The sequence below is a fragment of the Heteronotia binoei genome, chromosome 21 (assembly GCF_032191835.1).
Source record: "Heteronotia binoei isolate CCM8104 ecotype False Entrance Well chromosome 21, APGP_CSIRO_Hbin_v1, whole genome shotgun sequence".
In the NCBI taxonomy this organism is placed as follows: domain Eukaryota; kingdom Metazoa; phylum Chordata; class Lepidosauria; order Squamata; family Gekkonidae; genus Heteronotia; species Heteronotia binoei.
In genome coordinates, this window is record NC_083243.1 from 80,296,609 (window position 1) to 80,439,952 (window position 143,344).

At 43.8% G+C, this 143,344-nt stretch overlaps 1 protein-coding gene across 3 annotated transcripts; it reads left to right on the forward strand.

The window, feature by feature from the left end:
- The first annotated feature begins 7,694 nt into the window (after window positions 1-7,694).
- On the forward strand, window positions 7,695-117,861 carry TYRO3 (TYRO3 protein tyrosine kinase). Of its 3 annotated transcripts, none has more exons than XM_060262006.1 (19): window positions 7,695-8,322; window positions 24,276-24,483; window positions 34,665-34,765; window positions 50,849-51,019; window positions 70,472-70,558; window positions 83,584-83,699; window positions 87,441-87,618; window positions 88,533-88,675; window positions 92,423-92,567; window positions 101,635-101,764; window positions 102,210-102,307; window positions 102,549-102,644; window positions 104,302-104,382; window positions 105,386-105,478; window positions 106,101-106,222; window positions 107,700-107,809; window positions 110,732-110,891; window positions 113,570-113,706; window positions 116,366-117,861. In XM_060262006.1, exons 1-19 carry the CDS (start codon window positions 8,229-8,231, stop codon window positions 116,736-116,738), a joined length of 2,643 nt encoding a protein of 880 aa, XP_060117989.1. In that variant the 5' UTR covers window positions 7,695-8,228; the 3' UTR covers window positions 116,739-117,861. The 3 variants fall into 3 exon arrangements, with proteins under 3 accessions (XP_060117989.1, XP_060117990.1, XP_060117991.1); XM_060262007.1 differs by having other exon boundaries at window positions 7,696-8,322; window positions 24,300-24,483; XM_060262008.1 differs by having other exon boundaries at window positions 8,193-8,322; window positions 24,281-24,483.
- The last annotated feature ends 25,483 nt before the right edge of the window (window positions 117,862-143,344 follow it).

The following is a 143,344-nucleotide window of genomic DNA, read 5'->3' on the forward strand; positions in this document are numbered from 1 at the left end:
CAGATCCGGCCGTATTGGCTCATTACCGGCCGGTCTCAAATTTGCCCTTTTTGGACAAAATTATAGAGAGGGCTGTGGCGTTGCAGTTGCAGAGTTTCCTGGATGACACTTCCACCTTGGATCCATATCAGTCCAGCTTCCGTCCGGGCCATGGGGTGGAGACGGTGTTGGTCGCCCTCATGGATGACCTCCGGTGACATCTGGATCGAGGCGGCTCGGCAGTATTGCTGTTGCTAGACCTATCGGCTGTGTTCGATATGGTCGACCATCGGCTGCTGACCCGCCATCTCGCCGACGCAGGAATTCGGGGGCTAGCCTTACAGTGGCTCTCCTCCTTCCCTGAAGGTCGGGGACAAAGGGTGGCGGTTGGAGGAGAGATGTCTCGGAGACACCTACTTAATTGTGGGGTGCCTCAGGGGGCAGTTCTCTCCCCAATGTTGTTTAATATCTTATGCGCCCCCTTGCCCAGATTGCCCGGAGACATGGGCTGGGTTGCCATAAGTACGCTGATGACACCCAGCTCTATCTATTGATGGGCGGCCGGACCGCCAACACCCCTATAAATTTGGACCGGGCGCTGCAGGCCGTGGCAGACTGGATCAGGCTGAGTGGGCTGAAGCTGAACCCAGAGAAGACAGAGGTCCTTTGCGTAGATTGCTGCGGGCTGGGGGGGGGAGATCCCCCTACCGGCCTTTGACGGTGCGTCACTGATACCAGTGCGCAGGGTCAAAAGCTTGGGAGTGCTACTGGAGTCCTCCCTGACAATGGAGGCACAGATAGCTGCCACTGCGAAATCCGCCTTCTTCCATCTTAAAAGGGCGAGACAGTTGGCCCCCTTCCTAGAATGTAGCGACCTAGCAACAGTGATCCATGCAACGGTCACCTCGAGACTAGACTACTGTAATGCCCTCTACATGGGGCTGCCCTTGTGCCGAACTCGGAAGTTGCAGCTAGTGCAGAAAGCGGCGGCCAGGCTGCTACTGGGACTGCCTTGGTGGGAACACGTGCGGCCTGGGCTGAAGGAGCTGCACTGGCTTCCAATTATATTCCGAGTTCGCTACAAGATGCTGGTTATTACCTTTAAAGCCCTATATGGCCGAGGCCCTGTCTACCTTAGGGACCGCCTCTCCCCACATGTTCCCCAGAGAGCACTAAGATCTAACTCCCAAGGTCTTTTAAGGATCCCTGGACCAAAGGAGGCCAAACTGAAAGTAACAAGAGAGCAGGCCTTCTCCGTAATGGCCCCCCACTGGTGGAATCAATTACCGGAGGAAGTGCGAGCCCTGCGGGACTTTAGTCAGTTCTGCAGGGCTTGCAAAACCACCCTCTTTATGAAAGCATATAAGAAGCCCTGAAAACGATATCCAGCCATCGAAACATATCTACTGAACATAGCACCTTAATTTATTGTAGTTTTAACTTTTTATGTAACCGTTTTTAATGTATGTATCAACTGTATTTTAAAATTGTTTTATGTAAATCATGGGATACCATGTCTTGTTAGCCGCCCTGAGCCTGCTTCGGTGGGGAGGATGGGATACAAATAAAAGTTTATTATTATTATTATTATTATTATTCTCTCTCTCTCTCTCGGCTTGACTTCACGAACGAAGATTTAAGAAGGGTGCAGTAGTCCACGTCTGCTGCAGGCTCGCTGGTGGCTAACAAGACCAATGCGGGACAGGCAGATCCGGCCACAGTGGCTGCAGGGAAAAGTCTGATTTGGGGTTGGTGCTGTAGCAGTGCGATTCTTCCTCAATCTCCTTTTGTCCTCAAGACCAGCTATGCGTGCGTTCTCAAAGGAAGAGACAGCCTGGTGGATGGTGTGCCTCCATGCTTTGCGATCTGAGGCTAGGTCAGACCACTGGTGATGGTTGATGCGACAGGTGCCAAGGGATTTCTTCAAGGAGTCCTTGTACCTCTTCTTTGGTGCCCCTCTATTTCGATGGCCGGTGGAAAGTTCACCATACAGAGCAATCTTGGGAAGGTGGTGGTTTTCCATCCTAGAAATATGCCCTGCCCAGCGCAGCTGCGTCTTCAACAGCAGTGCTTCGATGCTTGTAACCTCCGCCCTCTTGAGGACTTCAGTGTTGGTCACAAAGTCACTCCAGTGGATGTTGAGGATGGTGCGAAGGCAGCGCTGATGAAATCGCTCAAGGAGTCGCAGGTGATGACGGTATAAAACCCACGATTCGGAGCCGTAGATGAGGGTTGTCATCACAACCGCTTTGTAAACATTGATCTTTGTGCCTTTTTTCAGATGCTTGTTGCTCCACACTCTTTTGTGCAGTCGGCCAAATGCACGGTTTGCCTTTGCCAGCCTGTTGTCAATCTCCTTGTCGATCTTGGCATCTGAGGAGGTGATGCACCCCAGGTAGCTGAACTGCTGGACTGTCTTCAGAACTGATTCACCCACAGTGATGCAGGGAGGGTGATAATCTTCCTGGGGTGCAGGCTGGTGGAGAACTTCTGTCTTTTCAGACTAACTTCTAGGCCGAATAGCTTGGCAGCCTCTGCAAAGCAGGTCGTCATATGCTGCAGAGCTGATACCGAGTGGGAGACGAGTGCAGCATCATCAGCAAATAGTAGCTCTCGGATGAGTTTTTCCATTGTCTTGGAGTGAGCCTTTAGTCGCCTCAGGCTGAACAGGCTGCCATCAGTGCGATAGCGGATGTAGACACCATCGACGTCATCTAGATCTACTGCGGCTCTTTGAAGCATCATGCTAAAGAAGAATCGTAAAGAGAGTTGGCGCGAGAACGCAGCCTTGCTTTACACCTGTGCCTATTGGGAAGGGCTCTGAGAGGTCATTGCAGTGTCTGACTTGGCCTCGCTGGTCTTCATGTGGCTGGATGATCATGCTGAGGAACCTTGGGGGACATCCTAAACGTTCCAAGATTTGCCACAGGCCTTTCCTGCTAACGGTATCGAAAGCTTTGGTAAGGTCAACAAAAGTCACATATAGACCCTTGTTCTGTTCCCTGCATTTCTCTTGGAGCTGCCTGAGAACAAATACCATGTCGGTGGTGCTCCTGTTAGCTCTGAAGCCGCACTGGCTCTCTGGGAGGAGTTCTTCTGCAATGGTGGGCACCAGTCTGTTCAGGAGTATTCTGGCAAGGATTTTGCCTGCGATGGAGAGCAGGGTTATCCCCCGGTAGTTGGAGCAGTCTGACTTTTCTCCTTTGTTCTTGTGTAGAGTGATGATGATTGCACCGTGAAAGTCCTGTGGTAGTTTGCCTTGTTCCCAGCAGGTGACAAGTACTTTGTGAAGTGTGCTATGTAGTACTATGCCCCCATGCTTCCAGATCTCTGGTGGGATTCCATCAACTCCCGCTGCCTTGCCACTTTTCAGTTGCTCGATGGCTTTAACAGTCTCTTCTAGGGTGGGGATCTCATCCAACTCTAAAAGGAAGTACTTCTTCACCCAAAGGGTGATTAACATGTGGAATTCACTGCCACAGGAGGTGGTGGCGTCCACAAGCATAGCCACCTTCAAGAAGGGGTTAGATAAAAATATGGAGCAGAGGTCCATCAGTGGCTATTAGCCACAGTGTGTGTGTGTGTGTGTATATATATATATATATTTGGCCGCTGTGTGACACAGAATGTTGGACTGGATGGGCCATTGGCCTGATCTAACATGGCTTCTCTTATGTTCTTATGTTTTCACTGGTTGAAGTGGGGTGAGGTGGATTGCTGAATCTTGAACTATGCGGTTGGCACTGAAGAGAACCTGAAAATACTCTGACCACCAGTTCAGTATGGATGCCTTGTCTGTGAGGAGCACTTGGCCGTCTGCACTACGCAAGGGACTCTGAGCCTGATATGATGGGCCATATACTGCCTTCAGGGCTTCGTAGAACCCTCTTAAATCACCAGTGTCTGCACACAGCTGGGTTCTTTCTGCAAGCTTGGTCCACCACTCGTTCTGAATGTCTGGAAGCTTGCGCTGGAGGTTGCTACATGCAGCGCGAAAGATTGCTTTTTTCCTGGGACAGGAGGGCTGAGCAAGATGTGCTTGGTAGGCAGATCTCTTTTTTGCTAGTAATTCTTGGATCTCTTGATTGTTCTCGTCAAACCAGTCCTTGTTTTTCCTTGTGGAGAACCCGAGGACTTCTTCAGAGATCAACAGGATGGTAGTTTTTAGGTGTTCCCAGAGTGCTTCTGGAGAAGGGTCTGTGGGGCATCTGGGGTCCTCAATTCTTGACTGGAGTTTTGCCTGGAAGGCAGCTTTAACTTCGGCTGACTGAAGGCTGCCAACCTGAAGCTTCCTCCGAGGGATACCTCCTCTCCTGGGTGTGGGTTTAAAGTAAAGACGGAGATTGCAGCGTACAAGACGATGATCCGTATGACATTCCGCACTGGGCATTACTCGGGTGTGTAAGACATCTCGAAGGTCTCTCTGGAGCACCAGAATGTAGTCGATAAGGTGCCAGTGCTTGGACCGTGGGTGCATCCAGGTTGTCTTCAGGCTGTTCTTCTGCTGAAAGATAGTGTTGGTGATGGTGAGCTGGTGCTTTGTGCAGAATTCTAGCAGGAGGCGCCCGTTATCATTGCAGTTGCCAATGCCGTGTTTGCCAAGTACTCCTTTCCAGGCTTCCGAGTCTTTACCTACTCTGGCATTGAAGTCGCCAAGGATGATCACCTTGTCCTCTGTAGGGGTCTTCCGTAACAGGTTGCGTAGATCATCATAGAACTTGTTCTTTTCTGCAGGATCTGCTTGAAGGGTTGGGGCATACACACTGAAGAGTGTTGCATGCTGCTTGTTTTGAAGTGGGAGGCGCATGGACATGATGCGATCTGAGTGACCTGTTGGCAGGTTTTTGAGTTTGGAGGAAATGGAGTTCCTGACCATGAAGCCAACGCCAGAAAGGCGGCTCTCAGCCTTTGACTTACCCGACCAGTAGAGGGTATAGCCAGCACCATGTTCTTGAAGACTACCTTCCTCAGGGAAACGGACCTCACTGAGAGCTGCTATGTCAATATTCAACCTGAGAAGTTCGTGGGCAACTAGAGCAGAGCGTCGTTCAGGGCGACCACTGTCTACTGTGTCAAGCATGGTTCTGATGTTCCAACACGCAAGCTTAAGTCTTTGCACACTTTGTGAGGCAGGTGCATGCCTTTTCTTTGTTGTTATTTTTCGACTGCAAGTAAGGATGCCCATTGTCCGCGGCTAGCCAACTGGGGTGGGGGAGACGAGCTTTGTTTAGGCCACCTTTTCTAGGCCCCTCTCCGTGTGGAGCAAGCAGTGCTGTCCCTAGATAAGCCTGCTTGGTCATTCAGGGTGCTGCCGAAAGATGCTTTCGTCTCCGGGTCAGCATCAGGCAACCAATACCCTGAACCGCCTACATGCAGGATCGGGACTGCGGCTTCCAGTGGCATCTTCCTCCTGCCGTTTCACCCCTTGCCAATCGCTGCAGGACTTGGTGTGTTGTGTGTTGTGGATGTGGATATGCCCTTCAGGCCTGCGCAGAGGAATTTTTAGGTGAAGCACAGTGTGCGCAGTACTGGCTCCACCCTTTCACCTTGGGGTCATCTGCCATGGCCCAGTAAGCCGGGACGCCGGCAGCGAGTCCTCCAGGTGGTAGATGTTACATTAACGAGCTCTATCTGCCCGGGTTTGATGTTAGAGTTTTCCTTCTCTTGGCTGGCGAGGTTGGTGAGCCCAGCCTGCCCATCTGGTTATACTGCCGGACATTCGGTCGCACCATGACGTGGCAAACTCTGTGAGAAACGGGGGGGACCAGCGGGAAGGTGTTGCCACGGATGCAGTAATGCAGGAGAGGCCATTGCAGTGACCATCTGCCAGGCATAGCCGGACAGTGACCACGCGGCGTTCACTACACCGGGAAGGAGAGGCTATGTATTGCGCATACACTTTCCCTGGGGGGGCAGGATACCCAAGAGGGAGCCCACCCCTCCCACCCCTATTATTATTATTATTATAAGAACTAGTCATGTCAAACTAACCTTATCTCTTTTTCCGAAAAAGTTACTACCTTCCTGGATCAGAGGAATGCTGTAGAAATAGTTTATCTTAATTTCAGTAAGGTTTTTGATAAAGTTCCACATAATATTCTTATTGACAAATTAGTAAAATGTGGTCTGGATCCTATTGCTGTTAGGTGGATTTGTAACTGGTTGACCAAACCCAAAGAGTGCTTGTTAATGGTTCCTCCTCTTCTTGCTAAGTGGAATGCCTCAGGGATCTGTCTTGAGACCTGTTTTGTTCAACACCTTTATAAATGGTTTGGATGAAGGAATAGAGGGAATGCTTATTAAATTTGCAGATGATACCAAATTGGGTAGCAAATACGGTAGAAGACAGAGTCAGGATACAGGAAAACTGGAATATTGGGCTAAAACAATTAAAATGAATTTTAACAGGGATAAATGTAAAGTTATTCATTTAGATTGGAAAAATCCAATAAATAATTATAGGATGGGGGAGATTTGGCAGTAGTATGTGCAGAAAGGATGTAGGGGTCTTAGTGGACGCTACACTGAATATGAGTCAACAGTATGATGTGGTAGCTACAAAGGCAAATGCGATTTTGGGCTGAATCAACAAAATATAGTGTCCAGATCATGGGAAGTGATGGTATTGCTTTACTCTCTCTGATTAGACAGCACCTAGAGTATGGTGTTCAGTTTGGGGCACCACAATTTAAGAAGGATCTAGACAAGCTGAAACATGTCCAGAGGAGGGCAATGAAGCTGGCAAGGGGTCTGGAGACCAAGTCCTATGAGGAAAGGCTAAAAGGAGCTGGGTATGTTTAGCCTGGAGAGGAGCAGGAGGAGGAGGAGACTGTAGATGTTAGAGAGGTGATATGATAACCATCTTCAAGTAGTTGAAGTGCTTTCATATAGAGGATGGTGCAGAGTTGTTTTCTGTTGCCCCAGAAGGTTGGACTGGAACCAATGGGTTGAAATTAAATCAAAAGAGTTTTTGGCTAAACATTAGGAAGAACTTCCTGACTGTTAGAATGGTTCCTCAGTGAAACAGGCTTCCTTGAGAGGTGGTGGGCTCTCCTTTGGAGGTTTTTAAAACAGATGCTAGATGGCTGACAGCTATGCTGATTCTATGAATTTAGGCAGATCATGAGGAGGGCAGAAAGGGATGCATCAGTACTAAGGGTACTAAGGGTGTATTGTTGTTTTTTGCCATTTTCTTGGCATGGAGCATAGGTAATGTGTGTATGTGTGGGGAAGGCATTTGTGAATTTCCTTCATTGTGTAGGGGGTTGGACTAGTTTACCTTGGAGGAGTCTTCCAGTTCTTTGATTCTATTCTAATTGTGGGGGAGGGGGAGAATCGAAATCTTGAATTATTTTCCTAAGCTTGATTCGTTTGCATGCCTCCACTTGAGTACCAGGCTGCTATCAGCACTCCCACATTTTATTTTGGAAGAAGCAAACTGTCCTCTGTCAGGAAGCTACTATCCGGTTCAACGAAAATAAGAGAGTTCTATGAAAATAAGGGAGTTCATTCCCTTGCAAGCAACGGGGAGTGCTTTTTTTTTTTTAAGTTATCAACCCTCCAGAGTCAACACTTATTGTACAGGCCTGTTATTTTCCACTTCGTTGGGGCGGGGGAAAGTTCAGGAAAGCAGGATAATAAATAGATACAATAAATATTCATGAGACTGCTGATGTCATGAGAAAACGGTATTCGTCCGGGTGGCCTCCCCAAAGCGCCATTTCCTGAAAGAGAAGGAAGAAGGAAGGCCGAAGCGATGAAGAACTGCACAAGGAAGTCGTGGCGCCGACGACAGAAAGAGGGTGCTCTGAGCCCGGGAAAGCCAAAGCGATCCTTGATCGCTGCGTGAACTTTGGCGTGCCGCCGGAGGCCAGCGGGAGGGGAGACCTTCCCAGCTCTCGCTGCCTCGGCGATACTGGATTACAAGCGCTGGGCAGAGAGAGAAGGGACAGCCCAGCGTTTGGTATGGTTCCTGAATCTTCCACATCAGGCTGCTTTCCTTGCAGTTCGCCTGCGTGCTTGTGCAGAGGGCTCTAGCAGCAAGCGTTGCAGTCTCTGGAGGGAGACCCTTGGTTAAGCATAGCTTTGGGTCCCCCTCCCCTTCTTCGTTTTGCCATCCGCCCCTTCTTCTTCCTCCCCCTCCTTCTCCTCTTTTTGGGGCGAGTATTTGTGTGTTTTGTTGTAAAGCGAGGAGAGGCAACCGGGTTGGAGGTGTCGGAGAGGATGGTGAAGATGATGATGTGGAAGAGATGGAGATGAAGCAGAATATGCGGATTCGGGGACTCCTGTTGCTGCTGCCGCCACTATGGGCTTTGCTTCTCCGGGACATCGCGGCTGTAACAGGTAAGGCTGCTCCACTGCCAGAGTCCTAAAGAGCTGAAGCGATGAAAGAAACATGTTCTGCCTTCTCTGACGGGCAAGGAAGGCAGGAGGAAGCTGGCCGATTGAATCCACTCCTTCCCCTTTGTGTTTTTTCTGCTACCCAAGTTTGTCCCCAAGGATGTTCTCAGAATTTGCTGTCCCTGCCTGGCTGTTACTCTGTCCTATTTTTCTGATTTTGATTTGTACCCTGGTCAAAAATATCACGGTGGTTTCCTAAAGGTAACCCCCAAACCCCCGACCAAGGCCAACCCCTGCCTTTTCCAAAGGTTTGCTATTTCTTTGATAACAGAGCTCCTGTTGACCGTGTACTTAAGGAAGGACTCCAAAGGGAAATGTGGGGAGGGATTCTCAGCCATCAAATGTCCAGTAGTCACATTTTTTTCCCTTTCACAGTTTGTGGTGTGGAACAGGCCTAATCTTTTTCCCCCCTGTTTGCTACTCAATGCTGAAACAAGTTGCAAAACTTAATTAGATACATAAACTTCGTTTCATTTTTTTTAAATCCCTGGGTCTTATTTCATGAGTTGCTTTAATGGATTCATTTCATCTTTCACCATGTTACAACAGAGTCAACAGTTGTATCATCTGAATTTGGGCACCACCCTCCCCTGTTTGTCCACAATGATGTAGGAAACCTGTGCTTCTAAACAAAATGAATGTATTCTTGGAAAAGTCACGATTTGACTGCTATTGTGATGTGACAGTCTTCACCTGTAACCTGGACAGATTGTCTTTGAATGTCTCTTATAGTTCCTTCTAAGCACTTCTTTAGATGGCCTCATTACATTTTTAGAGGTCCTAAATGGAGATACATTAGTCACTGGCTGGAAGTGGACTTGTGTGTGTAACAACTGGGGGGAAATGCCAAGATCTATGAGTGGACAAATGTCACCTGTGTGACTTTGGAAAACTACCTTATTTTTCAGCCTGCAGAATACTACTGGTATTTGTGTAAAGAAAACCATTAAATTTTTATTTTATTGGTTGCTTTTAAAAATTTGTTATTTAGCAGTATTGATTTTGGAGCCAGCACTGATGTTTCCTTACTTGAATATTACCCCTTAGCCCTTACATGTGTGAAGGGTCTCCTCTATCACTATGTGACCCCAAACATTCAACAGCAGTGCCAAGACTGCTGCAAAGGGAACTTTTCAAAATGATGATTGAAAATACTTCTGGTACAAAAACTTTTAAAGCACATGGGTTCATGTAACCCCATACATTCAGTGAATAGTTTTGAGATAAAACAATGTTCCCTGCCATGATCATAAATGAATAACAGTCAGCCATTGAGTAGTATGTACACTGAATTTTCAGAACTGTTTGGAAGTAGTGTTTTTTCAAATTCCATTAAGTGTATTAGAAGATAAGGTAGTTTTGTTTTTCTGATTTCACCCATGAATTAAATAGATGAAGTAGATTCAGTTGGGTGGAAGGATTGAAACACAGTTAATTCTTCCCATGTAAGCTCAAAAGGCTCTGAGAATGTTAAGTCTGGATCCTTCTGTCACATGTGCCTGGCCCAAGTGAAGCATTACTAAATGCAATTGAATACTTTGTGAAATACTGTTACAAGATACAGCTTGTCAGGAACCTGGCAGATGATCAGCAGCTCACCTGTATGTGGAATAGATGCTGGTGGCCAGGCCAGGTTATTTGGCATAAACTCAACCCATGATTCAAAGACAAAACCTATTGTCAGCAGTTCTTGGATTATATTATTTAGGAATGGTCCATCCTTGACACTTCACTAGTCCATTTTGCCACTATAACTCTGGAGTGGGAGCTGCTGTTCCTGCATAGTTTCTAGGAAAGCTACAGACCTTGTTGCCTGGTTATGGAATGTTAAGAAGTTTTTGGTGGTGTTAATCACTTTCCTGGGTTAGATGGCAGCATAGTTGTGAGGCTGAAGCTGAAGTTAGTGTTGAGTGAAAACAGTCTATAACAGACACAAATGGATGGGAGTGGGGGGGGGACAGAAGCAAGGGTGAAAGGAGAAATACAGTCATGACTCATTGACACTAGATTGATAATTCCCATTACAATGTCCAAGAGGTACTGCATAGGATTTAAAGCTAATCAGGGTCTGTCTGAAGACAGGAAAAGGTATAAAAGTTAACCTATTTTTCAGATGTTCCATGCTGCATAAGATTTGATCGAAGCATTCCAGCAGCCATGTGAAATCTGCTGGAAATGCTTCTGCAGTGATTGTATGGTTGCTGCCATGCGTGACAGTTGCTTACGTGTGGTTTATTAAATTTCTTGGCGATCCTTAATGCTTCTTACAAGTGTGCAGGACTGTCCATCTGGCCAACTATTAGGTTGTAGGTTTTTTCTGTGATAGACCCTGGATCATCCTGCCATTTGGAATGACTCACTAGACAAGGGGTAGAAGACACCTTCATTTCTGCATTCAGGAAGGTGTGTGGAAGTGGGGGGAAGTTATGAACTTTGGTTCTTATCAATTAGGGGTACCTTTTAAAATGATGTTTTGAATTTACTACACCGGCGGGGGTCAAGTAAAGGGGCGAGGGGTATGTAGAAAGTAATATATGGGATTTTAAAAAAGTAGTTATTAATGATATAAGGAATTGAATATATTGCCATATGTTACTAATAAAAATTGTTTGAAAACATAAGGAAGGTGTGTGGAAGAGTTTTATTTCAGAGGACATTTGGAAGAGTATAAACCATTTGGAGCAGTTTTGGCTCGTGTGTTGTTTTTGTCTGATGTGGTTGGTTTTTATCTTGTTGATGGACTGTTATTTTATTTTTATGTTTCACAATTTGTATTTCATAGAAATATGGAATCACAGAGTTGGAAGGGGCCACCCAGGTCATCTAGTCCAACCCTCTACTCAATGCAGGATTAGTCTAGGGCTTGGTCTCCAGGCTCCTGATCATCCTCTCCATTCTGCCCACATTGTTTTTGAAGTGAGGTTTCCAGAACTGCACACAATACTCCTAGTGCAGCCTGAACCATCCAGTGTACAGTAGGACTATGACATCTTGCCATTTGACTGTTATGCTGCTGTTGATACACCTCAAGGTCATTTTAACCCTTTTTGTTGATGGATTACACTGATTGCTCATATTTAACTAACGGTCCACCCATACCCCAAGATCTTGTTCACACACACTGCCACTCAGAACTATATTCCTGCCTCCAGTATGTTTGTTCCTTACTGTTGTTACCCACATGTAGAAATTGGCACTTATCCTTGTTAAATTGCATCTTGTTCATATCTGCCTACTTTCCAGTGTGTTCAGATCTCATTGAATTCTATATCTTCTGTTGTGTTTACCACTTCTCCCAATTTGGCATCATCTTCAAATTTAATGAGTAGACCTTCCACACCCTCATCCATATCATTGATAAAAATATTGAAAAGTGCCAGGCCCAAAACTGAGCCCTGTGGAACCCCACTGGACACCTCCCTCCATTCACATGAAGTGCCATTGACAACTACTCTTTGAGTGTGGTTCTCTAACCTGTTCCCTATCCACCTAACTATCCTAGAATCCAGCCCACAGTCCTCTAATTTACCCTGTACTCTTACAGTTGAATGTTCCTGAGTGGTGAAATGTTTCTACTTGAGTGTAAAGCTTAGACAAAGCATACTGCGAAACAAGTTCTTAGTATTCTGAGGAGACTTGTTAGCTGCTACTTGGGATCAAGACAGACTTTTTTGTAGAAAAAGCCCACCAGGAACTCATTTGCATATTAGGCCACATCTTCCTTGAGTCTAAGGAGACAATGTGAGATATAATATTATAAATAAATAAAATAAGTACATGGCTTTTATGTTCCATGGTCATGGCATGGATTCATTAACCCTAAATGTGAACTTCAGAGTCAAAGGATCTGGGTTCTGCTCTTTTATGTTTAGAATCTGATAGGAGATATTTTGAGGGATTAGGGTAGTGGTCTTCAGATCATGGGTTATGCCCTTCAGGCGGGCCATGGAGTACCATCTGATGGATCACAAGTCCCTATAGAACCACCGTTTCTACTGATTTTTGTTAGGAACTTCTTATTGAGTCTATGACTAGAGATCAAATGTCCTATGTCTCCTGTCATTCTGTATGTGTGCTGAGACAGTTTCAACAGGATGACAAAGCAAGGTTCCACAGTGATGGACAGCATTACTTTTTGGTACAGATAGGTTCAGAGACATCTCTCACCTGCCCTGAAAAGTTCTCTTTATTTTTTTTCACTTGCCTGTTGTTCTTCCAGTGTTCCAGTGCTTGTGGAGCCCTTTTCCTTACCAGTCAGGTTCTAACTCAGTCTCCTCCTCTTATCATGTGATTAATGTCAGGTGACTTCCTGTCAGCTACAGTACTAGCATACTTAGTGGCTGCCTATTGGTTAAAGGTGGTTCTGAAGTCTGGAAGGATTGATGATTGCTGGATTAGGGCACCATTTACTAGCAGACAGTTCTTCTGTTGCCAGTTTTCCTTTCTTGAGAATGATTTTTTTCTAGTGGCAATCAACATGTGCAGAATAAGTTAAGAAACTGCAGTGATATCTGTTAGATTTGGTTGTTAGTAGGGTGCCAGGTCCCCTTGTCCATCTGGTGGGGGAATTTAAGGGGCGTTCTGGTAATTGGTTTTTTCACCCTCAAAACCATAGAGGTTGCCCAAATACCAGAGTCCCCAAGTGACATCCCCAAAGTGATAATGTCATTTCCAGGTGATGTCCTATTTAGGAGAGGGTTTTTCCCCACCAGCCAGCTGGTCTGTGTGTCACGTTCTCAGCGCGCAGGCAGGAGGGAGTTTAAAGCCGATCCGAAGTCAAAGTTCAAGAAGAATCAGGAGCCGAATCACCACAGCAAAATCGCAAACCAGAAGCAGGTCAGTGTCCAAAACCAAAGGGTCAGGGTGCCAAGGAACTGAAACCGGTCAGGAACTGGAATCAGGAAGGAGTGTGGATGCAAGCCAGGGAATCGACTTGTTGCTTCCACGAGGTTGCCAAGTCCCAGGCGTGAGTTATATGGGCGCATCAATCAGTCTGCCCCCTGGGTGGCCGTAGTTCTCCTAGTAATCAGGGCTAAAAGATCGGAAACATTGGCATGCAGTGTGCCTGTGCTCTGTCAGTGTTTGTCAAAGACAGCTGTGCATTCTTGAGATGGGAGGGGGAGAGCTTGGAGGAGTGCCTGGAATGTAGGGGAAGTGATTGATGGGCCAGCTGTTGGTTCTTCCTGGTCTGTTAACCCTTCCAACTCCCCCTCATCAGGGCTCATGACACTATCCCCCCCCCTGCAGGACCCCCCTCCCCAGATGGGCCAGGCCGGTCAGGGTAGGCCATGTGGAACGGCTGCATGAGGTCAGGGGCATGTAGGTTGTCTGCGGGTTCTCAGGAACAGTCCTCGGGGCCATAGGCTTCCCAGTCCATGAGGTACTAGAGGTCCCCACAGTGGATTTGGGTGTCCAGAAGGCTGTGGACCTCATATTCATCATCGACCAGGATGGGTGGCGGCGGAGCTGGAGGTGGCAGTCAGATGGGATCTGGTGTTGTAGCAGGAACAAGAAGGGACCAGTGGAAGCCTGGGAGGATGCGGAGAGTGGCCGGGAGCTGTAGCTGGAAAGCAACATGGTTAATTTGGTCTGTGATCAGGTAAGACCCCACGAAGCGGGGATCCAGCTTGCGAAACCGGCCAGACCGACGCAGGTAACAGGTAGAGAGCCAGACGTGGTCCCCAGACTTCAGTGGGGGCCCCACCTGTCGCTTTCAGTTGGCGGCTGTCTTGTAGACCTCTTTAGCCTGTTGGATCTGCTCTTGGAGCAAGTCTTGGAGGGCCCAGGGTTCCCATAGGTGGCTGTGAATGGGGTCTGTTGCATGTATGCGTGCACGGCATTGTTATAAGCAAACTCAGCCAGGGGTAGCAAGGCTGCCCAGTCATCCTGCTGGTAGCTGGTGTAGCAATGCAAGTATTGTTCCAGTGTGGCGTTGGTGTGTTTGGTCTGCCCATCCGTTTGGGGATGGTACGCTGAGGACAAATGCACCTGGGTGCCTAAGCTGGAGTGCAGGTTGCCAGAATCGGGAGGTGAACTGGGGACCTCGGTCTGAGATCAAGTGTGCCAGGAGCCCGTGCAGATGAAAGATGTGCTGGAGATAGAGCTGGGCTGTGTCAGGAGCCCTGGGCAGCTTGGGACACAGAACAAAGTAAGCCATCTTTGTGAAGAGGTCCACCATCACCGGGATGCAAGTGTGCCCCTTGGACCTGGGGAGCTTGGTGATAAAGTCCAGCGAGATGGTGTCCCAGTGTCCTGCAGGTGTGGGTAGGGGATGCAAAAGCCCTGGGGGCTTGGCCGGTACATCCTTGGCCCGTCGACAGACCTCACAGGAACCAACATAGTGGCCCACGTCGGCACGGACGCAAGGCCACCAGAACTCCCACGTGAGCAGGTGCAGGGTCTTGCGTTAGCCAAAGTGCCCCGCAGGAGGGGAGTCGTAGATCAGGTGGAACACGTCGGCCCGGAGGGGGCCCGGAGGCACGTATAGGCTCCCATTGTGCAGGAGGAAACCTTGGCGGGTAGAGAGGTCCCCAGCCGGGCCATCTTGCACTTCCAGGAGATGTTGCTGAGCCCAGGGGTCTTGGACCTGGCTGGCCTGGATGTCTGCAGCCAAGGTTGGGCGAGTCATGGTGGCAGCGAAGACCGAGGGTGCAAGGATGAGCCCAGTTGGGGTCTCCTCAGAGGCGCAGCGTACTCCGGTTTTCAGGAGAGGGAGTCCGCTTTCTGGTTCTGGTTCTGCAGGATGTAGGCGATCCAGAAGTCAAACTGTGAAAAGAAGAGGAACCACTGGATCTGACGCTGGGTGAGGTGTCGAGCAGTCTGTAGATGCTCCAGATTCTGGTGGTCAGTCAGGACCTGGATGAGGTGGCAGACCCCTTCAAGGTGATGCCTCCAAACCTCAAAGGTGGTCTTGATGGCCATGAGTTCCCGCTCCCAGATAGTGTAGTTGTGCTCTGTGAGCGTCAGCTGCCGCAAGTAGTACAAGCAGAGATTCTGTGAGCGGTGCCGTGCTTTTTCCTCAGGAGTGAGCTGCGGCCGTGCAGCCCCAAGTTGCATGGGCTCAGGGTCGTCAGTCCCAGGACTGGTGTGCATTGGGGTTGTTGCCATTGCTGGGCGGCAGGGCAGCTGAGAGGGACGGGTGCTGCTTTGCGCTTGGTGGTGGCTTTCCAGGCAGCCATTGATGCGGAGACACAGCATGATGAGGCCTTGCAGCGTGGCCTGTCGGTCTACTTGTGCCAGTTCATCAAGGACTTCATCAGCCAGCCCCTCCATATACTGGTCCATGAGGGCCACCTCATTGCAGGCCAGGTCTTGGGCCAGAAGCTTGAACTCAGTGGAGTACTGGAAAACCGAATCTCTACCCTGCTTCAGAGTCCAGTTCTTCCGGTTGGCGGTGGCTGCTTGCTGGGGGTTAGCAAAAGCTACCACCATATGATCAAGGAAGCCCTGGTAGTCAGTCAGCAGGGGCAATGGGGCTAGAAGCAAGGGGTTAGCTCATTTAGCTGCCTGCCCCTTTAAGAGGCTGACAATGAAGCATATCTTGGACTTGTCGTCGGGGAAGTCTCTGGCACATAATTCGGCATACAGTTTGCACTGTGCCAGGAATGCAGGAAACTCCTCCACCTTCTCAGCGAACTTCTCTGGGGGAAGCATCGGGCATTTGGGTGGGGCGGCGATGGCTTGCTGCTGTTGCAGATGAGCCACCATTTGGGTGAGGTGCTGCACCTGGATGAGCAAGGCTGCTAGCTGCCCAGAGCCTCCACTTGCCTCCTCATCCATCTTGTGGAGTGAGTGTGTGGGTGGAAGCAATCTGTCATGTTCTCAGGGCGCAGGCAGGAAGGAGTCTAAAGCCGGTCCAAAGTCAAAGTTCAAGAAGTCAATCAGGATCCGAGTCACCACAGCAAAATTGCAAACCTGAAGCAGAAGTCAGTGTCCAAAGCCAACAGGTCAGGGTGCCAAGGAATTCAAACTGGTCAGGAACTGGAATCAGGAAGGAGCATGGATGCAAGCCAGGGAATTGACTTGTTGCTTCCATGAGGTTGCCAAGTCCCGGGCATGAGTTATATGGGCGCCTCAATCAGCCTGCCCCCTGGGTGGCCATAGTTCTCCTAGTAATCAGGGCTAAGAGAGCGAAAATATTGGCGTGCAGCGCACCTGTGCTCTGTCAGTGTTTGTCGAAGATGGCCGCACATTCTTGAGATGGGAGGGAGAGAGCTTGGAGGAGACTGATTGTCCACAGCCAGCGCGGGTTCCTGGAATGTGAGGAGAGTGATTGATGGGCCATCGGTTGGTTTTTCCTGGTCTGTTAACCCTTCCAGCTCCCCCTCATCAGGGCTCATGACGCTATGGCAGAGAGGAGCCCCCAAAACTGGAGGGTCCCCTGTTGGGACCTGGAGGCTGACAACTCTAGTTATTATACCTAGTTAGCAATTAGTTAACAAGGTAATAGAATGATTGGCCAGGGAGCACTGACTTATTAATGGTAGAGGCCCATAAGACGCAGGCCTGGTCAGTTGGAGCAATCAGCAAGGAGTGTCCATTGTAGTGCTACATTTTGCTGAATGTTTTTTTTTTTTGCAACCAAAATGTCTATAGTTCCTCTGTAACCAGCAGGACAACTTTACAGCTGGGTAGCTGTAGTCACGATGGCAAGAAAAATCTACTTCTGCCCACATAGATCTCTGTGGTGTAGTGGTTAAAAAGCGGTGGACTCTGATCTGGAGAACCTGGGTTTGATTCCCCACTCTTCCACATGCAGCCAGTTTGGTGACCTTGGATCAGTCACAGTTCTTTCAAAGCTCTCTCAGCCTCATCTACCTCAGCTGTTGTGAGGAGAGGAACGTAAGCCATTCCAAGACTCCTTCAGGTACTGAACGGTGGGGTATAAAACCAACTCTTCTTCTTTTTCTCATAGATGGAACAGTTTAGCTTATTATTTTGTTCTAGCAGGTTTTGGGCTGGTAAGCAAAATCATTCTATCGGCAAGGAATACTTTAAAGTATTATCAATCTCTATTTCCAAATGTGACCAAATCTGTGGATACTTAAATCCCCAGACTTGAGCCCTGAACAAAGAAGATAGGTCTTTCTACAGACCTGAAAAATGCCCCAGGTTTGCAGGAAAAATATGAAATTTAAAAAAACAAACACACCAGCTGAGAGAGTTAAACCCAACAGCAGTACCTCTAGCTATAAGATATGAATGCTCTCAGTAGCTTTTGCTAACTAACCACAACAATATTGCCAGCCTTTTAGCCTTTGTTTCTGATAGTAAAGGGCAGGGGGAGGGGGCAGCAGAACCCTTTCCAGAGCTGTTTTGGCTTTAAGGGAGGACTCACCAGAGCAAGGCTTGGCAGTAGCCACCAGGTGATTTGATTCCACCTGGCTTCAATGAGTCACTCAGGCCTGGCTGCTTTTAGCAGCAGCCACCACCCCACAAAAAACAGTATGGTGGTGGCCTGGGTAGAGTTTCAGATCAGGATCTGGGAGAACCAAGTTCCCATCACTGCTCTGCTGTGGAAGCTCACTAGATGACTTTGGGCCACTTATCCTAAATTGCCTCACAGGATTGTTGTGAGGATAAAATTGAGGATATGAGTATGATGTAATCTGTTTGGGGTCCCAATTGCGGAGAAATGCAGGGTATAAATTTTATTTATTTATTTTTATTTATTCTATGACTTATATCCCGCCCTTCCCATAAAATGGCTCAGGGCGGCTCACAACAAACGATAAAACAATAAACAAAGTGCAAAATTATTACAATTAAAAAGTCAAAGCATTTAAAAACCTTAAAATCTTAACATTAAAACTATACCGTATATTTCACTAAAGTCTGATAAGCTACCTTAATCTAGTCAGGCGTAGGCTAGCCGGAAGAGGCTTGTCTTACAGGCCCTGTGGAACTGAGTAAGATCCCGCAGGGCCCTCACCTCTTCCGGCAGCTGGTTCCACCATGTGGGGGCCATTGTAGAAAAGGCCCTGTCTCTGGTTGTCTTGAGACGGACTTCTTTGGGCCCGGGGATGGTGAGAAGGTTTTGCGTCCCAGACCTCAGTACTCTCTGGGGAACGTGTGGGGAGAGACGGTCCTTCAGGTGTGAAGTAAATACATAATAAATATAGCTGAAGATGGGGGTTATGTAAAAGGTAAGTAGGTTGGTGGTGAGCAGAAGAGAGGGAAGCAGGGGAAAATAAGGATATGGGGAGGAGGAAAAGACAAAATAGCATGCAGAAGTGGATATAGTAGAAAAATGAGTTTTCCCACTGTCTGGCATCTTGCAACTGGGCCTCAGTTTTCCCAAGCAGAGGTTTCTATGAGGAGGAAAGGAGGGAAAGTTGAAGATGGGGCAGATAAAGGTAGTTTGACTAGTGAGTGCAAAGGACATAAGAAAAGGTAAGAGACTATGGGAGCTCTCGGAGGAGGGAAAAAGGAAATAGGGGAGAGGGGGAAATGAGATGCCCTCCACAAGTTCTTGCAGTTCCCTGCTTGTTGTTAGATAATTCAAGAAATACATAATTCACATCGATCCCACAAAGTGGAAGCAGTTTCCCTCTGTCTAGCAGAGTATTATAGCTGAGTCTGAGACACACTACTTCTTTGAATGCAAATGTTTCAGAATCCTGTATAGCAGCTTTTGAATTCCATAGTCAGTGCAATTTGAAAAGGCATTTGTGACAAGGTTTTAATTATTGCTATGAGTAAGAGTATAATTAATAAGGTAATCATGGTTGTAAATTCGGAGACTCATATATATATGTGTGTGTGTGTATAGCATAGCATATATATTATTAGCCTCTCATCTTTCTAAGCCTATCTGTGTGTTAAGTGTGTGTGTTTCATTTTACCAACAACCAAAGATGACTGTATGCAGCTACCCTAATTCTTACTCTCTTGAAATCCCATCCTTTGTGTACTTGGCCCAGTGCTCTTCTTCTGTACTTTGACTTCTTCCAATCTCAGTGAAACTGGGGTGATAAACCTTAACTTGTCTCCAAAGATAGCAGTATTTGTTCATGATTAACTCTTTCAGCCAGTTAGATTATGGGAAGTTTTGCAGGTACAGGATGTTATGCGTGTTTCAAAGGTTGGCAGGCATTTTATGCATGGACCTTGCATATCTGTGGAGTGGCTATATATTGGGTTTTATTATGTTCCAGAGAACTCTTCTGCTTCAGCATGTGCATGATGAGAAGAAGGGGGGGAATGTTTTCCTGGAATCATGCACACACAAACACATAATTTATGCCACTGTTGAATTAAATAACTTCTTTCTCAATGAACTCTTTAGTCCATCAGCCGTAAAATATTTTTGTCTAAATGTAAATTATCATTTTGCCTCTCTCTTAGTAAGTGCATTAAGTTAACAGAAGCAACAAAGTAAAAATGACAGAATGGATTGTGGGAACTAGTGGATGAATGGGCTGCTAATATAATTACAGTTAAAAAAAACCCCCACAGTACACTATTCTGCTGCAGAGGCGTGAGGGGCACTCAGCGAAGGTCTGCACTGATCCTGGCAAGGTGCTTGTTCCTCCTCCTTATTCTCATCTTAAAATAATTTCTTATTTATTCCCCAATATCATGTGCCAATTTAGTGAGGCTGGACATGCCCCCAGCATCTTGGGCAACACTGCTGCAATCCATCAATTAATATGCCATTTTCCAATGAGGAACCACAGCTGACCCATGCATAGAAGACACCAGTCAGCATATGGCAATGGCTTAATGAATCCTGTGATGGAGGCCAATCTACCACACATGGATACTTTCTTACATGCTGAATATTGCACTTTCAATCCAGTTTCAGTGCACTTTTCACGATCCCTTGCACTTGGATTTTGCCATCTCACACAGTAGAATTCAGTTGCAAAGTGGATTGTCAGTGTATCATTTTGTGTGTCTGAAAGCACCATAGATGCACTTGCTCTTCAGACATTGTATACAAGCAGAGGAACAATAACACCTTCCACTGCATATGTTACCATTGAGTAAGCAAGGGCTCAAGTTCTGCTGTGGAAACAGTACTTCCATGCTGACAAAGCAGCTTATATCATTCTCAGCTCCTCTGTTATATCCTCACAACAGTCCTGTGAAGTAGGTTGGGTGAAGTATGTGTGACTGGTTCAAGGTCATCCAGTGAACTTCCATGGTGGAGTGGGGATTCGAATCTTGATCTTCCGGATCCTAATCAGACACTGCTCTAATCTGATACTACTCTGGCCACAGTGTTGCACATCACTTATTTTTGTTGTTGTTGTTCAGTCGCGCAGTGTTGTTCAGTCGCGCAGTCGAGTCCAACTCTTTATGACCCCAGGGACCACATAACACCAGGCCCTTCTATCTTCCACTGTTCTCCTAAATTCACTCAAATTCATGTTCATTGCATCAGTAATACTGTCTGTTAGTCATCTCATCTTTTACCATCCTCTCTTTCTTTTACATTCAATCCTTCCCAGCATCAGGGTCTTCTCCAGTGAGTTCTCCCTTCTAATTTGGTGGCCAAAGTATTTGAGCTTCAATTTCAGTATCTGACCTTCCAGGGAACAGTCAGGGTTGACTTCCTTTAGGACTGACTGATTTAATCTCCTTGTACCAAGACTTTTTTTCTGCCAGAGCCCACAGGAGCAGAGATCTGCCTGGGCTGGCCAGGGCTCCGCTGGCCCGACCCACCATGCAGCAGCCACATGCTCCCAGGCCTGGTGGTATGGCCTAATATGCAAATGAACTTCTGTTGGGCGTTTTCTACAAAAAAAGCACTGTTTTATTACATTTTTATCTCACCTATCATGTTGTAGCTAGGAGTTTTCAACGTGTTGCTGACAAGTACATCAATCAAATCAGGTACTTCTTAGGACTAGTCGCTTACTTCTGGTGGAGAGGTTCAGTAGATCCATGCATAAGGAAGACATAGTTTTCTGTTTTTGGTTTAAAGTCCAGCGTGTGAAAAAGCTGCTGCTGCTATTTCATTTCTTCTTCTTCTCTCCCCACCTTGGAAAAAGCCTGAGCACATGTGGCAGATATGCAGAGACGCTTTTGGTTCATATGTCAACAGTTCTTAGTTTTAAAAATTTACTTTTTATGGCATGTATATAAGAGAAATTGTGCTTATGAGACAAAAATTTCTAGTGAACAAGTTTTGCTTCCCCCCACAAAACATCAATGTATGCAAAGGGGGGGGGGGGCTCCAAACAGGTGGAAGAGAATGTGCTGAGTATTATCACTTGAAAGTAAAAGTTTATCCTTGTGTGTTAGCTTCAACCAGAGTTATTTTGGTTGACTATTTGGTATATAGCTGCTGGGTTTAATTAACAAAACTGTGGGTATTTAATACAGTAGAAAAAGAAAAAATACAGATAGTGGAGATTTTTATAGTTGAAGAACTTCCACTTTCTGAGAAAATAGAGAATCTTCTTTCAAGTTCATGTTGGAAAATAAGCAGCTTTTAATATGCATGAACTGGTTGTCACACGAGTAATGTGGAACAATATATGGAAGGCTAAATTACATATATAGTACTTTATCTAAGGCTAAATTACAGTATGTGAGGGGTGGCCAACGGTAGCTCTCCAGATGTTTTTTGTCTACAACTCCCATCAGCCCCAGCCAGTGGCCATGCTGGCTGGGGTTGATGGGAGTTGTAGGCAAAAACATCTGGAGAGCTACCGTTGGCCACCCCTGACATTCTGTAATTTAGCCTAAAAGTACTATATATGTAATTTAGCCTTCCATATATTGTTCCACATTACTCGTGTGACAACCAGTTCGTGCATATTAAAAGCTGCTGATTTGTTATAGTCCTGCAGTATGTTATAGTCCAGGAAAGTGTTAATGCCTGAGGTTGGATCCAATCAACTTGTTCATTGAATTTCATGCAGTTCCACTCCCTTCTGCTGCCCCTATGCAACCTCTGTATATTCAGGTCCCCTTATAATAATAATAATAATAAACTTTTATTTATATCCCGCCCTCCCCGCCAAGGCAGGCTCAGGGCGGCTCACAAGACATGGAATATACCATGATTATGATAAATACATTATACAATAAAATACATTTAAAATAAATTAATTAAAACCACTACAGTTAAAGGTGCTACAGTACAACGCAGTATATATGTATATATCAGATGGCTAGGTGTCACTTCAGGATTCCATCTTATAGGCCATTTGAAAAAGGACGGTTTTACAGGCCCTGCAGAACTGATTATAGCCTGCAGGGCTCGCACCTCCTCTGGTAGTTGATTCCACCAATGGGGAGCCATTATTGAGAAGGCCTGCTCCCGCGTTGTTTTCCGTTTGGCCTCCCTTGGTCCAGGGATTTTTAGGAGATTTTGGGAACTAGATCTCAATGCTCTTTGGGGGATATATCTTCAGTAGAGTCTTTTTTGGTGGTCCAATGAGGCCCTTTTTCATCACTAGAAAAGCTGACAGGAAGAATATCTCATATTGGTCACTGCCCAAATCAGCTAATTAGAATGGACTATGAGAATGAATGGACATCCTACTTACAAGCAGGTCCCTGAAAACGTTGCATGTAATTTTTCTACATAAATACTCCTCAGTTTTGTACCACACTATTCTATTAGTGTGCATAAGGCAAATTTCACTAAACCAATACAAAATTATCAGAATCTTAAAATGGCAACACGAAAAAATATGAGAAAATTGACAATTGGCACCTCCTTCTGCTACTTACAATGAATGTTGTCTAGTGGTTTCTACATAAATAGTCCTCTGTTTTGTACCACACTATTCTATTAGTGTGCATAAGGCAAATTTCACTAAACCAATACAAAATTATCAGACTCTTAAAGTGGCAACACTAAAAAATCTGAGAAAATTGACAATTGGCACCTCCTTCTGCTACTTACAGTGAATGCTGACTAGTGGTTACAGCAGGCTTTTGTGCCAGACTATCTTCTACTTTGCATGCTTATTTTCAGTGGTGTTTATATCCTTCCTTCCTGCATATGTTCATTTTTCTCTGAAGAGATTGTGTAGCTTGTGTCAGTATTTGTGCATGCTAACATATGCCATACATTCTCTTTTTATTGAAGCAGTTGCTCTCCACCCACCCACCTACGCACATTCTAGGCTCTGAGACATATTCTGAACACTTTTACTCCATAGGAAATGTGATAAATAGCACCACCTGCAAATGAATTAGTGACACCCATCCAAATGGGGGATGAGATCAGGATTTGGCACTTTGTCTTAGGTTTGGGGGTTGCCAGGCTACTGGCTGAAATAATCCCTCACCACACAATGGAGAGGGGGGGAGATGGAGAGAAAGTATGTTCTGTAAATGGTTAGTTTTCTTCCATGGCAAAGCTCTAGATCAGCCTTTACTACCACACTGTTGTTAAACTGCTTGGAAGCTTTAGCTGTAAAGGGAGCGTGAACACTGAACAATCCCTTTATGAATGACTATATGAATGATCCCCTGTATGAATGCCAGTTCTTTTCATAGGAAGGGATCAAAAGTCCTGATTGACTCAGGGCACATTAGTATTACCCAGCAGTCAAAATTCAGAGAAAAAACTGGACAGACTTTTAACCACTTTTTGGAAAACAGTACCTTCAAAAGCATTGCCGGGGTATTGCTTCAAGGATGTCCTTTTCCTTTGGATCTGTCACTGATAGAGAGTTACTGTATGGTTTTCACCCTGCTGATCTCCAAACTGGCATGTCGGTGAAGAAGCCCTGTGTGGATTTAGCCTCCTCCATTATTTCCTAACTAGAATTTCAACACTCTCATCCTATAATCATTAAACAAATATAATAAAAGTTCTGATGAGGCATTCAGGGTTGTGTACTTTGATTGTATTGAACTGCAGACCACCAACCTGGATTAATTTGCTGAACTCCCAACCTCCTCGCTCCCATCTTGTGGGTGTGGAGAGAAGGGAGGTTGCTTTCTTCTAGGCACAAAAGGTACTGGAATGCCAATCAAACTGAAGGTGTCCCAGGGGCAGCCTGTGAAACTGAACTGCAGCCTCGAAGGAATGGAAGACCCAGAGATGCTATGGATCAAGGATGGAGCTGTGGTCCAGAGTGTGGACCAGGTGTACATTCCAGTAGATGAAGAGCACTGGATTGGTTTCCTCAGGTAGGTATGATGTGCAAAACCAAAACAAGGAGTGTTAGATTATGGCCAGGGTTGTGTGAGTTCCACACATTTGCTGTCCAAACATGGAATTTGCTATCTAGAATTCCACTGAAACCTTCCTTCTTACCTGGTTTATAACCTTAGACACCTGAACATTTTATGCTAATGCCTTATAAGTTCAAAGCTCTTTCCAGTTGCTTTCTCATTCATGGCTGTGGTGAACCGTGAAGAACATAGAGATGAAGGGGCACAGTCAAGTGAAAACTCAGAAAGCAGAGGTGACCCAAATGTGGTTGGAGCCTGTCAGCATGAGGGACTAGTGTAGCCACAGCTCTTTTGCTGCCTTGAACTTCATGGAGGAAGGGCACCGGGAGTAATTAAATTATTTTTTGTTTGTTATTTCATCTCTCCTCCTCTTCTCATTCTCATCAGTGTAGCATAGTAGTTAGAATGAGATCTCAAAGACCTAGGACTGAATCCCCTCTTTGCCATGGAAGCTTGATGGGTGAGCTTGGGACAGTCATACACTCTCAGCCTAACCTACATCAGTGGCTTGTTGTAGGTATAAAATGGAGGACAAGAGAAGGGTATAAGCTAATTTGGGACTCATTGAGGAGAAAGCAAGGTATAAATTAAGTGAATAAATAAATAACCTTCATTTTCACTATAGTCCCCTCTCTCTTGTCTCTTTTGTTCTCCATTTCTTGAAGCCAAGGGACTTTTGGGCTAATGTGGAGACCTCCACTTTCTCCTTGTCATACACAAAAAAGTCTGTGTCATGGGAGTAAAGAAGGTCAGAATGGGGGCGATGAAAGCTTGTACATTTGTTAGGGGTGTTCCTCAGAGATCCTAAGCTCAGGAGGTGACATTGAAATTCCACAGTGAAGGCCTGACTAATGAGGTCACCTGACACTTCTGGACTGCACTTATCTTCCATCCTTCCAGTCAGCCAGCTGCATTCCTGGCCACCTGATCTCTGCCTCACTGCCACCCCCAAGCAGGAGCCAGAGGAGATAATCCTCCTTATTCCTTCACTCTCCGCCCCACTAGGCCTTTTCAAAAACAATGCGACAAGTTATATATTCTAGTTCTGAAACTCTTTATGATCTTTCTTAAGGAAAGAGTGTGGTCACCATTTCTGATAGCCTGTTACTACAGAAACCGAAGCAGTAACTGAACTCTCACACAAAGTAATCTCAAAAGAATTCAGGATGGCATATATGGCATGAGTGGGCAATGAGATTTTTAAAGAGCCATAACAGCAAAGAGTTAAGGAAAGATATGGCCTCCAGTTCCTCAGTGGAGGCAGTGGTGTGTCACTGGAAGGAGGGCAGCAACTGCGGTTGCCTCAGGCAGCAAAACATCTTGAAACCTCGCTGTTCATGATGGAGCACCCAATACCCTGTCTGTGGACTGCACTAATGAGTCCCAAATTACACAGGTTTCTGTGTAAGGCAGCAGCCTTGTCAGGAGATGTGAAATAGGAGGTGTAAAAGTAAACATGAAGTTGCATCTGCCCCATGGTGGCCCAATAAAGTTCCATTTAAGGCAAAAGATGAGCAGAGATGGGAGTGTTCTTGGGGGAAAGCCCAATATAGTAGCATTCTAAGTTGATTTAGACCAGACCAAGTCACTAGTCCCACTCAGTTCTGTCCACTCCAATTAGCTGTGGCTCTTGTGAATGTCAGGCAGAGAAAAATCTTTCCTAGCACCTCTCACCTGAGGTCTTTTGGTGTAACAGCCAGTTTGGTGTAGTAGTAAAGTGTGTGGACTCTTTTCTAGGAGAACCAGGTTTGATTCGCCACTCCTCCACATGCAACTGCTGGAATGATCTTGAGTCATTCATAACTCTCTCAGAGCTTTTCTGCTCAAGAGCAGTTCTGGAGAGCTCTCTGACCTCCACCTACTTCACAGGGTGTCTGTTGTGGGGAGGGGAAGAGAAAGGAGATTGTAAGCCACTCTGAGACTCTAAGCGAAGGGTGGGGTATAAAACAAATCTCTTCTCTTCTTCTCTCAGTTGGAGATGTTATATGTGCTCCCTGGACTGTGAAATCTGGAGATATAACATTTCAGAGAATTTCATAGCCGCCCTGAGCCTGCCTCGGCGGGGAGGGCGGGGTATAAATAAATTATTATTATTATTATTATTATTATTATTATTATTATTATTATTATTATTATTATTATTATTATTATTATTATTATTATTATTATTATTATATCATTTGGGGGGGCGGGGAATGAAATATATGTAGCGTCTTTTTAAAAAAATAAACCCTAAACTTATTGTATTGTTTTAACAATATAAAATGCAGCATTTATGACAGTTAACATAACAGTGTACTGTTTAGCATATTTATAAAATTTAAAAAGTATAATGCATTAGTTTTCTACATGCAAGCCAATACTGTTGCATCCTAAGCACACATATCTTAATTTTTACCATCTGATAGGTAGGGGAAGAAGTCAAAAATGGAAAACACAAATTTGGTAGCAGATAAAAAGAATGGAACAGTTGCACTAGAATTAGCAACATTTTAAAATATTGAGTTACTTTATGACTGAGTACTTTGAATTCTTCAATAGTGTATATTATCACACACAGAAACAATCTAGTTATATTTGAACAATAAACATATCTTTGAAATGTATTGTATATGTTATCGGTATGCCCAGGAGTTACCATTATCTTATGTTGCATATTCTTGTATAAAACCTTTAATAAACATTTTAAATGAGTAAGACTCTTCTAGAAAGGATTTCACTCATTCCAAATGAGAAAATATGTCACAGGTTTGTGAGTTTTTTCTAGAACTCTTCAAAATTTCTGTTTTCCCATTGGAATTTTTTTTAAAGTCCTTGCTGATTTTTAAAATTGATTTGATTTTGTTGTTCTTTTTTTCCCTACTTAAATCCCATGCACTAAGCTATCCAAAATTAGACATGGAACTATAATACCTAAACATTGCAAACTGACAGAAGTCTGTCACAAATATTTAAATCCTATGCCATTTTCTGGTCATTTTGTTTGTTCCCTACATCCTAGGTCTGGGATCAGAAATAAGGAATAATTTTTAAAAAGGCAGAGTGACAAAATTGCATTTAAAATCCACAAAACAATTTATTAAAAAGTACAATATTTCCATCCAGTGTATCATTTTCTCATTCAAGCTCCTTGTAGAACAACTTTAGCTAAACCAGTGTCTGAATGCTCTGTATTTGTGGGCTCAGCATGTTATCACAGCTTGGGTGGCAGAATAATCCCAGATAAACTATTTTGATCTTCCTCAGTGTGATTCTTTGAGACCAGAGCCAAGGAGAACCAGCACAAGTGGACATTGTTTCCTGTCCCTGCAACATCTGCTGTTCAGGGAGACTTTCTTTTAGCTTCTCAGTTTATAGCCCCTTTTTCAAAAGGCAGATGAAAAAGGAAACTTTAGTGCCTCTTTTCACCTTGTTTGTTCTAATATGCTCTGCTGCAAAGCTGGAAGGCTACCTTTTGAGATGTATTTATGAGTTCTCCTGTGCTCATTTATTCCCAACGTGTCCCTCTCTTCTTGTCTCTGACTAAAAAGAGATGCCCTAATTAAAATCAGACTTCTGAAACCAGATCTGAATCCTGTTGGGAGAAGAGGATGTGTCATACAAACCAAGACTTAGTCATCCCCACAAGAGATATTCCAGCACATTTACTCCATCATTTAGATGAAGCCAAGCACGCTACCCTTGTGCCAATTACCAGGGGGTAAAAATATTCAGGGATAGTCTTGTTAGGTGTGAAAATAGAAAGAATCATGCACCTTTCTTGATACAGTTTGGAAGTACAGTGACTACAGTAGCAGTTGCCATAAATATACAAGGAACACCATTTGGCAAACTCCTCCTCCATGAGGCCTTTTGGATTAATATAGCTTCCTGAGAATCCTCAGAGCCCTTGAAATTGAATTGTGCTCTTGTAAACATTTGTTTCACCCAAGGGGGTGGGGGTGGAAACAAGGTCAGCCCTATACTGTAGTCATTGTATTATAGCCAATGACATGGCACTTCTGGTTGTTGTAATTAAAGACTTTATAGATGGGCAAATGGAAACCTGGCTTAGCAAACTGACCTGTGTCCTGGGAAAGCAGAGAATGGAGCTGGTTTCCCTTTCTTCCTCTGCATATCTCGGCTTCCTGACAGTCTAACTGACACGTGTCCCTGTGAAACATGCAGTCACCTTGCAATAATCACACCCCATGAAGTCAGTATGCAGGTGCCATATGCTGAAGTTATGCAGAGAGATCCTTGGTGTGTGTTTTATACACACCACACACACATACATGCACACTTTAGCAACTGAAGACTATACTGAGGTGCTGTTTCACGTTACTGTAGGGTTGCCAAGTCCAATTCAAGAAATATCTGGGGACATTGGGGGTGGAGCCAGGAGACTTTGGAGGTGGAGCCAGGAACAAGGGTGTGACAAGCATAATTGAACTCCAAGAGAGTTCTGGCCTTCACATTTAAAGGGACAGCATATCTTTTTAAATGTCTTCCTTCTATAGGAAATAATGAAGGATAGGGGCACCTTCTTTTGGGGCTCATAGAATTGGACCCCCTGGTCCAATCATTTTGAAACTTGGGGGGTTCATTGGAGAGAGGTACTAGATACTATACTGAAAATTTGGTGCCTCTACTTCAAATAACAGCTCCCCCAGAGTCCCCCAAACCTCCATATCAATTCCCCATTATACCCTATGAGAATCGATCTCCACATAGGGAATAAGCAGAAGTTCCTCCCCCCCCACCCCCCCCCGGTTTCTGGTGACTCTGAAGTGAGGGATTGGCCTCTCTACTCACGAGATGCAGCCAACTTCTTCCAAGTAACACAGACACCCCATTCCAAGAGGAAGCCTTTCCAATCGGAGCCTGGAGCCTCCGGAGGGGGATAGTCACATGGTGGCTTTGGAGGCGGGGCTTCCCTCCCCCGTCGGCCAGCTGTTTGGGGGTGGGAAGCAGCCTGGGAAAGCGGAAGAACCTCCGCTGGGACCTGGGGATTGGCAAGCCTATGTTACTGCAGTAGCTCTTCAAACAGAATGGCTTTTCCATCTGTGGAGGAGAGCAAGAAGATTTTTTGCCAGTTCTTCCTTCCTTCCTCTCACATTGCACCCCCTTAATGCCTGAATATCCACTAACCACAAGAGCAGAATTGCATAGAAGGCTGAAGGGAGGGGGCAGTTGAGGAGGCTCCCTTCCTCTAGTGAAACTCAGCTTGCAGTGTTTGGAATCTAAGCTAGAATTTCTCCTTTGGCTCAGTAATTTCAAGTTCCTGTTATCCTCTGGTTTTTTTCTCCTCCTCTCCATAACAAAATATTAATTTACTAGAAGCATCATAGGTTTTGAGCTTTGATGGGTGGGAGTCTAACTCTGGGTTCTACTCTGAGTCACCTTCATTTGAGGGAATGTGTTCTGTACCCTCTGCTTATGCACCAGCTTTCTGTGCATGTTTAGTTTCAGGGTTCAGTGGCTTGGCAGACCCATCTTTCATTTTGAAAGGAGCTAGACTTCCTGGCACCAGCAAGTTAGTTAACTCCTTCTTATTCTTCAGACAGGAGATTGTATGGATCTCAGTTAGTTTGGGCAGCTGTTCCAGATAAGTCTTTATCTCCTGTGCATTGTTGCCAAAGATTCCACAACTCTTTTGAGGTGCCAGAGATTCCTCAGCTCTTCCCACTTCAATCTCATTATCTTTTGTCTCTGAAACATATTTTCTATCATTGTGCTGTGTCATGCATTTTTCATTGATTAGCTAATTGTCCGGGAACAGGCTTGCAGGCGCAACTTAACTAAGGCAAGCCATATGCATCTGACAGTTGCATCAGTCCAGCAAAGATGTGCCCCAGGCTGGCAGGGTAGTGCTGCATACTCTCCGTTAAGTACATGAGTCTGGCAACTAGGTGGAGTCTGTCATATCATCAAGCCCTGCCTGGGGGAGGGAGCAACATGGGAGGTGGTTGTTGCTGATACCGGAGTCCAGGACCCTACCTGGTTGGGTGCAGGGGGGAGGGGTGGAATCAGCGCTCTGAGAGAGTTGGTCAATTTAAGGAGGATCTGCAGCAGGCTAGGGAAGATGTAGTATCCTTGTTTAAGCAGCATGTGAAAGTGGACAGTATAAACTTCATTGTGGAAAGGACATGGTGGAAAAAGGCCAACATGGCCTTGATGAGAGGAAGTGTCACACTAATGCCTTCCTCTGTAGAGCTTCTGTGATTAATAGCCTAATCACACAATTACTTTTAGGTGCCCTCATCATTCCCATTATCACCACATGGGTTATAGTCCCTGTACTTAATGTGGTAAAATAATCATGGCACAGAGACCTCACCATGACCTTACATGTCCTGTGGAATGTTGAAAATTAAGTGCTTTGGACAGTGGTGTCCCTAGTGTATTTGACTCCCAGAATGGATTATTTTTAACACACATCCTTCCCCTATACAGCAAAATGGATCAGGGTAGCCTTGGCTCTGGCAGGGCTATCTAAAACTCTTCCTTCCCCAATCCTTGAGAACAACTGGTAAACAAGGTTTGCTATGGGAGGGAGAATACAAGTCCTCAACTTGATAGGTTCCTTCTGTGGTACTAGATGGCCTTAGATGGGAAACAAAATAGTGGCATTACAGGCTACATTTCAGAATTGCAGTTTGTTTTTCTATGTGACTTAGTCCCAGTATGGAGGTTCCCAACCCGCCGGACCACATTGGGCCAGTGGGGGAAACCTCCCCCAACATCATCGGTGTGATGACATGACCCAGAAGTGATGTCACCGTGCGGGCACAGCAGCCGTTCTAGGCATTTCCGAAGGAACTATTGTTTTCCCAGATGCTCTAGCCATTTGGGAGGGAAAACTCTATGATACAATAGGTACCATAGAGTTTTCCCCTCCCAAATGGCTAGAGCACCTGGGAAAACTATAGAGTTTTTACACAAGTGCTGTCACTGGAGCGATGACATCACTTCCAGGTGATGTCATTACATCGCCTGTGCGCTTTGCACGTGTGTGGTTGTCCCCTGCTGGAGAGTGAAGGGGACTTGGCAACTCTAGCAAGCATGTCCACCATTTTAACCTGTGCACCATTTCCTTTTCACTCTGTGTCCTCAGTTTGCAGTTCAAGTCCTTCCTTTTCTCTCCCCCTTTCCTTCATGAACTGTCCTACAAAAGCATTTGCTAAAGAAACTCTTACTGGGCAGGAGTGGAGAAACCAGCTAGGGCTGCTGACAGGGGTATAGAGAGGCAGACAGCTGACCCTGTTTTAACTTTAGAGGAAGGGCAGGGTGCTGCACTTTGGTGGTCAATGGTCCTTCCAGCTGCTGAAAGCAAACTGTGAATGGAAGTGAAGGGGGGGGGGGTTGTGATCTTTCCAGGGAGAGCGTTGCCTTCCCCATAGCTCCTCTCTCTCAGGCTCACTTGCAGACTGAGACAAGAGGGAGCCCCTAAAAAGCAAGAATGGCCTGCACGGAGCCAAGAGAGAAGTGAGGGCTGGGCTGGCTGCTGCTGCCTCCTTGGGAGCTGGGTGCCAGGATTTGCTTGCACTAGCTCTGCCTCCTGGCAGGCCAGGGATCCCTGATTATCTGCCCCCAAGGCAGATAGTCTCTACTGCTCCAATATTGGTATGCCACTGCTTTTGGGTTATAATAAATTGTGGCCTTATATCTGATCATCTGATCCCAGGAAGAGCCATAGCTCAGGAGGAGAAAGCATGCTTGACACACAGAGAATCCTAAATTCATATCCTAAGATTTCCAGCTAATACAGCTATAACAAGACTGAGGAAAACATAGTCTACCTGATACTCTGGAGAAATGCTGTGAATCAGAATAGACCTTACTGGGCTAGACAATCCAGTGGTCTGACTTAGAATAAGGCAGCTTCACATGTTCATTCTGCATTTTGAAAAATTCATTGTATTTATGTAAATGTTTTACCCAACAGGGTTCCCATGGTAGCAAACAGTAAAAATATTAAAACAAGACTACACACACACACAAGTAAAATGGAACACATATACAAGAAGAAGTGTCAGTGGGAATCAGTGAGGGTACACCATACCTGCTGGTGGAAGACAGTGATAGAAGGGGACAAACAAATCTCCCTGGAGAAGAAATGCTATTATTTTGGTGCATGACAGAGAAGGCCCTTTCCAGGGCTGGTGCCAAGTTTTTTGGAGTCCTCAGTGAGGCTACCTACTTGTGCCCCTCCCCCCATCAAACCACAGCAGCAAGAAATTTGCAAATAATGTCATCCAGCAAGCTTCCTTGGCAGAATGGGAGTTCAGATGTGGATTCCCAGATCCCAGTCCATTGCTTTAACCACTACACCACACTGTCTCTTGCACAAGTATCTTTTCCAGCCAGCCTGAAACACTGTTAGTCTGTTGCAGCAACACAAACATGGGTATCCAGTGGCATCTTAAAGATGAACAAAATGTATCCCAGCATAAGTTTTCAAGTCTATGGCTTCTTTGAAAGTTTTAGTTTTAAATTGCCATGTGAAATGGTTTGTCAGTCCACCATTCTGCAATTCTTGCTTCTCCCCTCTTCCCCCAAATTACTTCCTCTCTCTCTAAAGTCTTAGAGGAAGATTGAAGATTGACAAACATTTCTCCCTGGACTCCTTTCTCATCCATCAAGAGGACATGGTGGGTGGGGGAGGGAAAAGGCTTGTTCAAACCTGTAGATGGGAAGCCATATTGAGGGACAGGTCCTCCTCCCACCCAGACTTCCCTCCCCGCTCCAACACAGGTGAGAAAAACAGAAAAGCATGGACCTGTCGCTGTTAGATCTCCAATTTATTCTCTCCTCGCCCCTTCTCCCGGGACCAGTCAGAGAGTGGATGGGGCATGGTTGGAGGAGATGAAAGGGGGTAAGGGGACATGGGTGGGGTGGGCCATGCCAGCTAGCCCTCTACAAGAACGTAGGCAAGGGTAAGAGCCCCGTGGTGCAGAGTGGTAAAGCTGCATTACTGCAGTCAGAGCCCTCTGCTCACAACCTGAGTTCGATCCCAGCGGAAGTTGGTTCAGGTAGCCAGCTCCAGGTTGACTCCAGGTCATTTTACTGACCTTCAGGCCCATAGCTATGAGAGGGCCTGCGGGGGCACAGCCCCCTGACTGCTAGGCAAGGCCCCCTTACTTGGGGGCCCTAACCAGCCTCCAGTGCCTTGGCTGCATCCTTCTCCATTTTTCCGTCATCATACACAATTGCTTCTGCTTGCCTAGGGGCCGGAAGAAATCTCTGACCCCTCAGCAAGCAGAAACAAGGGGGCATTTTCAGTGCCCAGGACTCAGCTCGGAGTTGCTTCTGCTTGCTTAGGCTGGAAGAAATCTTGCTGGGGGGGGGAGTGTAGGTGAAAGCTTGCTGGGGAGGGGAGTATAGGTGATTGGGTAAGGCAATGGCAAACCACCCCGTAAAAAAGTCTGCCATGAAAACATTGTGAAAGCAACGTCACCACAGAGTCGAAAATGACTGGTGCTTGCACAGGGGACTACCTTTTTAAGGGAAAAAAGGAGGGCCTGGGTGGCAATCCAGGCTTGAAATGGCTTGACCAGTCTGGGAGTGGCAGTAAAAGAGGAGGAAGTGAAAAAGGAAAAGCAGCAGCTGCTGCTCTTTGCTGTCACTGCTGTGGTATGAAGCTGCCACATGGGTGCTGTTGCCACTGCTGCCCCTCGCCTGGTGCCTGTGGCTAGCCCGGCCCCACTTTGGATGATTGACGAGAGCCTGCTGGGGGACCCCACCAAGCTGCCTTTCCTAGACTTCACAGCATAACGCATGCCGAAGCCTACCCTTGTGGCCAGATGGTGCTCTAGGCGATGGCCTACCTTGCCAACTCCCTAGCCCTGGCCTTTTCACCTCCCATCTAGCCTCAGATGATAATGGCACCTGAACCAGGGCCTCTGAAGATGACCATAGTGATTGCGTAGATGTTTTTGGCTGACTGATGTTGGGCCATTGCTAGTGCCTATGTATTGCTATGGCCAAAACTCAATATTCATGTGAATGCTGAAGGGGAAAATATAACTTCTGCTCTTCAGAAATGCTGCTCATGGTAGCATATATGTGATTTTAAAAAAAATTATGATGATGGTTGAATATTTGTGCACATTGCTAGTTTTGCACTCTTATGTTCTGCTCTTCCCTCTTTTTAGCTTGAAGTCTGTAGATCGAGCAGACTCGGGAAAGTACTGGTGCCAGATTGAGACCAAGGACAAGAAGAAGGAATCACAACAAGTGTGGCTCATTGTGGAAGGTAAGGGGAGGATCTTGCTGGTTCTTCTCCAGAACAGTCATATTGAGCATACAGTAGTGGATTGCACATTGATATTTTGCCTGGCTGATGTTGGCCCATTGCCAGTGTCTATGTTGCTGTGGCCAAAACAATTACGCTGTTATTGTGAGCCAGTGAAGGATCAGAATAAAGTGGTAGCAGCTGTAGGGACTGATAACATTAGTTACCCTCTATCTACAGGATATAGAGGACTTCCAGTGCTGCATTTCCCAACTTGTATTTGCAAAGGTATGTGGGAAATAGACATGAGATTGATGGAATGATCAATGTGAGGTTAGATATATGACATATAGAGAAGTTCTAAGACATGCATTTGACCTTTCTGAGAAAGATCCACAGCTTCTGTCCTTTTGTACCTGCTTCCCTATGCACATTTGTAAAGCACAACAATCTTTTGCTGGATATAGACCAGCAGGGCCGGCCCTCCCACTAGGCAAACTAGGCGGTTGCCTAGGGTGCCGGGAGGTTGGGGGCAGCAATTTGGGCTTTCTCACCCTCACTCCCAGTGCCCCAGGCAAGCACCTAATTTGCCTGCCTCCCGTGCCCCCTGCCGCTACTGCTGCCCATGACCATCACAGCCGCCGCCCGCCCCTCCATTCCCTTTGCCTCCCCCCACTCCTTGCCGTGGCTTTGTGCCCCCCTGGGCCTCCCCCCCTCCCAGTCGCGCCTCCTCATCCCTCCTTTCGGAGTTCGGACGCTTCCCCCCCCCCGTGTCATTTTCAACACTGGAACCAGCTCTAGCACCACATTCTGGCTCTTTAAAGCCCCCCCCTCCCCGGCCAAACACTAGTCCATGTTCTGTTTCTAGAACAGAACAAAACTTGGTAACATACTGAGGAGGAGGGGGAAGAACTCTGAACATTTTTAATTACTCAGAAGTAGCTCTCATTAAAGAAAATGTTGGCAACCACAAATGTAGACTATCTTTCAGGCTCACTGCTTTGAACAGCCCATATTTCAGAGGCCAAGAAGAAGATAATGATGATATTGGATTTATACCCTGCCCTCCACTCTGAATCTCAGAGTCTCAGAGCGTCTCACAATCTCCTTTACCTTCCTCCCCCACAACAAACACCCTGTGAGGTAGGTGGGGCTGAGAGAGTTCTCCCAGAGGCTGCCCTTTCAAGGACAACTCTGTGAAAGTTATGGCTGACCCAAGGCCATTCCAGCAGCTGCAAGTGGAGGAGTAGGGAATCAAACCTGGTTCTCCCAGATAAGAGTCCGTGCACTTAACCACTACACCAGACTGGCTCTGAAGAATTTATTTATTATATTTAATTTATAGGCTGCCCTTCCCTGCAAACAGGGCTCAAAGTGGCTAACAGCATGGTAAAATACAATATATTAAAGAACAAGTTAATTAAACATTCATTATATTACATTACAGATAGTGAACATAATTTTGTCAATGCCTCCTATGGGAGGTTTATGGAGAATGAGCGGTGATATGAGAGTGCCATACTACTCAGTGTACCAATGCTGCCTCAACTGAATGCCTGGTAGAACATCTCTGGCTTGCAGAAAGGATGTAAATCCCACAGGGCATGGATGTTATCAGGCAAAGAATTCTACCTAAGGTTGCCAGGTCCAACTCAGAAAATATCTGGGGACTTTGGGGGTGGAGCTGGGAGACTTTTCAGTTCCTTAAAATAAATAAATAAAACTACAATAGTGCAGTCCTCCTGAATACAGTCTTCATTTCCTCATCCTCCAGCAGCTAAACTTCCCCTAAATGTAAGTGAACACACACACACTTACAAAGCAACCAAAATAAACACAGCAAGCACACACTTTTGTGATCTCACTGGGGCAGTTTACTCATGTTGTTGAATATAACCATCTGTTGTATTTCAACCAGCTTCTTCAGACTAATAGGAAAATGAACTAACATCCTAGGGGTGGTGTCTTCAAACAAACAGAGGACTGAGAGTAATGTAGCTCTGTGTGCTTGCCCTGCCCCTTGCAGCTTTCCTGCCAAGATTTGCAGGCACACACACATTCAGAAACAAAAACAGTTGCAAGCCTTTTTTAAACCTGCCAAGGTTTGAAGGCACATGGTGGCTTTTGGGGCAGGACTTCCCTCTGCCGGCCAGCTGACTGGTGACAGGGAGGAGCCTGAAAAACTGGGGGATCCCTCGCCTGGATCTGGGGACTGGTAAGCCTAGTTCCACCAGATAGAAGCGAAGGCCAAGAAGACACTGGTGCTGGTTGAGGAACCCCATGAGATTTCTGTTGTTTAGCCACAGAAAATTATTGTTAGGTGTAGCAAATTTGTATTGGATAAGTGCTCAGTGTTTCACTTTGCTCAGACAGGTAGCAGATTAGGTTACACTAATTCAACACACAAAACTGGGGAAACTCTTGTTTGCCTAACATATAAATGACTGTCCTAAACCTACACAATTTAGGCTAGATGGATGGCTTCCTAAAGCTCACAACCTGTATTTCCTTGGACTGTAATTACAGCAAATCTCGCAAAGCTATCCATGTCAAATCTCTGCAGTGTCTGGAAGTATTTGGAAGGGCGTGTGCTGCTTCTGCAGCAGGATTAAATTGCTGAAGTAGTAGGCAGCACTCTGACTCATGCCTGAATCAGTGTCCCAGCATGGGCTCAGAGTACTGTGCTGCTTCAGGTATTTGTCTTTTGCACAGAAAGCCTTAATCTTTCCTAGTCATTAGCAATTTTGTCGCAGATCTTTGCAAGAAGAGATGTGGTCTCTGGTGGAACCTAGAAATAATGCAGGTGGGATGTGTGGACTTTTTCTGCTACACTGGAGAGAAAGGATGTGCCTGTATGCTTCCAGGCCAGAAACTTTTGACAATCTTTAACTAGTACAATCTTTAAGCTGTTATTGTTGCAGAGTCAACAAAGGGAGCAGGAGGTGGAAGCCATTTGAAGCAAGAGATAATTCGAGAAATCTAAAGCAGGAAATGAGTGTAAAAGACATTCCAAGTGTTTTGCTCTAATCTTACTTGGTTTTCTCTTTTTTCTTCTTGTTCCTTTTTCAGTATAGATAAGCAACAACACAGATCAGGTATTGAAAAGGAGCTGTTAGGGTCAATTTTAAACTGTCCTTTACTCCTAGTGTGCCTGAGAAGGAAGGTAAAACAGCTGCACAAAACATTGTGCTTAATTGGATGTTGGCTGGGTTCAAATCCTTGTATAGCCATGAATACAGTAGGTGGTCCTGGGCAAAACAAATATCTTTTGTCCTAAGTTCCCATATTGGAAACCTATGCAGAGTTACTTCAGTCTAAACCCATTAAGTCCATTAAAACAATTAGTTTACATTGCAGTATAACACTGCCCACTGACTGGAGAAAGAGTGTCCTGTCTGTTTAAAAGGTAAAGGTAGTCCCCTGTGCAAGCACCAGCGTTTCCAACTCTGGGGTGATGTCGCATCATGATGTTTTCATGGCAGACTTTTTAGGGGGTAGTTTGCCATTACCTTCCCTAGTCAACTACACTTTACCCCCAGCTTAATAGAGGCTTAATGGGATGTTATCTGTGTGGGTAAGTGATGTCCAGTTGCAGTTGATTTATGGAGACCCCAGCAAGGATCTTTCAAGGCAAGTGAAAAGCAGAGGTTGTTTGCCTGGGGTTGCAAAGAGTCGGACTGAACTGTGCGACTGAACAACAAAACAAACCTCTGCAGAGTCTTTCTTGGCGGTCTTCCTTCCAAGTACTGACCCTGCTTAGCTTCCAAGATCTGATGAGGACTGGGCTATATCATGCTGCCTTCCCTCCCAGGATGTTATCTATGTCTGTGCTATTAAAAGCTTCAGCTGCTCATTGCCACACATTAAGCCTCTGTTAAAGGGACAGAACATTTTTTCCAGGTCTGTTGACAACCACACTGAAGTCACTGCACAGGATTCCTTGGAATGACAAAAATTGTTTTTAAACACTTTGCTGCTCACAAAGATTACTAATATTCCATTTTCTTTAGAGCCTGGAGTTTGACACATCACAGACTAGGCATTGCTGTTTCATGAGAGAGTTAATGAGCTTTCATCCCTTCACTTCCCATTGCCTGAAAGGAAAGGAGCTTTAAGCCCACTCCTGAAGCGTTACATAAGCATCTAGGGCCAGGTTTACCTTTAAGGCAAAGAGAAGTAGCATGCCTTAGGTAAGGGATATTGTAATAAAGCTAAATGACAGCACATGAGTTTATAGCAGGGTGTAGCTTTGTTTGAGATTGCACTACCATTATTAAATTTTACCACTGTGGGCTGGGAGAAAGGATGGGTTTTTTTTGTTTATTATTGTCTCATGCAACAAAATTTCTGGGGACTCTCTTTTTTCTGTTTTTGATAACTTTGTTCAAACAACTGTACATGTGCCATTTGCTTCCCCCCCCCTCTTTGTGTGTGTGTGTTAAGTACCATCAAGCCACTTCTGACTTACAGCGACCCTATGAATTAATGACCCCCAAAACATCCTATCAGCAGCAGCCTTGCTCAGGTCTGCAAACTGAGGGCCATGGCTTCCTTGACTGAGTCAATCCATCTCCTGTTGGCTCTTCCTCTTTTCCTTCAGTCTTCAAACTTCCTAGTATTATTGTCTTTTTCAGTGACTCTTGTTGTCTTAAAAATGTGACCAAAGGTATGATAGCCTCAGTTTAGTCATTTTAACTTGATTTGATCTAGAACCCAGTGTTTGTCTTTTTGGGGAGGGACAGTGGCTCAGTGGTAGAGCCTCTGCTTGGTAAGCAGAAGGTCCCAGGTTCAATCTCTGGCATCTCCAACTAAAAAGGGTCCAGGCAAGTAGGCATGAAAAACCTCAGCTTGAGCCCCTGGAGAGCCGCTGACAGTCTGAGTAGACAGTACTGACTTTGATGGACCAAGGGTCTGATTCAGTATAAGGCAGCTTCATATGTTCATATGTTCAGTCCACAGTATCTGTAAAACTTTCCTCCAGCACCACATTTCAAATGAATCAACTTCCTTCCTGTCTTCTTGCTTCACTGTCCAACTTTTGAACCAACACAAAATAATCAGGAATACCGTAGTACAAATTATCTTGACCTTGGTCTCCAGCAACACATCTTTACCTTTAAGGATTTTTTCTAGCTCCTTCATGGCTGCCCTGTTCAGTCTCCTTCGACTTTCTTGGTTGCAGGCTTCCTTTTGGTTGTGTAGAGTATTGGAATCAGCACAGCGCCGCGCAACCCGAGCCGCCCGCGGGTCGCCTTGCGCAGCGCGGGAAAGCCACCCCAATCAGCTCCAAGGGCGGGAAGTTCAACTGGCCAGGATTGGGCTGGCCAGCAAAGGGGATGTTCCGGGATGCTTGTATATATTAGCGGACCCGACCGCGTGTTAACCAGTTCGGTAGTGTGCTAGCTATTAAATACTTATGCCTTCACCACGACTCGTCTCTCAGTACACTACACTGGCGACGAGGATGGGATCTAGCTAGGCCAGGCCACCCCGCGGGGAACCAGCCCTGGCCGGAGACGAGGAAGGCGAGAGACCGACGACCGAGCAGCCCGCCGCCACCATGGCGAACTCTAGCGTAACGACGGGCCACCTTGCTGAATTCAACCCAGAGCACCCCGAGAGATGGGAGACCTACACCGAACGGGTCGAGTGCTACCTGAGGGCGAACTTGATCACTGATGATGACCGGAAGAGAGACGTCCTGCTGAGCGTCTGTGGGGAAGAGACTTTCGAAATCGCACGAAACCTCTCCGCTCCAGAAAGGCTGACCGAGAGATCCTACGGGGAGATCGTGAGACTCCTCACGGGCCACTTTGCGCCCCAACCCTCCATCGTCGCCCGCCGATTCCTCTTCCACAAGAGGGACCAGAAGTCGGGGGAGACAGCGGCGGTCTACCTGGCGGCACTTCGGCAAATCGCCGGGAACTGCAGTTTTGATAAGAGGGACGAAGCCCTGAGGGACCGTTTCGTCTGGGGCCTCCGAGACGAACGGCTGCAACAGAAGCTCTTCGCAAAAGAAGAGCTCACCCTACAACAAGCCTTCAACGAGGCGACGGCGTTTGAGAGGGCCACCAAGGCGTACGGCCAGCAACGCGGGGAGGCAGTACACCAGGGTGAAGCAGAGCCAGAGGTCCGAGCAGAGGGAGACGCGTTCCAGCTCCGACGACCGCAAAGAACCGACACACGGGCCCCCGCGAGGCCACGAGCAACGGAGAGGCCCACCGCCACCACCGGTTCCAGGTGCGCCAGCTGCGGCGACCCCCACGAGCGAAGGGACTGCCCGTACCGCCACCTGGACTGCCGCAGCTGTGGGAAGACGGGCCACATCGCCCGGGCTTGCCGGGCCAAAAACAGCCGCCGCCAACCGTCAGCGCATCACGACTCCTTGGATGCCTACACGACGGCTTCCACCAGTCTACAGGTACTGAACCTGCCCCTTGCAGCCCCCGACAAGGTCAAAATGTCGGTCCTGATCGAGGGCGCCCCATGCCTCATGGAAGTAGACTCGGGTTCCTCCATCTCGATCATTTCGGAGGAAACCCTCAAGAGACTATGCCCCCGCCGCCGCCTCCATACGAGGCCAGCGGACTTCGTATTAAGGGACTTTCAAAAAAACCCGGTACACATCGTGGGGTGGGCCCGGGTGAATGTGGAACGAGGGAGTTTTAGAGGACCCCTAGACATCCTGGTGGTCAAGCGCCAACTGACCACACTCCTAGGGCTGGCTTGGTTCCAGCCTCTGGGAATCCAGCTAGTGGGGGTAGACCACATGCGGACCAGCAATTTCGACGGGGTCTGCCGGGAGTTCCCAGAGGTCTTCGACGGGTCCCTGGGGAGCTACAAGGGGCCGCCCATCACCCTACCGATCGACCCAACGGTCCGGCCCATAAGGCTCAAGGCGAGACGCGTCCCGTTCGCCCTAAAACCGAAAATAGAGGCGGAACTGGACCGCCTCACGGCCCAAGGCGTCCTAGAGCCAGTCACATACGCCGACTGGGAGACCCCTATAGTGACACCCGTAAAACCCAACGGGGAGGTGAGGATCTGCGCTGATTACAAGTGCACGATCAACAAGGCTCTACAGGACAATCCCTACCCAGTCCCGGTGGTCAGCCATGTCCTCGCAGCGCTAGCCGGGGCGAAGGTTTTTGGGAAGCTGGACTTAGCTCAGGCATACCAGCAACTGCCGGTCGACGCTAAGACAGCAGAGGCACAGACAATCGTGACCCACAGGGGGGCGTTCAGGGTTAAACGGCTGCAGTTCGGGGTGAGCGTGGCTCCGGGGATTTTCCAAAGCATAATGGACTCTCTCCTTAAAGGGATCCCCGGAGTCCAGCCCTTCTTCGACGACGTTTTGATCGCCGCCCCCACCGAAGGAGAGTTCAGCCGCCGCCTGCGAGAGGTCCTCAGACGGTTCCAGGCGGCGGGGCTGAAGGTGAAAAAAGAAAAATGCTTGTTGGGTGTTCCGCGAGTGGAGTTCCTGGGCTTCGCAGTGGACGCAGCGGGAATCCACCCAACCGCGGACAAGACCAAGGCCATTGTCCAGGCCCCTGCCCCCAAATGCAAAGCAGAACTACAGAGTTTTCTCGGATTGTTGAATTTTTACCACTCATTCCTGCCGCACAAAGCCGCGGTGGCGGAACCATTACACCGTTTGCTCGATAAACAAGCCCCATGGGTCTGGGGAAAGCGCCAAGCCGCGGCGTTCCAGGCGGTCAAAGACCTCTTAGTCTCAAACGCGGTTCTTCATCACTACGATGAAAACCTTCCCCTGATCCTGGCTTGCGACGCCTCTCCCTACGGGGTGGGAGCGGTCCTGGGGCACCAACTCCCGGACGGGAGGGAAGTGCCGGTCGCCTATTACTCCAGGACTCTGTCCCCAGCCGAGAGGAACTACGCCCAGATCGATAAAGAGGCCCTGGCGATCGTGGCGGGAGTCCACAAGTTCAACGACTACCTCTACGGTAGGCGCTTCACCATTGCCACGGACCACAAGCCACTCCTCGGCCTCCTAGCCCCCGACCGGCAAACCCCCCAAATCCTTTCACAGAGGGTTTTACGGTGGAACCAGTTCCTGAACTCGTACACCTACACGTTGGTCCACCGCCCAGGGAAAGCAATGGGGCACGCCGATGCCCTCAGCCGCCTGCCGCTGCCCGCCACAGACCCAGATCCCGCCCCGGCCCACGGGGTGATGCTTATAGAGTCCCTCCCCGAGCGCCCACTACACGCCGAAGAGGTGGCTCGAGCTACGGGCAGAGACCGCATCCTAGCGCGGGTCAGGGACTGGGTGGGAAGGGGGTGGCCAGCGGGCAAGGTGGAAGATGCATTCAGGCCATTCACGTCCAGGAAGGACGAGCTATCGACCCACAAGGGGTGCATACTCTGGGGGAGCCGGGTGGTGGTTCCCCCCCCCTTGCGCAGACAGGTGTTGGAAGATCTCCACGAGACCCACCCGGGCATCGTGAGGATGAAAGCCCTGGCCCGGAGTTACGTGTGGTGGCCGGGCATGGACGAGGAAATAGAGGGGTGGGTTAGGAGGTGCCAACCCTGCCAGGAGTCCAGGCCCAATCCGCCGTCCGCCCCGGTCCACAGGTGGGAGTCAAACGGGCGGCCGTGGTCCCGCCTCCATTTAGACTTCGCGGGGCCGCATCAGGGGCAACTCTTCTTTATACTGGTAGATGCTCACACAAAATGGTTGGAGGTGATCCCGGTCACCTCGACCTCCACCGCAGCAGCCGTCCGGGCGCTCAGAAGGGTTCTCTGCACACACGGGATCCCTGACACCCTAGTGACGGACAACGGCACGGCCTTCACCTCCCGGGAATTCCGAGAGTTCACCGAGAGGTACCTGATAAGGCACATAAGGTCCGCTCCCTTCCATCCAGCCACCAACGGCCAGGCGGAGCGGATGGTGCGGACCACCAAGGAAGCCCTAGGGCGCATTGTCCAGGGGGATTGGGACCACCGCCTCTCCGCGTTCCTGTTCCACAACAGGATCACCCCAAACCCCACAACTGGTTTCAGCCCCGCCGAGCTGCTCATGGGGAGGAAACTGACCACCCGGTTAGATAGGCTCCACCCGGACAGGGCGCCGGAGGTCCGCGGGTCCCCCGAGGTTCGCGAGGCAGTAAGGGGATTCTTTCCGGGCGACCCGGTGTACGCGAAAAACTTCGCAAGCGGCCCGGAGTGGGTAGCCGGGAGGGTCCTGAGAGTAACCGGCTCCCGATCCTACGAAGTGACCACAGCAGGGGGCCAAGTACTGCGGCGACACATCGATCAGCTGCGCCGCCGCACCCTGCCCGAAGAGCCGGAGGCAGCCGGGATCAGGGAACTGCCGGAAACGGAGTCCCCAGAAGGGGCCCCGCCGACTCAAGAACAGCCCATATACGAGGTCCCCGGGGCCGCGGAACCCGTACCAGAGCCGCTACCCGACCCGGACCATCCACCGCCAGAAACGGAGCCACCCGCAGCTGGGTCGGGCTCCACACCAATAGCAACCCCGAGGAGATCAACCCGGGAACGCAGGGCACCAACGTACCTACAGGATTATGTAGTTTAAACTAGGAGGGGAGGAGTGTAGAGTATTGGAATCAGCACAGCGCCGCGCAACCCGAGCCGCCCGCGGGTCGCCTTGCGCAGCGCGGGAAAGCCACCCCAATCAGCTCCAAGGGCGGGAAGTTCAACTGGCCAGGATTGGGCTGGCCAGCAAAGGGGATGTTCCGGGATGCTTGTATATATTAGCGGACCCGACCGCGTGTTAACCAGTTCGGTAGTGTGCTAGCTATTAAATACTTATGCCTTCACCACGACTCGTCTCTCAGTACACTACAGGTTGACAATTGGTCCAAGGAATAGAAGATCTCTAACGATTCCAATGTCTTCATCAACAACCTTAAAGTTGTGTGATTCCTCAGTAGGCATCACTTTGGTCTTCTCGATGATCAACTGTATTCCTGTTTTGGCACTTTCTGTTTTAACCTTCACCAGCCCTCATTTCAAATTTTCACAATTTCCTGCCAGTAATCTGGTGTCATCTGCATATCTCATTGCTGTTTGTTCTTCCAATTTTTGCTCCACTTCCATCTAAATCTAATCCAGCTTTCCTTATGATACGTTCTGCATATAGACTGAAGAGAGAGATCCCTGTCTGACAGATTTGCCAATGGGGAACCATTTTGTTTCTCCATATTCTGTCCTAATAGTAACTTCTTATCAAGAATATAGGTTGCACATCAAAACAATCAGATGTTGTGGTACATTCATTTCTTTTAATACCAACTTCTTTACCAGTTACTGATATACAGAAGTGTGCATGTAGAGGAATTAAAACACTGCATAAAGGAATCTTGATGTAATCCTGCACTTCTGTCAGAACTCCTTTCTGCACTGTCACTTAAGAGATATGTCCAGTCTTGTGTCAGCAGCCTGTAAACACAACATAAATGTGAACTGAATATTGGGGCAGATGAGGCATGTGACAGCTCTAAAATTGATTTTGGACATTTCCCAGCATTAAATCGGAAGGCATGCAGAGCAGAAAGCATAGTGCATGCCAACCCACAGAACATTAATGAAAAGGAAGAAGGGATATTCACTCATCCTAAATAAATATCAGCTGTCATCAAAGGAGTACACATTTAAATAAAATTTATGTTTCAGGGAAACTGAGGGGGCAAAAGCATTTTGTAATTTGGTCATATAAAAAAAAAGCAACTTAAGACTCCTCAGCCATGTTGTGGAGAAAGATGCTCATTTGGATCTTGGTCATAATTTTACACTGGCAGTGCTAAATTATCTTGCTGTCTCATTCCATAATGTTTGGAGAGAGAAGGAGTGACCACCCTTGAAGTTTTAGTGGGTAGCTATTGGCAATTGCTATTATGTCCTTTTTAAATTGCAGTGTTGTAAACCCTCATAAATCCTGATAATAACTTTAAAACTCAGGCCTTGAATTCAGTAGGAGCTCACAGGAGCACAGCTCCTGAACCATTCTGAGGGTTCCCCCTCCTCCTTCCCACCTTGCCCATTGAATAGTAGGTGCAGCTGCATAACAATCCCTGGATGAGCTCCACCATCTATTTTTCTACAAAACGACCTCTGTTAAAACTTATTCACTATTGTACAGAGCTGCTAGGTACACAATGTCTGCTTTTGTTAGCTTAGAGCTACCTGTGTTATGAGTGTGTCATACTTTATATATAAAAAATACATCAATAGGTTTTGGCACTGTTGTTATTTAAAAAAAAACAAACCCTGTACCTATAGAACTTATTCAGGGGATTATACACTCAAAGCTTCTTGTGTTTCTAAATCCAGTATCTAAAGGTCAAATTGTGCTGCTTTTACCAAAAACAAATCTTATTGAATAAATTCATCAAGCATTTAGCCTAAGAGCTGTCAGAACTGGCACTATAAAATGTTTCTTATTTAAAACCTAAAGCCAAAACACGATGTCTTTCAAAACTGGTACAATCAAAGCAAGTTTCTATTGTACATATACCACATTTTATTTGATACCTGCAAGAGCCAAACAGGATGTTATGTTATGTGGCAGAAAATACATAACAGTCTCCTGACTTTAATTGTGGGAGGCTGTAAAGTTGAGGGGTAAAATGGTAGAGGGGAGAATTTTTCTGTCTCCACACTGTTTTCCCACCTATGAGGGAAAATCTGGAGAAACTTATATCAGGTTTGCCATGGTGGTGGGGAAAAAAGAACTTGAGAAGAGGTTGATTTGAGACATGGCCATTGGAGAAGTGGTTGGCAGTGCAATCCTAAAGAGAGTTACACACTCCAGGTCCACTCAGTGGCTGCAGTGGAGTTGGAAGGTTAAAACTCTGTTTAGGACTGCACTGCAGTCTTCCCTTTTCCACTGCTCAAACTTCCAGCCTTTTCTGTTGCCTCTGTTTTTTTTTTTTCCTTAAAGCTAGGGGAGTGTTGCATTTGGCTTCAGAGAATGGTGGGGCAAAAGCTAACCAGAGTTTAAAATTACTTTGGGGTTTGTTAATCAGTTTAAAATTAGGCTTCTTCCTATGTATTTCCAATTGAGATCAATTGGAGATATGTATCTCCAATTGAGATCTCCAATTAAAGTGTTCTGCTTAAATTACATTAATCTTTCTTAATGCTGAGAAACCAAGCAAATGTGTGTCAGATAATTAGGATACATACTGCTTTACTTCAAGAACAAATCCTTTGTGCAATTATTATAGTCTTATCCTACCTTTTGTTCATAGAATTCAAGGAGGCAATTTTAGGGTTCTCAAAAGGGTGCCTCAACCAGGTAGGGTTGCCAATCCCAGTTGGGGGCAGGGGATCCCCTGGTTCGGAGGCCCTCCCCCCACTTCAATGTTAGCAGAAAATGGGGGCAATTTCTGATGGGCACTCCATTATACCCTATGGAGATCAGTCCCCATAAGGTATAATGGAGAATCGATCTGTGGGTGTCCGGAGCTCTGGGAGGGGCTGTTTTTTAGGCAGAGGCACCAAATTTTCAGTATAGCATCTAGTGCTTCTCCTAAAAAAATCCCCCAAGTTTCAAAAAGATTGGACCAGGGGGTCCAATTCTATTAGCCCCCCCCCCCCAAAGGTGCCCCATCCTCCATTATTTCCATTGCAGGGAAGGCATTTAAAAGGAGCATGGTCCCTTTAAATGTGATAGCCTGAACTCCTTCAGAGTTCAGTTGTGCTTGTCACAACTTTGCTCCTGGCTCCACCTCTAAAGTCACCAAATATTTCCCAAGTCATACCTGGCAAACCTACAACCAGGCAGTGTCCAGTCCTTCATAGCTTCAGCACAGTGGTTCTCCCCTGCAACTTCAGATCATGTCATACAACTTATAGCCATTTGAAGCACTTCGCATTTTCAGTCATTCTTACAACCAGCCTGAAAGCTAATTTAGTGTTTACTTTGATTATCATTTCAAATTGAAATTGAGGCCTGGTGCTTAAACCATGGTTAAGAGAACCAGGCTTCCACACAGGTACTAGTGTTGACAACCTCCAGGCACTGGCTGGAGATCTCTTGCTATTACAACTGATTTCCAGGTGACAAAGATCAGCTTCCCTGGAGAAAATGGCTGATTTGGGAGTTGGGCTCTATGGCAAAATGCCCCAAACCCTGCCCTCCTCAAGCTCCACCCCCAAAATCTCCATGTATTTCCCAGTCCAGAGCTGGTATCCCTTGTGTATTCATTGCTGGTACAAATACAGAGACATTTATAGTAGAAATAGAGTGGCCACACTGAGGGCCAAAGCAGCCGATACTAGGGTTGCCAGGCCTTATCTGGCTTCCAATGGGGGAAATCCTTGCGGGGATGCTCTAACATCTTGGGTAAAAAACTCTATAGTACCATAGAGTTTTTACCCAAATTGCTAGAGCATCCCCTGTGCAATATGCCCAGAGTGATGAAGTCACTTCTGGGTGATGTCATCACGCCAGGCATGTTGGGAGCTCTTTGGGGGTGGGGACCTCAAAACCAGGGGTGGAACCCCAAAACTGGTGGAACCTCCACTCCCAACAGGAGGCTGGAAAGCCTAGATGATATGGTGGCCAGGGGTTCAAGCTGTGGCTGCCAATGCCCTTTTAGGGAAGAATTTAACCATTAAAATGCTTCCCTACTATGGCTTCTGGGGCTGCAAAGCCCCCGGGCTGGGATTCTCCTGCCCTGGAGTTTCCCAACCCACTGGCCCACATTGGGGCGGCAGGGGGAACCTCCTCCAACATCGCCGGCACAATGACATCACCCACAAGTGATGTCATAGTGCCGGCGATGTCACGTGCTGCCCGCTCTAGGCGTTTCCGGGAAAACTCTGTGGTTTTCCCAGACACTCTAGCAATTTGGGAAGGAACAGGTACAGTACCATAGAGGTACAGGGAGAGGTACAGTACCATAGAGTTTTCCCCTTCCAAATTGCTAGAGCATCCGGGAAAACCATAGAGTTTCCCCAGAAACGCCTAGAGTAGTCAGCGCGCGACTTCGATGGTGTGATGATGTCACTGGTGGGTGATGTCATTGCCTTTAAAAAAATAAACGCTAGGAATTCAGAGGAACTAGTTGATCATAGCTGCAACCTGAAAGCACTTGCAGTCACCAATTAGAGGTCAGGTGAAAGTAAGGAAAAGAGTTCCTTCAGACTAAAGATCCCTGGTTTGCATGTGTTTCCTTTTGTGGTGATACAACTCTGTAAATATTATCTAGACGACATTAAGTTCTTTTAAGTCCTATTGATTTCAGTTGGAAGGGTCAGGAATATGTTCACTTCTCTTCTACTGAAATTAATGAGAAGCTTGAATGTACTGTGCTTGGGTGTCACAGCATGTCTGAGAGCTGGGTCAGCTTGACCAAAGTAAGGTGAAACCATTTTGTGTTTGCTGGGCCTGGCACAAAATTTCCAAAGTTCCAATATCACAAGTGCCCAGTGTTATTGAGGGTTGCTTGCACTGCAGTGCTGCTTGGCTATGCCCTTCACCAAGCACGTGTATGAACAGGGTATACAGAAGGTATAACAGTCTTATGTAAGCAACAGCCAGTTCACCATAATTAATAGCTTCAGAAACAATTGTGCTGGGTTTGGGATAATTGTGACTCCAGGTTCAGGTGTTGAAGTCAGAACATAAAATAGCAGTATAGCTTCTAGACGACAGTTCCTGTTTTTAGAAACTAGTTGCCTAACATCCATTATGCCTTTTCAAATATTTACTACCTGCTTAATATGTATTATTATCTCTCAGATTTATCTCTCATACCAGTGCTTTCAAGGCTGAAAGTGCCATCGTTGCAGACAACGGAGACTCCATGTGCTTTTCAAGGCAAGAGATGTTCAGAGGTGGATTGCCATTGGCTTCCTCTGCAAAGTGACCCTGAACTTCCTTGGTGGTCTCCCATCCAAGTACTATCCAGAGCTGACTCTGCTTAGCTTCAAAGATCTGGGCCATCCAGATCAGGACATATCCAAACCAATATAGTAAATTATTTATAAAATCAGTAAAACAACTCTTTATATAAAACAACAATAAAAATCAAGGCAAGATGCAAATCTTCAAAGGATATTTTGAGCACTAATAGTTTCATATCCCTGTCCAGCTGGGCACATAAGTAGGCTTCTGTGTGCATATCCCTATTGGCTGTTAAAGTTAAGGTTGCCAATCCCCAACTGGGCAAACCAAAACCCTCTGAAGGTAGATGTGATCCAAATTACTAGGCTGTAATGTCCATATTGTATATCAAAGTCTTTAATAAATCAAATGTCTCATAGAAATGACTCACACAGGTATGGTTCACAGTAGAACAAATATATATTCAAATCCCAAAAATTGTAGATTGTGACAGGATTGTTAATTCCTGTTTCATGCATCCATTTCTTCAGGCTTGAGATTCACTGAGAAACCCAGAAATTAATCTGGTGCTCATTTCTATTTAGCCGGCAAAAAAGTTTTAGTTAGGCTGTAGAATTTATTTAGTCAGGCTGTAGAATTGTGGAGACCTTCTGGTACCCTGGAAACTAAATAGAATTGTATCTTCAAGTGTGTTGCTTCAAGTAGGTTCAGCAGCCAGACTTCACACATATGATCCTATTTAAAAAGCTAGAATTAGACTCATCAGTTGTTTGGGGAAAGAAATGGGGGAAGGGCTTGATGGAATGGTTCCCAAAATCCCACCCTTTCCCTGTAGAACAGCAGATCTATGGATCCAGCTCATTAAGTTATAAGTGTGCAACTCAGTTATAAATGTGTAACCTTAGCCCCTGTATTGGATTGTGGCCTCTGGTTGGTATTTTAAGGGTCTATTAAAAATCAGTAGAAACCACCTTTCCTATTCGGTTATCATATGATCATGTAATTGTCTTGTAGTAACTAAATGTTCTGTATCTGATCTGATCTGTGGTCAGTTTTTGTTAAAAGAGAAATAACAGAGAAATAAAAGAGAAATATTGACAAATCAGTGTTAAAAAATCTAGTTCCTAACCCATTTATTTTTGAAATGTCTGTCAACTATTGTTCTGTAAATATCAAGTACTGTAAAAGAATTAAGAGGATATCCTTCATTTGATCAAGAAGAAAAATCTTCCCTCCACTACATCTATGCTTTGTTCTTTTAGGTGTTCCCTACTTCACTATTGAGCCTGAAGATCTGTCTGTAGTACCTAATACTCCCTTTCATATGGCCTGTGCTGCAGTTGGTCCACCTGAGCCAGTTACAATTGTCTGGTGGATGGGGGATTCCAGAGTTGGGCTTCCTGACATCTCCCCCTCAATCCTCAATGTGTCAGGTAAGGCGTTCTCCAAGGATAAATAAAACCACAAACCACGGACGTAATGTCAGCCCATGAGGAGAAAATAAAAATTACATTTGTATCATTTTGCCTGTTTTATGTGAGATGGTTCCTCGGATGTGTAACAAATGTGAAAAACACGTGATAACATAAGTATCTGGTATATAGCAATCACCAAAGATGCAGTTGTCTCTGGTGAAATGTCCATAGATTTTATATAACTTTATATAATTTTTATTATATAATTTATTTTTAAAAAAATATGTCCTACTTTCTTTACAATGGAACCAATGTGGAATGTGTTACAAAATGGATAATCCAAAGAATAAATATATGAAGTTGTGTTATACCAAATCAGATTATTGGACCATCTAAGTCAATACTTTGACTAGCACCAGCAGTTCTCAGTAGTCATAGGTAGTGAATGTTTTTCACATAACCTGCAATGTATCCTTCAACCAGAGATACTAGGGATTTAATCTAGGATCTTCTGCAGACCAGACTTCCTATCACTGAGTTGCTTGCAACCCCACCCTCAAATAAATTTGCCTATTTAACAAGTACAGTATGTACCACCTTCCAGTTTCCTCTGTGGAATTAGAAGGTTATACATTTGTAGGCATATTCCTGGTTTTTTGGGGGTTATAATTTGTTGTATTAATTCTAATGTCTGGATCTGTTCTGAATGCTTCTGTGTCCTCAAAAAAGACAGAAAGGCAGCAGACTATTTTGGTGTGCAAAAGAGAAAAACCTGCAGCCACAGATTCAGTAGACAGAACCTTGTTAGAATCCCAAGAATTACATTTTTAAAAATTATTTGATTGTTTTGGTGCGCAAACATATTCCAGACAAGAGGTCACTTTTAGGACAGAATATGGAGAAACAGAATTGGCAAAGGTGTCAGACAAGGATATATTTTATCTCCCTGTCTGTTCAATCTGTAAGCAGAACATATTACAAGGAAAACTCAATTGGATTTGTAAACCTTGTAAAATATTTATTATTAAAAAGTGTATTACATGTTTTCATCTTCATTGTGGAAATACTGCCCTCTAGAGGGAGGTGTTGGCTACAGAGAGGCTGGGTGAGTGGTTGCCTGGTAACAGGGCAGGAGAAAGATGGGGTGAACTTCAAGAGGGAGAAGTAGCTGAGGGTTTTCCTCTTTAGGAGGTGGGGAATTTCTAAAGAAGAAGCTCCTGAGGAGAAAAGGCTGGAGATGGAGAAAGGCAGTTGGCATGTGAGTGGCTGTCTTGTGGAGTGAGCCTTTGACCCTGATAGAGTATGGCTTCTCAGTGACTGTGAGGAAAGGTGGCTAAAGACTTTCTTTTCTTTTTGCTCTAAGTCTGAGACTGCTATTTGTAATATTTATTTACACTGTTTGTTTAAAATTCTCAGTTTGAACTCACCTTGCAATAATGTTATTCGTTTAAGTGTGTTCAAATTTTGAGTGGGGCATCCAACTAAGACTAAAAGGGTAACAGATTTAGATGAATCACAGAATCATAGAGTTGGATGGGACCTCCAAGGTCATGTAGTCTAAGGTAGAGTAAAAATATTAACAATTTGAGATATGCAGATGACACCAGATTACTGGCAGAAAGTAGTGAAGACGCGAAATTACTGCTAATGAAGGTTAAAGCAGAAAGTTCCAAGCAGATTACAGTTGAACATCAAGAAGACAAAAATAATTACTAGGGATGGGCACAAACTGAGAAAATAGAAGGTCATACTAATTTGCAAACCAGTTTGGTTCATGAGGTTTGTGGATCTCCCTTCCCTCCTTTCTGCTGATGGCAGCTCCCTGAGTTCACCTCCAAGTTCCCAAGTTCCCAAGTTCACTCTGCCACAGCATCCATTTGCAAAAGCCATTTAAATGGGTTTTTTTGTAATGATGTGGTTGGAGAAGGCATTTAAAGAGACCACAGTCTCTTTAAATGCCTTCTCCAAGCCGTGCTGCAGGTGCCAGCATGTCTGTAACACAAACCATAGATATATTACAGTGCAAAACTTGGAAGGTTTGTGGGGCTTGTGAGGGTGGGATAGTATGAACAAACTGGGCCCAGTTCATGATTCGGCTCATGCCCATGACTACTGAGAAATCACACAGCTTTAAAGAAATTGAAATTGTCAAAGATCTTCTGTTCCTTGGTTTCATCATCAACCAAAAGGGAGACTGCAATGGAGAAAGGAGATTGAGACTGGAAATGGCAGTTAGGAAAGAAATTAAAATAATCTTAACGTGTAAGGAAGTATCACTGGGACCAAGATCAAGATAATTCATACTATGGTATTTACTATTAGTATGTATGGATATGGATATGAAACTTGGACAATGAAGAAAGCTGACAGGAAGAAAACTGATTAATCTGAAATGTGGTGTTTGAGGAGAGTTTTACCAATACCATGGACAATTGAAAAGGCAAAAAGAAGGGGACTCTAGTTGAAATCAAGCCTGAATTCTCCCTATATGCTAGAATGAGTAAATCGAGGCTGTTTCACTTTGGTCACATCATGGGAAGACAGATTCACTGGAAAAGTCAATAATGCTAGGAAAAGTTGAAGGCAGTGGGGAAAGAGATCCAGCATGAAATTGATTGACTCAGTAAAGGAAACCATGACCTTCTCATTGAAGACGTGAGCAAGCTTGTTAATGACAGGACATTTTGGAGGTTTTAATTCTTCAGGTTGCCATAAGTCAAATTTAACAGCTCTTAACACATAAAAAACACTTGCAACTCATTTATTCACTAGTTGACTGTGGAGGTCCCTTCCAATTCTATAATTCTAGGAATCACATTATCTGTAATTTGCACTTTAATCCATAGTTATTGTGTAATTAGGAAGAGGAAATGCTTGAGATTCCTGTTTCTTTTAGAAATAAAATGATTTAACAGTGAATCTCCCCAAAGCTGTTACTGGAAAGAGCGGGGAGTGACTGTATTAGCATTCATGAAACTTTTTTTATTATAAGTCAGATGTTTCTCTGTGGTCATATCTTCTTGCCACAGACTAGGAACTGAACCAGTTGATCTAACCTTATTCTGTCATTCACATAAATTCCCAAATGACCCTTAAGTAGGGATGGGCATGAACCAGCTCATGAATTAAAGTTCATGATGAACTTCTGCCAGTTCACGGCAGGTCAGCTGGCATGAATTTTCAAGCTGTTCATGGAGGATTGTGCCAGTTGGTGAATAGATACATTTCCAGATGGACTGTCTCCGCTTAGTCAAAATGTTTCCCACACTTTAAAGTGGTGGAAGGGGTGGAAGGCAGAATTCTCCAGACTAGGAAACACTCTGGTCAGTTTCAAACTAGTCATGTCAGTTTCAAGAGTTTTTTTTCCTTTGCCAGAGTTCCTGTGTTACCTTCCCATTTTCTTGCACAGAGCTTGCAAAATCCCCTCTCCCTTGCTTGGGTTTGTTGTGACTGTGCTTTGAGAGTAGTTCTTTGAAGCTTGCAATGCCAATGACACCAGGTTCTGCTGGGCATTATGCACATTGTAACTATAGGGATTCTCGGGTTTGACATTAGTCCTCCTTTTGCTTGCATTGCCCCAGTGACACTGAGTTTTAGTGGGCATTATTTTATTGCACTGGTTCTGCTGAGCTTGCAATCCTCCCCTCCACTTGGAGTGTGATTCTGTGCTTCACATCAGTTCTGCTGAGCTGGCATTGCTGCAATGACACTGGGTTCTGCTGGACACTAGTACATTTAATTGGTTCTGCTGGAGCATGTACGAAAAGGAATGAGAGAATTGCCAATTGGAAACAGTGGAAGAGGCTTAGACATAATGGCAGCCAAGAATGCCAATTGTCCAGTTGCATGGACTCCACTGGAATTCTTTACAGCAGAAAATAGTTGCAATGAAAATGTGCAGTGGATTTTCAATTAATGTCTCTGGACCCACATAAACTGCTGTGGGATTGGAATAAGAGCCCCAGAGTGGAATGATGGTACAAAGAAATAGCATGAGTGTTCTGGGACTGGAATGACAGCCCCCAAACTGGATTGACAGCCCCTGGGAGTGATGCAAGTAGAATGACAGCCCCCAAGATGGAGTAGGGGCCCCTGAGAGTAAGAGAAGTCTACTGGTACTGGAATGGCAGGTTGCAGAGTAGAATGATGGCCCCTGGGAGTAGCATAAGTGTTCTGAAGCTGGAGTGACAGCCTCCAGTGTGGAATGACAGCCCCTGGGAGTAGCAAAAGTGTTCTGGGACTGGAATGAGAGCCCCCAGAGTGGATTGACAGCCCATGGGTCATAGCAGAAGTGTTCTGGAGCTGGAAAGACAGCCTGTGGGACTAGGAGAAGTGCCATGGGACTGGAATGACATTCCCCAAACTGGAATGACAGCTCCTGGGAGGAGCAGAAGTGTTCTGGGACTGAAATTACAGTCCCTGAGGGGGATTGTTAGCTTTTCATTTCACTCCCATTATCTTGCTGTGCTGAAAGATACTTGCTTATAAAAGCAAGAGTACGTGGGAATGAAGTCATGTACCCCTTTCTGTTTAACCCCAAGTGGGTTCCAAATTCTCTTATCATTCTCCATGTGAATTCTATCTAAACAATGTAGAAATTTAAGCCTTCTATGTAAGCCTTGTAAACCATATAACTCATATCTTGACATGTTGACTCGTACTGGCAGCAGCATTATATTTTTGTTTCTTTTTTACTACTTTTAAAAAAGAAGAACAAGAGATAAAAAACAAAACGCACCCCAAAAGAAAGAGACAGAGGAAGATAAATGATATGGAAAAAGAGAGTAGAAAGATGAATAAATATAGCTTAAAAATTCAAAGTGAGTGTGATATCTCAAACTAATGACTCTTAAATATAAAAGGGCAGAAGACAATGGAGATTTATGTGGGTATATGCTAGAACAAGGAACCTCTACCTTTTTCATCCTGTGGGCACTTTTGGAATTCTGACAAAGTATGGGGGCCTATAAAAAAAATGGCTGTCACAGGAGGTGGAACTAGCCACAACAAAGGCTGCTGCAGCTTCCCTTCAGTCACACTATGAAGATTCTGCTTTTGTGGTGCAGCTGCTGCCAAAGCAGTGTTCTTAAAAATCTTCACAGCCAATCACATCTCCATTGGCTGATCAGAAGCCCTCTTGGGCAAAAGTCCACTTAGCCATACACACTTTCTAAAAACACTTGGTGGGCTCCAGGAAACATGTCAGCAGGCACCATGGCACCCACATTGGGGATATGTGGGCTAGAGCTTTGAATTCTCAAGACAAAACTCAAGCTTTTTATGAAACAGGGGGTTTTGCAAATAGAGAAACATAACATTAAGGAAGACTTGAGTTATCACTGCTCAGGCACTGTTTGTAGAATTTTTCCATGAGAAGGCAATGGATGTTGAATTAGAGTAATATAAACATACATAAAAATACCAGTCTGGTATGCTGAAAACTGTGCCCTCATTAATCTTTTAGGTGGGCACAGGTACAGTCAGTGTAAATGCAAATGACAGGGTTCCAGAAGTCAGGTACGGCAGAGTCATTCAGTCTAGAACTGTACACAAAAGCAAGTAGGTCCAAGATCCAAATCCAAAGCCAGTCCAAAGGTCAATGGAGCTGCCCTGACCTGGATAGCTCAGGCAAGCCCAATCTTGTCAGATCTTAAAAGCTAATTTATGTTATTACTAATTCATGAGCTATTACTGTGAACTGACAATATTGCTGGCTTTTGCCATGATAAATGGAATTTATTTAAAATTTAATGGGCTGGGAAGAAACCAAGAATCAAAATGAAAATTTTAATAGATGCAAAAGAAAGAGGAGGATTTCAATTACCAGATTTAAAGTTATACCAGGAAGCAGTATGTTTGCTATGGATAAAAGAATGGGTGACATCATTAAATAAAAAACTTTTAGTATTGGAAGGACATGGAAATATATTTGGTTGGCACGCATATATGTATTATGGAAAAAATAAGATGGATGGTTTTTTCTCTCATCACTATATAAGAAGAAATTTGTTAAATACGTGGATAAAATAAGTTTTTTATTTAATGATGTCACCCATTCTTTTATCCATACCGAACATACTGCTTCGTAGTATAACTTTCAATCTGGTAATTGAAATCCTCCTCTTTCTTTTGCATCTATTAAAATTTTCATTTTGATTCTTGGTTTCTTCCCAGCCCATACAAATTCTGAAATTCTCCTTTGCCATTTATTAAATTGTTTACTGTTCTTCACTATTGGAATTGTTTGAAACAAATACATAATTCTTGGTAGAATGTTCATTTTGATTGCAGCTATTCTGCCTAACAATGATAGATTGAGCTTGTTCCACTTTAACATATCTTCATCAATTTTACACCAAAGCTTTTCATAGTTGTTTTTATATAAATCAATATTTTTTTCATTGTAATTTCCACACCTAGATATTTTACTTTAGAAGTAACCACATTCTGTTAGACCTTGTAATTCTTTTTGTTTAGCAATTGACATATTCTTACATAAGATTTTCGATTTGTCTTTATTTATATAAAATCCCGCCAGTTCTCCATATTCTTGTATTTTACAAAGCAACAATGGTGTTACTTGTATCAGATTTTCATTAATAAACATTGCATCATCTGCAAATGCTCTATATTTATAAGAAAAACCTCTCAATTTCAAACCTTCTATTTCTTTGTCTTCTTGAATTTGCATCAGCAAGATTTCTAAAGTCATTATGAATAACAATGGAGAAAGAGGGCAGCCTTGTCTTGTTCCTTTGCTAATTATCATATTTTCCGTCAAATCTGCATTTATACAAAGTCTTGCACGTTGTTCAGTATATATCGCCTTCACCATTCTTATAAAATGTTCTCCCAATCTCAATTTTTCCATTACCGCAAATATAGTCCCAGTTCACATTATCAAAAGCTTTCTCTGCATCTGCAACGAATAATGCAACCGCTTTTTATTGGATGTCTTTCGTAGTACTCTACAATATCTACAACAGTTCTCATATTATCTCTTATTTGTCTCCTAGGAAGAAATCCTGCTTGTTTCTCTTTAATAAAATTCATCAAATACTGTTTACGTCGCTCTGCTAGTATTCGTATATATATTTTATAGTCATTATTTAACAATGAAATTGGTCTATAACTTTTTTACATTTGTGGCATCTCTATCTTCTTTTGGAATCAATGAAATTACTGCTTACTTCCATGTATTTGGTATTTTCCCCGCCATTCTTATAATATTCATCAATTTTTGAATTTTGGGTACTAACTCCTCCTTGAGGACTTTAAAAAACTTTACTGTATATCCATCTGGACCGGGTGTCTTTCCCATTTTTATTGAATTTATTGCTGCTTCAATCTCACATTTTTCTATTGGTTCATTCTGGACCTTCACCGTATTTTCTGTAAGGGGATTTACATTAACTTTTTAAAAATATACTTCCATCTTTTCTTTATTTATTTTTAAACCTTTAAACAATTTGGCGTAGTATTTAAAAAATTCTCTTTTAATTCCTTCTTGATCCACAATTTCTTTTCCTCCAACTATTATTTTATTAATAATTTTGTTCTCCCTTTTTTTTTCATTTGCCAAGCCAAATATTTTCCAGGTTTATTTGCTCCTCTAAAGGATTTCTGTTGCAATCTTTTCAAATTCCATTCCAATTCTTTATTTAACAAATGTCTCATTTGTGTTTGTAATATTGCAATCTCCCTCATTTTTTTCTTCTTCCCAGGTCTCTCTTTTAATTCTGTTTCCTTTTTCTTTATTTCATTTTGAATGTCCAACATTTGTTTTTCTTTTGTTCTTTTATCTTTATTATTCAATGTAATCAAAATACCTCTCATCACTGCTTTATATGCATCCCATACCATTTGAAATTCAATGTCCTCATTATCGTTTATTTGAAAGAAGTCTTTAGATTCTTTTTCTAGAGATACCACTATTTCTTTATTCTGTAGTAAGTCCTCATTTAACCTAGACCTCCTCATCTTTTTAACCGGCTTAGTTAACCACATTAATGGATTATGATCTGCTCCTACCTTGGGAAGAATTTCTATTTTTTTTGTTATGAGACTCAAATTTTTTGTACTCCACAACATGTCAATTCTTGAAAAAGTGTTGTGTCTTGCTGAAAAAAAAGTATAGTCCCGCACATCAGAGTTAAACTTCCTCCATATATCCTCCAAACTTTCTTGTTTAATTAATTAAAAAAATGACTTTGGCAATTTTCCTTCCTTATTATTTTTTCCCCCAGATCTGTCCAGTATATTTTTAACTGTACCATTAAAATCTCCCATTATCATAATTTGTTCATATGCCACTTGATCAAGCTGCTGTGTAATGTCTTTAAAGAAATAATCTTTTGCTCCATTTGATGCATACACTCCCAATAGCAACAATTTTTTTCATTCAACATTATTTCCACTGCTATGTATCTCCCTTCATCATCTTTAAAGATCAATTTTGGATTCCATTCTTGTTTAATATTAAAAAAGCACGCCTCTTTTTTTCTGTTTAGCCAACGAAAAAAATTCCAATCCCAATTGTTTGTTCCACAAAAATTTATAATCCTTCTATTTTATATATACTTTTTGTAAACAAATTATATTACAGTTTTGTTTTTTAATCCAATAAAATGTTGCCTTTCTTTTTTGTGGTGAATTTAGTCCGTTTACATTCCAAGATATTAATTTGTAATCCATCATGATTCTTTACTTTATTCTGTATCCCCAAATTCTTTATGCTCTTCAAAAAACCTTCGTAGTCCTTGTGTGCTTGTAATTGTAATCCTTTTTGCTTGATGTTCAAAACTCAAACCTTCTGGTAGTATCCATCTGTACCTTATTTTCTTGCCTCGTAGCTTGTCTGTTAATTTTTTGTATAGTCTTCTGTCAGTTATAACCTTCCTTGGCAGCTCTTTCATTATTCTTACTCTGCTATCTTCAATCATTAGTGTTTTTTCAAAGTTTTTACTCATGATCTTTCCAACCATATCTCGTGTCACAAACCTTATCACCACGTCTCTTGGTAATTTATTCTTCTTAGCATAGAATGAGTTGACTCTGTATACATAGTCATACAGATGTTTATAATCTTCTGGGTCTTTACCTAAAAATTCAGCAATGATTTTTGTTATATAATCCTTCAGGTCATTTTGTTCATTTTCAGGTACCCCTCTCAAGCGTATCTGATTTACCATCAGCTTGCAGTCATGCATTACTACCTTCTCTTGTACTTTTTTAAAGGTGGAATCATGTTCTTTCACCTTCTCCTCCACCTCTTGTACTTTCTTAGATGTTACTAAAGTGTCATTTCTGAGATCCTCAATTTCTTTTTTTAGAGCTTCTTTACTGGATTCAATGTCCTTTATTTCTTTTTTACAGGCAGTTATTAGCTCTTTCATCATTCTTGCCTTCATAGCATCCAATTGCTCCTGCATCTTTTCAAGTAAGCCAGCCCTTGTACGTATTGGCTTATGATCTGACATGTAAATAAGCTCCAAAAGTTGATCTCTCCAAATTAAATTTCAAGTATACGATTTTAAAGACATGCTTGCCTTTTTCAATGAGCCCAAAATCGCCGTTCCTGGAGCTTCCCAGGTCAAGATATTAATTTTTAAAGTTTTAATTCTGTCCAAGATGGCGCCTGCTGTTTTTCTGCACCTCTTTTTAAAATTTTTCCTTTTTCTTCTAAAGGCTACCCAAATTAATTTTGTTGATATTGTCCATTATTTTTCACCTTATAATATCCAAATATTCCGGCTCCACTAATTTTCTAAGTCCCAAATAGCTTTAAATAATTTTAATTTTTTTTTACCTTCTCTTAATGGCCGCAGATATTTTTCTATGATTTCTTAGTCCTAGAGTAGGCTGGTTCACTTGCAATTTTACCTTCTTTAAAAGGCCATTTCCTGCCTTGCTTGCTACCAAATCCCGTTCTCAGTGATCCAAAGATCTCTCGATACTTTAATGACGCACTTCCTGTGACGTCCAGTAGATCAGCAACTCTGTGACGATGGGGGTTTTCAGCAGAAACCGCAGGTATTCAAAACATTAATTTTTTTTTCATCTTTTAACGCTGTTCTTTAATATCAAATAGTCTCAATTTCACCCCCTCCTCTTCTTCTTTATATTGACATAATATCTTTAACTTGCTATCTTTTAGTCTTCCTTTTAAAGCTCTTATTTTAGTCCCGGAATGATAGATAAAGATCAGTACCTTCCACGTTAGCTATCCAAGTAGACACCGTTCTGATGTTAATTCAGCTGTTAAGTAGAACAAAGAAGCATTGGATCCTGGTGAGTTTAAGTCAATTGAATGACCCTAGGGGTTCTCTGTAGACATTGGAATGCAATTCGTTGCTGGAGACTCTTCAAAGCCTCAAAGGAGCTCCTCTGGAACTCCTTTTCAGCCAAAGTAAATCTCCTCAGAATATTTCAAGCATGTCTTGGACTAATCTCTGACTAAGAAAAGTAGGCAGTAGGTGTTGGGATCGCCTTTTCTACCTCGAACAGAAACCCCAGTCTGTTCCCCTTGTGAGAAGCAGTTCAGCTCTCCATTTTCCAACCCCAGAAGTCTCCCTTGACTGGCTTTTATAGGCATCTGCTGGAAGGTCTTTCTTGCAGCCAACCTCTTAAGAGTAACTCTTCAGCTACTCATCATCAGCAAGCAGCTGGCATCAGGCCAGGAGATGTGTGCTTTGTCTTCTCTCCTGGAGCTCCATTCTAAGTATCCAGTGCTCAATAGGTGTGGGTGAAACTGAAGGGCTGTTAGTGACCACCTGGGTTTTATCTGTTGGAACATGGCTGGAAGGTGCTGGTGGCTCTGCATCAGCTGTGGCTGTGAACTCTGACAAGCCTGCAGTTCCTCTTCTTGCTTGCCAGCTTCTGCTGATTCACAGCAGGATTCCACTTCTCCTGAGGAGTACTCCTCTCCTGACTGACCCATAATATATCAAATTAATATCTATGTATATCAAACCCAATTCTCAACATTTAATCCCATTGTCCCAACATTCTTCTACCTTCTTGAACCCATGACGAGGCGACGAGAACATCCTATAGGTCAGGGGTGGCCAATGGTAATTCTCCAGATGTTTTTTGCCTACAACTCCCATCAGCCCCAGTCAGCATAGCCAATGGCTGGGGCTGATGGGAGTTGTAGGCAAAAAACATCTGGAGAGCTACCATTGGCCACTCCTTATGTCATTTATGCGGACCTATGAGATGGCAGTCTGGGCCATAAAGAAGGCTTACTTTGTGACCTGGATTGTGTCTGTGACTTCATGCCTGACATAATTGTTTAATATAATTCGGTCATTTACAACCTTGTCACAAGGTTAACCAAATGCTAGGGAATTGGAAATAGGCTGTGAAGTGTTTGTGAGTTTTTTCGCAGATAAGGTCTTGTCGCTCTGCCACAATCTCCCTGCTGCATTTGATAAAGTGAGTGAACTCGAGGCCCCAAGCACATCTTCTGGTCCTTTTTTGGATTCCTTCACTCCACTCAGCCTGGAGGAAATCGACAGGACTCTTGTTACTATACGTCCTATCACATGTGGGTTGGATCCGTGCCCTTTTTGGCTGGTGAAAGCCATCCAAGCAATGCTACGTGAACCATTACAGGTGATTATCAACAGATCCTTCTGTGAAGGGATCTTTCCCATGCCCTTTAAAGAGGCTGTGGTCCGCCCCCCTCTTAAAAAAACCATCTGCCAACCCGGCCAAATTGACAAACTATTGGCCAGTGTCAAACCTACCCATTTTGGGTAAGGTCATAGAGCAGGCTGTAGTGACTCAGCTATAGGGGTTCCTGGATGACACTTCAGTGCTGGATACGTTTCAGTCCGGCTTCCATCCGGGTTATGGGATGGAGACGGTTCTGCTTGCCCTCATAGATGACCTTCTGTGGCATTTGGATCGAGGCGGCTCAGTGGTGCTGCTGTTATTAGATCTTGTCAGCTGCATTCGATACGGTTGACCATCAGCTACTGACTAGCCGCCTCACCAACGTGGGGATTTGGGGGTCCGCCTTACAATGGCTGAACTCTTTCCTCCAGGGTCGCGGACAAAAGGTGGTGATAGGGAAGGAATCATCCCAGAGACACCCACTTATATGTGGCGTGCCGCAAAGGGTGGTTCTATCCCTGATGTTATTTAACATCTATATGCGCCCCCTTGCCCAGATTGTCGGGCTGGGATGTCATCAATATGCGGATGACACCCAGCTCTAACTGTTGATGGGTGGCCAGTTCGGTTCCCCCTCAGATAATTTAGACCTGGCATTACAAGCTGTGACATCTTGGCTCAGGCTGAGTCGACTGAAGTAAAATCTGATGAAGATGGAGGTTCTCTATCTGAGCCGTGGTGGTCTAGGAAAGGAGATTCCCTTGCCGGCCTTTGACGGGGTGCCGTTGATACTGGCTCCTAAGGTCAGGAGTCTGGGAGTGCTTCTGGAGCCCTCTCTAACTATGGAGGTCCAGGTGGCAGCCACTGCCAAGTCTGCCTTTTTTCATCTGCAGTGGGTACGGCAGCTGGCCCGTTTCCTGGAGCACTGCGACTTAGCAATGGTGATCCATGCTACTGTAGACTACTGTAATGCCCTCTACCTGGGCTACCTTTGACTCTGACTCGGAAACCGCAGCTAGTGCAGAACGCTGCAGCACAGTTGTTAATGGGGCTTCCTCGATGGGAGCACATTCAAACGGTGCTGAGAGAGCTGCACTGGCTGCCTATTGTGTACGGAATCCTCTTCAAAGTGTTGGTATTGACCTTTAAAGCCCTATATGGCCAAGGACCTGTCTATCTAAGGGTCCGCCTTTCCCCATATATACCCCAGAGATCACTGTGTTCAGGATGTTATGGAGCTCATTCCCAGAGGCCACGAGAGCCCTGCGGAATCTCTCCCAATTCTGCAGGACCTGTAAAACCGACCTTTTCCGGCAGGCCTACAGTAACTAATGCATGAGGAACTGCCACTACTTTGCTGCCGAATACTACCATCTATTTATATGACACCTAACAGTTATACAGAGAATTAAAAACTAAAATGAAGCTGGACCACCTTTGTAAGAAATTTTATAACACCATTTTAAAATTTTAAATTATAAATGGTTTATATGTGTTGATTTTATAGTTATTATTGTTGTATTATGACTGTGAGCCGCCCAGAGTCCATATGTGGAGTGGGCAGCATACAAATTTAAAGTAAATAAAATAAAATAAAAAATGATAGAAACACACTTGATTCTAATGGCTGGAATCAGTAGCAGGAAGGAGAAGATTTAGCCTACATCTAGTATTGTCTTTCTATACACCCTTTAAGTTTCTCTAATAGCAGTAAACAGCTGCCACACATTCCTGTGAGGAAAAGAAAAATGTTGCTCCTGGGGATGACTTTACAATGAAGTAAAACCTATCCACCCAGCCCTGTTACTGGGATGTACTGTCACCTCTAACAAGGATATCATAGGATGGGAGTAATGACCATCTACCCCTTTCTGAAAACAGCTCCAGTGCAGAAGGACATAAGAGAAGCCATGTTGGATCAGGCCAATGGCCCATCCAGTCCAACACTGTATCACACAGTGGCCAATATATATATATACACACACACACAAACACACACTGTGGCTAATAGCCGCTGATGGACCTCTGCTCCATATTTTTATCCAATCCCCTCTTGAAGCTGGCTATGCTTGTAGCTGCCACCACCTCCTGTGGCAGTGAATTCCACATGTTAATCACTCTTTGGGTGAAGTACTTCCTTTTATCCGTTTTTACCTGACTGCTCAGCAATTTCATTGAATGCCCACGAGTTCTCATATTGTGAGAAAGGGAGAAAAGGACTTCTTTCTCTACTTTCTCCACCCCATGCATAATCTTGTAAACCTCTATCATGTCACCCCGCAGTCGATGTTTCTCCAAGCTAAAGAGCCCCAAGCGTTTCAACCTTTCTTCATAGGGAAAGAGTTCCAGCTCTTTAATCATTCTAGTTGCCCTTTTCTGGACTTTCTCCAATGCTATAATATCCTTTTTGAGGTGCGGCAACCAGAACTGCACACAGTACTCCAAATGAGACCACACCATCGATTTATACAGGGGCATTATGATACTGGCTGATTTGTTTTCAATTCCCTTCCTAATAATTCCCAGCATGATGTTGGCCTTTTTTATTGCAATCGCACACTGTCTTAACATTTTCAGTGAGTTATCTACCATGACCCCAAGATCTCTCTCTTGGTCAGTTTCTGCCAGTTCACAACCCATCAGCTTGTAGGCAGTATATTTCTAGTCTTCACCTCAGCCCCACTGATGGACCTCCTGATGGCACCTGAGTTTTTTTGGCCACTGTGTGACACATAGTGTTGAACTGGATGGGCCATTGGCCTGATCCAGCATGGCTTCTTTTATGTTCTTATGAAGACTCGTATTCAGGAGGGAATAGCAGGTTTGCACTGGAACAGTTGCAGTTGGTTTGTGTTGCAAATCCAGAAGTAAGATTAAGTAACTTGGGAGGTTTCAGTCAGGCAGACTCATGTATGATAAAGCCATTCCAAATACATTTGTAAAGCCCAAGGCATTCTGTGATTAATTTTGTGCTTATGTTGCTCAGAGCTGGAGGAGGATTAAATAATCAATCTCCTGGATTTGAAATCAATGTTTTCTTCATGGCTTAACTCACTGGTCTTTCTGGGGCTTTGTGTGTAGCTTCTTGTCTCTGTAGGGAAAGGAGGGATCAGAAAGTCAGCCTGCCTGTGCTGTCATTAGGTCACTGTACCCGAGGCATGCAACAACAAAGACTCTAGGAGGAGAGGAAAAGCAACTGGTATCAGCAAAGTAGAAAACCCAAATGCTTAAAGAAAACAATAATAATTTAAAATACTGAAACAAATTGTAGGGAGAGTCGCTATTTTAGTATCTTACCTGATTTCTGTTACATATATAGATTGCATCTTCTTTCAAGTAGAAGCTGTGGGTTTTCTTTTATGAACCTCAAAAGTACTGAGAACATTTTGGGTGTAACCACAGTTGAAGAGAACAATAGTCATACTAATATTACTTGGCAAGTTGTCAGCTCGAATATATCAACTTCTGGTTTCATAGCGTAAGAAGGTTTCAAAATGTATCTCACCTTCATGTCATCTTCTATCTTTGATCCTCTTCTTCATCTTCATTTTCAATGAAGACAATGCAAGTTGACTGCAGACAAGCTTTGTGAGTCCACCATAGTGCTCAGCTGCAGTTTCAGTTGATATTTCGTTTGTGTGTGCATGAGTGTGTGAAGTGCCCAGTTGCAGCTCAGTTATGGCAAGCTTGTTTCTTGTAGGCAAGAACTGTTCAGAGGTGGTTTGCCATTGCCTGCCTCTATATAGTGACCCTGGACATCCTTGGTGGTCTCTCATCCAAATACTGACCAGGGCTGAACCTGCTTAGCTTCCAAGAGCTGACATAATTAGGCTAGCTCAAGCTATCTAGGTCAGGGCTGAGATTTACTAGTGCCTGTTTAAGCATACTTACACTGACCTGTCTAAACTCACTGGCTACCGTGGACTAAGCAGGATGATATTCTGCTTATGACTGCTTTGGCAGACCCTGGTTTATTTTGTAATCAAGCAGCAGGAAACAGGCTGAGGCCCAGATTAACAAAGCAAGCAACCATTCCGCCTTTCCATATCCAGTGGAATCTGGGCCCTTCATGAACAGGTGTGTGTGTGTGTGTGTGTGTGTGTCTTTCACATGGAGACCCAGAGTGACTTTTATCCTCACAAAAACTTGTGGAGGGAAGTTAGGCACAGTGTTTTTGTCACCCAGCATGCTTCCATGGCAGACTCAGGATTCAAACTCTGATCTCCATGAGTAATAATTTATTAGTGAGCAGGGATTCTTTTGAGAAGGAATGCACAGGAATGCAGTTCTGGCTGACTTGGTGTTAGGGGGTGTGGCCTAATATGCAAATGAGTCCCTGCTGGGCTTTTTTTTTTAAGGCCCTGTGTGAAGCATTGGTGATGTCAGGGGGTATGGCCTAACATGTGAATGAGTTCGTGTTGGACCTTTTCTACCAAAAAAGCCCTGTTAGTGAGTAATATATGTTCCTGTAACTATTAAGAACATCATTAGCCATCAAATTCGTACAAGTCAAGCTTAAGGATCGAATTTATCCATTAGCAATGGTTTTGTGCTTCCTGTTAGAAAGAAGTAGATAGCCTTGTACACATGACCGCTCTGCAAATTAACCGAATGCAAAACTGTGGACAGGAGTGTGCTGGTCCTGCCCCCCTCCCCTGTGATTTCTTGTGAGCATGGTGCCTGCCTACATTCAGAGAGTCTGCGCAAATGCTCCCTCCCCATGATCAGCAGCTTTTGGAAAGCAGCATTCTCAGTCATGAGGAAGGAGCTTGAGTATGAACACTGGACTCTAACTTTATTCTATTCCCTCAGACCAACATGGCTACCCACATGGATCTGACTTCCTGTGCGCATTCATGCTGTGTAGACAACCCCAGCAATCTTGTTGAGATGGAGGCAGGGCCAGCATGTTTGTGCCTACATTCCCTCTGTATGCAGTCAGTCAGTGTCCAAAAGGGTAATAATACTGTGGGGAGACTGTGATCCTGAGGTGAGGCAAATCCCCAATGAGGCTGAAACTAGTATTTTCATTCCTTATCTTTAGCTGAGTGGCAAATTGAGTATAAACTTTCCCTTTCTGGGTGGGTAGCCTTTGATCCCATTTTGTCTGATTGTAAATAGCTATATAGGCAGTAGGGCAAATTGCCAGTTCAGCTGCTTTTTGAGAATCTTGCATACTAGTGCTTTATGTAAAAAGAATGGGGCCCAGGAGCTCAGACCTGACTGGAAATCTCATAGCATGAGAGGATATTCTGCGGCTTGTTTGTGGCACTTTGTTTCTAGAGCTTTCCAGGCCTTAGGCTGAATGTGATTAAAGTCTCTTTTGGGCTTGGTTTAGGGTTGCCAATCCCCAGGTGGGGGCAGGGGATTCCCCGGTTTGGCAGCCCTCCCCCCACTTCAGGGCCCTCCCCCACTTCAGAAAGCGGGGGGAGGGGAGGGAAATGTCTGCTGGGAACTCTATTATTCCCTGTGGATATTTATTCCCATAGAAAATCATGGAGAATTGATCCGCAGGTATCTGGGGCTCGGGGGGGGGGGCTGTTTTTAGGAGTAGAGGCACCAAATTTTCAGTATAGCATCTAGTGCCTCTCCCCAAAATATCCCCCAAGTTTCAGAAAGATTTGACCAGGGGGTCCAATTTTATGAGCCCCAAAATAAGGTGCCCCTATCCTTCATTATTTCCTATGGAAGGAAGGAATTGAAAAGGTGTGCCGTCCCTTTAAATGTGATGGCCAAAACTCCCTTTGGAGTTCAATTATGCTTGTCACAGCCTTGATCTTAGCTCCAACCTTAATGTCTCCTGGCTGCACCCCCAAAGTCTCCTGGGTCCACCCCCAAAGTCCCCAGATATTTCTTGAATTGGACTTGGCAATCCTAGCTTGGTTGCAGAAGCTGGTGCTGGATGTCAGATCTGAGGTACAACTCAGTAGCTAGCAAGAGAAAAACAGATCTTGCATATGCACAGCAAGGCTTTTTTTTAGCAGGAACACAGTTCCAGCTGGCTTGGCACCAGGGGTGTGGCCTAATATGCAAATAAGTTCCTGCTGGCTCTTTCCACAAATAAAGCCCTGATGCACAGTATGGAGGAAAGTGGTTTCAAGCTTGCCACCAACAAGCCTTAGGACAAATGAAGTCCATTTTATCATCCAGTCTGGATCTGTACTGTCGTCTTAATATGATAATTATTTGAATTGCAACAAACTAAAAGGGGGATTGTGTATTCCACTTTGTGCCAAAACCATCCATTTTAAAAGCTCTTACTGGAGTTAAAAACAACAACAACACTTATATACACATTAAATTTTCCATTGTCCACCTGGGAAAAAAGGGGGTTGCGCATTGAGGAAGGAGCATATGGAAAGGAAAGGTCCCCTGTGCAAGCACCAGTTGTTTCCGACTCTGAGGTGACATTGTTTTCACAACGTTTTCACGGCAGACTTTTTACGGGATGGTTTGCCATTGCCTTCCCCATTCTTTTACACTTTTGCCCCAGCAAGCTGGATACTCATTTGACTGACCTTGGAAGGATGGAAGGCTGAGTCAACCTTGGGCCGGCTACTGAACCAGCTTCCGCTGGGATTGAATTCAGGTCATGAGCAGAGAGTTCAGAACACAGTACTGCAGTACTGCTGCTTTACCACTCTGCGCCATGGGACCGCTTACAGGAGCATATGAGGGATAGCCATATTCATTTGTTGCAGCTGAAATAAACTGAAGCCTTGTGGCACTTTAAAGGTTAACAAGATTTTATTCCAGCATAAGCTTTCCCAGAGGAGAACCCACTTCATCAAACAAAGGAGGTTCAAATCTACAAAATTTATACTGGAATAAAATCTTGTTAACCTTTAAGATGCCACAAGGCTCCAGTTTATTTTAGCTGAAAATATACCTCTGGAAGAAAATGAAGGCAAGAGTCTCTCCTCTCCAAAAATAACTGCTGGATTCAACAATGACATCAAACAGTTAAGGATGTGGGGTGAGAGGGGGAAGTTTGTAATATTTGAGAGATTCCTGTTCATTTTTTATTCTTTCAACATAACTGGAAAGGTACCAGGTGCACCCAGACATTTATTCCAACAGTGGCCCATTATGACATACATGCCTTTTCTAATAAAAGTCTCAGTTCTCAAGTAGGAACCAAGTACTTTTTCAAAGCACCACTTGTGACCTCCTTCCTACCCCTTACAAGAATGCTGTGAGTTTCCTCTTTAAAAAGTCTACATTTTCTACATTTGTGCAAATGCTTGTGAGGGATATTAAGTTCTGAAACAAAAGTATTGGATTTTTGAACCATAATTCACACAATCCTGTTACACTTTATTAGTTGGAGAAAAGTTAGAGTCCAGTGGCACCTTTAAGACCAACATTTTCTAACTTTATTAGTTAGTGTCTGTACTGATGTTCATTGATTTTTTTTTATTGGAGGGTGAGGAGATAATTCAAGAGCCATGAGAAGTCCTGGCTGGCTGAGATATTTTCTCATATGTCGCACAACATGCTAGTGGAATGCCACAAGCCATGCCCTGAGTGCACAAATGGTAGGAGAGAGGCTAGCCAGGAACAGCAGTGAGATCACAATGGAGAGCAAAGAGCCTAGCACTTTGGCCGCCTGTTTCCCAGAGTGCCCTCCCCCACATCATGTGAACTAGTTTGTGACGCCACATTCTTTCTGTTTTATCAAAAGAAAAACCAATTGACTTGTTAATTACATCCAAATTTTTGATCTGCTTCCAGTTCAGCTCCCAATTTATATATACAGTTTGAACTGCATGAGGTTGAAGCTGGGGGATTGTACAGCTGTTTTTAAAGAGTTGCTTTCTTATTCTTCCCTTTTTCTTGGCTGATTTCCAGGTATTAATCAAAGCACAGTTTTCTCCTGTGAAGCCCACAACATAAAGGGACTGTCTTCATCTCGGACAGCCACTGTGCAAATTAAAGGTGAGAGAGATTTCCCTGCCCTCCAAGAGAAAGACTTTTAGGGTGGGAGAGACAGTATTTCGCTAGAATGGGAAAAAAATAGGAAGAGCAAAACTGAACAGACTATTCTCTCAGATGCACACATGCTCTGCCCCTTGCACTCAGTAGATGAAATAACATACAGTGCTCAGTATTTGGTATTCAGGCCTGTTTCCTTGCAGCAAAATTGGCAATTAAAAAACAGAACTCAACTGACTCAGGAGTGACTGTGACGCAAGATAACAGATTTTCCTTGAAAAGGGGAGAGTCAGAGTAGCAGTGCTGTTTGTGGATGATGCGCTATGACGTAATCGGCAGTAGGTAGATAGTGAAATCTTTTCCAGAGACTGGTCTCTTTACACCCCCAAAATCCTTGTGTGTGTGTGTGTTGCTTTGCTCCAATGAACTGGCATCTCTAAATGCTGAAAACATTCTTGTATGGGTCCCTGGGCTTTGCAGAATTAAACCCCTCATTTAAACCATGTAATTTGGAACTTAATCATTTTTGCTCCCTCCACAGTCACTACTTCTCATATTGTGTTTTCTTCTTCCTTAGCTTTAGAAACTAAAGCAACTACAAGCCTGGAGGAATTTCTTTTGGGGGGAATCTGCACTTGAGTTTGCTTGGTTTGTTTTGTTTTTTTTAGCCTTCTATAGGAATGCATTGTTTTAAATCAGGATTGCCAACTGCTGTATTTTAAAGAACAATTTCTTGTCACAAACAAAGGCATATATATTCCATGCAGACATGAGTATAGCAGTTTTCACATGGTAATGATTTTCTGTGTAGTTCTTGTTGTTGCCATGTGTGCAGTGGCATTTGCAGCAGAAATGAAGCATCCCCACAGCTATTTTCTCTCCTCACTGTGGCTCACCTCCTTTCCACAACAGAGCTATTAGATTGTGGTAATAGAAGAAGAGGAGGAGATTGGATTTATACCCCGCCCTTCTCTTGGAATCTCAGAACGGCTTAGAAGAATCTCCTTTCCCTTCCCTCCTCACAATATACACCCTGTGAGGTAGGTGGGGCTGAGAGAGCTCTAACAGAAACTGCTGTTAAGATAACAGCTCTGACAGAGGTATGACTGACCCAAGGTCACTCTAGCAGTTGCATGTGGAAGAGTGGGGAATCAAACCCAGTTCTCCCAGTTAAGAGTCCTCTCACTTAACCACTACACCAAACTGGCTCCCAGGTCATTATGGTAGGTCATTATAATGCTATAATAATGTGGCAATTCCTGATTTAAAAAAAAATCTCATCACACAAACCTCACAAAATCTCATTCCACAAAGCCACCATTCCTGCCCCTTGATATCATGACATAAGACTTTTTAGGTTATATCAGGGGGCAAGAATGGTGGCTTTGTGAGCTGAGAAAGACTGTATGGCACCAGTGTGCTCATCTACCTGTCCTCACAGAAGGTAAAGTTGCCTTGATTGTGATCTTTTCAGAAAGATTGTTTTAAACCAGGTTTGGGAAAGGTTGCAGCAAAGCAGAAGACAGGTAGAAAGGGACTACTCATGTGGATGCCCCAAAATGAACCTGTCTCGATTTAGATGCCAAACTGTGTTTGGAAGTAACCAACTAGGGCACAAGTCAAGAATCTGGAACAGAATACAAACTTCAGCATTCTGAGATTCTCATCTGCCGTTATATGTGCAACATCCTGTGAACTCTCTGAACACAGAAGGAAGCTATTCCACTCCTTATGGGATGAGATTACACTTTTCACTCCATAGAGTGCTTTTTTGTATGAGAAGCAGAATTTATTATATAAAATAGCAAATATAGTTTGGGACCAAGGATCACTTATGGTAAGGAGAAGCAACTCATATGGGGACTAAGTGTTTGATCTAACACCATTCAGTGAAGACCTTCCAGGCCAGATGGGTGTGTGATGGCAGCAGAATCATCTATGTGATGCTGGGGTGGGGTGTGGCTTGTGAAAGCGCCCTGCAATCACTGTCCCAGACTGATGCTGTGATCTCTCCAGGCAACGTAGGTTGACAGTGGTGAGTCATCTCTTTGGAGATAAGTAGCAATGCAGTGTTACACACTAAGTTCATTCAAGTTAGAGGGCATGAAATGGTGTGACTGCTTAGAATTGCACTGCTAAAGAGGGATCCAGAAGCCACTGCCACTTCTTCCCCAAACTCACTTGACCCAGGAGCTTGCAAGGTTTAGTGAGTTTCCAAAAGCATAGATCCCATGCACCTCCTCTAAAAAGGATGTGACTGTCCTCTTCCTGACATTCTTGGGATCTTCCTTGGAGGGCATCTGGCTGGACTCCATTGAAACAGAAGGCTGGACTTGATGGACATTAGATGTGATTTAGTAAGGTGGTTCTTATATTCTTTTCAGTACATTGCACTATGATTATGCTGAGGCATTAAGAAGCTATTGCAAACAACTAGTCTTAGTGTGATGTAGACTGGTGACAAAAGGCAATTCAGAGCTTGCTACAGGGTGTAAAGGGGGATTTTCATCCTGCTGCTGCGAGTTTAAGATAAAGAGAAGCTGTCTCTTAAAGCTTCCCACTTAGCCCCAGTTTGCAGATGAATTTACAGCCCTTTGAAGCAGGCCATGTGAGAGTGCAAGTAAACAAAGTGTGAAGGATGACTGTTCAGAAGAATAAGGGCAAAGCAAATGACAGAGAAGGATCTGAAGGCCAGAGATAACATTTTCTGGACAATGAGTGAGTTTCGAGAGTAAGTGGCAGCACGAATTGAACTGCTGAATCAAGAGTGGGAGCAGGAGATGATGAAAGCATTGAAGGGGTGTATTGGAGAGAGCATATGGAGTGAGAAGATCTGGGAATAAATGATAGGGGAGAGGAGAGAAGAAGAGGGCCAGATCAGTGGAAAGGGAAGGCAGACCTCCAGAGCTGATATAGCCAAAAACAAGAATGATCCAAGGAAGACATTGCCAAAGAAGAACACAAAAATGCTGTCCATTTCCAAATGCAAATCCTCTGGTGTCTGTTTAGGGGAATCACAACCGCCAACAGTGCAGGGGTTCTGCACAAAGTGGTGGTCTTAGACTGGTGTCCGCCCCCCCCCACCAGCTTTCCCACCTGCAGAAAGTCATTTTTTATTTTGCTTTGTTCTACCCTTCTTTCCTTTCTAATGTGTACTGGTGTGAGATACATCCAAGTGACTCCATTTCTTTTTAAAATTTATCTTACCATCCAGTACTGGCCTTATGAGTTTGCCCAAACTACATATCTATTTCCCAAGTGTGGGCCCCCATCTGCAGATACCTAAATCTGCACATAGGGGTCACATTTACCCAAAACAGAAAAATCTGACTTAAAAAAAAACACAACAGCAGCCACCTTAAAAATACTTACAATGCAGACTGGAAGCTTATAGAGGATACTTATTTAAAATCTAGGTCATTCCGGCATAAAATTTGATGTCAGTGAAATAGGAGATTTCTAAATAATGTAATCCATTTTTTTTATAACTAATAATTTTTATTATTTTAAATAACTCCATACAGCTTAGTCAAAATCTTTGGTATACAAGTAAGCAAGGCATTATCATTATACATCAAAATATAAATTAAATAATATAAATAATACATAAAGGAATTCTTTACGATCACTTACACACCTGTAATTTGTTACATGGACAGTTTACATAACAGGTAAAGATTCAAACTAAATCATAAACATAGATAGTTAATATATGATGAAATCCAGATTTTTTTTGGAGTAGGTAGGCTTAATAAGGATTTCTCATTAATATAAGAGAGAAAGAAAAACCATTTCTCAACAAAATTATCAGCTGGTCTTGGATTTTCGTATCTTAATATGCTTGTAGACAATTTATCTTGGATCATCAAGTCCCATATTTTATTGTACCATTGGCGAATAGTTGGACATTTATCTGATTTCCAACATTGAGCTATATTGATTGGCTGCTAATAATAAAATTGAAAGAAGATCCATTTTTGTTTTAGAGCTTGGTTTGGTATGCCAGATATTTAGGAGGACAGACTCTGGCAAGAAAGGAATGTCAAAATCAATTATTTCCCCTGCAATTTTTATCACTGATTTCCAATGAGCCTGCACTTGTGGACACTCCCACCAACAGTGCATCAACGCGCCCATTCCCCCACACTTTTTCCAACACCCTGGAGTTGAGATCAGATTGCCATGAAACAGCCTCACTGGCGTCATGTACCACCGGGACCACAATTTAAAATTTTGTATTTTAATGTACGTAGATCTAGATTTAAATAGAGAGCTTTTCCAAAGGGTTTTCCATTGCTCTTCTGAAAATTTTTTCCGGCAGTCCTTATGCCACTGATTCTGCTGTGAGGCAATCCGGCCCCACTCCCTTCCGTTCAGCACTCGGTAAATGCAAGAGATTGGCCCTCTAACCGAGGAGGAACCAGCCTTTAATCGAGACTCAAAAGAATTTGGTGTTCTATTTGCATAGGTAAACGGGATTACTTTGTGCAGAGCATTAAATAATTGATAATATTGCATCCATGGTATTGTCATTTTAAATTTTGTCTCCAATTGTATTTTTTTACTTATTTTGCCATTAGTTGTAATGTCAATCAGCCTAAAAATGTTTTTATCACTTATTCACTTATTCACATTGCTTCGCCAGGTGGAAACCAGGGCTGTCCAAGAAAGGACATGAACGGTGATGTTGCTGGAGTTAGAGTTTCTCTATATTGATCCCAAATTTTCAATGTGTGCTCCAAAAATGGGTTGTCCAATATTAGTCTTGGTCTGTCAAACCTTTCAAGCCAAATGCCCTCATGTAAGAGGATATTTCCCAAAGCTGCCTTCTCAATACTAAGCCAAGAGGTGTCACACTCAGGTAGCGCATATATAAGGATATGTCTCAGTTGGGATGCTAAATAATATTTTTCCAGGAGCGGAACTCCCAGACCACCAAGTTCTGTCGGCCTAGAGATTAGAGATATTGAAACTCTATGTTGTTTGGAGTTCCATAAAAAGTCTAAAAAAATTTTTTGCCATTTCTTAAACTCCAATTTGCCTATTGAAATAGGCAAATTTTGAAATAAAAAAGTAGTTTAGGAAATAAAAAGGACTTCAAAAGGTCCACTTTTTCTAAAATTGAAAAGTTACATTTTGACCATTCCTCTATTGATTTTTTAATTGAAAGAATAGTTGGGGAGTAATTTGCCTGAAATCCTTAAGGTTCACTGGAAAATTAATCCCCAAATATCTCCAAGATTTTTCTACCCATTTGTAGTTGAAATTCCTCAGAATATCTAGTTTTAAAGAAGTCACCACCATAGGATAGATTTCTGATTTCAGGAAATTAACTGTAAAGCCGGAGTGTGCGCTGAATAAATCAATTACCTTCTTCAGATGTTGTAGAGAAACCATAGGGTTACTGAGGTAGAATAACGTATCATCAGCAAACAAGCTGACCTTGTGTGTCTTACCTTTCAGCAAAATGCCCTCTATTTCTGGGTTTTCCCTGACGGCGTGAGCTAGTGGTTCAAGAGACAGTGCAAATAAAATTGGTGACAGTGGGCAACCTTGACGGGTGCCTCTGCTTAGAATTAAAGTATCCGAACGAAAATGATTAACATCAATCTGTACATTTGGTGAGTCATAAATAGCATTAATTGAGCGAACAAAATTAGGACCAAATTGCATAAAACTTAAAACAGATTTCAAAAAGGGGATTTCTAATTTGTCGAACGCTTTTTCGGCATCCAGGGAGAGAATCAGCGAGGGAATTTTGGATATCCTACAGTAGTGTATTACGTTGAGAGTTCTGCGTATATTATCAGTTATAGATCGCCCTGGTATAAAACCAGATTGATCATTGCTAATGTAGTTTGCTATTATTTTATTCAACCTTTCCACCAAAATTGTTGAGAAAATTTTCAAATCATGATTTAATATTGATATTGGGCGGTAGGAGGAGGGACTCAATTTATCTTTCCCTTCTTTGTGTAATACAATAACTCTCGCCTCTTTCCATGAGTTAGGTAATTTACCTCACGTCATTACATTATTACAAGTGTTAAGAAGATGTTCTTCAATTTGGCCTTTAAAATGCTTGTAGAATTCTATCGGGAAGCCGTCTCTTCCCACTGCCTTGTTGTTTTTAATTTTTGCCAGTGCCACTCTCAGCTCTGTTAAGTTAATTGGTTTGTCTAAAAAAGAGGAATGGTCCTTTGACAATAACTTATTAAACTTAATAGAATTTAAATATTCCACAATCTCTTTAGGATTGGGGTTAGATGTAGTATACAATTTTTTATAAAACTGAAGGAAAGTTTCGGTGATGTCTTTTGATTTGGAAACAATCCGACCAGCAGATGTTTTAATAGTGTGAATCAATGAATTTGTTTTCTGTTGTGAAATTTTGTTTTTCAAGAGTTTAAGTGACCTGGAAGTTCTGGTAATATATTTTTGTTTTAAATATAGTAGTTCTTTTTGAATTGTAGATGTTTCAATTAGTTCTAATTTTTTCCTTTCCAGATCTAGTTTTCTGAGCATCTTCTTGCCTCCATATTTTATGTGTTTTTTCTCTAATAAAGAAATACTAGATTGTAAGTCCAGAATTGTTTGTTGTCTTTCTTTTTTACATTTGGATGCAATAGAAATCAGTTTACCCCTTAAAACTGCTTTAAAAGCACCCCAGACATACTCCTGGGAAACTCCACACGTTGCATTGAATGAGAAGTAGTCCTTAATTTGTTTTTCAATTTCTTCAGAAACTGTTGAATTAGTTAGCAGTAGTTTATTTAATGACCAACGGGGCCCCTTGTCATCTGAGTCTTGTGGAGAGAGATCACAAGAGACCCAAGCATGGTCAGAGATGTTTCTCAACCCAATGGAGGCATTTAAAAATTTATTCATATAAGACTTTGAGACTAAAATAAAATCAATCCTTGAATAAGTGCCATGCACCGAAGAGTAAAAAGTATACTCTCTAGAGCCAGGGTTTAGTGTGCGCCACACATCTACCAGGTTATTACGGTCTAGGACTTTTTGCAGAGTAGTCGGCTTCATCATCGAGCCAGTGGGGTTTCTTTTTTTGTGAGTTTTATCATAGAGTGGATCTGAAATTAAATTAAAATCATCTCCAATTATTACTTCCCCCTTTTTGAAATCATTCAGCACTTCTAATGTGTTTTTAATAAACTCAGATTGGGCCAGATTAGGTGCATAAATTGATGCTAAGGTTACCTGGGTACCATTTAGCTCACCTTGCACAAACAGATATCTTCCAGAGGGATCTGCTTTGATTTGCTGGCATTGAAATGGTGTATTCTTTAAGATTAGTATCGCCACACCCGTTGACTTAGATGTTCCTTTGGCTTGGAAGGTTTGAGAGAACCAAGAAGACTTCATAAATTGCGTAAGTTTAGATTTTTGGTGAGTTTTCTGTAGAAAGACAACATTAGCACGTTCCTTGTACAATAAATTAATAATTCATCTACGTTTGATGTGATTATTGAGGCCTTTACAATTCCAAATAATAATTTTGTATTGCTGAGACATCGCTGTTTTTCAACTGATTCTTAGACCTAGAATAAAGTAACGTACAGTGTATTAACCTCTGAGATTTTTTTCTACGTTAAAGTATCTGTTGACTGGATGTTTTGCGAACAGAAAAGTAAATTAAAAGACAAGAACAAGAAAAAGCAAACAGATCTGACTCTTAAAAACACTTAACACTAAAGCCCCAACAGGAGCTTAGGTTCCAACCTCTTACCACCGTACCACCAATAGGGAGTCACCAAACTCTCTCCCTAACCAGAAACCTTCCTATTAAGCAAGGGAGGCTAAACACACTTCAGTAAATGTAAAAAATATAACAAACCGCTCCTTCCCTCCTTTTCATACATTTTAAAGCAAGCTTCTAAATATGCTATCAAAAGTAACTTCTAGGCTTTCAATTTAAGAGTTATTTCAACCTATTAGACCTTAACATATGTGTATTATTACATTATAGCTAACCATTAGTAAGCAGAGTGACTATACTTTTAAAATACTTTTTATCCCGACATTCAAAATTGTGTTCCCAAAAACCATAAACATAATTCATTAACACCAGTTTTAACTAGGTTTTCTTACACTCCCTCTCCCCCCTATGAATTATTAAACAAAGTAAATTCATGCATGGCTTAGTTCAACAAGTATTCTACAAGGTAATCCAACTGTCTTCCAGTTTACCTGTCACCTAATATTAGAAATAAAAAAGGAAATTTCATTTATCATCAAGAAGGTTCATATAACAATCAATATTAGTTTAAAGTGACAGATTATTTTAGCAAAGTTTTCCTCTTTGGAACACTTTTCCCTTACCCACCCTCTCTCCCCCCCTTAAATTTATTAAGTAAAATTAACTCTCACATGACTTAATCTTAAGTGCACTTTCAGAAATAGTCCATATGTCTTCTGGTTTACCTGTCATCTATAAATTACAATTAAAAAGAAAAATATTTCATTCACCCTCTTAACAAAAATTCATCATGTGATCACTGTGTCTTCTAGATTGCTTGTCATCTATAAATTACACTTAAAAAGAAAAATATTCCATTCAACCTCTTAACCAAAATTCATTATGTAAAAGTATTTCATTCAACCTCTATAGAGTTTGTGTAGCAAACAACTTTTATTAAGGGTGTTAAATCAAATTAATAAAAATTCATTCTGTAACAATCAATGCATCTTTTAAGTGGTAAATCCTATTGACAATAATTCATTAATCACAACTCTTAACCCTATTCTGTTATCCAATTCATTCTCATAATAAAAAACTAAATCCCATTAAAGTCACTATAATAAATTTAAACTGCAGGAAGCCCTCTATAAATTTGTCTTTGCTAAATATTCATACTCAGTTCAGAGGGTAGTTGCCAATTTCTTTAGAGCAGTCTTATATATAGTCTTTCTAGTCACTCTGCATACTCTTCCGAAGTACGTTCCTTTGTAGTTCCAATGAAGTTCCTATAGGGCATAAGTTCAAACCATTGCAGAGGCTTTCTGGTCTTCTACCGTTGGCAAAAAGGTGCGCAAATCCTCTTCCTCTCTGTTTGAGAGTTTTATGTTGAGGTTGTCCAGAAGCAATTTCCCCGTTTCAACGTCTGAAGCCTTGAATAACGTGCCCTCTTTATACACTAAAATGTCAGATATTGGGCTCCATCTAAATCTTATGTTTTCATTATAAAGCTTAGTAGCAAAGAATTTCAGTTTCTTCCTTTTCTCCAGTGCCTCAGCTGGCAGATCAAGCAAGACTAACACTTTTTGCCCCTCAAAATTCAGTGCTCCTTGCCTTCTAGCCTCTTAGAGGATTTTATCTCTTGTTTTGGGATATACAAATTGTACTAAAATATCCCTTGGTCTTCCGTTTCTTGCCGACACTAAGGGTCCCAAGCGCATTGCCTTAGCAATAGCCGGGGCCGCGCTGCTTTCTTGTGTAAATACCCTGGCCAGCCATTTAGACATGAACAATGCCAAGTCCATATTCTCTTCCACTCCGTCTTTTATCCCTCTGAATTTTAAATTAAGTGCCCTCCAGCGATTTTCCAGGGCTATTATTCTAGTGTTTAATAGAGATTCTTTGGCTTTCAGATGTTTTAGATCAGATTGTAGAGCTAATGAGGCTTCCGCTGTACGCTCTGCTATTTTAGCTGTCGTTTCTAAATCATTCGCTATTTCTTCCACCCTTTTGTTGACTGGTGCAAGTAAGCTTTCTACAGTTTCTTTAAAGCAAATATGAATATCTTCCTTTAACTGCAGCAAGTCTTTTTTACAAATTGGGGCTTCCTCATTATTCAATTGGTCTCTGCTAGGCGAATTCTGCCCTGGGGCCATATTAGAGTCTGTCGTGGGGGAAGATTTTTCCTGCTCCGGGGAAGAGTTGGGTGAGAAAAAGTGTCTTACCGATGGTGATGCGTCTACGGTAGCTTTCACTTTTATTTTAGTTGTTTCTTTAGCCTTCACTTTGGTTTTAAAAGTTTTTCCCATCTGGGATCTGGTACAAAGCCTGCGAGTTAGCTATAAGGCCCAGGTTTAGCCGGGAAGGTTGAGGCGCTTCACTGAGACGCGTCCGCCATTGCTCAGCGACGCCCCGCCCCTCGTAATCCATCCTTTTCTAGAGGCAACATTTAGAACCTGGGATAGTTTACAAGGAAAACTGGCTCCTCCTGTCTTCCTATTAACTACATTTCTTGGCCAACATTGGTTTCAGCCAGGCCTAGCTCCATGTCCTTGTTCAGTTTAGCATTATTCAAATTTTACATACTTTATTGATATCATACATAATGGGCAACTTAGAGAAAAATTGGCCCTGGAAAAATTGTGCAGCAAGCGGCTTCCCTAGTTTGAATACTTGCAGCTTTCGCACTTGTTGCCATCATCTAACCTTCGACTCCCACTGAACAGACAGCTCACATTTATGGAATGAAGTATGACCTCCATATCCTTCCAATTAAAAGGTTTAAGTAAGTAAGTAAGTAAAATTTTATTTATATCCCGCCCTCCCCCGCCACGCAGGCTCAGGGCGGCTAACAACAGCAAAACAACAATACATTTAACAAAACATTAAATTAACCCCAAACCGATTAATACATTAGTTAAAATAGTTACTAAATCTAAAAACATTAAGTTAGATCTGACAGTACCGTTATTAATCGACGCTATGCCTGTCAGTTTGTGAATGATGGCGGATCTCCAGACTGGACCATTTTGATGTTTCTCTGTGGACTTGGTCAGCCGTTCATGAATGCCTGTTTGAAAAGGGTGGTCTTGCAGGCCCTGCGGAACTGATCAAGGTTCCGAAGGGCCCGCACCTCCTCTGGGAGTTGATTCCACAAGGAAGGGGCCGTGGTAGAGAAGGCCCGTGCATAGGTAGTCCGAAGTTTAACTTCTTTTGGCCCAGGGGTGGTCAATCTGTTTTTACCTACTGACCTCAGTGCTCTCTGGGGCTCATACGGGGAGAGACGGTCCCTCAGGTAGGTCGGTCCTCGGCCATATTCATTAATATTGATGCATTACAAGAATTTAGTTCTGGAATCAGATGCAGTACTAAAAATATGAATTCTAAAAATACGAATAAATATGAATAAAAACATGAATAAATGGGCAATCTGGTTAGATGCATATTATTATTGTTGTTGTTGTTAATAGTAGTAGTAGTAGTAGTAGTTTATTTATATTTCACCCATTCCCCCATGGGGGCTCAGAGCGGAGTACATCAAATATATGATAATAAAACAAACAATTAAAACAGCTAAAATCATAATAAAATCAATTACAGCATTAAGCTCAGAAACTAATCAGCACTTTATATACCATGTATTATGATATTACATAACAGAAGATTCAAATGAACTATCCTCAAACCTTCAACAGATTTTATTATTATACCATTAATTAATAAAGGTACATGTGGACATATATGAATTAGTATTCCAGAAATTAGTTAATGCTTTGTAAAAAGGGAGAGGAAACTGTGTGTAACTCATTATGTTATGTAGTTTGTACGTTTTGTAGTAGGTGGTAGGTATGCTAAAGTTTCACTGCTACTCAACTTTATAATTGTTAATGGACTTTGTAAAGACTCTTAAATTAAATAGTTTTAAAACTTAAAAACGACCCTTCCCCAAGTAAAATCCCCCTGAGCAGCTACCTCCAGCATTCATCAGAGACCAGGAGCTATGCTGGGGCCAATGGCAGTGCAGCTCAGGAATAATGTTGGGTCCACTGCTGGTGACGGCAGCACAGCCAGGGACTAGCATTGAGCATGGCAGCAGCTGTGCAACTCAGAAGCCATGCTGTGGGCCCAGCATCGGAGCTTCATTGGGCTCAGTGAGGAAGTGGGGAGGGGACTCACCGTACAATTCTCATGGGCCCAGCTGCAGCAGAGGATGCTGGCAGCCTATGCAGGCCCAGAATTTGAAAAAGGACACTGGCAACAGCTCCAGGCCTGAGCACAGGGGTTTCTGGCTGCCAGCCTCAGTGTTAGGTGGTGGTGCCTGAAGCCTCGCCAACTCAGCAATGGGGGAATATGGGATTCCCCACCTTGCAATTCTCAATTTCTCCCCAACAAGAATAAAAGTTCATAAAGAAGTGAACCCCCAGCTGCCACCATGATGCCTTATTTATTTATTTATTTCTACTTCTATCCCACTCCTTTCACTGCTAGGCAGGGCTTAGAGCAACTCGAGCCTTACACCCATATGAACCCTTATATCCTTCCCACATACTACAAAGTCCCTCAGATTCATTGTTGGATGGCACAAAGACTTTGGTCTGTGGTCTGAGTGCAGGTATGCAGCTGGAAAGCAAGGAATGTAACTCCCATTAAACATCAGGGACAGATGTTTGATAGTTTTGTATCTCTTAGATGCACACCATCCCTTTTTTGTTCACCACATTTTCTTATGCCGAGGCCACCACACAGAACCACTGTTGCCTCATAAGAGAAAATTAAGTTACTTATGTGACCAGATGTAATTCTCCCAACAAAGCCAATAGTGGCTTCACACAGTGGCTTGAGCATGAGAAAAGCGTTCATTGGAGGAAGGGGCAAGCTGCTTCTCCCTCTGAGTCACAGTCACCAGCAGAAAAGACTTCTGTGTTTGGAAGGCACAGGAGTCCCACTGCACATCCGATAAAGTCCTTGTGTCCTCCATCAACAAACATAAGGATTTTGTACCATGTACCAAAGCCCAAGAAAGATTATTTAAAGACAAGGAACTTCAGGTTTCACCACTTGTTTTTCAGATTCTACAACAGAATGTTTTAGGAAGTGCCTGTAACAATTGTCTGTGTTTTTTTTATTTGATTAGCCATCAAACGGAGAATAAAAATAATGTTATTCAGTGTTAATCAAGGATTATAATGGCCTAGCAAGCCACCTCTGTTCCTACAGTGATCAATTTGCAAACCACAGAGACTTTATCCAGATTTGCAGGCTGTAGTGTTTGTACATTTATGGAAAAATATCTGCTCAGTTGTGTTAAACAGTTTCCATCCTTCTGTTGCAGCTGTCCCCTTTCCACCTCTCAACGTGACGGTAACCCAAATCACCAGCAACAATGCCAGTGTCACTTGGGTGCCTGGATTTGATGGCCTTTCCCCACTTCGTTCTTGTACAGTTCAGGTATTCAGCACACCTTCAAAAACATACAGCCAAATCTCCACATTGAAAACAGTGTAATGATTATGTACTTTTGGGGGGCATGTGAATTATTTGAAACATAGGAATACATTTCTCTAGGACCTTTTATTTTTTTATCTGGGACCTTCTTATCTTCTTCAATTCCATTAAGCAGTTAAAAAATGAGAGATGCCTACCAAATTCCTTCTCTTATGGTTCAGAGTATGAGCTTCATAATAGGTGTAGTATGTAGTATAATAGTATGAGCTTCATAAAAGTAGGTGGAACACCTATTTTTAAAGCAAGGCAAGGTTCCTAGCTGTTAGAATCTTGCAGTGCTCTTCCATTGCTGTTCTGCCAATCTTGTTGTGTCCTTTCCCCATGGCTCGGATGCATAGTATATGGAGCACCTGGTGCATTCTGGAAAATGGAGGAGACTGCAGAAGGCAAAAAGAATGCTAGAGTTTTCCTATCCCTCAGCTGTTCCCCAGTGCCACTGTCTCCCCATCAGAAGGATAGATGTTGGCATGGAGTGGAAGAAAAGAAGGGAGATTCTGGGAAAAGTGCCTAAAACTTTATGGCACTTCTGATGACATCGTTAAGTGCACCATGGGTCTGAAGTGCTTGGATTGCAGCTCAAACAAATTCATCTGTTTAAGAATTCCTCTTCAAAAAGTGTATTTTGTCTGATGTGGAATCCAAGGTTAGCTCATCTATCTCTTTACCCCCTCCCATCATTTTATTTTATTTTAAAAACTTTATTGGATTTGTATCCCACTCTTCCTGTTTCATCTTACTGTTATATAGCAAATTAGGCCACTCATTAGCTTTTACCCAAATCAATGCATGTGTTGAGCCCATAATAAGCAAAACATCCTGTTCATGTGTAGGGTCGGACTGAGTCACCAGAACAGCTATTTTCAGGGTCAGTCTGGTGTATTCCCTTGTTTCAGTTTAGCACAGGACTCCAATTAGGAAGGAAAAATAAGACAGAGAGAGAAAGAAAGAGAGCATCTCAAAAACAACTAATCTCTATTCAACTAACAAGATGCAAGGTGAGAAAGATGAAATGCAATGGAGAACAAAAACATAAAACAATGTTATTACTGTAACATTGGCCTCCAGTGCTTCCCTTCGTTGTTGCCTGACTGAGGTGAACAGGGAATCTAAAGAGAAATAAAGGACGGAAAAGGAAAAAAAAATATGGCCTTATCCTGAAGAGAAGAGTTCATGAGGCTGTGATCTTGGGCAAAACAGAAGGAAAGCAGCTCTGGAGTACAATTGAAACCCAAACCCAAACCTACTTAGAAGCTGGGGATCTAAGGTAAGGGATTCAGCAATTTGGCAAAAGGGAAGAGTCTGGGAAGCAAGCCAATTGTTAGGTTGGAAAGAAGACTTGGGTACAAAACCAGCTACAGATCTGGTGGGGCTTGAGATGCCCTTTTAAAGTGCTTTGAAAAGGATGAGGTTGGGATTCACAGTGGGATTACTAAACTGAGGAGACAGAGGGAGAATTTTAAGTCGGGTGATAAAGTTACCAAGGCTGGGGAGTGGCTCTAATAGTCTCTAACAAATGCTAAATAGCAGTTTAATGATATTTCTCTGTGTCCAGGATTGAACTGCTGGGTAGGCTGGTTGAAGAGGATGACTCTATAGCTGTAGGGTATAGCCAACAAACTTTAGTCAGTCAGTCTTGGATGTGAGGGTGCTTCTGGAGGCTGAGGATAATAGGCCTTTACATCAGTGTCCTCTTGAGAGCATTCCAGCAGGTGAGCTGTTCACATATGGGACCATTCAGAGGAATTCCTGCTAGATCATTTTGTTGTCAAGCTTGATTGTTTTATCTAAGCCTCTAGCAGTTAGGTCAGAGGGTTTTGTGTGCAGATATGGGGAAGCCTGTTTTGGGTCACTTTGGCTGATTACAGACCAGCACTTTGGGCCGACTCAGAGACGCCTCTGAAGTCAGTCCAAAAAATCCCTGCAGACGATAGCAAATGCCTCCTGTTCCCATCCCACACTCTCCTGGCCCAAAAAGTTACCACTTCAGAAGTGGTCACAATTTTGGGGGGCGGCTGCCAGTCGCCTCCGCGCCATTTGGAAGGGGAAGGGCGCACACGAGGTGACTTGGCTGTGTGGAAGTGCGCAAGCTGCCCCGAGCTAGTTCTGGCTTTTTTTTCTTTACCTGTCAGTCAGAGCGCTTCTGCGCATGAGCGCTCAACCCATTAAAAAAAAAACAGAGTAGGGACTTCTGAGGCGCCTCCCTGTGTGGAGGTGCCTGGCTGCCTCAGGGACGGGATGGGGCTGCCTGGCCAGGGACTGTGTGGAGGCTCAAAAAGAACCGTCCCACTTTTGGCTGCTTCCAAGCCACCCCAGAATGCCTGTCTGTTCTCAGCCTTTATTACTCAGACTGGAAATAGCATCACAGTTGTGGCCAGGTTTATGATCAAGGTACAGTTTTGAGAATAGGGGCTGTACAAAAGCCAACACATGTCAAGGTGGTTTTGTGATTGCTCACTACATATGTGTGGGCTGCAATTCACCTGTGTTTGTTGAGTGGAATCATAGACAAGGCTTGAGTTACAAGTTGAGATTGTTACATGGCCACTTTAGCAAGTTCAGCTCCACTTAGCACACATTCTCAGCAAGCCAGATTGGTCATGTACATTGGTATTCAATATGAATCAGTTGTCCAGTGTGCAGTGCCAAGAATTCTAGGGCCATCTCTAGGTTATGACAGTCCCCTAGATTTTCCTTTTCCATTGCCTCAGAGAAAAGTGCGCTGTTGCAGTCTGCCAACCTTTCTGCATGCCACAACAGAAAGAAAAAACTCTTTCTGTTGTGGCTTAGTCTCTCCTCCATGGTCCCATTTACATTGTGACGTAACCTTTCTGCATGCAGCAGATTCCCTCTGTCTTTTGTACCATTTCTGTTGCTGCTGACAGATCAGAATGAATTTCCTCCTATGCACTGGAATGCTGAGCTTGCTTCAGCCAGTACAGCCTATCATTCATAATTTGCACGTCCAGCAGTGTTAATCCATTTGAGCTTTGAGCTCCTCCCCCAACTTTCCCTTTCTTTTGCAGTCAATGAAGTTTAAAAGGGAAGCAGAATGAGAATAGTTCAGATTTCATTTTCCTCAAGCAGCTAGACTTACTTCTAAGATTTGCAGTTCTTTCTCTCCCTCTCCAATCAGGTTTAGTATAACAATAATACTCTGTTATGAAAGCTTTACCTGGGGATGACAACATTTTGGGCATTAGCAGTACCAAGTTTCATCCATGCACTTACCACACTTTGTGCTCTGATTTTTGTTTGACCCATAGTTCCAGAAGGCAATTCATTAATGCTCACTGGATAATGGGGATTTTGTTTTACTATTGTACATCTAACTGAGCAACAGAGAGAGAGACTTGCACGGTCTTGGGAATTGTTTTACATCCATATAGTTCAGCAGCAGTATATTTGGACCCACAGAAAATCTGTAGTAAACGTTAGCTCTACTATAGTTTGTCCTGAGGGCATGCCCATCAAATGTGATAAATGCCCTCAATTGCCCTTGCCAATGGTTTTTTTCTTAAGAAGCTGTTCTTGACTTTTACAGTTTATTACTATGCAACCTCCAACTATCTGAAGAATCAGTCACTGTATAGCAATGTACTGAAGACAAGGAATTTCACATTTTGTGTGAAATTAATGAAACTGCATCTGACTTGTGTGTTTATTTTTAAATTTTTTTTGCAATAGGTGGCTGAGCCACAAGAAGAAGAGCAGATTTCCATAGGAGTGGTTCCTGTCCCATCCTTTTCCTGTGGTTTACCTGGATTAAAGCACTCCACCAATTATAGTGCCCGGGTCCAATGTACAAATGAAATAGGAAGCTCGTCTTTTACAGACTGGGTCTATTTTCAGACCTTGGGTTTAGGTAAGAATACAGCAGACAATTGCATAAAAACTGTGGAAGATTTTTCCATATATTCCAATAGTCAAGCTTGGCCTAATCTTCAGATACTTAAATATGCAGACTGGGGCCACATTGACATAAACCAAATAGTTCAGCAAACTTGGTAAGTCCCCCAGGTTTAGAGAAAAATGTGAAAACCTAAAAAACATTACATGAGGGGAGATTAACCCCCTCCCCCGATAAAAAGCATTGTCTGAACACATGCAGACAGCAGGCTTATCTTGTTCTGGAGAGGAGGTGGCAGTATAGCCTGGTGGCAGTGGAGTCCAGGAGCTGCTTCAGGTCTGACTATGAAGGCAGCTGTGGAGGCCTAGAGCCACAGCAGCCTTAGTGATGGGAGAGAGCTGGATTGGAAGGAGCCTTAGTGGGGGTCAAGCAGTCAAGGTAGGGGGAGGATGGGATTATCCCTGTGAGTTTCACAGGCCCCCACTTTTAATTATATGTTTCTGGAGCACAAAACCATCAAACAGTTCCCCTAGATCCCTGATGAGAGAAAACAATGCAAGGGGCATGTAACCATGTAGATGATTCAGACCATGGGCCGCTTTGCTTCCTTTATTTCTGACTAGGTTGCGGTTTGCAAGTAACTGATGTGAAGGTGGTTATTCTGGTAATCTTGCCATTTTCACAATTTGTTACAATAAAGAAAAAAGGGCTTTAGACTTCCTAGGACCCTGAAGAATTCTCTGTAGAACTTACAGAGGGAATTAGCAAACAGAATATCAAGTGCAGACTGATAAAGATGAGGCCTCATTGAGCATGGACGTTTCAGACCCCCACACCTCTGAGGTTTGCTGCTGGGAATGTTTTCACTTGCTTTCTCTCCTCTCCCTTTTTAAAACACAATATAGATTGTGACTTTTCTCTTTATACAGCTCCAAATAGTACTCCACAAAATGTACATGCCATCCAGAAAGATTCTTGCTTGATTTTGGAATGGGAAACAGTGGCTTCAGAAATGCTTGGAGATTATATCATGGGATACAAGTTGGTATGGATTCAAGATAACATAACTCAGGTAATGCAGAAACATAAAAATTGCCTTAGTAGATCAGAAATGTCTATCTAGACCAGCAGTAGCCAACTCTGCATTACTAGCCAAATGTCTGTTGTTTGTCTTAAGCATCCAATGCTCAGAAGCCTGAAATAAGTGTGAGACAAATAACATGGATAATACTCTTGTTCTTCACAAATTTGTCTAGTCCTTTTTAAAAAGTACCTGTCTAAACTACTGGCCAGTACCACATTTTGTAGAAATGACTCCCACAAGTTAATTTTATGAACTATACAAGAACTTGCTTCGTTCTAAGCCATTTGCCAAGAAAGGTGTGATTATACCTGACACAAATCAGTTTAATTTATGTGATGTGTGAAAACACCCTTCTTGGCAAAAGGCTTATTGTATAGTATTGTATAGCAGTTGGCTCCCTTCCTGGAGCTCGATGACCTGGCAACAGTGATCCATGCAACAGTCACCTCGAGGTTAGACTACTGTAATGCCCTCTATATGGGGCTGCCCCTGTGCTGAACCCGGAAACTGCAGCTAGTGCAGAATGCAGCGGCCAGACTGTTAATGGGACTCCCTAAGTGGGAGCACATACAGCCTAGGCTGCAGGAACTGCACTGGCTGCCAGTTGTGGATTCGTTACAAGGTGCTGGTTACTACCTTTAAAGCCCTATATGGCCGAGGACCCGTCTACCTTAGGGACCGTCTCTCCCCATATGTTCCCCAGAGAGTGCTTCGATCTAGCTCGCAAAACCTTTTGACAATCCCTGGGCCGAAGGAGGTCAAATTGAAAACAACAAGAGAGAGGGCCTTCTCGGCTCCAGCTCCCCGCTGGTGGAACCAGCTACCATAGGAGGTACGGGCCTTGCGGGACCTTAACCAGTCCCGCCGGGCCTGTAAGACCGTCCTCTTCCAGCTGGCTTTTTAATGTGGAATTATTATACCATCACTATGCAAAGCTATGTTATATTCGTAGCACCAAATTAATCTGTGGTTTTAAATTTTGTTTTATTGATGTTTTAATGCTTAACTGAGTAATAATTGTAAATTGGGATATTTTATCTGTTTTATTATTTTACTATTGTAATGCTGTATTTATGTTATGTGAGCCGCCCTGAGCCTGCTTCAGCAGGGAGGGTGGGATATAAATTAAAAATTATTATTATTATTATTATTATTATTATTATTATTATTATTATTTATTTATTTGGGATTTATATCCCGCCCTTCCCACAAGTGGCTCAGGGCGGCTTATTATATTATTATTGATTTGTGTTTAGATCCATCATCCATCTACAATGTGAATATAGACTTTTTATTGGATAGAACAACTTTTGCATTGTTTCCTGCATTAACAGCATTCACATGTGTCACAAAAAGCGTGAGAGAGACTCGTGCATGAAGGAAAGAGACTAAAATTTAGTCTCATAATTACAAGTGGTATCAGTCAGAGCTATTTGGCCAGTAGATCTTTTGGAACAAAGCTGAGAATGGATAATGTGTTGTGAATCAATGAAAATCATTGCATTCTGTTTGCCAGAGGTTGTTCATTGTTGTCTTTGATTTGCTGAGGAATATCCTGGGCTGTCTCTCAAATAACTGGAGATATAAAAATAAAAATTCATTTGAGATGAGAAAGCAAAGAAAAGGTTCTAGACTGACAGTTCTGGAAACAAAAACCCTCTGTTTATATTCTGAAAAGACCACACACAATACTTATGAATGATTTTATGTCCAGATGGAAGGAGGTGACATATGTTATCCTGCAGCAGTTTATTCCAGGTTCAATACATTCATAAAAAAAATGGAGGGTATTTTCACCAAATCCAGATGACAGAGTTGAGAGTCACTTCAGAAGCATGGTTCCAATTAATCATTTCCTCAAACCTGTCTTGCACAAATGCAGATAGGCTTGGGTTAACAATTACAAATAATCAGCAGATTTGATAGATAAAAGTATATTGGTACAGTTGATTCCAATCTGATCTCAGAAGCTGAAAAAGAGTTACCTTGGAAGTCAATATGTTCCTTCCTACTATTCTGTATGGCCATGTTTCATGTTACCTTAGGACACCATTGTACCTTGAGTTTCTGTACTGTAGCAGAAGGGTATACTGATATTGCTCATGGGATTGCAGAATTGAGCAATGTATAGGCAAGAACTCAAAAACAAAAATGCAGTCCAGAGAGAAAGCAGACACAGTCTGAAATACCTTTTGTCATTTGGACTGAGAGAAGGTAGACAAGGAAACACAGCGAGGATACAAAGAAGGTATCAGAATATTCCCAGATGCATCATGCAACTGATATTTTCTGAGTCATGTTGTTGGGGGGGAGGGGAGGGATGGTGATAATTTCCTCTAGAAAAAAATGTAATTTGGAGATTGATGGGCAGATGTACCTTTCTGAAAGTAATCAATGTAATTAATATAATTTAATCAGAAGAAAATGTAATTTTAACACTAGAAGAAAATGTAATTTTTTTCTAGTGTGAGATGGATGGAGCATAATAGGAGGGTCTCAGTTAATTACTTTCAGCATTCCACAGGTAAGAAGGGTACAATCTGCCCATCAATCTTTTGATATGTATTTATTTCCTTCACTATGTTTCCCCCAGGAATTAAACCCCAAAAATGGTGATCATATAATCTATGTTTGTTATTCCATCCAGTTTGGTGCTTGTATACGTTAAACACCTTTATTATGCTGTATGCTGATTTGTTTCTCACCCTCTACCTGTACCTATGGACTGGTAATTTCAATTTCATTGTATCCGAAGAACTGTGCATGCACATGAAAGATTATACCTTAAATAAAACTTTGTTGGTCTTAAAGGTGCCACTGGACTCTGGACTCAAACTTTATTCTAATAGTTCATATTGAGGCAGAATTATTCTTCATCAGCCACCTACACTCTAGAGACCAGGAGCAGTAAAGAAGATGTTTGTAAAGCAAATAGTTGTAAAATTAGGCTTGCCAATCCCCAGTTCCCAGCAGGAGTTCTTCCGCTTTCCCAGGCTCCTTCCCACCCCCAGTCAGCTGGCTGGTGGGGGGAAGCCCCGCCCCCAAAGTCACCATGTGACTTTCCACCTCCAGAGGCTTCAGTCTCCTATTGGAAAGGCTTCCTCTTGGGATGGGGTATCTGTATTACTTGGAAGAAGTTAGCTGCAACTCGTGAGTAGAGAGGCCAATCCCTCACTTCAGAGTCACCAGAAAATGGGAGGGGCATCTTCTGAGCACTTCATTATTCCCTATGTGGAGATCGATTCTCATAGGGTATAATGGGGAATTGATCTGGATGTTTCGGGGGCTCTGGGGGAGCTGTTTTTTTAGGTAGAGGCACCAAATTTTCAGTATAGTATCTAGTGCCTCTCCACAAAGTTCCCCCCAAGTTTCAAAATGATTGAACCAGGGGGTCCAATTCTGTGAGCCCCAAAATAAGATGCCCCTATTCTTCATTATTTCCTATGGAAGGAAGACATTTAAAAAGGTATGCTGTCCCTTTAAATGTGATGGCCAGAACTCCCTTGGAGTTCAATTATGCTCGTCACACCCTTGTTCCTGGCTCCACCCCCAATGTCTCCTAGCTCCACCCCCAAAGTCTCCAGATATTTCTTGAATTGGACTTGGCAACCCTATGGAAAATGTATGAAGGATTCCCGTGATGATGGTAGAATCCAGCATAGTAAAAATGGAATCCTGAGACCAAACCCCATGTAATTTGAGTGTTGATTACAACTTTTGGTTTTCTGGTTTCAGGGGGAGATGGTAGTGCAGGAGACAAGTGCCAACCTTACTGTGTGGAATCCCCTAAAAGACCTTATCATAAGAGTGTGCATGTTCAACCTGGCTGGTTGTGGACCTTGGAGTGAGCCCTTACTGGTTACAGCCCAAGATTTAATAGGTGAGTTGCAAATTCAGTGAAGTTTAACTTTGTTTTTGCATAAGGAAAATGGTTCTTTCCTTGTCAGGACTGCACATGAGCTGAGGAAGAGTGACAGCTGCTGGTACCATTGTATGTTTCTGGCCCTACACACACAGCTGCCTTTGTTGTATGTGTTAACTGAAGGAGACAAAAGCCAAACAATTTAAGCAATCTAGCAGAACCAAAAACAAAAGTCCTTCAGCTGTAAATATGATATATTCAAAGGATGTTGCTTTGAATTGAACCTGTCAGGCAAAAAGGAAATGCAATACAAGACCTCTTTGCCATTGCACACATTTTGTAACTAGGCAAAATATATATATATGGGCATGATATGTGGCTGGTCATAATCAGAACATTTTGTTTTCTATGCTCACAAAGACTTTATAGAAAGTTACACTGTTCACAAAATGTAAACATAAAGAATCTTGTTGGTGGTTGTAGATAAGTCACAAATAAGCCACTTTTGTCATTACATACATGCCACTGTCTATGGGTGAAATCACACAAGAGATTAGGCCCAATGTAGCTATGCCTCCCTTCCAAATTTAACATGTACAATCACATGCACACATCTGCCCCCCAGGTCCCACCTGTCCTTACCTCATGGGGGGTGGGGGAGAAGCTTACAATGCCATTTCATTGTTTCCACAGAGTCAGAGCCTTTGTGCTTTTTCTTGATGTTTTATTTTTAAAATTGCACTGCCAGATTCTACTATTCCTCCACCTTTCCAACTTAAACAAAATATTGGAAGAGTTTTAAGCATGTTTGTATTTTAAGTTAAAAAATAATATATTTGACTGTGTTTTTCTGTGTCCATTATAGTTCATGTCTCCACTACCTGGCATTATATTTTATTACACACATGGCCTGGCCCCACAAAGTCCCATTTGTGTCAGATCTGGCCCTCCTAACAAATGAGTTTGATACCCCTGCCCTAACTCGTATGCTGTCCTCAAACTCCACCACAGAATCTCCAGGAATTTTCCACCAACCTGGAAAGGGACCACTCTGCGAAAGTGCACCTCCCCCCCCCACCCCGCAGCCTTGTTGTTTTGCCTCTGTGCAAGTGCACCCCACCAGCCTTGCTGTCTTCCCATCCACCCAAGTGAAGGCATTCACTCCCCTCCCACACCTCAAGAGGAGCTGATCTCTGCCATCTGGGCAACAGTTGTAATTCTGAGTGATCTCAAGTCCTCACCTGGAGATTGGTGACAGTGGTTCCCAGGAGGAAAGGCCTCTCCCTCAGAGGCCTGTAGTGATCCCTTAGGAATTTCCCACCAAACTGGCAGGGCCGGATCTACCTATTTTTGGAGGGGGGACAAAGTTAAAAAATGGCACCCCCACTACTCCCCCACCATGAAGATCTACCTATTTTTGTAGGGGAAAGGGGTGCTGGTGGCACCCCCTTGCTCTGGTGCCCAGGGCAGCTGCCCCCTCTGCCCCCCCCTAGATCCAGCCCTGTGGAAAGGTATCATTAAACGCCTCTGGGCGAGTGCCCCCACCATCCTTGCTGTCATCCCACCCACCCAAGTGAAGGCATTCACTCTCCCCACACACCTCAAGGGGAGCTGATCTCTGCCATCTATCTGGATAGCAGTTGTAATTCTGAGAGATCTCCAGCCCTCACCTGGAGACTGGCAACAGTGGTTCCCTGGGAGGAAACCACTCTGCTCCCTCTGAAGTGGCCCCTCCCTGCTGTGAATGAACATTCCTTGTCAGTTGAAGAGATGTTAACTGCTACTGTTTGTGTGGATTAAAGGAAGGAAAGTAGAAAGACAGACTGAAATAAAAAGATTGAAATACAAAGAAAGAATGAGAGAAAGAACAGAAGGGGGAGGTAGAAAAAAAGAGGAGGAGAAAGGAGTGAGAGAAAGAAAAATGAGAAGGAAGATAGACAGGATCCTGAGTAAAGGTAGTAGTGATCAGCAAGCCCCCAGCAGAGAACTGTCTCCCTCTAGGATAATTTTCAGCAGTTCTTAGTCCAGCTGCCTGACAGAGAGAACTGTCTCCCTCAGCGGTCAATGGTCATTTGATGGTGTTCTTGCCTGACAGGGCCAGCAGTGGACAGGGGAGAGCAGAATCAGCCAATGGCACAGCAGAGACAGATTACAAGCCAACCCTGCAAGAATGGGGGAAGGCTGCAATTGGTGGGTGATAGAGAGGCTACCCAATGGTAGCAGAAAGTGGTGACAGACAGCCAATATTTGGTGCAGTACGGTCCTGGTGACTGCAACAAATCAGGACGCCGGAATGCGCCACCACAGCTTCGGTTTTATGACTAAAGGATATGGGCAAATAGCGTCATTGCCTGGAAAACCACTTTTACTCAGGTTGTCCACATTTAGTTAAGTTAATGCAGTAAGTGTTGCATTCCCTGCATGGTGAAATGCAGTGAAAGGTTAAGATTTGATGAGACCATCATCATGTTTCATGGAAAGGAGATTGTAATGTGGCAGTTCCAAATGCTACTGAGCAGTTATGTTTGGAACCCTGCATGCAGGGACGGGCAGGATATAAATCCAAATAAATAATTAATAAACAAACAAACAAATAAATAGATTGTGTGAACATGAAATGGGAAGAAAAGCATCTGGGATAATCATACAAGCCCACATTAGGTAATTATAGGCTCAAGTCAACATGAAAAGAGGGGTTGGGAATGAACATGGTTGTCCCATCCCTGTTCACCACCAAATGTGCTGGCCCTACCCCCACCCATGCATAGTTGTTGGAATGTTCAAGCATCTGAATACAGATGGAGGGTGGAACCAGTACACTCATTTGTGCTCCCTTTCTACATGCACTGGCTTCTATCTAGATATGCCACTGTCAGGATCCCCCCTCTCCCTGAGAACAGATTCTTCATCTAAGGGGTAGTGGGAGGCAAAAGACTATCCCTCTAATAAGGTCCAGCAAGCTCAGGATACACATGGAAAGGGCAGAACTGCTTGTCTCTGGAGCTACCTATGTAATCATCATTGCTGGCTAGGATAATTTTCAGCAGTTCTTAGTTCAGCTACCTGACAGAGACCCCAGCTCCATCCTGGGGGCAGTTGAATTGCCGAGTGACAAGTCAGCTAGTGGACCCAGTTGTTTCCTCTTTTTAAGGAGCCATTTCTTTGTTCAAGTGTCCAGAAGATCTCAGCTAGAACTGTCAGGGTATGAATACATATAGGTATGAATGTGAATCTGATGTGTAGCATGCATTGTGCAATAATCCATTATATGAGCCCCCTCTTCATGTACATAAGTTAAACACATGCTGAGATGCTGCAGCCAGTTCTCAGCACACATTGAATATAATGACTACTGACTAAATCTTGAACATTGCATGTTCTGACAAGGGAAACACTAAGAGCAAATGATTTCCTTTAATTTAAACAAATTGCTTTTCATTATAAAAAAAAATGAAAAAAACAAAGACAAAAGCAACTCATCTTTTGTCCTGAGGCTTTTTGTGTTCAGATATCAGCCACACCTAACTTAATATGCAGCCAAGCCTATAAATGCTTGAAAGTAAGCCTGTGTTAGATAAATGCTGACAGCCTAAAATAATAGATCAGTAAAAATAATGAAAGTTTGTTATAGTCCTGAGCTTGGTGGAAAATAAAAGTTGTTTACTTTCCAGAAATAACTAGCTGGGTACTGAATAGACATTTTTCTGTGCTTCCTCTGCGTGTGAATTATCTAGGGCAGCTTGTTAGTGTTTCTCAGTGCATGGGTGTGGGTGGGGAATATCATAAAAACTTTTAATGATTTTCTTTGAGGGAACTGCTTTAAAGTTTCCCTTGAACTCCCTTGGCATGCCAAAAGAATATTTAGAGGCATTCCATACATCCTGTTGTATCTGCCCCATTTAGGGCAAATCCAGAAAGTTCCCACTGTTCCCTTTGCTACTTCTGTACTGTCTAACATTTATTTCATGCCAACTATGTTTTAGCACCATTTGTAGAAGCATTCTAATTGCTAGGTCACATGGTATGTTTGTCACTTCCCCTGCTATCACCTTGGAAGCGTTTCCATCTGGATCAAGGCCTTTGCATCCCTGTTCCATGTTGCTGATGACTTAATGGGAGAGAATGGAAACTTTATACCCCTGTGGCAAATGCTACTGTTCCTGTGGAAGTCATAGAATGCTCCTTAAATCACAATAGGACATAGCAAGCCACTGGAGTATATTGTATTTAAAAGCACTCATATCTTTAGCCTTCAAACACAGATAATATGAATCACTGTGATGTCATCAGGCAAATGCAGGAAAAACTCATGTAGATTCATGGCTGGTGAAGACTGTATAGGTCAGAAAGGGTTCTCATTGTGGATATTGGGGTGGGGGAGATTGCTCAGGGCTTTTTTTGTAGCAGGAATTCCTTTACCTATTAGGCCACACACCCCTGATGTAGCCAATCCTTCTGGAGCTTACAGTAGGCTCTGTACTAAGAGCCTTGTAAGCTTTTGGAGGATTGGCTAAATCAGGGGTATGTGGCCTAATATGCAAAGGAGTTTCTGCTACAAAAAAGCCCTGGCTTTATCTAAAGAGTTTTGTATCTTTTTGGACTCAACAAAAGAACAAGAAAATGTATAAAAAGATCACACAGAAGATCAGCAAGATTTAAAATGCATACAACACTGCCAGATCTGCCAAAACAATTTACCCACCACCAAATGCCCTTTGAAATAAAGGCCCTTTCTTCAAGGCAAAAAGAGAAAGTGTTCTCTGCATCCACTCTGGTAAACCACTCCAAAAGACTTGCCATACCTAAAAAAAATACAACAACCCTGCACCCCAGCTGTTGCCAAACATATAGCAATTATTCTGAGGAGTCCAGAAAAAAATCACATAGAGTCTAGTTAGTTTCATGTTTTAATGTTTATTGATGAATTGCTTTTATGATTGAGAGCTGGCTTACGCACTTCAGTGGAATGTAGGGCTTCCAGTATTTTAAATAAATGTTAGCAGGCTATAGGCAAGCATTACTCAGTCTTTCCTCAACCTGTCTAGGTTTTCTTATAATCTTTAGTCTCAGTTAAGAGTGCTTATTACAAGCTGGCAACCTCAGGTGCAGACTTCATGATATAACTTTTTCCTGTATTTATGCTGGTGTTTTAGGAGACCAGGGAAGAGAAATTCTTTTTACTTAGCCTTAGAGGAACAGAATGGGGGAAATAATTTTATTTATTAAAATATACATGTTCTGTCCATACATTATGAACCCAGGGAATTTACTATAATAAATGATAATCAGAACTCCAAAATGTCTTTATAGTATCTCTGGTTGTGTGCCACAAGCAAAACACAAAACAGATAGGGAAATTCCTCTAGATGTTTCCCTCTAGATTTGTGGCCAATGAATATGCTAACATCACCACATTTTAACAGGCAGTTGGCTGCTCTCTGGAGAAACTGCACATGAAGCTGCCTTATACTGAATCAGACCATCAGTCCATCGAAGTCAGTATTGTCTACTCAGACTGGTAGTGACTCTCCAGGTTTTTTTCTACAAGGATTACTTAAGACCAAGTGATAAGTAGATATCTAGTCGCTCTGCTAGAATTACTTGCTTGTTCAGTAGGACCACTAGAGTCAGGGTAGTGTGTCAGACTACAACCTGGGAGACTCAGGTTCAAATCTTCACTCTGCCATGGCCACTGGCTTTATAAAGTTGGACCAGTTGCACAGTCTCAGCCTAGCCTGATCACAGGGTTGTGAGGGTAAAATGAAGGAGGGGAGCAGCCCTGAGACTCCACTAGGGAGAAAGGCAGGGTATAAATGAAATAAGTAAATTATACAAGTGGGCAGTTTTGTGTGTGAAGAAAGGAAACCCAGAAAGAAACCATCAATCTTGAAAAGTGTTCACAGTATTATTTATTCTGCTGGGTATGCTGCAGAATATCCAGATACCTTAGGAGACCTCTGCCCTCCAAATACCTGGATAATCAAAAGTTGAGATCAATGCAAGAATTGTTTGCATAAACCTATGCTGATGTTGGACCACTAGGGACGACAAATACAGAATGTGGAATAAAATAAAATTTTAATAGCCAAGTTCTGTAGTCAGAAGAAACAACTACTGGAATAGCACTGAGACAGAACAACAGATGTGTAACTGTTCTGTTGTCATGACTTGATGCAATCAAATATGTGGTGTAACTCTGTAATACCTTCTATTTATTTCACAGAGAATGTGTCATCCCAAGCTTCTCCACCTTTACTAGAAACATCATTACCATTAAGCAATCAGATTTTCTCCTGTCTGAGAAGCAGCTTAGGTCAATAAGCAATTTAGTTTCATACTGTTTGCGGAGTAGGTCTCAGCCCGATGATGCCAGCCTAATGTCATTACAGTCCTTTGCCTGCCCTGCAGCAAAAGTGAAATGATACCAGTCAAAACAAGAGATAACATAGCAATGCTGCCAACTGCTCCTACAGCATCCCTCGCAGCACTATCACCACTACATCCCCGTTGTGTTCATGATCTCTGACTCCACCCTCCCCATGTTAGGCATGCATGGAATGTAGCTGTTAGCATATGATGGTGCCCAAGTGGCCCTGGCCATGATGTCACTGATCTTAGTTCACACTTTCCCATCAAGAAGAGAAGCAGAGAACTCCATTGTGCAACTGGGAGGAAGGCACCAATTGATACCTACAGACAGAAGATAGGCTATCTGCGTTCTGGGGTTTTACTTCTTGACCATCTTGGAAGCAGGAGCAGCAGACTGTAAAGCACAGGAGCCCTGATGACAATGGGATAGCCAGGGCCATAAAGGGGAAGATGGAGTGCTACTGCAGTCCTAATAGGCAGCCAGCTCCATAGCCCAGTTATTAAGAGGAGGCCTGTGAGAACAACTCATATAGGAGCTGTATGTGAAGTTTTAAATTTTTATTTCTGTTTCCATGTAAAGGGAGTGTGCATTTTACATGGGGGCACATATACAAGGAAGAAGGATCACTATAATGTGGTCCTCACAAGAGGCAGCTACAGGGAGCTCAGTGGGAAAGAATAATGCATTGAGAAGCCCAGAATGTGGGCTTTGAGTCCTACCCTGGGTAAATGGTGAAATGACTTCGGCAAAGCCAAAACTACTTTTTAGGGATTTGCTGGGAACTGTCACATTAGATGCAAAAAGCTTTGTACTAATGCTCAAATTCATAAGAAGCGCCCCATAGGAGCAGACCAGTGATCCATCTAATCTAGCATCCTATTCCACACTTGCTAACTTGTTCCACACCAACTAACCACTTGCCCTGGAAAGTCAACAAACAAGACACAGAGGCTCAGGACTTTCCGTGATCTTGCCTCCCAGTATTGGTATTCAGAGGACCACCCTCCCCCTCTTACTGTTCGTGGAACACAGGTAGCACAGCCATATGGCCAGAACTGAAGTACCTCCGTTTCTGGCTGCATGTGTTAGTATACAGAAGTCCCAGGTTCAGCCCTGAGATACAGCATCACAGGAGAAAAAGTTGTGAAAACCCATTCATACTTAATGCAGTGCGGTGATATATCCAATAAAAGAAATCAGTACAAAGAACAATGGCCTTGCTAAGGTAGCTGTCTAACTCATTCATGCTTGCCTTTCATGCTTGCCTATTTTGCCCAGCTCCCTTTAGTTATTTATACATATTAGTCTGCTTTTCCTTTATGGCCTACAGATCCAGATTAAAACCATACTCAATATGGTAAAACCCATTAACCCCTCCCCCAAGAAAATGCTGACAGCCTCTCTCTCCCTCTCAGCTTGGCTTCGCGAACGAAGATTTAAGAAGGGTGCAATAGTCCACATCTGCTGCAGGCTCGCTGGTGGCTGACAAGACCAATGCGGGACAGGCAGGTCCGGCCACAGTGGCTGCAGGGAAAAGTCTGATTTGGGGTTGGTGCTGTAGCAGTGCGATTCTTCCTCAATCTCCTTTTGTCCTCAAGACCAGCTATGCATGCGTTCTCAAAAGAAGAAACAGCTTGGTGGATGGTGTGCCTCCATGCTTTGCGATCTGAGGCTAGGTCAGACCACTGGTGATGGTTGATGCGACAGGTGCCAAGGGATTTCTTCAAGGAGTCCTTGTACCTCTTCTTTGGTGCCCCTCTATTTCGATGGCCGGTGGAGAGTTCGCCATACAGGGCAATCTTGGGAAGGCGATGGTACAGCCTAGACCCCATTAAAAACCCCAGCAAAATGATACAGCCTAAAAGCGCTTAGTGGAAACTTCAACAGATGGTGCAATTGTCATCTCCACAGAATGGAAACCACTATTGAAAAGAACCAGGCTTTGGCAGATGCCAAGTGGGAATCCTTAAGCCATTATCTGTTTTAAGGAGGCATGTTTGAGGTACATCTTGCTTTCTACACTGAACATGAGTCAACAGTGTGATGTGGTGGCTAAAAAGGCAAATGCAATTTTGGGCTTTATCAACAGAAGTATAGTATCCAGATCACATGAAGTGATGGTATCACTTTGCTCTGGTAAGACCTCACCTGGAGTATTGTGTTCAGTTTTGGGCACCACATTTTAAGAAGGATGTAGACAAGCTGGAACAGGTCCAGAGGAGGGTGACGAAGATGGTGAGGGGTCTGGAGACCAAGTTCTATGAAGTAAGGTTGAAGGAGCTTGGCACATTTAGCCTGGGGAGGAGGCAGCTGAGAGGTGATATGATCACCATCTTCAAGCACTTGAAGGGCTGTCGTTTAGAGGATGGTGTGGAATTGTTTTCTGTGGCCCCAGAAGGTAGGACCAGATCCAACAGGTTGAAATGAAATCAAAAGAGTTTTTGGCTCAACAGTAGAAAGAACTTCCTGACAATTAAACCAGTTCCTTGGTGGAACAGGCTTCCTCAGGAGGTGGTGGGCTCTCCTTCCTTGGAAGTTTTTAAACAGAGGCTAGATGGCCATCTGTCAGCAATGAGGATCCTGTGAATTTAGGGCGAGATATTTGTGAGTTTCCTGCATTGTACAGGTGGTTGGACTGGATGACCCTGGAGGTCCCTTCCAACTCTATGATTCTAGGATTCTATGAGTCTCACAGAGGTTTTCTTTTCTGCCCAGGAGGACAGAGGCAGGCCCCTTATGGTACATCCTGGGTCCCTGTGGTTCTAGGAATTCTTACTGCACTCGTTACAGCTGTTTCGTTGGCACTAATCCTCCTACGGAAAAGAAGAAAAGAAACTCGTTTTGGGTAAATGTCTTCTTTTTATTGGTGAAAATTATTGCCTTGGGATGGCTTACATGGTTGCATTAATGCAGACTTGCTACATCATGTGACATAATTGCTAATGATACTGTAACTATCTGGAGTGGAAGTGCTGGTGGGTGAGGGGGGTTCTGCTATTTACAAGGCAGTGAAAGGCGGGAGGCAACTGGTGGTGAGTGGAACAGAGAGTCTGAACAGGGAGAGGAGCAGTGATGAGAACATGTTTCCAGACCATTTTGGCCTGAAAAGACCTGGCTGCAATAGTTTGCCATTCCTAGCCACAACAAGTAAAATACTTACCAGTGTATGGCAGCTCTATGCCACTGTGCCCATATTAAGCAAATGTAAGTCTGTACTGTGCTATATTGTACTTTTTGATAAATGAATATTTCCTTAATGAGAATATTTTTGTTTCTTTTCTGCATTCTAGTCATGCTTTTGGCAGCGTGGTGGGAGGGGATCCTGTGGTCCACTTCAGAGCAGTGAGATCTTTCAACAGAGAAGGCCCAGAGCTTATCGAAGCAACATGTATGTCAAATGTTCTGAGCAACTTTTTCACACAAATCCCATTCACCAACATTCATGGAGTTCCTGTCAAATGAAACTTTCAGTTCTAGGTGCTGCTTTTCACCCTTTTCCCCCATTGACCTCATCATATGTAACCTCAGTTATGACTAGGAAGAAAGACTGAGATTCTATATATGTGGTAGTAGCTACGTTCACTGAGATTCTTTATTAACTGCCCCTCTTTCTGATTTCATTTCTCTAGTGGATAGTATAGGAATCAGTGATGACTTGAAGACCAAACTGAAGGACGTCTTGATCCAGGAGCAGCAGTTTACTTTGGGGAGAATGCTAGGCAAGGGTGAGTGTGAACCAAAGCCTAGCTAAAATATCTGTATTCTGGTTAAGGTTTACAGCCCAATCCAGTTCCTGTGTGGTCGGTATTCTAGCCTATTGTTACCAAGGCAAAAAAGACCCTTGTGGTACCTTAACAACTAAAAGGTTTATTGATGCTTGACTTTCATCAGTTCTAGCAAAAAAAGAAAAAGAAAAAAGCTTTTTCTTCAATAAATGTGTTTGTCTTTAAGAGATTAGGAGCCCCGTGGCGCAGAGTGGTAAACTGCAGTACTGCAGTCCAAGCTCTGCTCATGACCTGAGTTCGATCCTGGTAGAAGCTGGGTTCAGGTAACCAGCTCAAGGTTGACTCAGTCTTCCATCCTTTTGAGGTTGGTAAAATGATTACCAACCGCCCTGAGCCACCTGGTGGGAAGGGCGGGATACAAATTACAAATAAACTAAACTAAACTTACCCAGCTTGCTGGGGGTAAAGTGTAGATGACTGGGGAAGGCAATGGCAAACTACCCTGTAAAACATCTGCCATGAAAACTTGATGATGCGACATCACCCCAGAGTCAAAAATGACTGGTGCTTGCACAGGGGACTACCTCTACCTTTTAAAAAAGATACTGCAGATCTCCAGAATAGAATGAGAATAGGTGCACTCAAATACATTCATTATGATGAGCATGTGCATGCCTGCTACACAGCATTGTGTTGTTAGTCTTTTACATTATTAGAATGAGCCCCAATATTGCTGGTAGCTGTAATTTAGTTGTGTCTTAACTACTTTTCTTGCATATGATCCACTCAACACTTTTACAAGAACTGTGTAGATGTGTAGTGGTAACTCAGAGTCAGTGTGGTTATGAGAATTCCTATGGTGGCAAAGAACCAAAAAAAACCAAAGGAGAGATACAGGAAATATTAGCAAGAGCTGCAGATTTTGAGGAATTTAAAGCAGAGAGCACAATGTATGGTGTTGAAACAAGCCAAAGATTTAAAAAAAAAAATGAAGATGCAATTAGAGGAAAAGGAGATTAGACTGGGGGAGATCTTATGGGGAGGAAACCAGAGTAAGGGCTACTACTATAGCTTCCTACCCATGTCCTGTCCTTTCTGTACATCATTAACTACTAAAGAACAAAAAAATGTATACTATACAGTAATGTAACCAACATCCAACAGTAGACAAAAAAAATCTCCTTGACAACTCAGTGAGAAGAAACAGAGGTGATCAAATTAATAAAAATAATCTCTCCAAAAAGCCATTATAATTTACATGAGTGACCCATTACAGTCAAACTAAAATTTAAATCTAACCCCCTCTAGAATATCAAGGTAGTCAAATCTTGATTCCTCTATAATTGAGGGGGGACAATGACACACTTTTATGTTTCAGCTTTGTTTTAGCTGGATTATGCCTTCAGTTCCTTTATATTTAAAGTTCCTGTAGATTTCGGTCCCAGTGTAATGCGATTTATGTGTATATCTTTTTGGAAATATTTCCAACAAGTGCCGTGCATGGAGGGGGGGGACCTTATACTGGAAGAGGCTTGGGGATAGTAGCTTCCCAGCTTCCCCTTTGTCTGCCTAACAACTCCACCTTTGATGGTCCCTGGAATCAAAAGTCACATGCTTGATCCGTAACCTGTTTCCTTCTTTTGCTTTCTAAAACCAGGGGAATTTGGGTCTGTAAGAGAAGGTCAGTTGAAACTGCCCAATGGCTCTCTCCAGAAGGTTGCAGTGAAAATGCTGAAAGGTGAGTAAGATCTGGGTACCTTGGAATACCTCCAGGGCCTCCCTGTGCCTGTGACCGCTTCTTTACGGAGCAAAGCTGTTTGACATACTTCTGTTTCCTCTCCTTTCCTTCCTCTCTTTATTTCACCTTTTGACGCTGTGTGCCTTCTGCAGTAAAAGTCATTCTGTTCTTGAATCTTTGCACTGTGCTTTAAAATGCTGCAGTGACCACCAAAGAGTATTCCACCAAAACAATAGCAGGAATCTGTACATTAATAAAGTGCTGGGGACTTCTCTTGGCAACAGTAGAAACTGTGGATATGCAAGCAGGTTCAGGATATCACCCTAATGTTGAAATCCTTTCTGTTAACATCATTGGGAGTTTTGATAATTCTTTTAGGAGTAAAACTGCATCCTAAATTTTCCACCATCACTTACATTTCTAATTGATGGGAGTCTCCAAAGTGCAGCTCGTAAAATTTAAGCACAGTTCTTCTAAATCAGAATGTCTGATCAATTGATTTGTACATATTAAGTATGAATCATGTATTGCCAAAGCTGTAGATTAAATTGATTGCTCCTTGATTTTGAATCTGGATTCCAACCATGCCTTACCAGTTTGGTGGTGAATTCTTAACTGGCATTTTCTGTTCATTAATTTTAGGAAGTTACTTTCCATTCCATTAAAAGCAGTGACTTCTGTAGTTGGCAAGAGTAACCCAGGGAAAGACTTTATTCATCTCTAGCCCTTCTACATGACAAGAATGAACCTGTGTCATTTCTCTAGTACCTGAGGACATCTCCCTGAAACACTGTGTAATCATCTGGAAGATGAATGAACAGACAGGAGATGTTTCCTAGTGACATGGTTCACTTTTCCATTTATGCCTGTACACTTCTCTACACAAACATTTGGCGATGAGAATGCCCTGTGCTCCTTGCACTGCCATCTCATGCATGTTTTCTTTTAAATCAGCCCCCCTGCGTTTAAAAGGAAGCCTCAATTTTCCTTCCCTGTATTTCAGCGGACATATTCACTTCAAGTGACATTGAGGAATTTCTGAAGGAAGCTGCCTGCATGAAGGAGTTTAACCATCCCCATGTGACTAAACTGATTGGTGAGCACTTTTGCATGATGCATTTACTTTTGCAGAGGAGAATTCCCAACAGTACCTATTTCACAGTTCCTTTGAATCTCATAGTGCTATGTTAGAAAGCAGCAGTGCGCTTTTGGCCTGTTTAAGATGTTAGACTTTTCTGTGCATTTATATACATTACAATAAACTATTTTTCTTCTTCAGCTCAAATTTCTGCAGCATATTGATTCTCAGAGATACACCAGACTGAAAGTGTAGTAGGTGAACAGGCTAAGAGAGGGAACTCCCTTTATCAGCCTTCCTTGCTGCTTTAGACTGAATATTTGTTGATAATAACAAATATTCTTCCCCCCAATTTATTCCAAAAGAGAATCAGCCTCCTTAGAGGGTGCTTCAGTAGCAAATACATGAGTGATCCCTTGCCCAAAACTCAGTACTTACTGTTCCTGATTAAGTAAACGAGAATTGTTGTCAAGGGACACAAAAAGAAGATCAAGCCCTTGTACTTTACAGATTTAGAGATTCTGCCCTTCAAATACACATGAGAATATTTTCAGCAGGTTGTGAAGAAGAGAGTATGATAGGACAGATCAAGACTGGTAGTGCTTGCTAACTGCTTTTCCCCCCTATTCTTTCCTATCAGGAGTCAGCTTGCGCAATCGGCCAAAAGGCCGGCTTCCGATCCCGATGGTTATCCTGCCCTTCATGAAGCACGGAGACCTTCACTCTTTTCTACTGATGTCCAGAATTGGAGATAATCCTTTTGTAAGCATTTCTCTTACCAACACCCCAAAAGAAGAATAGATTATAAGATCACATTTTGGATCAAAGCGTTTGTTTCTCAAATGTACACCATATCTTTTATTGTTTGGGGCAGATGGGGCAAAATTTATTTTGGCCTGTATTTTGTTGCACAGTCATACTAACTGTGTCAATGGTAGTCTGCTCTGACCATCTAAATAAGTGTATTTCGGCTTGGAGTCTATGATGTTTTCCCTCTCATGCTTTTCTCCAGCTACTGTGCAGTGCTGATTTCCTCTGCCTCTATCCCTTCTGCCTCTGCAGCATCTTGAGAGAACACAAAAGGAACAATGTCATTGGATCCAAGCCATTCTGACTATGTGTAGCAGTTATAGTCCACAAGAATAAAAAGTTAAACACTTAAGTCTCAAAAGGGCTGTATTGTCCATTCCTTGCTATGGTACTCTGATGACATATTACTTTCATTGACCCATTATCCAAATCTTTGAATCTTGGGGGACATGACTCCAGTAGGGTTCCCTATATTAACATCAAATATTTATCGCAACATGATGAGACCATGAAAATGACTTTGTTCTTGAATTCAAGTGTTCAGTCCTTGATGGAGTAATAGTCCAGGCTATGTACCAAGAATACTTACAAGAATAAAAAGGAGAACTTCCTTTGCAACTTGCTAGATCACTGGCTATCAGGTGACAATCTGTGGTTTATGTTCCAGTGTATGGACATACTACTTGTTCCTTGACGGCTTCCTTTTTATATGGTGGTGTGGCAAGTGGAATCAAGAAATTTGTTTGTTTGTTTTTTACTGCCTCCTTTCTCCCTCTCAAGAGCAATCTGCATAACCATACGATGGAACTGCTAGTTCCACCTTTTCTCCCTGGAGCTTGGTTTCAGTGTATATGGGCTTCTGCCAGGATGTACACTAGGTGACTTTGAGCCAGTCACTCAGCCTAGCCTAGCTCCCAGGGTTGTTGTGAGGTTCAAATGGAGGATAAGGGAATCATGTGTGCTACCCTGAGCTCCTTGGAGGAAGAGCAGGCTAAAATGTAATTTAAAAATTCTTCAAAGGGAAAAAACTTTGCTGCATAAAGAAACCTAATGTGAAGGAATTACTCTAGTTTAGCTGTCAAACATGCTCATTTTCTGTGGGATGGGAGAGTGTTGTATATGACTGTGCTCATATATTTAGTGTGGTTCTTGATCATATGAGATTTCCAAAAGAAATTGCAAGTGAGCAGTGCTAGTACTCCCCATAGCCTGGTTTTCTGTGCATGCTCTTGGTGACAGAATGAAATTGCTGATGCTGCAGTGCGGCTGGCTGTTGAAGTGTCTACATCACTGAACAACCAACCCTAGCTCTGCTAATTGCTCTTCACCATCTCTAGGGTAGATAGTGGCCCAAATGCCTTCACACGGTATGACAGAATGTTAGACACTTTTCCAATAACATGACACTAATTGTGCCTCTCTTCTGCAGAACCTGCCTCTTCAGACGCTTTTAAAGTTTATGATCGATATTGCTAGTGGCATGGAGTACCTGAGCTTCAAAAACTTTATTCACAGAGACTTAGCTGCTCGGAACTGCATGTAAGTCAATATCCTTCTTAGTTAACTAAAGCATTTGCAGAGATTTAAAAACACTGAGGAGGTGGGCTGAGACATCCCAAAACTTGTAAGGTTGGGATGAACAACGCTTGTCCCTCAACTGGTTAATGGAGAAGCTTTGCATGCTCTTAAAAAAAAATTCAGAAGAGTCAAATTACATTCCCTTCTCCTAGTACATACGCTATAGAAAAATTGCATTTTCCCAGCACTTAGATCCTTGCAGTCACAAGCCTCATAGGTTTGTTTCGGATGTTATGCGGTCTTATGAGATAACAGTAGTTTCACAAGCCTGTTTGACAGTGTTGCAGAGGATTACCCTTGCAGTTTCACTGGCTTACTCTTGTGCTGTTCTTTTATGAATTGGCCTAGAATCTAAGCAGTGCCAGAGGAAGACACTGGTGAAAGCAGGTTTTTCCCACTTCTTTCAACAGCTTTCTTTGAGCCTCAAACAGGTGCTGACTGCTGAGGAATTATCTTTCCAAACCTGGCATCAGCCTTACAATGCATCAGGGAAGGGGAATGAGGCTTGGGACGTCTCAGCACATTTCCTGTGTAGGTGAGGGTAAACAGGACCAATGGAATCCCTGGGGGGCAGGTTTGGAGCTAGAGTGCATCAGCCCAACAAAGGCAGCCATTGGTAGGCCACCTAGTGCAGCCTGCCCTTTAAATATGTTAGCATATTTTAATGCATTTTGATGTACATCAGCTGTTTAAATAAAACCAGATAAATCCATGCAGTGCTCTGTTGTCTTCATTTGGGGGTACCAGAACAATCACTCCTCTCTGCTTGTCCATTAGTGGAGCATCTTGCACCACTGGAAGTGCTATGGGCAGAATAGTGGTGAGGTGCTTTTACCCACTTTTCCCTTTTTGGTTGTATGGCTGCTTGTCCTTGTGGGGTCCTCCAGACTTTAGCATTGCCTTTTTTGAGGCTCACCAGCAGCTGCTGGTGAAGGGAGAGGAGGCAAGAATCTGCTTCCACCATTACCTTTTGTTGCTGCTGCATAGACTCCAGCTCATTGACTTGTTAAATATCTTTGGTGGGTGTGCACTCTCCTGCTGAAGTTCTTCGACATGACTAACAAAAGACACAGCAAACTCATACATTCTCCCTCCTACACAATGCAGCATGTCAGGAACCTGGTGAAATTGATTCAGGAAGACAAGGCAAAGAGGATTTGGCAAATAAGGAGCATGCTAAATTTGACTCAGGGAAGAAACCCTGCAAAAACTGTACAAAGGAGCATCAGCATGGCTCTTACTTAGCTGCAACCATCCGTCTTCCCTCCAAGCCTTATTTGGGATTTCACCTCCCATTTTGTCTTCTCTGTTCGGGTTCTATAAATATAATTCTTCACATTTTAAAAGAAACAATTTCCAGCAATATCTGGAAAGCCTTTTGTGAGGGACAACCTCATAGATGTGTAGAGGAACTGAACATGCTACAGATTTCTGCTTATTTGTTTAAATATCTGTGCCATGTTATCATGATAGGCAAAGCTAATTCCAAACTAAGTCACAGAACAATTAAAAAACCCAGATAATCCTAATGGACTGCCCGCTAAATGCAAACTTTCAGAACTATTTTTTAAAAAAAAAGCTCTTCTGGAAGAGAATAGCCTTTCATAATTTCCATAATCTGTTAATTCTCCTTAGAAGGTTTGTGTCAAAGAGGACTGGGTTTTCCTAAATGGGTCTCCTGTGTACACTTCTATGAATCTGAGGAAGTGAGCTCTGAGTTATAAAGGCTTATGCGGAAATGAATTTTATTAGTCTTCAAATTGCTGTTGGACTTCCATTTGATTGCCTAAATGATGGCACCCAAAGGTACAACTGCTCCAAGGACTTCAACTGGTGTGAGGGTTTTTTGTTGTGTATCTAATCACTGTGATACCTTTATGACTTGCACTTCTGTAGTTCCAAGCGTATTCGTTGTACTTTCACATTCTTGAAGTTAAGTTCAGGAATCTCATATGATTTTGATGGAATGACTTTCCTTCTCTCCCCCCCCCCCCCCCCGAAATATAACCACAAAGCTGCAGACAGTTTCAGCTAGATTAAGTAAAATATATGGTCAGACTAAGGGAAAGACTAAATAAAGAAAACCCAGTCCAAAATACGATTCGTTCTGATGTGCTGGGAAGCAAAGCAAGGGTTCTCCAAATATCCAGGTCATGGGGCCCTGCACTTCTGGGGAAATGGTGGCCTTAAAATAGTTGAACATTAACAACATTGTGACACTGCTGTTGTTTGAAGGAACTAATCCTCAGATTTCCTTCTTTTCCCACCCTGAAATTCAGCTGCACAGTTTTCCTGGTGTTAAGCAATTTGCTTGCTTCTATTCTGTTCCTCCCTTCCAAACTTGCCCTGCAAGAGCACTCTGTTCTCTGTTCTGGTTCCTTCTACATGTTCAGGTTGAGGGAAGAGACTTAAAGGAGGCAGAGTAGCTTGTGCTTCTGCAACATGCAGCCACACTGACTGGAAACATAGGCAGGGCAGAAATATCCCGGTACACTACTACAGTAGAGAATGTCCCAGTCTTGTCTGTGGTTTGTCAAATGAAGGTCTGATTATATAGCCTTAGCACAAATTCTTGAAGGAGCAAGGTGAAATGAGAAGACCTGTTTGGTCTTGGTGTCCTTCCTCACCTTCAGGGCTTGGTAGGTTTTTTGCCTGGGCACTGGGCAGAATAGCTGGAGATGACATCCCATGCCATTAGATGGGGATGACCTTGGCTCACCGGTGGCCTGAAACATGCCTAGTCGGGTAAATTGCATCTTTTAGTCTCTGTAGGTGCCCTTGCTGTGACACAAGGAAAAAGGTGAATTTTGAAACAGGTGGCCTATATATCTGCTCTTTCTTCTTGCATTTCCTAATTTTCCAATTTGCTTGAATTTGCTTTAGGCTGGATGAAAACATGAATGTGTGTGTTGCTGATTTTGGCCTCTCGAAGAAAATCTACAGTGGAGACTATTACCGTCAGGGCTGTGCCTCTAAGCTGCCAGTGAAGTGGCTTGCACTAGAAAGCCTGGCGGACAATCTCTACACAACTCACAGTGATGTGGTGAGTGTTTTTAGCTCTGTACAAGTTGCTTAACTCAGCTTTTAGTGAAGTTCACTCAAGCCAAAACCAATACTGAAAATCTTGCAAAATATCATGTCAGAAAGAACATAATGTGGGGAGTGACTGGCATCATTTGATCATGAAGGAAGCCTTAAAAGAAATAAATGAACCACTTCAAAAGAGGACTCTTTGCATTCTGTGGGGAAAACATTTTCTGTGGAAAAGGTATAAAATTCAAACCATACTATTCTAAAATGGGCAGAAGTCTGGAATCAGGGTATAAATCTTCAGATATAATAATGTAACTACTGACAGGAATTGAAACTGAAGTCCAAACAAATGGGGGTGGGATGTATACTCATATATCCATCCATTTGAATCTCAAGCAGGATGGATAGCCTATATTTTAACAAAAAGTTTTCTTCCAACCTGGTTCTGACATCAGAAGTGAGTCAGGGTAGAAGAACAGTATAGAAAGCAGCAGAGTTCTGCACGCTAAGTGAGTGGAGGTAGGGTTTAGCTCCTCTTGTGGGCAGGCTCCAATTGTTTTTCCCAAAAAGTAGCCACCAACCCATGTCCCTCTTTTGAATGTGAAAAAGCAGACTTTACACCTGGATCCGTCCCCTCCTGATCACATCTAGTTTGGGCTAGAGCAACTAACTGACTGAGAACCATTTGGCAGAGTAACTGGTGGGTAGAACGACATACTTGGAAGGAGAATACCTCCTCAATCAAGGAGCTCCCTGGTTGGCTTCAGAAACGACAGTGTCTCTCAGTCTGAACTTTGACATATATTGCATGGAGAATGGATATGATACAAAGATGAAAAATCACATGGCAGTAAGAGGCAGAATGTGTTATATATCTTAACTGCAGGTAGTATGATTGTATTATGAAAGAAGGAAGATTGCTCCATCTAGTGTTAAGTTGTGGTAATCCTAGACCAAAAAGGAGAGACTGATTCCTCACTAGCAGTTGCTCTGTTCCTGAGCTTCTGTTTTACCTAGCTCAGATCAGTTCCCCACCAGTTGCTGCTTAGGTGCATTTTGATCTGCGGCTCCCTCCAGTTTCCCCTGCAGTTTCCAGATCTCTAAAAAACAAGAGCTGGAAGTTTCAAGGGAAATTGAAGGGAGCCGATTAAAATGTGCCTGCACAGCAATTGGTGGGGAATTAATTGCTTGAGCCAACGAAAGCAGAAGCCCAGCGCAGAGCAACTGCTAATGAGGAATCGGACAGAGTGCTTAAATTCTGATATGAAGGCAAGCAAAATGATAGGCAAAGAGAGATTCTATACTGTCAGGTTATTCTTGAGGCTCTTTTAGAATGTTTTGTACAGGTAAAGAATTAATCACATACACTGTCACATCCCCATAATATATACAAAACATCTAGAATACTATGTCATTTTCATTCCAGTTGGCAATGGGACAAGAGTCTTCAAAGGACCAATATATGCAATTCTCTATAATAGTAGTAGTCCACATGTATTAGTTCCCAGCAAGGTCCAATAAAATCCAGAAGTCCAATAAATCCAAATGAGGTCCCAGTGTTGCTTCTTGTTTTGATATGGACAATATGGTCAATGGACAATATTCTTGTACACATAAAGTACATATCAGACTTCCAAAATCACTGCTAGACTACATTTACAAACTGGACTGGCAAAGCCAGAACTGGACTAAGCTTTGAGTGGAGGACAAATAATTTTCCCACTCTTTGGCTGCCAAGCCTCCATTATAGAGTGAAAGCCTACTACTATTTGGATTATTGCGAACTACCACTATTATGGAGAGTTGCATATATTGGTCCTTTGAGGACTCTTGTCCCATTGCCAATTGAAATGAATATGACATAGCATTCTGGACGTTTTGTATATATTATGGGAATGTGTATGTGAGAATTTATAAAATTATAATAAGCATTGATGATTCTACAGTATGGTGATCTTTGAACTAGCACAGCATTTTCTCATTATACTGTGATTTAAGATGCTGTGAGCCTTTGTGGTTGGTGTTTCAAAGAATTAATCATGCCATATCATGCCATTTCATTTAGGAATATTCAGGGCTTTTTTGTAGCAGGAACTCCTTTGCATATTAAGGCCACACACCCCTGATGTAGCCAGTCCTCCAAGAGTTTACAGTAGGCCCTGTAATAAGAGCCCTGTAAGCTCTTGGAGGACTGGCTACATCAGGGGTGTGTGGCCTAATGTGCAAAGGAGTTCCTGCTATTAAAAAAAAAAGCCCTGGCGAATATTTCTCTACAGCCAGTACTGGGCAGGTCATGTTGTAAATATGAGTGGGCAATCTGGCTGTATGTGCTAGAAGGGTATGGAGGATTTCCCTGGTTTTACAGTACATATTTTTAAAACTTTGTTGTAATTATTTTGATTAATTGTGATTTTGCAAAGCCTGTTGTGTGGAAAGGCAACATAAAAATGTTCTAAATTAACGAACAAATCTTTATTGTAAAATGCTGCTGAGGAGGGAGGGTATATCCTACATAACTAAAATGCAAATTTCCTTTTCCTCTATGTGCCTAGGTTGATTATCTCTCTATATCACTAGTGATACAAAATGTTTAAGCTGAAAAATTCCAATAGATCAGGTGAAAATAGTTGTCATGTAAATAATTATTTAACCACATTTCCCCCATGCTGTCCTATTGCTTTATTTCAGTGGGCATTTGGTGTGACTATGTGGGAAATTGTGACTCGAGGGCAAACTCCTTATGCAGGCATTGAGAATGCAGAAATTTACAACTACCTCATCAGTGGAAACAGACTGAAACAACCACCAGAGTGCCTGGAAGATGTGTGAGTAGTTCATTGGACCTTTTTTTTTTCTCACCCAAACATGAGCATAACTTCTGCAGCTCAGTCCACATTGGAATGAGCAGAAACATCCTTATATCACAGCTGTGCTTTTTTGCTAGCTCAGATTATTTGTATATAAGCAAGGCTTCTGGTGGGCTGTACTCATAATAGAGAATTCATTACTAATAGAAGAGGGATTACTGTTTATTTCATCCAAAGTTTTTCATAGTCTTCTATCCATCTTAAAAGTATTGTCAGTAACTGCTGCCAAGATGCTTCAAAAACATCTTTGACAACCCACCAATCCTGTGGCTTACTGATAGAGCATCCATTTTACATGCTGCAGGCCCGATTGAATCCCTGGAATCTCCAGTTAAAAGGATCAGGTAGTAGGCGATGTAAAAGACTTCTGCCTGACACCCTGGAAAACTGCTGCCACTCAGATCAGACAGTACTGACCTCGATAAACTAATGATCTGAGTCAGCATAAGGCACCTTCGTGTGTTCAAATAACTTGTTCAACTTCTGTGCTTCGCTGTTTACGTCAAATATAAACAGGCTTATTTAACGTTGAGATGCACTTCTATTAATTCAGGCATTTTGATTCTTTAGAGTAAAGATACACATATATCAAATCATCACCCTGTTTTGAACCGGTGTAACTGTGTCATGACTTCAAAGCAATTCAGGGCCTTGTAGTTTTGAAGTTACTGGAAGTATAGGTATTCTTATAACAGAATTCTTGGGGTTCTTTGGGGCAACCATGAGAGTTCAACCAATTTAAAGGACACTGAAGTCAATGAGTTTAGAAGGGTGTAACTTTGCTTAGGATTGCATTGCAAAAAGTGTAGTGTAGACATGATAGTCATAATCATGTGATGAATAAGTAAAGAATTATGCAAAGGTAAATACAGAAGACACTAAAGATTAAAGGTGAATGAAGTTGCTAAGTGTATTTACAGTGCGATCTTATTCAGTTACTCCAGTCTAAACCCACTGATAGCACTACAATAAAATTAGAGTCTTGTGACACCTTTAAGACCAGTGAAGTTTTACTCAAGGTATGAGCTTTCGTGTGTAAGCACACTCCTTCAGATTAAAAACCAATGATAGCGCTGTTAGTGTGGCTGATTGCACAACTGGATCATGTTTACTAAAAAGTCTGAATTAATAGGGTTAGTCTCAAATTAGTTAGTTTAGGATTACAGTTTTAGAAACAAATGACTGTCAATTGTGTGCTAGAAAACCAATCTCAGAACAATATGCATTGTTTGGAAATGATGCTCTGCAAACTGGATTGGCATTATAAAAGTGGACCTGGACAAGTCCCAGTTCATCTGAGAAATTTGATATCTCTACCAGGAAAGAACTTGTTAAAATTGCAGTTAGGAAAACTCAATTCTTATCTCTCTTTCTTTTTTAAATCCTACATTTAACTCAGAATTTATATTTATTACAAGTAATAAAATAATGCATGGATATTAACAGAATGATCAGCTATTCTTTTTAAGCTTGTCATGCTGGGCTCCTTTAAAATGTGTCATTCTTCATGAGCCCTGTACATGCTTTAGAGCATTTTATTTATTTGTTACATGGAAAATATTCAGTGCCACTTTAAGCAGATACACTGTTCAAAGCCCAGTGACTTGAATGTACCAAAGGAGGTAGCTCTGTTTAGAATAGCTCTGAACATGATTTAGTTGGGAAATTTAGAAAGCTTCAGCATAAAAAGCTGCAAAATGTGATGTAGTGCTTAGACTGTCAGCCTTGGATCAGGGAGACCCTGGATCCAAACCTCACTCTGCCATTGAAGCTTGATGGGTGAACTTGGGCCAGCCACCCACACTCAGCCTACCCTACCTCACAGGGTTGTTGTGAAGATAAAATAGAAAGGAGAACAATGTAAGCCACTTGGGTCCCCACTAGGGAGAAAGGTGGGGTATAAACAAAGTAAATAAATAAACAAAATAACCATCCTTTCATAGGGCTTTATATTGCTGCTTCTTATATTATGGCCTCTGGGTACTGCATAAAAGTGCACAGACAAATAAAGAGATTTAGAATACAAGACAGAAAGATGCATCATCCAAGGACAGGATGCAAACTGATGCATTACTCATTCTATGAGTCAAAGGGGCTTTAGAACCGTTTTTCTGAATCAGGTCCCTTCCTACATTGCATGGCAAGCCGCTGTTTGAACCTGATGAGAATTTTGTAAGGAGCCTGAGATGGCCTGAAAGTCAGCTGTTCAGAGAAATGGAAGGAAAAAATATCTCCAGAACTAGAACCACCTCACGGTAAAAGACCAAATAGAAATCTGGATCCCAGATCCAGGGAGGGCCAGCCGCTTCTGTTAGGCAGGGTAAAACTGTCTGCCTCAGGTAGTAGAGTTCAGTAGTCAATGGAAAAGCTGAGGATTATTTAATTTGGAAAATTATATATTTTATTTTGCCAACCTAGAGTGCCATTTGAATGTTCTGATTCCAGTTCCAAACTTTATTGCTGCTCAGATGTTTAAGGTTGCCATGTTTGTTAATCCACTTTTTTATGGTATTCCTGTCCATGTTGCTACCAGTGAGGCTTACACAGACAGCATTTCTTAAAATGCTCCTGGGTTCCCTCCCCCCCTTAATGTTTTTTTATTCTGTTCACCTTGCAGCTACGATCTCATGTGCAGATGTTGGCATTCAGAACCCAAGCTACGCCCAAGCTTTGGAGCCCTGAAATTACAACTGGAAATGATCCTGGCCAGACTGACGTTGCTCTCTTCCAGTCAGGATCCTCTGTATGTCAACATCAGGAAGCCACAAGAAGCTTCTAGGAATTTCCCAACAACTGACTGTCCCTTTGGAACCTTGGACAGTGAAGTGAACATTGCAGGAGCAGCTGCTGCTGTCACTAGTGACTATCGTTACATCTTGAGCCCCTTGTGCCTTGGGAATGATGCCGAAAGAGAGGGACACCCAGATGCATCAGAAGGGGAGGCCAGGAGCCTTCTTTATGGTTTGGAGATGGGATCAAAACCATGTTAGTCTGAAAGAAAAAAATGACATTCTTCTCTTCTCCAATAAGATTTTTTTTCCCTCTGTGATCACATGCCACTGCTTATACAAACAGTTGTAGGCCACTTTGAAGCAGTGTAGGTTCCTATCATTGGCTCCTTCTGTAGTCAGTATTCTGTTTCTTGTAGGTCACCCTCCCCTTCCCAAACTCTGGGCAAACAAGATTGGGGCCAGCATATCTGGACATTATTATTTGGCAGGTATTCATATTGATTTGTAGTCTCCTTCAGGGCATGAGGAGGGGAAAGCCTCCTTTAGCAGTACTGCCTAGACCTCTTGTCTACCTCAGTGGTTCTCAAACAATGGGATCTATATGGCTGCTTCTGTGCAGTGAAGAAACATTCTGCCCTTTTCTTAAAGTGGTGTTCTGTAGACAAGCATAGGCATCCCTCAAGCCTTACTAAGCAGCTGAACAACAAAATTCCAGCTGTCCAACACTCCACAGGGCCTGCATATTGAATTTCTGTACTTGAGCTCTGACATAGAATCAGTTATGATCAAGGTTGCCATTGAGAGCAAAACGAAGAAGGTGATAAATGCAGGTGGACATTAACCAAGATTCAAACATTTTAAGAGAACAGTCCAGACAAAGCTGGCACTGTGTGGATTCAACAGATATTAAATTATGCAAAGTTCTATATAACAAGACAGGAAATGCAAAATGCATATACAAAACAGAGGTCTATATAGTGAGTGTGTAGGAGGCAGCACTTTCATGAAAAACAGATTTCCCCCCCTTTTTTTGGGAGGGGGGGTCCTGTCCTGCTGCCAAATTTTTCTTTTTATAGGAAGGAAATTGGTAAATTGACATAATGAGAAAAATGCTGATGAGGTGTCTTCTATGCGAAGAGATGGTTTGAGAATTACTGGCTTACCTGGCATTCTACACAAGTTCAGCTGCTTTATATCATAGCTTCACCTATTTGGGGCAACATTCCAGAGGGATATACTCAAGTTTTTTAAGGTCTCATTTTTCAATCAACCCATGTAATTAATGGCAAAAGAGAATAACACATGCTTTTAAAAAAAAATGAATACATGTGGAAATCAATGTTTTTGTACAGCTGTTCCTAACATAGAATATGACACCTTATCAAGACTGCCTGGATTTTTTTTTTGCATACTTAAAATTCTTCCTTTCTGTTCGAACGACTCCCTGATGCTGTGATACTCAGCATGTAACAGAATCACATCAGATGTGATGCACTGAAGTTAGATACTTAGCTGTCCAACTGATTTCCAAGAGAGTACAAATGCTTCACGCTGTTCCATTGCAATCTATAGAACTTAAAATGCTTGGTTTTGGCTTGAATGTCCCCAATTGTTTGCAGGTGGCTGATCCCTCAGAAGCTGTCTGCACAACAGATTGTTAAAAAGAAAGCCACTGACAGAATGTCGTGTTATTCATGCTTACTTGTTAGATATCTGGTTCAACACTTATGAGTAGCCATTTCTTCCTGTCACTTGTAACCTGTCACTAGGTAACCTAAAATTATTGAAGCTAACGTCACCAATTAAGTCCTCTTGAGGGAGAATAAGGCCTTTTCTTCAAATCACTTAACTCTGTCATTTTAAACACTCTTGTTCACATAAATAGGATGATTAAAGGTAGTTACATATGTTACATTTACTCTTCCAAGCAATGTAATTCAAATAAATAGAAAACACCCTTCACCATCATTAAGAAACAGAAATCCGAGGGGGCACATTTTGCAGAGTATGCACTGTTCTCAGTTACTCACCTTCCATTCCATGAGACAAAATAAATGTTCTATCCTGAGCATGACTATTTGTTAGGGAAACCTGTGCACCCTACAGATAATAGGGCACATCATCAGGGACAGATTTACACACACACACAATCCAACCTTGTCAGTGACTTCCCTTTATTTTCTTCCATGTAAAAATGTATTTTTCATCCAAACTTGTGAACACTTTGCCCTTACTACCATGTATCATAGTGCAGCTCTAAAGTTACCCCTTTTAAGCTCATTGATTTATGGATTTAGAAAGGGGTAACTCTGGGATTGTACAGATACTCTACAATGCTAAACACACTTACTAGGGAATAAATCCCATTGAACTCATTGAGCTTTACTTCTGAGTATGCAGGCTTGGGATTGCCCTGAAAGCAACCATTAAGGGCCAAAGTAGACATGATGGAACCCCTGTTTATTTATTCACATTTGTCCCATTAATTAAGGGGCAGATGGGTTTTAATTTTTTAAGCAAGAATACATGTAGCTAAGCAGAGGGGTTCCCTCTTCTGCCTTATCTTGCTGACCTTGTTGCTTTAGCCATTTTTCTTTCCAGCCCAGCACTAATACTATAAGTGACACAGGCCAGTGAAAAAATGCTTGAAATAATGGACCACAGGTAATTCAGGTTAGAGAGAGAGCACCTCTGCTCAACATTAAAATATATATATTTTATTAAAATTAATATATATATATATATATATATATATATATATATATATATATACATATATGCACCACTCAGTAGACACATGAACTATCAAAATGGCCTTTCCTTCGCATAATGCCTTCATCCTAAGGGCCCCTGGGGAGAGCTGTAGGGAAAAAACGCAATGTATTGCATTGTTTAGTAGATCTTAATAGATGGGCACATTCTTCCCTTCTTCAGCTTCCACAAGAGGATGTGATAAGATGCCCCTGCTATGGAAGCAGCTGTGAGTAGGGTGGAAGGATACAAGGAGGCAACTGCATCCTGTCCCAGCACCATTTGCTGCTGTCCTTACACAACCCCTGCCTCTCTGTTGTTTTGGTACAGAAGTGCCAATGATTGTACCAGCCCAAATGGTCTGGCATGCCCCCCTCATTGCAGTTGAGAGGTTGTGCTGCAACTCAGCTGCAGGGGGGAAAGCCCCAAAGAGGGGGGATGTGGAGTTTAACTCCATTTTGAATGCAGTACTTAGCTCTTCCTCTCCCAGGACTGTGTGCAAGAAGAGCATCCACGTATATGCTTTGCCCACATCCATCCTGCAGTTCCCCACTGATACACAGTAATGGTTTTGTTCTGACTCAAAACGAAGAAGTATGGGAGCCCTATGAGTCATGTCAGCATAATACTCTAGAACCTTACGCAAATATACATTGAGAAATTGGGAGGGGGAGAAATCCTCATTTTAGTTTTACATATGTTAACTATGAGAACTGGACAGGAAGGAGTGGCTAATGTTACCTATTTTACATTGTTATTGTGAAGTAAGCCTGAAATATTACAATTGTCACAAGCATTGATTAATCCATCGTAAAGTAGCATGCTCACTAAAAACAGGTCATTATTTGTGCAAACATCATCCACAGTATTCATTTATTGCCTGTTGTATTTGGTTGTGCATACCACTTTCCCATACTTGCAATGGCATGTTACCAAAACTAATAATTGGCATGGGGTTGGTAAAACTGGTGAGCTACTAACATTATAATGGTGATCAAAAATAGTTATGTATGGTAAATTTTGAGACATCCACACTATTCTTGAATTAAGTGGTAGACTTAGGACCAAACAGTAGCATTCAAAGTAATTATCCTCTGGGCTATTACGAGAAAGTCCCAAACTTTAAAATTTCATTTTTCAGTCTGAATCCATATTTGAAATGATTGCTTTACCATAGGTTGAATCTGAGATTTTGAAAGACACTAATCTGGTTGAATTAAAGTACCTGAAGTCAGCATTCTACAGAAGCCTTTCTGATGGCCCATGCAATAATTCAACATGAGTGTAGAGAGAATTTCATTGAATGTTAGGCAGTATCCTTCTCCCTTTTTTTGTTTACAGGAGACACAGGAGAGGGGTGAGAGCATAACTCTTTAATGAAGAATGCCATCTTCTCACCTCAAAAGTGCAGTATGAGACATGAAGCTGAATAGCCCAGTATTATGCCTTTTTACTTGGAATCAAATTTTACATCAGATCAATGGGATTTATTCTCAAGTAAATCTGCATGGGATTGCAGTTTAAGTTTCCTACAGCAGCCACTTAGCAAGAAGAGCAACTGTACATATAAAATCTGATTTTCTGAAGCATGTCATTCAGTTTTTATGCTTTTATAAAATAAAAATGTACTGTGTCCTAGAGCTTGTCTTTTATTAATTAATTCCCTGTCATAAGTTTAGAATCGCTTTTCATGAGTTTTTGGAAAAGAATTAACCAATGTGGTTGTCCCCATTGCTTTGAATCAAAATGCATTGTATCAAATGACTACTGCCATCCCCAGGCTAAAGTGGTAAAGTGTTGGAGCCAGACTTTCCCAGAGTGCACTGCTACCATGGTAAGGCGCTTGCCAAGAAGCGGTTCCTGCTTTTATGTCACAATTGCTTGTGAGGACTGCAGTCTTCCAGAACTCAACTTCATGGAATATTTATGGAGATGAGACTGATCTATGAAGGAGTTTAGTTCCTACTTCCTATGTTGGATACTTCTAGTTCTTTCAGTACTGACTTTTATGCAAAAAGAAAGGCTGTCTGGACATCTGCTATGCTATTTGTTTCATGCCAGGAAGACTATACTATTTAAAAACAGAGACACAGTACTATTAAGTGACATTAGGGTAGCACAGTAAAGCATGTGCCAGTACACTTCTTCAGAAGTATCTGAATTAGTGTGCTTGCACATGAAAGCTTGCAGAAAGGGCTGGATACAAATCCAACAAATAAATAAATATAGCTTATACCTTGAATAAAATTTTATTGGTCTTAAAGATACCACGGGACTCAAACTGCGGCCTGCTGCTTCAGACCAACATGGCTAATCACCTGAATATATTTACAGTAGTGTCTTAATTTGCTCCTTGGCCTTGACAAACGGGAGGCTCTTTCCACAGTGCACTAAAATGGGAGTCTACATACATGAAGTTGAGTTGGTTGATTCCACCCCCACCCACCCCTCCAAAGCATCATCCTGGAAACAGGAATCTCTTTGCAGCCATGCCGCTTGGATTTATAGCATTTTTTAAATTAGCTGGTCAACATAAAATAACACTTGATCTCCCCACCCCCCATGAAAATGGTTTAACATCTTTCAGTCCTAGCTGGACTAGCCCTTCTCACATTCAATAAGTACAATATTGGATGTGGGCCTGTAGTTGTCAGCAGCTTTTAGATGAGTGAATCAAATACACAGACTAGCTGATGATCTCCAAATGATCTTAGCAAATCACAGATGGAAAATGTTTTCAAAGAATGTTTCCAGTCAAAGTGCAAAATCAGGCTTCCATGTCTTCCTAGATTTTTTTTTTAAGTAGACCTGTGAGAAAGTTGTTACAGATGGTGGCAGGAAGCATCTGCTAAAAATTTCTTGGGTCCAATGGCACCTTTAATTCTGGGTACAAGTTCTGTGTGCATGCATGAAAACTTATACCCAGAATTAGACTTTGTTGGTCTTTAAGGTGCCAATGGATTCAAACTTTGTTCTATTGCTTCAGACTATCATGGCTACCCACCTGAATCTAAGTTTATTCCCATGATAGCTTAGTCCTGAAGATATTCACTTCATAAATTGCAGTTTCTAAGCCTCAAATGTATGCTATGAGAGTATGAAGGACCATCACTGCCTCAAACTCCCTCCTGACCTAGATGCCTAGAGCAATAATCTTCAATTTTTTCAGACCTGGGGTCCACCATTAACCCCCCAGGCAGCCATACAGAACCACTGAGCTGCAAGTATATGACAGAAAGTCACAATAGTGGTCACATGACAGGAAGAGAATCCAGTAGCAACTTCTCTGGTGGCGGTGAGGCTTCATACTGCAAGTGCTTGCAGAACACTGACAGAACAACAGGCAGGGGTGAAGGTGGCCAGTTAGGGCAGGGCAGAATACAGAAAAAGAAAGAGAAACATTTATAAAAAGGATCTCTGAATCTATCTGTGCTAAAAAGGAATCCTCTCCAGTGACTGACATCACTGCTCTTCTCACTGAGCATGCACAGAGAGGCAAGAGGCCGGTGTCGAACCTACCCTTCCTGGGTAAGGTTATAGAGTGGGCTGTGGCAACTCAGTTACAGGGGTTCCTTGATGACACTTCTGCACAACTTGCTCCAGTCCAGTTTTCGTCCAGGTCATGGGATGGAGACGGTTTTGGTTGCCCTCACAGATTACTTCCTGTGACATCTGGATCGAGGTGGCTCAGCGGTGCTACTGTTACTAGATTTGTCAGCAGCATTTGATACGGTTGACCACCAGCTAGTGTCTAGCCATCTTGCCGACAGGGACCTTGCAATGGCTGGCCTCTTTCCTTCAAGGGTGGTGACAGGGGAAGAATCGTCCCGGAGGCACCTACTCACATGTGGTGTGCTGCAAGGGGCAGTTCTGTCCCCAATGTTATTTAACATCTACATGTGCCCCCTTGCCCAGATTGTCAGTAGGTACGGGCTGGGGTGCCATCAATATGCGGATGACACCTAGCTCTATCTATTGATGGGTGGCCAATCTGGCTGCGCCCCAGACCTGGCACTACAAGCCATGACATCTTGCCTTAGGCTGAGTCTATTGAAGTTGAAACCGATGAAGACGGAGGTTCTCTATCTGAGTCATGGTGGCCCAGGAAAGGAGATCCCCTTGCCGGCTTTTGACAGGGTGCCACTAATTCTGGCCTCGAAGGTCAAGAACCTGGGAGTGCTCCTGGAGTCCTCCTTGTCTATGGAGGCCCAAGTAGCAACCATTGCCAAGTTCATCTTTTTCCACCGGTGGCGGATATGGCAGCTGGCCCCTTTTCTAGAGCACCGCGACATAGCAATGGTGATCCACGCTACAGTCACCTTGAGAATAGACTACTGTAATGCCCTCTACATGGGGCTGCCCTTGACTCTGACTTGGAAACTGCAGCTAGCACAGAACGCTGCAGCATGGTTGTTAATGAGGCTCCCTCGATGGGAGCACATTCAATCAGTGTTGAAAGAGCTGCACTGGCTACCTATTGTGTGCCAAGTCCGTTTCAAAGCGCTAGTATTGACCTTTAAAACCCTATATGGCCGAGGACCTATCTATCTATGGGACCGCCTTTCTCCATATGTTCCCCAGAGAGCACTGCGTTCAAGAACTCAAAATCTGTTGTCCATCCCTGGACCAAGGGAGGCCAGACTAGGCTCTACATGGGCCAGGGTCTTCTCAGTGGCAGCAACAATGCTGTGGAATGCTCTCCCTGAGGCCATAAGAGCCCTGCGGGATCTCTCCCAATTCTGCAGGGTTTGTAAAACCAAACTTTTTCGACAGGTCTTAGTAACTAGTGGGAGAAGGCTTCCGCTTCTATGCTGCTGAGCAATACCATCAGAAGGACCACCAACAGATAAATAGAAGACCTAATATAATCTGATCCGCCTATGCTTCAAGATTTTGTATAGCACCTAATATCTTGTTTTTAAATTGTTAATTTTTTATGTTTTATCATTTTAAACTTGTAACTGAAACTGTTGGTTTTTCTATGACTGTTAGCCGCCCTGAGTCCGCTTTTGGAATGGGTGGGATATAAACTGAAGGTAAATAAATAGTACCCTTGTGCTCTACACACAGGCACTGGCAAGAGACCCTTCCAAAAAACCAGTAAAAAATTGCACTTGGCACTTGTGTTTTGCTCTGAAGTAAATTGTCAATACTAAAAAATGAAAGTTTATATTACAGCAAAATTGACATTGCCTTTTCCAACATTACTATTTCATTTCCATCAAAGAAAATCAAAGCATTTACCCTGTGGGTTTGAAATTGAAAGCACAGCATAGAACAATTTAAACTTAAATTGGAGAGCCAGTTTGGTGTGGTGCAGGCATCTCCAACTTTGAACAGGTCGTGATCTATTTTTTCTGGACAAAAGTGCTGGTGATCTACCACCATGAAAATTAAGTTTCAAATTAGTTTTGAATTAGATTTTAACCAAAGTTGGGTTCCACCCCCCCCCCCCCCGTTTACAATGCACTTTCTGTCATTTACTGGTAAGCAAAATAAGCAAAAACAAAACAGAGAGACAAAGATCCAGAAAGAACTGTGAACAGTTTTTCTTAATTTTTTATTGTTATAACTTTCTTTAACTGTCTTAATAACTTTCTTTAACTTTTATTGAGTAATTTGTGTTAAATGTAGGTCAAGTATTGATCCAGGCTGATCTTGAGCAATCTTTAAAACTTCGCTCTTGCTAATTAGTGAGACGTCAGAGCCTGCATTTCATCCACCAGCTTTTTGAAGTTGGGTGAATATTGCGTGAGGGCCAGTCTCAGGGAATCCTGGAGATGTTCATCTGTCATGTTGGAACGCTGTGTACTCTGTCATTTTCAGATGGGAAAATGTAGATTCATACAAATAAGTTGAACTGAAACAGGAGTGTACAGCTTCTCTGCATCTTCTCAAGTTGGGAAATTTGTCTCTAGGCACTAGCTTCCAAAACGATTCTTGCTCAGGATGGGTCTTGAGAAAAATGTCATTTTTAAGGGTTACTATTTCGTTTTCAAGAGATGCCTTGTTCAATGAGTAATTTTTACTGATAGCAGCTGCAGTTTCCTTAATGTCCATATCTGATTTGAATGGGTATAACAAGTACTCCACAACTTTTTCAATTCTTTGGAAGTCACAGAATCTTTTTTAGAATTTCTGGATAACAGAGCGGATTTCTGTCACATACTTCTCGTTCTGAAAAACAAAATTTGGATATTGTCCCAGATGGTCCTGAGTATTCGAAAAATGATCAAAAGTGTTGTTTGCAAGGTCTGTCATCATTAGCTCAGATTTGCTCTCACATTTGTTTTTTACCTTGTGGTTCAATGTTCATATCACTTAGTTCGCCTGTAAAGTCAGCAAGAAATGCCAGATCACATAACCACTTCACCTCTTCCAACTCTGCTTTGTCATCTCCCCTCTCCTTCAAAAAGCTTCTTATTTCATTCAGCAAATCATGAAATCTTTGCAGAAGTTTGTGCCTACTTAAGCCACCTTACATCTGTGTGCAAAATGATTTCCGCTGCCCCTTCAACGAGTAAGATTGGAAAACCGTCTGTGAAGTGATCTTCCATGAACTGAATTTATGATTTTGAAAGTGATGTCCATAACAGTCTTTGTATTGAGTCCCTTGCTTGCCAAAACTTGCTGGTGAATAATGCAGTAGTAAGAAAGGAAATCTGGAAAGTCATCATGCTATCTACAGAGGCCTATGAAACCTTACGGTCCAGCTCTCACAGTCATACATTACTACTGGGAATACCATACATTACTACTGGGAATACCATCGCTTTGACTATATGGACTTTTGTTGGCAGGGTAATGTCTCTATTTTTTATTATACAGGTTCATCATAGCTGTCCTCCCAAGGAGCAAACGTCTTTTAATTTCATGGCTACAGTCACCATCTGCAGTGATCTTGGATCCCAGAAATGTGAAGTCTGTCACTACTTCCATGTCTTCCCCCTCTATTTGCCAAGGTGTGATGGGGCCGGATGCCATGATCTTAGTTTTTTTGATGTTGAGTTTCAAGCCTACTTTTGTGCTCTCCTCTTTCACCCTCAACAAGAGGTTCTTTAGTCCTCCTCACTTTCTGCCATTAGAGTGGTATCATCTGCATATCTGAGGTTGTTGATGTTTTCCCCAGCAATCTTAATTCTGGCTTGTGCTTCATCCAGGCCAGCATTCTGCATGATGTACTCTACAAATAAATTAAATAAGCAGGATGACAATATACATCCTTGTCGAACTCCTTGTCCTATTCATATCCCGTTGTTCCATATCCCGTTCTGACCGTTGCTTCTTGACCCTTATACAGGTTTCTCAGGAGACATGTGACATCTCTTTAAGGACTTGCCACAGTTTGTTGTGATCCACACAATCAAAGCTTTAGCGTAGTCAATGAAACAGAAATAGACATTTTTCTGATACTCCCGTGCTTTCTCCATAATCCAGCAAATGTTGGCAATTTGATCTCTAGTTCTACCTCTTTGAAACCCAGCTTGAACTTCTGGTAGTTCCCGATCTACATACTTGCTTGTAGAATCTTTAACATGACCTTGCTGGCATGTGAAATGAGTGCAATGGTGCGATAGTTTGAACATTCCTTGGCATTACCCTTCTTTGAGATTGGAATATAAACTGACCTTTTCCAATTCTGTGGCCACTGTTACTTTTTCAAATTTGTTGACATAATGTGTGCATCATTTTAACAGCATCTTCTTTTAGGACTCTGAATAGCTCAACTGGGATACCATCATCTCCGCTCCCTTTGTTGTTAGTAATGCATCTTCTTCGTGGTCTCTGTGCATTCACACATATGGGTATTCCTCCAGAATGGCCCTGACCTCGGAGAGTTCAAAGCAATCTTGATCGTAGATCTGGCGCGCCTCCCCCTCGTCCTGGGGCGGAGCCACCATTTGCGCATGCGCGGACGAGGGGGGAGGCGTCTAGCCACTCAGTTTCTTCCTTACCGCTAACCCGATCGCACCTACCTCGTTGATCTCCAACTTCCTCATTGCAATCTTCAGCAAACTACTTCTTTCTTCAACCTACTTCAGTCTTTCATCTTCACCTGGTATCGTATAAAAAAAAAAAAAAAAAAAAAAAACCCTCCTCACTATCTTTCGGACTTTTTCCCTCACCCCCCCCCCCCCGGGAGCGGATGGAAGGAAGGGACAAGGTCACTTTCAAACGCTGCACGCGCTGCTCTGCCAAGATCCCATCGTCTGACGGGCACTCCCTCTGCCTTTTCTGCCTCGGGGAGACCCACCGCACGGATTCCTGCGTCCACTGTAGCCAGTTTGGCAAACAGGCCCGCAAGAATCGCGCCGCGAGACTCCGGAGCCATCTAATGGAAGCCTCCCTCCGACCGCATGGCGCGCAACACCAGCCTCCGCCATCTTCCCCACTCCACGTGGGAACGGCGCAGCCGGCAGCTTCCGTGGCTCAAGGTCCCTGCAAGCCTAAGTCCGGCAAACATACCACAAAGTCGGACGGCACCAAGAAGCGTCACCGCTCCGAGTCCGCCCACGTGGATCCGACGAGCACCGCCAGCACAAAGAAAACCAAGTCTGCGCATCGACCCTCCGAGGCCACGAGCTCGACCGCAGTAAGATCGACATCGAACCCGACCACGAGTTCCGCCTCGGCTCCAAAGACACCAACAGTGAAATCGACGCCGACGCCGAACATCACACCATTGGAGATTGTGCGCATCTCCTCCAAGTCGCCGTCAATCACGACCTCTCCACCCGACCAAATACTCGAGGTCCACTCCCCGGCAAAGAGCCACCAACCACTCGACCCCCGCGCCTTCGTAGATCTCTCTAAGCCGCTGGAAGCCCAATCCCTGACCAGGGAACCCTCAACTCCGAGAGTCCTTTTACCACGGCAACCCACACCAAGAGCTCACAGCCGCCAACGCTCACGCAGCCGCCGACGCTCCCGCAGCCACCGTAGGCAACGTTCCCGTAGCCGCCGTAGGGACAGCCGCCAACGTTCCCGCAGCCGCCGCAGTCACCGTTCCCACAGCCGCCGTAGAGAGAGATACTCCTACTACTCCCCGTCGAGATCTAGATCTCGCTCTCCCCGGACCCGACGAGGGCACCGACGATCCCCCTCTCACGACCGCTACCGCTCGGATTCGAGAGGGCGCCACTACCACAGCTACCATGACTCCCCTCGGTACCGAGACCGCGCGGACAGACACGATCGAACCCGACACTACGAAGCGTCCCCGCGCACACACCACCTCGACTACGACACACTCGCTCAGCTCCATGACGAACGCAGCCGCCTCGACCTCGAGCCGAAACTGCCCTCACCACCGGGCTCCATACACACTGCGACAAACAAACAGCTGCCACCCGTAGAAACCCAACCAGACCTACAGCACGAATCCGACGACGACTCCGAAGCCGAACTCTCCGAATCCGACCGCTCCTCGGGGTCGGACCTACAATCCCCGGCTTCCGATATAGCTAAACCGGCGGACCTGTCTCCATCAGAGGGTCCGAAATCCTACCTGGACTTAGTCTCCAATATGGCGAACTCGCTGAACCTGAAGCTTAACACAGACGCACCTAGGGTCTCGGACGTCGTCTTTGACCTCGTACATTCAGACCTCCCAGCAAGCTCCTCTCTCCCTATGCTCCCCGTCCTCCTCGAGACACTCAAGGAAGCCTGGGACAAGCCGGCATCGGTACCTCCAACCTCCAAAAGAGTCGAAGCCCTTTACAAGATCCACGCGCCGGATGCAAAGTTCTTGTTCACCCACCCGGCTCCCAACTCCATAATAGTTCACTCCTCCTCGAAATCGAAACAGACGAGACACCCGGTACCCCCGGAAAGAGAGGGCAAGAAGCTCGATACTATAGGGCGAAAGATATACTCGCTCACTACAGCTGCAACAAAGATACAAAACTACACGGCATGCTTCTCAGCATATGCATACAACCTAACCACCTATCTCAACACCCTGATACCCTCCTTACCCGAGGAATCACGAAAACCAGCCTCTAACGCCCTACAGGAATTAGCAAGACTGAGCAAACAGCAGATTAACACAGCTCGCCATGCTGCACAGTGCTCCTCCAAAGCCTTGGCCTCAGCTATAGCCTTACGCAGACATGCGTGGCTTAGGTCCTCGTCACTCCAACCGGACATTAAATATAAGATTGAGGACTTACCCTTCGACGGCCTTGGACTGTTTAACGCAGCCACAGACGACATCCTCACATCAGTCGATGACGGCAGGAAACGGGCGAAACGCTTGGGGGTCTCCCAACAACAACCCCAGTTCAACAGGCAGAGGAACTGGAAGTCCACCTACCATAAGGGTACCAAGTCCCCCAGACAGCAAACCTCATGGAGACGGAAAACCCCCCAGTCCAAGCTGTCTTCTCAATACAGACCACGCACGCAAACTTCCAAAAAGACCGCAGCTACCTCAAAACCGTCTCTTTGACCACCCTGCCACGAGACGTCCAGTTTCCCTCCTTCAGCCAAACCCCCACACCCGTCTACAACAGTTTTACTCCGCCTGGAGAGACATAACATCGGACGCTTGGGTCCTCACCATCATACAGAGAGGATACCTAATAGAATTCACATCCACCCCGAAACATCACAGATTTCTTACCACCCCATCGTCCGCACCGCTACAGACAGAAATCGCGTCCCTGCTAGACAAGAACGCGATAGAACCAGTCCCACCCCAATACCATCGCACCGGGTTCTATTCCCGCTACTTCCTGGTGCCGAAAAGGGACGGAGGTCTCCGCCCGATCCTCGACCTTCGCAAACTAAACCTCCACATCACCTACAAGAAATTCCGCATGATCACACTCCAGGCAATCCTTCCGCTTATCCCAGAACGCTCATGGATGGCATCCATAGATCTACAGGACGCCTACTTCCACATCACAATCAACCACCATCACAGAAGATTTCTCAGATTCGCCGTCGGGGAGCAACACTTCCAGTTCCGCTCTCTCCCATTCGGCCTATCGACGGCCCCGAGAGTCTTCACCAAATGCATGGCAGTGGTTGCCGCATCATTACGACAACAGAGCATATCGATATACCCATATATAGACGACTGGCTGATCGTCGCCCATTCAAGGGAACAACTCCAACTGGACGTCTCCACTACCCTCTCCCTCCTGGCCACACTCGGCCTCCAGGTCAACTTATCAAAATCCAAACTAACCCCCACTCAGAGAATTCAGTTCATAGGAGCAGACATCTCCACAATCTCCCAAACAGCCTCTCTACCGCACGACAGAGTACTCAGCATACAATCTCTGGCCAACACCATCATTGCCCAGCGCTCCCAGACAGCCCTAACGTTTCAAAGGATGCTAGGCCTAATGGCAGCAACCACCGCAGTCCTATGCTTCGCAAAACTTCACATGCGACCCCTGCAGATGTGGTTTGTCAGGACCTTTCATCCTCACACACAGCACCAATCTACACTCTTGACCCTTCCATCGCACATCGTAACATCCCTCAAATGGTGGACGATGGAACATCACCTCCGCACGGGCATGCCCTTCAAACAAGCTCCCCCCTCAGTGATCGTCACCACGGACGCCTCCAGGTGGGGATGGGGAGCCCACTTAGGAACCCTCACAGTCCAAGGCCAATGGTCGGACTACGAGCGGTCCCTCCACATCAACTGCCTAGAGCTCCTTGCAGTACACAAAGCGCTGAGATCCTTTCTCCCATCGCTACGGAATCAGCACGTCCAGGTCACTTCCGACAACATCGCCACGGTCTTCTACATCAACAGACAGGGAGGCACCGCCTCCATCAGACTCTGCAAGAGGGCCCTGGCATTGTGGCATTGGAGCATCACCCAGGGCATCTTCCTCACGGCCGTTCACCTACCAGGGACCGAGAATACCCAGGCGGATGCCCTGAGCCGCCACTCGACCAACAACCACGAGTGGTCTATCAGCGCTCAATACATCCAACAAATCTTCAAAACCTTCGGAACCCCGAGCATAGATGTATTTGCCTCACCATCAAATGCCCAGTGCACCCACTTCTACATGAGAGGTCCACCATCCCAGCTCTCCAGAGGGGATGCATTCCTCCAAACCTGGAAGGGAAAACTACACTACCTGTTTCCCCCCATCCCACTCATCACAAGGGTCCTGCAGAAAATCCAAACAGACCGCACGAACTGCATCCTCATAACCCCATGGTGGCCACGCCAACCCTGGTTCACCACCCTCCTGTCTCTGTCCAACAGGACATTCCTAATCCTCCCACAAGCACAGGACCTCCTCTCCCAACAAGACGGGAAGGTCCTACACCACAACCCGGCATCCCTCAAATTGACGGCCTGGAGAATCAGTTTTTAGACTTTCCCTCGGACGTTCGCCAAGTCCTACTGAACTCTAGAAAACCATCCACTAGGAAAGCCTATCTACTAAAATGGAAGCGCTTCACCCACTACGCCTCTCAACACAACTTTGACCCTAACTGCGCTACCATCTCTCAGGTATTAACTTATACCTTAGCACTCTCAAGAACAGGCCTCTCATACTCCTCCCTGAAGGTACACCTCGCAGCTATCTCTGCCTTCCACCCCCACATCGGGGGAACAACAGTCTTCTCTCATCATGCCACGAAGGCCTTCCTCAAGGGCATCATTCGCCTACACCCTCCTGTCAGACAAATCCTTCCAACCTGGAGCCTCTCTCTAGTGCTCAGCCAGCTCATGAAACCACCCTTTGAGCCCATGGCATCTATTCCACTACACCTGCTATCGTGGAAAACAGCACTACTCACGGCTCTCACCACAGGCAAGAGGGCTAGCGACATCTGTGCCCTGAGGGCGGACCCACCCTACACAATCTTTCACAGTAACAGGGTGGTCCTTCGCCCCGACCCGACCTTCCTACCAAAGGTCGTCTCTCCATTCCACCTAGGGAAACAGTCAACCATACCAGCCTTTTTCCAGCACCCCTCGGACGCAGGCCAGAGGGCTCTCCACAACTTGGACGCGCGCAGAGCGCTAGCTTTCTACATAGACAGAACTCGAGAATTCCGTAAGGATCCGAGACTCTTTGTCACCTACGCCACCCATAATAAGGGCAGCAAAATATCTACTCAGAGGCTCTCTAAGTGGCTCGTTGCCACCATAGAACTCTGCTACCAACTGGCGAAACAACCAGTCCCGCAACACATACGAGCTCATTCTACTAGAGCCGTCGCCACCTCGTCAGCTTTCACGAAGGGCATCCCTATAGAGGACATCTGCGATGCAGCGGTCTGGTCCTCCACGTCTACCTTCGCCTCGCACTACGCTCTTGACGTTCGTGCCCGGCGTGATGCCTCCTTCGGACAGGCTGTACTTCGCTCCATCTTCGACTGACCACCGTAAGTACCACTCTCATTACATTCTGGTCTAACCTTGCATACTTTTTACAGATCCAGCACCCGCCTCCGAAGGGATAGCTCGCTAATCACCCATATGTGTGAATGCACAGAGACCACGAAGAAGATGGACAGGTTTCTTACCTGTAACTGGTGATCTTCGAGTGGTCATCTGTGCAATCACACAGACCCACCCAGCCTTCCCCGCTGCTGGACACTCACCTAGCACGTCTTCCACCTGTCCGGTGGCGGGAAGAAACTGAGTGGCTAGACGCCTCCCCCCTCATCCGCGCATGCGCAAATGGTGGCTCCGCCCCAGGACGAGGGGGAGGCGCGCCAGATCTACGATCAAGATTGCTTTGAACTCTCCGAGGTCAGGGCCATTCTGGAGGAATACCCATATGTGTGATTGCACAGATGACCACTCGAAGATCACCAGTTACAGGTAAGAAACCTGTCCTTTCTAAGGCCCATTTGACTTCACACTCCAGGATGTCTGGCTCAAGGTCAGCGATTTCACTGTCATGGTTGTCAAGGACATTGAGATCCTTCTTGTATAATTCTTCTGTGTATTCTCACCACCTCTTCCTGATCTCGTCTGCTTCTGTTAGGTCCCTACCGTTTTTGTCCTTTGTCATGGCCATCTTTGCACAAAACGTATCCTTGATTTCTCCAATTTTCTTGAAAAGATCTCTTGTCCTTCCCATTCTATTATTTTTTTCTATTGCTTTGCATTGTTCTTTCAGGAAGGCCTCCTTATCTCTCCTTGCTGTTCTTTGGAAATCTGTATTCAGTTGGGTGAATTTTTCCTTTTCACCTTTGCCTTTCGTTTTCCTTCTTTGCTTTCTTGCATTTCTTTTTCTTTGGGATGGTGATGATGACATGAACCTCCATCCATAGTTCTTCCGGCACTCTGTCTATCAACTCTAGTTCCTTAAACCTATTCTTCACCTCCACTGTATATTCATAAGGGATGTGATCAAGGTCAAACCTGAATGGCCTAATGGCTTCCCCAGTTTTCTTCAGTTTAAGCTTGAATTTTGCAAGGAGTAACTCATTATCTGAGCCACAGTCAGCTCCAGGTCTTGTTTTTGCTGACCATAAGGAGCTTCTCCATCTTTGACTGCAGAGTATATAATCAATCTGATTTCTGTGTTGCCCATCAGGTGATGTCTATGTGTAGAGTCGCCTTTTAGGTTGTTGGAAGAGGGTGTTTGCTAGGACCAGTTTGTTCTCTTGACAAAACTCTATTAGCCTTTGCCCGGCTTCATATTGTTCTCCAAGGCCAAACTGGTCAGTTGTTCCGGTTACTTTTTGACTTCCTACTTTGGCATTCAAGTCCCCTATGATGATGAGGACATCTTTTTTGGGGTGTTTATTCTAGAAGGTGTTGTAGATCTTCACAGAACTGGTCCACTTTAGCCTCTTCTGCATCAGTGGTTGGGGCATGGATTACTATGATATTGAATGGTTTGCCTTGGATACAGACCAAGATCATTCTATCATTTTTGAGATTGTATCCCATTACTGCTTTCCTCACTCTCTTGTTAACTATAAAAGCCACACTGTTTCTTCTATGGGACTTTTGCCCACAATAATAGATATAGTGATCCTCTGAGTTAAATTCCATTTTGGTTCACTGATTCCCAAGATGTCGATGTTCAGTCTTGCCATCTCTTGTTTGACTACACCCAGCTTACCTTGATTCATAGATCTTACATACCACATTCCAATGCAGTATTGTTCAGCATCGGACTGTTCTTTCACCATCAGACACATCCACAGCTGAGCATCCTTTCGGCTTTGGCCCAGCCACTTCACTCTTTTTGTGGTTACTTGGACTTACCCTTCACTCTTCCCCAGTAGCATATTGGGCACCTTTTGACCTGAGGTGCTCATCTTCCAGCGCCATATCTTTTAGCCTTTTGTTACTGTCCATGGGATTTTCTCGGCAAGGATACCGGAGTGGTTTGCCATCTCCTTCTCCAGTGGATCACATTTAGTCTGGGTTCTCAGCTGTGGCCTGTCCATCTTGGGTGGCTCTGCATCGCATAGCCCATAGCCTCACTGAACCGCGCAAGCCCTCTCGCCACATCAAGGCAGCAATCCATGAGCGGGGAAGGGTGGGATATAAATCTGCAATTCTTCTTCTAAAATTATCAGTTCTGGCAAAAGGGGGGGGTTGCAGTTAGTGGCTTGGCTCTACTGTTTAAACAAACACCTCTCTTTTAATTATCAATCTATCTCATTCTCAACACAATCAAATCTATGAATACTTAAATCATGAGACTGGAACTATGAACAGACAAGAGAAAAGCCCTAGGTTTGCAGAAAAATCTGAAATCTAACAAATCTAGTTATGGGAGGACAATGAAGAAAATGAAAAGTGAGAGGATATAAGCAGCACCTTAATCAGAGTCATCATAATCCTGAATGTTATAGATATCAGAAGACCAAGAGATACTAAAATCCATGTCAGGATGGTAAAACAGCAAATAATATGCCTCTTCCTTGGCTTCTTTAGTTTTAAAGATCAATCATCCAAGAGACATAAACACCAACAAGGCAATCAAAACTGAAGTAGAGAAATGCTGTATGAGATTATCCACTCATCTACGTATACAAACTAGTTCCCATAAGATGGTTATGGGAAGCTCACAATCAGACCATGGAGGCTACAGTTGTCTCCTGCTGTTTGGTCCCCAGCAATTGGTATTTACAGGCATAATGGGTAGTAACATCACTGAATCTGGAGGTTCAGTTTAGCTATCATAGCTAAGCACTTATAAAAAAGACCTGCCCATTTTTTTCAGCATCCTCTTATAAAGTCATCACTGTGTCATGTGCCCACAAATTTCAAAAACTGATTACATTGTTTTGTCTAATGTAGCCAACAACATAGAATCTCCCACCTCAACTATCTTTCTACAAGCTGTTTTTTATTTTCCTACATAAGTGAACAGCTGCTTTTCATAGGAAGGGGGGAATAAAGCACTCCATGTAGGAAGACATCCTGACCTTAGGTTGCCCAGTTAACACTCTTGTAGACAACTAGTAGAACGAGAAGAGCCATGTACGTCTTCCCATTTCTGAAGCTGACTCAAGTTGTGGTGAAAAGGGCTGAGAAGGGCGGGGGGGAACCCTTTATGAATCTGTTTCAAGGAACAATGCAGAACATGCCTGATTTGTTCAGTGCGTTATTAGCCTCGGCTTTTTTTAGCAGGAACACACAGGAATGCAGTTCTGGCTGGCTTGGCATCAGGAGGTGTGGTCTAATATGCAAATGAGTTCCTGCTGGGCTTTTTCTACAAAAAAAGCCCTGATTAGCCTGCCATTTCTCCAAGGAGGTCAGGGTGGCTGCATATCTTTTACTCCCCCATCTTACCCTCACCACAAGTAGGCTAAGTTTGAAATTGACTGGCCTAAAGTCACCTTCATGGTAAAGCTTCATGGTAGAGTGACGATTTCAACCTAGGGCTCTCAGATCCTAATTCAGCTACAACACCAAGTTGGCTCTTCTTCCCAAATGGAATGAGATGAGCATTACTTGTTTCCTTTTCAGGTCTATAGCCTGTCATTTGTTCACGGCACAAGATGAGTGGTTTTAGAACAGAAGGCCTGGTCCTGTTCTTTACATGCTAGTAACAATGCCTAATAATGGGTGAGAGGGTAACAGATTGACTAGAACTCTTCACCACTACTCCACCATTACTTCAATCACCAAAGTCCTTGGCAGTGAAGTCAGGGCAGCTCCTCCAGGTGCTAAGTAAATGTGTGGAATTTATAGCCCATCTTTCTCGCCAAGACTCAAGGAAGATGACTAAATATAAAAATACAGTTAGACAGCATAAGACATCAAATGAACAATTCAATAGGACTAGGATTACAAAATCAGAAGACAATGCAGATCCAAAAAAGGTCTAAGCCATAACATATCACAAACAATGCAGAAAATGGGCTACAAAAGTAGAAGGCGTCAAGAGTCATCTCCTCTGTATTCCTCTTGCCATGTTTTTTGTACTGTGACCATTTTGCCTGGGTGCATTCCTGCTTAGCTCATCTCTCTGCATGGTTATCTTGGGAATGTATTAGTCAAGCTATTTCGACCGGCCTCTCCAAGGTCAGATGCTAGGGAAGCATAGATTAGACACCTGGACTCTTAAACTTGGGGTGGGAGGGGGTCCCGCCAAAACCCTGAGTTCCTGCCCTGCTTTTGCCGTGCTTGCACTTGAAAATGTAATGGTTGGGGCAAGGGGTTAAAGGGAGAGTCCCTGGACTAAGACGTCAGTCTTAGCAAAGATGGTGTACTGCAGGGATGGCCAATGGTAGCTCTCCAGATGTTTTTTGCCTACAACTTCCAACAGCCCCAGCCAGCATGGCCAATAGGCAAAAAGCATCTGGAGAGCTACCGTTGGCCACCCCCGGTGTACTGGCTTATGATGCTTATGGAATAAACTGCTGAATTACTGGACTGTGTTATTCCTTGACTCAAAGTCTTGACAGAAGGCATCAAAAGCAAGCTAATACATATCATAATGGAAGACAATAAAAGCACCCACATGAACTATTCCATTATTTGTTATAGAAATGTCCTGAACATTTAGGAAACATTGGAAAAAGATATCCAGGTGGGCAGCCATGTTGGTATGAAGCAGTAGAACAAATTTTGACTTTAAGACTAATAAAGTTTTATTCAAGGTATGAGCTTTCATATGCTTGCACACTTCTTCATAAACTTCGTGAGCACAACACTTCTTCAGACACATTGAAATGGATGTTAACGGTTGTTAGATTAATGGAGGTTAACAGTTGTTAACTTCCATTCCAATGTGTCAGAGGAAGGAAATGTGCGTGCACACAAAAGGTCACACCTTGAATAAAAATTTATTGGTCTTAAAGGTGCCACTGGACTCAAAATTTGTTCTAGGAAAAAGCATATTAGTTGAGGACAGTTTATATAATGGCACTGTATCATATTCTTTTTAAATCTTCCATTATCTTAATGTACCATTCTTTGTTTTAACTTTGAACTAGGGATGTGCATTCATTTCAGCCGAACCGAATCAACCACCGAATCACCCCTGATTCGGCTGTATACAGAATCGCATACAGCCGAATCCAATTGGGGCCCATTATGCAGGAGCCAAGTATGGCTCCCCGTATACTTCCGTATAGATATTCGGAAGTATACAGAAATCCATGGAAAAGGCGGGAAAGGGGCTTCTGCAGCCTCAGGGGAGCTGCTTGCCTCCTTTCCCACCTTTGGTAGCCTTTTCCTGCCTCTTCCATAGCCTCCCTGGGATCGGGGGGGAGGGGGAAGAGGAGCCCCAGCAGCCAATCCAAAGCATGCATTTGCAAAATGTATTGCAAATGCATGCTTTGCAGGGCTGTTGTGTAGCTGATCCCCCAGCCATCAGCAACATTGGTGTTCTTTTGATCTTTTGCTAACTTGGGTATCCAAGTAAGCACTGTTGTCTGGCCAATCACAGAGCAGTGCTATTTTTTGAAACTGCTCTCTGTAGGGCCAGAGAACCTTTTTACGGAGTCTGCCTGGCTGGACTCCTCCATTGCTGCTGTGTTGGTGTGTGTTGGTGTGAGAGAGAGATTGTGCTGTGCTAGCCCTTGGCCTCAGCTGCTGTTGCTCTCTCTCAGCCTTACCAGACTTGCCTGGAGTAGAAAAGACATCTAAGGTAAGACAGTCTTGGGGTTCTTGTTTTTATTTTAGTTGGTAAAAGGACTTTTTAAGACTCAGAGTCCCTTTACTTATCCAGATTTGGGTGGTGGGTAGCTTATTTGGGGTTAGGATTAGGGGGTTCTGCTGGGGGAGGGGGCCTGGGGTGGGGGTTTTTTTTGCCAATTTGCCCATATCTTACTTTAGTGAGAGGACTTTTAAAAGTGCAGTGTCCTTTTACTTTTCCTGATTTGGGTGGCTTGGATTTCTTGGGGTTAGGGTGAAGGGTTTTTTTGAGGGGGGAGGGGTTGGTAAAGTTCCTGTATTGTTAAAAGTTAAGTTTTTTACTGTTTTAAAAGGATTCTGTGTTTAATTTGTTGCTGCTGTGTTGTGCTGCTGTTGTTCCTTTTCTCTTCTGGTCCTGGTTCTTGGGGGTGCTGTTTGGCCTAATTTTCATTGTTTAAAAGGCCACTTTTTTAACAGTTGAGTTTGTGTTGACCTTCTATTCTCTATTGCTGCAGGTTTTGCATCCTCCTGTTTGTTGTCCCCCTTTTCCTGGTTCTGGTTTTAGTGGGGGGGTGTTGACTGATTTGGCCTGAGGCTTCTTATTAGTGAAAAGGCCACTTTTTTAACAGTTGAGTTTCTTGGCCTTCTCGTTGTCCCTTTTCCTGGTTCTGGTTTTTTTGGGGGGGAGGGAGATGGCACCTGGGTGAGAGACCCAGAACCAGCAGGCTTGTTGTGCTTGGCCAGCTCTCCCCGTGTTGTTTGGGGCAGGGCTGGAGAGCTGGCATCTGTAGATTGTGTGTTCTGTGGCAGGGAAGCTGGCACCTGGGTGAGAGACCCAGAGCCAGCATGCTTGTTGTGCTTGGCCAGCTCTCCCAGCATTCTTTGGCGCAGGGTTGGAGAGCTGGCATCTGAGTTTGCTGCAGCCAGGTCGGCAGAGCAGACCTTGAGCAGATTGTGTTTTGTGTGGCAGGGTTCATAGAGTAGATAGATGTTTATAGTGCATTTGGATCCTATAGAGATTCTCTGGTGTGAAGTTAGGTTTGGCTTTGGGTGCCCCAGGAATTGGACCCCTAGCCCAATCTTTTTGGGACTTGGGGGGTTTGTAGGAGAGAGTCCCCTACAGGTCTCCTGCAAATTTGGGGGCTCTCCCTCAAACCCCCTCCCCTCTAGGCGGCTTCAAAAATACCCTATTTGCCATTGATTTCAATGGCCCATAGAGTATAATGGGGCTGTATATTCGGAAATAGCCGCGCATCTACCATATATGCGGCTTTTCCGACTATGGAATTCAGAAATATACGGGATTCCGTATTTCCCCCCCCCCCCGTATATTTCCGAATCCATGTACTACCGAATTTTTTTTTTTTTTTGCACATCCCTACTTTGCAAGACATAAGCAGTCCCCTTCACACATTCATATCCAACAGCCTATCAAGCACCTGGAAGCATACTGCGTGCTTGCTGCACAGATAGTGTATAGTGGTATGAGCATTAATTAGGGACTGTGGATAGAGAGGATCAAATCCTTACTGTGCTGTTGAGTTTTCTGGATGACTCTGGGCCACTCACACACCTAGACAAGCCTATGTTATAGGGTTGTTCTGAGGATCAAATAGTAAGAGACTTAGTATGTTGCCCTGAGACCCTTGAGGAAAGATGTGATAAAAGTCAAAAACATGGCGCTCCCACAAGGCATCATGGCAAAATTTGTAGAATAGCATATGCTAGTCATAGAAACAAAAAGACCAAATATGCAACATCAAAGGAAGATAATGCATATATATATATATATATATTCTGATGCATCAAGCCACTGGAACAATCCTATCACACAGTACTAGCCCTACCTATCACCTTGGAGGATCTGTGCTGCTAAATTCTTCAACACTAAAGCATGAAGATGATGATTCTAGACTACATTTTAGCATTATGCATCTATAGGAACTGGGTACATCCTTCACTAACAAATACTGTGAACTATATGTTGAATATTGACTCTCTAGTTACATACACACACCATTTAATACACCATGACTTCCCAGTCTTTTTATTGTACATGTTACAGAACAAAAGGTTTTGAAGATCCACTTCTCATGCAACATTACAGGTATTAGACCTGTGCTGCAAGAGCCATGTACACCAATGACTGCATCCCAACTCTAGTTTTTGTTTCACTCAACAAGTGATTTTGAATGGACGTAAGAGAAGCTATGTTGGATCAGGCCAATGGCCCATCCAGTCCAACACTCCATCACACAGTGGCCCAAAAACCAGGTGCCATCAGGAGGTCCACCAGTGGGGCCAGGTGAACATGAGCTGCCTCACCTGAACCTAGCAAGTTCACTGGGGAACACTACATCTCAATGGGATTGAGTTGCCTGTATATGCTGCACTTAGTGTGTGTACAAAGGAAAGTTATAATTTGTAGATGTGTTTATGCTGTGTAACTATAACAAAAGAAAATGAATACCACACAATTGCCATCATGTATAGTGATTTTCCTACCCAGATGAATTATTCATCAGCATTTCTGGAATACCAAGTGAGGGGCTGTACGTTCCAGTTATTTTAAGTGGACTGATTTTAAAGGATATAAAAAGGTAAAGGTGCAACTCTGTGCAAGCACCAAGTCGTTACTGACCCATGGGGTGACATCACATCCTGATATTTTCTTGGCAGACTTTTTATGGGGTGCCTTCCTCAGTCATCTACACTTTACCCCCAGCAAGCTGGATACTCATTTTACCAACCTCGGAAGGATGGAAGACTGAGTCAACCTTGAGCCAGCTACCTGAACCCAGCTTCCACCGGGATCAAACTCAGGTCATCAGAGCTTGGACTGCAGTACAGCAGCTTACTACTCTGTGCCACGGGGCTGATTTTAAAGGATACAGACTGGAGTAATTCTACATAGGATTCCACTGTCAGAGCAGGCAGCACAGCAAGATATCTACTGTCTAATCTGCCGGATCCACTGCTCTTGCATATTCGGTTGGTCTGAATAGCACATTTCTACTTAGACGTTACAAGAGAGAAAATTACACGAGTAGAAAATGCTTCCTCCTCCATTCAACGCCCCCTCGCCGCCCCCATCTGCAGGTGCCTCTGACCTGAAAGCAACGCTCTACTATGCGCCACTCGCCAGAGGGGGTGCGCTGCTGCCACCTCCACCTGTCAGCGCGACTCTGGGCGGCGCTGTTCACTGGGAAGCCCCGCTAAGCTCGACTGAACTTCCTTCCTCAGAACTGTGGGCTTTTGAGTCTGGAGGAGCGGAACGTCCACGAGGTCGGGGAAGGCTTCGAGTGAGCGGAGCGCGGCCGTCTCCTGCTAAGCAGCTGGAAAGGAGCGTCCCAATAGCCGCCACGTCCATGAGGCCAACAGCGCTTTACGAGCTTTTTAAGCAGATACTTGCGATCCTCTTTTGCTACACCGGTCTGCCCCAATGAAAGACACAACATACGGGTCTTCAAAGCCTTCCTTCGCGCCGCCACTAAACGACGTGCGGACTTATTAGCAGTTCGGATCTGATACCGGAGGGGGGAGGGAAGGGGCGAAACACGTGATCGCGCGTAGGCCCGCATCTCTCGCGCGCCGGCCATATCGCGGGAGAGCGCGCGCTCTGTGTCCACCTGGTTGTGTCCGCGCTTAGGGGTCCTCCTTGCAGTGAGGAAGAGAGAAAACTTGATTCTCCGCTCTCGTGGCCAGCATCGCGTGACAACAATATTTGGTCAGGCAGGACAAGATCGCGCGCCAGTCCCTCTCAGGTGCTCAGACGCAGAAGGCCAGAGCTTGTGCCGCTTCCCACGTGTCTCTCCGAGCCTCCTGACTAAGGGGTTGTGGGCGTCGCAAGGGGGAGGGGAGGGGAGTGAGTTTCCTTGAGGTGTGGGGGGGAGGGTCGGCGGCGGAGTGTTATGTGTGGTGGTGACCTTATCCGTCTTAGGTAGTAGGAACGTAAAGTTTGCAAATTAGATCAGACTGTACTGGGTATCATCGCAGCGTTGGGTAGGTGGAGAGGTACTTTAGCCATGCAGACTCTTGCATGGTCCTAGTCCGAGCTAATTCTCCATAATGTAGATGGTTGATGGTTCCTCTCGAGTCATAAGGCATTTCAAACTTGTAAACAGCCATATCGATCCAAAAAGCAGTAAGGATCGGCCAATGTAATTTAATTTAGTGAATGGGTGAAAACAGTTGCTCAAATATGGCTTGTTTTTCTGTTGGACATTAAAGTGCGTTCATGCATGGGTTTTTTTTTAGTGTTTTAAATGTCCCCTCCCACTTTTCTGATGCACACTTAGCTGAGCCCAAACCAGTATATTTGACTATAGTTTGCAATTTCTCAACTTCTGTGAAAAGTGTCTTGGTTTGCTTAAAATGTTTATATCCTGCTTCATCCAAGGACATCTCTTTGGAGTCAAGTGTTCTTGAACTCAAGATGCCTAATAAAGCAGAAAGCTGCAAGGTCACAAAAGCATCATAAGCCTCCAGCAACAAAATAAACATACAGTTAAAAATGTAGCCAATAACGTCAAAACAGTTTATCCTCTACCAAATGCCCTCCAGTATAAAACCCTCTTACCAACCATCCTGAATACTGTGAATGAAGGGGCCCTCTGTATCCACTCTGGCAGGCCTCTTTAGCGCTTGACTTTAGAGTGGCTCATCAACCATATTGTTTAAAAATATCTTGAATGCTACCACCCCTCTAGCAATTACCCCTTACTATATTTTCCCATAATATGAACTACCCCATCCTGCTATCAGTTGTGGTTTCACACCACTGTTGAAATGCTAAAAGTTAATGTGATTAGCCAGCACATTTATTCTGTTTTATAGAAGTTCTATAAAATGAGATACAGTTTAATTCTCCAAGAATTGCTTGTAAGTCACTTAAATTTCAGTAGAAGGTTATGATTGAATTGATGAAATCATTGGATATGCATGCTTGTAGATATTCTCTTATGAATACTAGATATTCTCTTATGAACGCTTTGTTTGTCTTGTGACTGATAACTGGATTGTTGTAAAATGAAAAGAAATACATTGTATCATCATCCTGGTGCTT

Excerpts from the sequence above, each read along its gene's own strand:
- TYRO3 (XM_060262006.1), top strand. The coding sequence starts at position 8,229 with ATGGAGATGAAGCAGAATATGCGGATTCGGGGACTCCTGTTGCTGCTG. Across the intron at positions 34,766-50,848 it reads AGTGTGGCTCATTGTGGAAG|GTGTTCCCTACTTCACTATT; the intron begins GTAAGGGGAGGA and ends TTGTTCTTTTAG. Across the intron at positions 104,383-105,385 it reads TGCAGTGAAAATGCTGAAAG|CGGACATATTCACTTCAAGT; the intron begins GTGAGTAAGATC and ends CCTGTATTTCAG.